At 42.5% G+C, this 104212-nt stretch overlaps 2 protein-coding genes across 2 annotated transcripts in view; both read right to left on the bottom strand.

The window, feature by feature from the left end:
• Positions 1-24374: 24374 nt before the first annotated feature.
• Positions 24375-64738, bottom strand: lrrc32 (leucine rich repeat containing 32). Its single transcript, XM_062974460.1, has 3 exons — positions 64280-64738; positions 52626-52716; positions 24375-28683 (listed from the first exon to the last, which is right to left on the bottom strand). Exons 2-3 carry the CDS (start codon positions 52710-52712, stop codon positions 26752-26754), a joined length of 2019 nt encoding a protein of 672 aa, XP_062830530.1. The 5' UTR covers positions 52713-52716; positions 64280-64738; the 3' UTR covers positions 24375-26751.
• Positions 64739-80790: 16052 nt separating this feature from the next.
• LOC100556473 (retinal guanylyl cyclase 2) overlaps positions 80791-104212 on the bottom strand; it is a 64121-nt gene continuing 40699 nt past the window's right edge. Inside the window, 6 exon segments of the mRNA XM_062974459.1 lie at positions 80791-80880; positions 83646-83740; positions 86809-86907; positions 93643-93817; positions 96281-96473; positions 98412-98575. Of these exon segments, the coding sequence (XP_062830529.1) occupies positions 80791-80880; positions 83646-83740; positions 86809-86907; positions 93643-93817; positions 96281-96473; positions 98412-98575 (816 nt within the window).

The following is a 104212-nucleotide window of genomic DNA, read 5'->3' as shown; positions in this document are numbered from 1 at the left end:
AAGTGTTCGACTTGTGATTTTGTGATACGAAAACCAGCATATCTATCTTGTTTGCTGTGTCATACAATAAAATAATAATAATAATAATAATAATAATAATAATAATAATAATAATAACAACAACAACAACAACAACAACTTCTTTATTTATACCCCGCCACCATCTCCCTGTGGGGACACGGGGCAGCTTACAACGAGAATATGACAACATAGCATACAATACACACAATCCACTAAATGCGATTCAAAAACAATACAAGATAAAAGATTTATAGTTGACCTACAATCAAAAAGCCCCTTGAACCCCACCAATGATAGAATTGGCCCAAACTTCCCACACAGAACCCCATTACCAACAGAAAATACTGGAGGGATTTGGGTGCCCAGGATTCCATAGCATTGGGCCATGGCAGTTCAAGTTTGGTGTCAAACTGCATTCATTCTACAGTCCATTTTTCCAAGCAACACCTTGCAATTGGATGTCTGCAGGGATTCTTCAAATTCTAGCTGGCTTAAAGGTGAAAAGGAACAACTCAGAGGTTAGACCACCAGTCAGTTTCTGACACATCTTTGCCTCATTCCCTGGATTCCGACTGAATTCTTGCAGCAAAGTGGGAAATCTCCATGTCTTGCAATCCCTTGTGGGAAAACATCAGCATGAGCATCTGTGCAACTAAGAGTGCATCTGCACTGTAGAAATAATAATGTATGAGGGTTGAATGAAAAGTAATGCCTCCACCTTCACAACTCATCAACAGATGGCAGTCCTGGTATGTGACAGGTACTGGCTTGTTCAGGAGACTCTCCTCTACGGTTCCATTTGGCGGGAAGCCTTAGCATTGAACGGTTGTGTTGTTAAGGTGCAAAGTATGGAACCCTACACAGATGGTCAATGCGACTTAAGCAACGTGCAGTCATTGAATTCTTGACAGCAGAAGGCGTCACCCCGAAGGAGATTCATCAGAGAATGCAAGCAGTTTATGGTGATTGTGTGGATGTGAGTCCTGTGCATCATTGGGCGAGTAAGTTTAAAGATGTTGAGGTGGGAACATCTGACTTGCATGGCAAACAAAGATTTGCACGTCCTGTGACAGCAACCACCGAGTTTCACAAGCAAAAGGTTGACAGATTGATTCAGGACGATGCTTGTATCACTCAAAGAGAAATTTCAACCATAATCAGCATTTCACAAGAACGTGTGGGTCACATTATTGCTTTGCTTGGCTATCGGAAGATCTGTGCACAATGGGTCCTGTGAGACGCTGGTCGCAGAAACAGAGTGTCGACATCTTCAGAAACTTGTTCATCGTTGGCAGAAATGTATCCAATTGTCTGATGATTATGTGGAAAAGTGAATAGTGGTGCATTTGAATTATTAAAATATTCCCATCCAAACCCAAGTAACGAAGGTGGAGGCATTACTTTTCATTCAACCCTCATAGTTTGACACCACTTTAGCTGCCATGGTTCCATGCTGAGAGTTGTCATTTGGAAAGGCACAAACACTATTTGGCAGAGAAGGCTCAAGACCTTGTAAAGCTGCAACTCACAGGATTGCAGAGCATTGAGTCATGGCACTTAAACTGGTGCCAAACTGCCTTTAAGTCTAAAGCACAACCCATGTTATTTCTGATCTGTAGCAGCCCTCAAGCGACCTAGCACAGCAAGTCACACTCTCTCAAAATGAAGGCCAAGTCAATCTTCCTCTGGATGAATCCTGCCAAGAAAACCCTTTAAATTGGAATAAGTTCGAAGGCATCCAACAACAGCAGTTTGAACCTCAACAGCCTGTCCAAAAAAAGAGTTCTCAGAGTTCAAGCTACTGTTGCTTACAAGAGAATCATGGACTCATAAAACAAAATAGCTGCACAGCTGCTCAGACCAAGAAACTCATAAACTTTCTTGGAAGTTCACATCAGGATTGATTTAGCATCCCTTTCTCTATTCCGTCTTATTTGGGGCAGCTTTATCACTGCTTTTGCTATCTATCTATCTATCTATCTATCTATCTATCTATCTATCTATCTATCTATCTATCTATCTATCTATCTATCTATCCATCCATCCATCCATCCATCCATCCATCTCTATCCATCCATCCATCCATCCATCCATCCATCCATCCATCCATCCATCCATCTCTATCTATCTATCCATCCATCTCTATCCATCCATCCATCTCTATCTATCTATCTATCTATCTATCTATCTATCTATCTATCTATCTATCTATCTATCTATCTATCCATCCATCTCTATCTATCTATCCATCCATCCATCTCTATCCATCCATCCATCCCTATCTATCTATCTATCTATCTATCTATCTATCTATCTATCTATCTATCTATCTATCTATCTATCTATCCATCCATCCATCCATCCATCTCTATCCATCCATCTCTATCTATCTATCTATCTATCTATCTATCTATCTATCTATCTATCTATCTATCTATCTATCTATCTATCTCTATCTATCTCTATCTATCTATCCATCCATCTCTATCTATCTATCTATCTATCTATCTATCTATCTATCTATCTATCTATCTATCCATCCATCTATCCATCCATCCCTATCTATCTATCTATCTGTCTGTCTGTCCGTCCATCCATCTCTATCTATCTATCTATCTATCTATCTATCTATCTATCTATCTATCTATCTATCTATCCATCCATCTCTATCCATCCATTCATCCATCTCTCTCTCTCTCCCTCTCTCTCTCTCTCGCTCTCTCTCTCTCTCTCTCTCTCTCTCTCTCTCTCTATATATATATATATATATATATATATATATATATATCCATCCATCCATCCCTATCTATCCATCCATATCTATCTATCTATCTCTATCTATCTATCATCTATCTATCTATCTATCTATCTATCTATCTATCTATCTATCTCTGGATCCCAGGAACCAAAACCTTTGCATATCTGGTTTAACCGCAGAAGAGAAGACTGAGAAGTGATATGACAACCCAAAGGGACACTCAAATATATGAGTTTTGGACTTCAACTCCCAGAAACCCCAGACACTTGGCCACTGACTTTCGGAAGCTGAAGTCCAAAACAGCTCAAGGACCAAGTGAACTTGTTTTCTGCTGCTCTAGAGATTGGGACACGAACGAATGGATTCAACACACACACACACAAATATTACAAAGGATTTCTTGATGATCCTGCTTGAGAATGCACTAAATTGCTTGTCAGGCTCTCCTACATTGGAGCTCTTTCAATACGAGTTTGGATGGGCATCAATCAAAAGTGATTTGGACATGGATTCCAGCAAAGCAGGAGGTTGGACCAAGTGACCTTTGTAGTCCTTTCCACCTCTGTGATTCTATCATTTTGTCCCCATGTAAGAAAAGCAAAAGGAAAAACTAGAAGTTGCTTGAGTACTTCTGAAGGTGCAGGACTCTCTTCTTTTGAAGGTCTTTAAATAGAGTTGGGTATCTCTCACAAATCTTCCAAGTAAATTCAGCACTTTGAAGTTTTGGAGTAAAACCTGGAGCGGATCCGTATCATCATTGTCCACCATATCACTGACATGGAAAATCTCTTGAATAAGATCCATGAAGAATGATAGAAACATAGTGGTGGAGGCTCCTCCTTTTGAGGCTTTTAAGCAGAGGCTGGATGGCCATCTGTCGGGGGTGCTTTGAATGCGATTTCCTGCTTCTTGGCTGGGCATTGGACTGGATGGCCCATGAGGTCTCTTCCAACTCTAGGATTCTATGATTCTATAGATTTGGGATAGACCGCAAAGACCATCCAATCCAATCAAGGAAAACACAATCAAAGCACCCCTGACAGATGATCATCCAGTGCTTTTCACTTTAAGAACAGAGAAGCATCTCGAGTTCTGAGGATTACCTGGGAAGGAACCCCACTTGAGCATTGCAGCACACCAAAACACCTGGAAGTCACTCTGGACTGTGCTCTGACTTACAAGAAGCACTGCTTGACTATCATGCAAAAAGTGGGTGCAAGAAATAATATCATACGAAAGCTGACTGGCACAACGTGGGGATCACAACCAGACACAGTGAAGACATCTGTCAACATGCTTTGCTACTCTGCTGCTGAATACGTATGTCCAGTGTGGAGCACATCTCACCACGTTAAAACAGTGGATGTGGCTCTTCATGTGACATGCATTATCACAGGATGTCCACACCCTACACCAAGTGGCCAGCTTCTGGTCAAAGGAAAGTTAGTATAATGTCAAGTTTTTAACTTTGTTTGTGTTTTTATATGAGGGTTGAATGAAAACTTTGTTACTTGAGTTTGGATGGGAATATTTTAATAAATCAAATGCAGAAATAATCCTTAGAAAGTGCTCTTTAACTCCCACTATTCACTTTTCCACATAATCACCAGACAATTGGATACATTTCTGCCAACGATGAACAAGTTTTCTGAAGCCGTCACAGAAGAAGTCAACACTCTGTTTCCGCAACCAGTGTCTCACAGTTCTCTCAATAATTCATCAGAAGCGTAAAGATGTCCCCGCAGATCTTCTTTCATTATCGGGAATAGATGGATTCTCTGATGAATTTCCTTTGGGGTGACACCTTCTGCTGTCAAGAATTCAATGGCTGCACGCTGCTTAAGTTACATTGACTGACTGTCTGCACAGGGTTCCCTACTTTGCACTTTAGCAACACAACCGTTCAATGCTAAGGCTTCCCGCCAAATGGAACTGTAGAGGAGAGTCTATTGAACAAGCCAGTACATGCCGCAGACCAGGACTGCCATCTTTTGAGGAGTTACGAAGGTGGGGGCATTACTTTTCATTCAACCCTCGTACATTATAGCTGTATTCTCAATTTGCTTCTGACACAATAAATAAAAATACTATTCAGTCTCTGCTTAAAGGAAACACCACCACACACTTGAGGCACTTTATTGCACTGTCAAATTATTCTTATCATCATCCTAATGGTTCATTCTCTTTCTCCAAAATATGAATCCATTGTGTCCTAATTGCTGGAGCAGCAGAAAAGAAGCTTGTGGATCTATTCCAGAGCATTGAGACATTAAAGTGATGAAACAACTGGGAACCCATTGGCACTGAGCCGTGGCAGTTATAGTGGTGTCAAACTGCATTACTTCTACAGTTTAGATGCAGCCACAGGTATGGCTTACTGTAAAGAGGTGGTTTCTATGCAATATCTATCATCCTCATCCATCATAAGAGGTGGATGCACAACTGGAAATTATCTTATTGGCAGGGCTGGCCCTAGGTAATTTTCAAGTGTAGGCGAACAGAATTTTGGTGCACCCCCCCCCCCCCAAACCAATCACTGAAAAATAAAATCATTGGATAAGCGAAAATGTTGGATAATAAGGAGGGATTAAGGAAAAGCCTATTAAACATCAAATTACATTAAGATTTTACAAATTAAGCACCCAAACATCATGTTTCACAACAAATCAACAGGAAAAGCAGTTCAATACATGGTAATGTTAGGTAGGAATTACTATATTTGCGAATTTAGCACCAAACATTGAACAGGGATATAGGGCAGTGTGGACTTATATAACCCAGTTCAAAGCAGATATTGTGGGTTATTCTGCCTTGATATTCTGGGTTATATGGCTGTGTGGAAGAGCCCTGAGGGTCCTTCCACACAGCCATATAACCCAGAATATCAAGGCAGATAATTAAAAGGCCACCAAAAGGGAATCTGGCCCCCGGTATTAAAAAAAAACTCTAAAATCAGGACAATAAATAAAGAACAACACTCTGAAAACAGGGGAAATCCAGACAGTAAACAATCAGGGACAGCTAACACCTCCCCAAGAAATATTCTCCCAGGCAAGAAGAAGCCAGGCCTTGAAGCCACAGAGCCATTAAATGCTAATCAAGGTGATTAATTACAACACTCACACCTGCTTCAAAGAAGAGTTCTTTCACCCACCCAGGACCTTCTACAGATATGTAAACCCCAATTACCTAGCTTCCAAGTTCCCACAGACCTCACAATCTCTTAAAGTCCCGAAGGCGGGCCCATGCAACACGAAGGCGGGCCCACACCGGCCGAAAGGCCCAGTGTGGGCACCAAAAGGCCCAGTACAGGTGCCGGAAGGCCCAGCGTGGGCACCAGAAGGCCCAGTACAGGTGCCAGAAGGCCCAGCGTGGGCACCAGAAGGCCCAGTACAGGTGCCAGAAGGCCCAGTGTGGGCACCAGAAGGACCAGCACGGGTGCCGGAAGGCCCAGCGTGGGCACCAAAAGGCCCAGTACAGGTGCTGGAAGGCCCAGCATGGGCACCAGAAGGCCCAGCACGGGTGCTGGAAGGCCCAGTGTGGGCACCAGAAGGCCCAGTACAGGTGCTGGAAGGCTCAGTACAGGTGTTGGAAGGCCCAGTACAGGTGCTGGAAGGCCCAGTACAGGTGCTGGAAGGCCCAGTGTGGGCACCAGAAGGCCCAGCACGGGTGCCGGAAGGCCCAGTGTGGGCACCAGAAGGCCCAGCACGGGTGCCGGAAGGCCCAGCGTGGGCACCAAAAGGCCCAGTACAGGTGCTGGAAGGCCCAGCGTGGGCACCAGAAGGCCCAGCACGGGTGCTGGAAGGCCCAGTGTGGGCACCAGAAGGCCCAGCACGGGTGCCGGAAGGCCCAGCGTGGGCACCAGAAGGCCCAGCACGGGTGCCGGAAGGCCCAGTGTGGGCACCAAAAGGCCCAGTACAGGTGCTGGAAGGCCCAGTGTGGGCACCAGAAGGCCCAGCACGGGTGCCGGAAGGCCCAGTGTGGGCACCAGAAGGACCAGCACGGGTGCCGGAAGGCCCAGCGTGGGCACCAGAAGGCCCAGTACAGGTGCTGGAAGGCCCAGCGTGGGCACCAGAAGGCCCAGCACGGGTGCTGGAAGGCCCAGTGTGGGCACCAGAAGGCCCAGCACGGGTGCTGGAAGGCCCAGTGTGGGCACCAGAAGGCCCAGCACGGGTGCCGGAAGGCCCAGCGTGGGCACCAAAAGGCCCAGTACAGGTGCTGGAAGGCCCAGTGTGGGCACCAGAAGGCCCAGCACGGGTGCCGGAAGGCCCAGTGTGGGCACCAAAAGGCCCAGTACAGGTGCTGGAAGGCCCAGTGTGGGCACCAGAAGGCCCAGCACGGGTGCCGGAAGGCCCAGTGTGGGCACCAGAAGGACCAGCACGGGTGCCGGAAGGCCCAGCGTGGGCACCAAAAGGCCCAGTACAGGTGCTGGAAGGCCCAGCGTGGGCACCAGAAGGCCCAGCACGGGTGCAGGAAGGCCCAGTGTGGGCACCAGAAGGCCCAGTACAGGTGCTGGAAGGCTCAGTACAGGTGCTGGAAGGCCCAGTACAGGTGCTGGAAGGCCCAGTACAGGTGCTGGAAGGCCCAGTGTGGGCACCAGAAGGCCCAGCACGGGTGCCGGAAGGCCCAGTGTGGGCACCAGAAGGCCCAGCACGGGTGCCGGAAGGCCCAGCGTGGGCACCAAAAGGCCCAGTACAGGTGCTGGAAGGCCCAGCGTGGGCACCAGAAGGCCCAGCACGGGTGCTGGAAGGCCCAGTGTGGGCACCAGAAGGCCCAGCACGGGTGCCGGAAGGCCCAGCGTGGGCACCAAAAGGCCCAGTACAGGTGCTGGAAGGCCCAGTGTGGGCACCAGAAGGCCCAGCACGGGTGCCGGAAGGCCCAGTGTGGGCACCAGAAGGACCAGCACGGGTGCCGGAAGGCCCAGCGTGGGCACCAAAAGGCCCAGTACAGGTGCTGGAAGGCTCAGTACAGGTGCTGGAAGGCCCAGTACAGGTGCTGGAAGGCCCAGTACAGGTGCTGGAAGGCCCAGTGTGGGCACCAGAAGGCCCAGCACGGGTGCTGGAAGGCCCAGGGTGGGCACCAGAAGGCCCAGCCCGGGTGCCGGAAGGCCCAGTGTGGGCACCAGAAGGACCAGCACGGGTGCCGGAAGGCCCAGCGTGGGCACCAAAAGGCCCAGTACAGGTGCTGGAAGGCCCAGCGTGGGCACCAGAAGGCCCAGTACAGGTGCTGGAAGGCTCAGTACAGGTGCTGGAAGGCCCAGTACAGGTGCTGGAAGGCCCAGTACAGGTGCTGGAAGGCCCAGTGTGGTCACCAGAAGGCCCAGCACAGGTGCCGGAAGGCCCAGTGTGGGCACCAGAAGGCCCAGCGCAGGCACCGGGAGGCCCGAAGGAGAAGGAGGCGGGGGGGTGGTGCCATCCTCCCGGAGGCTGCAACTGCACCCCTGGGACGATGGCGCCACAGGCAAGTGCCTAATTCGCCTCGCGGTTGGACCGCCCCTGCATATTGGGAAAGCCTGTGGTCAAGAGAAGGGATTGTCATATTGAGCATGGGAAAGCTTTCTGGTCTCAAGATAGAGGATGGATGGCTTTGATTTGATTTCCATAGTAGAAGTGGGTTTAAATGATGGCCCTTGGGGGTCTCTTCCAACTCTGATGTTCCTATGATTCTATCACAGAGGGAATTCCCCTCTGGGCCTAGAATCGGAGAAACAGTCTGGAAACAACAACGTGAAACAGACGGGCCAAGCACATGACATCCCGTGCGCACACAGACACACCTGAGTCACAGGAGAGGCATGACGGGAAATGGAATACGGGACTGGCGGCGGAGAAGGGAAACCACATGAAGAGGTTTGGTTTCAGAAGGAAATGCCGAGCAGAGCACGTCGGAAAGAAGACAAAATACTTCTGTGCCGGGTGGGTAGAAGAACAAGAAGATAAAAAAGTGACCTTTTGGGGGGTATTCCAAATCCCAGAATCCTTAGTCAGTTTGGACAATGCATCTAGATGAACCTTGGGCACGCATGGGCCAACTTGGGCCCTCCAGGTGTTTTGGACTTCAACTCCCACAATTCCTAACAGCCTACCGGCTGTTAGGAATTGTGGGAGTTGAAGTCCAAAACACCTGGAGGGCCCAAGTTTGCCCAGGGTCTCTTCCAAATCTATGACTATATAACCCAGCATTGTCATTCTCCCCATCCCTCATTGCAACCCAGTTGACCGGAGGTAGCCGGCCCGTGTTTAACTAGCCTGCGTCATTGTTTGCCTTAGTTTTAAAATAGCTGCATTGTGAAAAGGTGGAAGTTGGCGGCAGGGTGAGTGCCTCAAATCCCGAAACTGGATAAAGATCTAACTTTCAGGGAAGCTTGTTTTGCTAAAGAGGTACGGTAAAGAAGACAATACTTTTTTATGGGATGCTGTTAATCCTGCAACTGGAGATTACCACCGGAGTCTGGAGCCACCATGACGTCTCCTCCATTAAACCAGCTTAACATCAGATGAGCTGATGTCAAGCTCCTTCAAAACAAGTCCTCCTCTTCTTTCTCAGAGAGGGACTATATATGATAATTATTATTGTATACTTTATTTATATTTCGCTCTATCTCCTCGAGGAGAGTCAAGGTGGATTATGGAACACAATAATAATAATAATAATAATAATAATAATAATAATAATAATAATAATAATAATATACTTTATTTATATTTCCTCGAGGAGAGTCAAGGTGGATTATGAAACACAACAACAACAACAACAACAATAATAAAAATAATAAATAATATACTTTATTTATATTTTGCTCTATCTCCTCGAGGAGAGTCAAGGTGGATTATGGAACATAATAATAATAATAATAATAATAATAATAATAATAATAATAATAATAATAATAGTAATATACTTTATATATCGCTCTGTCTCCTCGCGGAGAGTCAAGGGGGATTATGGAACACAACAACAACAACAACAACAATAATAATAAATATACTTTATTTATATATCGCTCTATCTCCTCGCTGAGAGTCAAGGTGGATTATGGAAAATAATAATAATAATAATAATAATAATAATAATAATAATAATAATATACTTTATATATCACTCTGTCTCCTCGAGGAGAGTCAAGGGGGATTATGGAACACAACAACAACAACAACAACAACAACAACAACAACAACAATAATGTGATGAAGTCTGGTGATATGGGAAAGAAAGTATTAAGGAATTGGTGGCAGTTGGTATTATTATTATTATTATTATTATTATTATTATTATTAAACTTTATTTGTATCCTGCTAGCATCTCCCGAAGGACTCGATGCGGCTTACAAAGGCCAAGGCCACAACACACAATATAACAATACAAAACAAAAAGCAAATTAAAAACAATTAAAACAGTATAAACCACAAGCAATAACAATACGCTAAAACACAATAGAACTGGGCCGGGCCAGAGTAATGGGTACAAGATTAAAAGTGCTAGGGCAAGTGCAGAGTGCGATATACGATCTTAGTTCTAATAAAGTGCTTATGGGACTTGGAGTTGGAGATTTCCTATTAATCTGGGAAGGCACATTGGAACAGCCAGGTCTTCAAGTTCTTTCTGAAGACTGCCAATGTAGGGGCCTGTCTGAGATCCTTGGGGAGGGTGTTCCAGAGTCGGGGGGCCACCACAGAGAAGGCCCTGTCTCGTGTCCCCACCAACCGCGCTTGCGACGCAGGCGGGATCACGAGCAGGGCCTCTCCAGATGACCGAAGTGAACGTGTGGGTTCGTAGACGGAGATGCGGTCACGGAGGTAGGATGGTCCCAAACCGTTCAGGGCTTTGTAGGTAAGCACCTGCACCTTGAATTGGGCTCGGAAAATAAATGGCAGTTGGTATATGTTATTTCTTAAAGCTTGTGAATATACAGTATTTCTGGTTGTTCCTTTTTTTGTCTGCTGGAGGGAAGTATGAATGCTGCAATTAGCCAGAATGATTAGCATGTAATGGCCTTTCAGCTTCAAAGCCTGGCTGATTCCTGCCTGGGGGGAATCCTTTGTTGGGAAGTATTAGCTGGCCCTGATTCTTTCCTGCATTGTAGCTTCAAAGCCTGGTTGATTCCGGCCTGGGGGAATCCTTTGTTGGGAGGTTTTAGCTGGCCCCGATTGTTTCCTGCCTTGTAGCTTTGAAGCCTGACTGATTTCGGCCTGGGGGAATCCTTTTTGGGAGGTGTTAGCTGGCCATGATGGTTTCCTGTTTGCAATTCACCTGTTTTCAGAGTATTGTTCTTTACGTGTTGCTGCGGAGAAGTCTGGTGGTGTGGAAAATAAAGTAATGAGGAAGTGATGGTATTTGGTATATGTATTAGGCAAGTCCGATCGATGAAAAAAATGTTTCAATTCTCGTTTTAAAGTAGGGGGCGCCGGCGCTTCGAAATAGAAACTATTTCCGATTTTTTCACCCAAAAATTTCAGATATTTTCGAAAATTCATAATGATTCTAAATGTTTCTAAAACGGCGGGCGTGCATGTGCAATCGCCAAAAAAAGCAGCATCCGGGGGGGGGGGGGGGAATTTTACAGGGCTCTCCCGCCCTCATTTCTGGAGCTATCCTCATCAAATTTGGTACAGTGGGAGAACACATTCAACACTCTTAGCTCAACAAATAGATTTTAAAAAATTTGGGGGGAGGGGGAAATTAATGAAACATTAAGAGACAATTAGATAATGGGCCAACGATGGTTCAAATTACATTGCCGGTTGCGCCGTGAGACAATGTTTCGGAATGCATCTTAAAAAGCTAGAACAAGCCGATATAAATCCGATATAAGATTCAAAACGATTTTTTGGACATACCTAATATGTATTATGCTTGTATATATGTACAAAATGAATAAGATTGTGTGTGAACGACAACTCACATCATGTGCTGGAAGGGGGAGGGGCGAGGAGGGAATTCTGTCAGCATGCGTAGTGTTGTTTTATTAATATGTACGTAATTAGGACTGAGTTAATTTTTGTGTTGATTTTTTGTGTGGTGGTCACACATTGGGTAGTGTTTAGTTTTGTGGCCAAATTTGGTGTGATTTGGCCCAGTGCTTTTGTTGTTAACTCGATCCTATAAACAAACAGTACATTTTTATATAGATAGATATCGTAGTTTCTTGCAACATGCAACCGCACCCAAAGCAGGGCTTTCTCAAGAGATAGGGACGGATGAGTTCTGTCCGACGTTTGGCCTGGGTTAGTATTTTAATCCTCAGGAATCTTGGCAGTTGCGGCAGAGTTGGAGAAATCTGTCTGCTAAAGATATCTCGCTGTGATTCATGGCCATATAAAACTTCAGGGAATTTGGTGTTTAACAGAAAGTTAATACCAACTGTGCGCATCACACGCAAGGCCTCCTGCTCAGGAGCTTCTCACTCTCTCCGCTTCCTTGTGTGCTTCTGGCTGCGTCTACACTGGAGAATGGATGCAGCTTGGCACCATTTTCACTCCCGTGGCTCCGTGCTGTGGAATCCTGGGAGTTGTAGTTTGGTGAGGCAATGGTAAAACCCCACCAAGCAAACTTTGCCCCGCTCCCTAAAAAGTCCCACCAACTTAAAATCAGAAATGACACAAAACTGTTGCATGAGAAAACCAACCCCAGGTCCTTGGTATGTCTAATTTACCTGGGCCAGGTCATCACTCACTTTTAAGTCTCATTTTTTTCCTCTTTTTTCTCTCTCTGGCGCCTGCCAGAGCACTAACTCAATGAAAGGCAAAGAGCACTCCTTAGATGCCTTGCCATCGTCTTTCTCTGAAGGTCTATATCAGGGGTCGTCAAACTTTTTAAGTGGAGGGCCGAATCACAGTGCTTCAGACTGCTGGGGGGCCGGACTATGATGAAACAGTCCAAAATTAGGATTGTTGTTGTTGTGTGCCTTCAAGCCATTTCAGACTTAGGTCAACCCTAAGTCTAAAGTTTAGGACAGAGGCCAGGTCAATGACCTTGGAGGACCTTAGTTTGGGGACCCCTGATTTAGACAATCTCATAAGACCATAGGTAAGCAAAGAGACCTCCAAAGACCATCTAGATGGTTTCATATGACCATAGGTAAGGAAAGTGACCTCCAAAAGCCATCTAGATGGTGTCATAAGGCCGTAGATAGGCAAAGAGACCTCCAAAGACCATCTAGATGGTCTCGTAAGACCATCGGTAAAGAAAGAGACCCACAAAGACCATCAAGATGATCTCATTAGGCCATCAGAAGACCATAGATAAGGAAAGAGACCCAAAAGACCATCTAGATGGTTTCATAAGACCATAGGTAAGGAAAGGGGCCCCCAAAGGCCATCAAGATGATCTCATAAGACCATAGGTAAGGAAAGTGACCTCCAGAAGCCATCTAGATGGTCTCATAAGGCCGTAACTAAGCAAAGAGACCTTCAAAGACCATCTAGACGATCTCATAAGAGCATAGGTAAGCAAAGAGACCTCCAAAGACCAAGTAGACTTAGGTCAACCCTAAGTCTAAAGTTTAGGACAGGGGCCAGGAAATGACCTTGGAGGGCCGCATTCGGCCCACAGGCCTTAGTTTGGGGACCCCTGGTCTATATGATGTGCCATGACAACCAGGGGTAGATTACTCCTGGCCATGACTTACTGGGGAACCTGGCTTGTTAAAGGAACTTTGGAAAACTATGTCTCTCATGTATATAATTTGCCCTAAACACTCCATGTTTTTTCCTATGTGTTCCTATTTTGCGTATATGTTGTGTTAACCTAATGTTTTATGCTCCATTCCTTCCCTTTGGGGAAAACCATGTTCCTGAACCCAAAGATATCTTTCATCCCACACAATTGTATAGCCTGGGGGAAAGAAACTAAATTGGGAGCTTCCTCATCAAGTTCCCAGTGTCACCTTTTTTTTTTTTTTTGGACTTTACCTGGACATTGCAACACAATACTTCTATTCAGGCAGGGGAAATCATCTCCCTCGCCCCTTGGGGAAAGAGCCATTCACCACCCTGCGCCTTTGATGAACGGGACCACTCGCATCGGAAGGAATCTGAAGGTCTACAGGCAAACCCCAACCTCTGTCATTTTGCATGATTAGCCGAATCAACCCTGGCAATCAATGGGGTGACAGATGTCGCAGCCAGATCACCCTCACATGATTATGTCAGAATATGATGTTTTGTTTCTCTGGGATCTAGGACCGCCAGATCAGCCCCTTCAATGGGCCCGGTCATGTCCATCCCATAGAACAATACCCTTCCTGGTGTCATGATCTCCAATCTTTGACATTTTCGGACACAGAGCAAGCGCTGACAAAGAACAGATGCCAGCCATAAAACGGGCCAGCCATAAAACCTCAATGACCCTCTGGTATGTGAGAGCCCCTATATAAATGGGCTACAGAGAAGATTCTGGTATTCTGTACAATAAAACCTAGAATCATAGAATCATAGAATAGTAGAGTTGGAAGAGACCTCATGGGCCATCTAGTCTAAGAAGCAGGAAATCGCATTCAAAGCACCCCCGACAGATGGCCATCCAGCCTCTGCTTAAAAGCCTCCAAAGAAGGAGCCTCCACCACAGCCCGGGGGAGAGAGTTCCACTGCTGAACAGCCCTCACTGTGAGGAAGTTCTTCCTAATGTTCAGGTGGAATCTCCTTTCCTGTAGTTTGAAGCCATTATTCCATGTCCTAGTCTTCAGGGCAGCAGAAAACAAGCTTGCTCCCTCCTCCCTATGACTTCCCCTCACATATTTGTACATGGCTATCATGTCTCCTCTCAGCCTTCTCTTCTGCAGGCTAAACATGCCCAGTTCTTTAAGCCACTCCTCATAGGGCTTGTTCTCCAGACCCTTAATCATTTTAGTTGCCCTCCTCTGGATGCTTTCCAGCATGTCAACATCTCCCTTCAACTGCGGTGCCCAAAATTGGACACAGTATTCCAGGTGTGGTCTGTTGGAATCAACCAGGGTGTGTCTAGTTGCTTCCTTCTGTGGAAGACTTAACCACAGCACAACTGGAAGAAGAGAACCTTACAATTTGTACAGAATACCAGAATCTTCTCTGTAGCCCATTTATATAGGGGCTCTCACATACCAGAGGGTCATTGAGGTTTTATGGCTGGCATCTGTTCTTTGTCAGCGCTTGCTCTGTGTCCCGAGATGTCAAAGATCGGAGATCATGACACCTGGGTAGGGCCAGAGATACCCTCAACCACTTTGTTATTTTTCCTGTTCAATAAAAGGAACCTCATTTATCAACGCTTAATCTTTCCTTGTCCCAGCCCATGCTGGCCAGTGAGCCAAGTCCCTCTCTGTGACTGGTCAGAATTAGAGGCTTGGCTGCAGCCAAAAAAGGCTGTGAAACTGTATTCTGTATTCACTTTGTGCTAGCTAGCATTGTGTCTGCAGATGATAAAATCTTCCTTGGCTGAAAATTACCTTCTCTCCTTGCTTGCTGGCTAATTTCAATTGAGCATAGTCTGTATGCTCACCATAGCAGAGACTCACTCACAATGGGCAGCTCAGGTGAATTCTTGCCTGGGTTTCTGCCAACAGGCTTCTCCCTGGTCTCACTGCCTCCTAAAATGGGGACAACAAAGCCCTGTGTTAAATTTTGGTGATTCTGCTCTCCATCAGTTAAATAAGGCTCCTATTAACTTTTGCATAGAAGCGGGAGAAAAATCTGCCTCCACAAGGCTGGTTTTAATATAACTTTCAGGGAATCCGAGTCACATGTGGTCTTAGTCATATTAGTCGCAGGACGTCGTAATAGCAAAAGTCTGCAAAGATTCATAATTAGGAGTCATTTCCTAGGAGAGTTTCATTACTAAGGGAGTTTTGTGATGAAGCCCTTTTGCACACACACACACACACACACACATATATATACACACCCACGCACTACAATTCCCGAAAGAAGGGATTACTTAGCAGTCTCAATAAATCCCTGACTCCATTTCAAAGTTTCCATGGTGCATATTTCTCGCCAAAATGAGAATCGATAAAGGTGAAACATGAAGCTAGGTTGTTGTGTGTTTTCTGGGCTGTATGGCCATGTTTCAGAAGCATTCTCTCCTGTCGTTTCGCCCACAACTATTACTTATTTACAGTATTTATATTCCGCCCTTCTCACCCCGAAGGGGACTCAGGGCGGATTAAAATGAACATATATATGGCAAACATTGAAGGCCAACAGACAAACAACATATATAGACAGACACAGAGGCATTTAACATTTTTTTCCAGCTTCATGATTCCGGCCACAGGGGGAGCTGTTGTTTCACTGTCCACTGGTGGCTGTACTTCCTCATTCCTTTCCTCGTGTTTTGCTGGCAGTTTTATGATGTTGTAAATTAGTTAAATTAGCCTCCCGCATAAAGAGTACCTAAATTTCCCTAATTGAGAGATGCAACTGTCTTTCGGGGCTGCATAGGTCAACAGCAAGCCGGGCTATTTAATGGTCAGGGGCTTAACCCAACCCGGGCTTCGAACTCATGACCTCTTGGTCAATAGTGATTTATTGCAGCTGGTTACTAGCCAGCTGCGCCACAGCCTGGCCCTGCCCAACTATGGCAGGCATCCTCAGAGGTTGTGATGTATATACCTCTGAGGATGCCTGCCATAGATGTGGGCGAAACGTCAGGAGAGAATGCTTCTGGAACATGGCCATAACAACCCTGCGATTCCGGCCATGAAAGCCTTCGACAACACATCAAACATGAAGCTATTTGCGCTACTTGCGCTTTCAAATCCAGAGAATTGTAGTTTGGGTATTCTATAAGCTTGATGGATACAATAAAAAACACAAAATAGGATTACACTCTTAGGTTTAGCTCTCAATGAAGATGTGAGCCACAGTCAGAGGAGGCATCTACACGGTGGAATAAATACAGTTTGACACCACTTTAACTCCCATGGCTCAATGCTATGGAATCATGGGAGTTGTAGTTTAGTGAGGCCCTAAAGCACTCTTTGGTAGATAAAGCCCGGGCTGTGGCGCAGGCTGATAAAGCAGTCAGCTGCAATAAATCACTCTGACCAAGAGGTCATGAGTTCGAGGCCAGCTCGGGAGTTGCGTTTGTCTCTGTCTTTGTTCTATGTTAAGGCATTGAATGTTTGCCTTATATGTGTGATGTGATCCGCCCTGAGTTCCCTTTGGGGTGAGAAGGGTGGAATATAAATACTGCAAATAAATAAATTAAATAAAGGAAAAGGTTTTCCCCTGACATTAAGTCCAGTCGTGTCCAACTCTGGGGGTTGGTGCTCATCTCCATTTCTGTTTAAATAATTTTATTGATGCTTTCAACATATAAATAAAATCACATCACTAAAAGATAGCAGGTGGGGGAAGGGTGAAGGGAGGGTTGGACATAGTGAGAGAAAATAAAGAAGGAAAGAGTGTCTGTGTATCTATCAGAAGGGGAAAAGAAAAGAAAAGGGGGGGAAAAAAAGGAAAAACCAAAAAAGATATACAAAGACAGTTGTATAGTCTTCGATTAAAATTGACTTCCATCTTTGCACAGTGTCTTAAACAACAATAAATCACACAAATTTTCCCCTCAACCTTTTCCGTCTGGTGACCTTATTATGTATTTTTCTATCTATGTACATATTCTTTTCCTTTATGAGACTTTCTTTCCTTTTTAGATAATTACCTTATGTTTTGTTTCTTTCAGATAATTTATTACCAACTCCCAGTTTGTCTGTTTTTTTGGTCTCCCTTGGTTATTATGCAGCAAATAAGTTAATTTATCCATATTCATCACATCCCATACCTTTGTTAACCAACAGTTTACATCAGGTGTTTCTTTATCTTTCCACATTTTGGCAAAGTTCATTCTCGCTGCGGTGGTGAGATAGTTAAAAAGGATCTCTTTGTTCCTATCTTTTTCTATATTCAACATCCCCAAGAGGAAATGTTTCGGGTTTAGATCAATTCTAATCTGCAGTATCTTTTGGATTCTTTGGTGGACTTCTTTCCAGTATGATCTCACCTTTTTACATGTCCACCAACAGTGGAAAAAGGTCCCTACTTCCTCCCCACACTTCCAGCATTTATTTGATGTTTTATTGTAGAATTTTGCAATTTTTTGTGGGGTCCAGTACCATCTGTAAAAACATTTTTTATCCAGTTTTCTTTCATATCTGTGGCATATGTGAATTTGAGTCTAATATTCCAACTTTTTTCCCATTCAGCCAATTGTATCGGTTTCCCAATGTTTTTTGCCCATTCTATCATGCACGTTTTAACTGATTCTGTTTCTGTTTCCCATTCCAATAGTTTTTTGTAGATTTTTGAAATTGTCTTCTTTTCCAATTGCATTATCTTGTCCCAAAAACTCTCTTTTCCCTCAAATCCTAGTTTTTTATCTTTATTATAGTAATCTTTTAGTTGTAGGTACTGGAGCCAGCCTATATTTTTGAATTCTGCGGTTATTTCTTCTTGATTTTTCAGCTTATAGGTGTTATTTTCCCTAACTAATATGTCTTTATACCTTGGCCAGTTCTCCATACCTAATTCCCTTCTCTGGCACGCCTCAAGCGGGGATATCCATAACGGAGTTATCAGATACAGTCTCTTCTTGTATTTGTCCCATATTCTTAGTAAAGATGATCGAATAAAATGATTCCCAAAAATTTTTTCTATTGATTTCTTATTGTACCATAAGTATGCGTGCCACCCCGATCTTAAATCTGCCCCTTCTAGTGCTATGATTTTTGTTTTTTGAAGAGTGGCCCAATCTTTAACCCACATTAGTCCGCAGGCATCATGATAGAGTTGGAGATTTGGGAAGCCTAGCCCCCCCCCCCCCCCCTGTTTTTCTCATCCATCAAATATATTCTTTTAATTCTTGGTTTCTTCCCCATCCATATAAATTTACTCAAATCTTTATTCCATCTTTTAAATCTTAAAGAGTTTCTTATAATTGGGATATTTTGGAAGAGAAATATCATTTTTGGCAATATAGTCATTTTTATTGCAGCTACTCTCCCTAATAATGATAATTTTAGATGTTTCCACTTTTCTAAATCTTTTTTAATTTCTTTCCATTTGGAGTCGTAATTGTTTTCTAGGAGCTGGGAATTTTTGGCAGTCAATATTATTCCCAAGTATTTGATTTTTTTTTTAACTTGGATACCTGTTAGCTCTGTCAATTCCTTTTGCTTAGTATTCGTCATGTTTTTTGTTAATATCATAGTTTTGTCTAAATTTATTTTTAGTCCTGATATTCTTTCAAATTCTTTAAATTTGGCAAGCCAACGATTTATTGTTTTTATTGGCTCTTCTATTATACATATCAAATCGTCGGCAAATGCTCTAATTTTATACTTATGCTTTCTAATACTGACTCCTTTTAGTTGGGGATCATTTCTAATATTATTTAGTAACAGTTCTATTGCAAAGATAAATAGGAGAGGGGACAGAGGACAGCCCTGTCTCGTTCCTTTCTGGATTTTAAAGTTTTTAGATTCCAGCGAATTTATTTTTATTTTTGCTTCTTGTCGATCATAAATTTGATTAATCGCGTTAGTAAATTTGTATCCCATGTCCAATTCCTTTATCAGCAATTTAATCAGATCCCAATTTAGATTGTCGAAAGCTTTTTCCATGTCTATCGCTAAAAATGCCAATTCCTCCTTTTTTGTACCCTCATAGTATTCAATTATGTTTATGATTTCCCTCACGTTATCTCTCATTTGTCTTCTGGGCAGGAAACCCGTTTGGTCCTCCCCTATCCAATCGGTCAGAAACTCCTTCAATCTCTCAGCTAGTATATTTGAAAAAATTTTATAATCCGAATTTAACAAAGATATGGGTCTATAATTCTTCACTAATCGTAAGTCTTGCCCTTCCTTTGGGATAACTGTTATTGTAGCATAGCGCCATGAGTCTGGCACCTTTTTATTGTCTAAAATTTCGTTCATGATTTTCTTTAAAAATGGGATCAATTCTTCCGCGAACGTCTTGTAGTACAGCCCATTTAGACCATCCAGGCCTGGTGCCCTGTCACTCTTCATATTGTTAATTGCTTTTTGGATTTCTATTTCCGTTATTTCTTTGTTTAATAATTCCTTCTGTTTTTCTGTTATTTTAGGTAGTTTTTGGTTACTAAGAAATTCCCCTATCTTATCCTTTCTGATATTATCTTTAGCATATAGTTTACTATAGAATTTGTTAAAATGGGCCGCTATCTCAGGTTCTGTTGTATACCTTTTCCCATCCGAATTTATTTCTGTTATTGTTCTATCCTTTTTTTTCTTTCTGATTTGCCAGGCTAGCCATTTTCCCGGTTTATTGGCGTTTTGAAAGTACTGCTGTTTCAGAAATTTTAACTTATTGGCCATCTCTTCTAAATCTATAGAGGTCAATTGTTTCCTCAGTATTTCCAGTTCCTGTTTTACTTTGCCATTAGTCGGGTCCTGTTTTAGTTTGGTTTCATTTCGTTTAATTTCTTCCTTTAAATTAGATCTAATTTTGTTCTTAGCTTTGTTTTTCTGGGCATTTTGTTGGATGAAATGTCCGCGCATCTCCATTTCTAAGCCAAAGAGCCGGCGATGTCCGTAGACACCTCCAAGGTCCCTGATTGCATGGAGCGTCATTACCTTCCCACCGGAGCGGTACCTATTGATCTACTCACATTTGCATGTTTTCAAACGGCTAGGTTGGCAGAAGCTGGGGCTAACACCGGGTGCTCATTCCGCTCTCCGGATTCGAACCTGGGACCTTTCGGTCTGCAAGTTCAGCAGCTCAGCGCTTTAACACGTTGTGCCAGTTGTAGTTTAGCGAGGCCCTAAAGCACTCTTAGGTAGAATAAGGCTAAAGCCCTTGCAAAACTACAACTCCCAAGATTCCATAGCCATGAGCCGCACAGTAAAAGTGAGGTGAAAGTGCATTCATTCTGCCGTGTAGATGGCACCCACTGTGAGTAGAACCTCCCTTTCCTATAAACCAAAATGTGTTCATGGTTAATTCTTTCATCTGCTTTAGACCAATGTCGTAAGAGGATTCTCAAGGCAATGCATGTGAACTGCTTTGCCCCGTAATTCTAAGTCTCGTTATTCTAATGAGGAAATAGTCTGGCTAGCAGCTTTCTCTTTAATTGAACCAGGCATGCTTTTTTCCTGATGTTTGCGGTCTGTGCTTCCAAACTGCAATTCATACCATATGCTATTCTCTATACAGGTCTGCGTCCTGTTTTCCGAAAAACTATGGCTGGATACCAGTCCTAAACACAATTACTTCTATATGGCACTAATAGAAAAGAGGTTCCAAGTTTCTAACTACTGTATATACTTGAGTATAAGCCTAGTTTTTCAGCCCTTTTTTTAAGACTGAAAAAGCCTCCCTCGGCTTATACTCGGGTGAGGATCCTGGTTGGCTTATATTTGGGTCAGCTTATACTCGAGAATATAGGGTACATTTATTATTTTTCTCTATTATTATTGGTATTATTATGTTTATTATTTTATTCTATTATTATTACATTTATTGTTTTACTCTATTATTATTACATTTATTATTGTACTCTATTATTGTTGCTACTACAGTAGAGTCTCACTTATCCAAGCTAAACCGGCCAGCAGAAGCTTGGATAAGCGAATATCTTGGATAATGAGAGATTAAGAAAAAGCCTATTAAACATCAAATTAGATTATGGTTTTACAAATTAAGCACCAAAACATCATGTTATACAACAAATTTGACAGAAAAAATAGTTCAATACGCAGTAATGTTATGTTGTAATTACTGTATTTACAAATTTAGCACCAAAATATCACAATATATTGAAAACATTGACTACAAAAATGGCTCGGATAATCCAGAGGCTTGGATAAGCGAGGCTTGGATAAGCGAGACTCTACTGTACTTCTATATGGCACTAACAGAAAAGAGGTTCCAGGTTTCCAACTATTGTATATACTCGAGTATAAGCCTAGTTTTTCAGCCCTTTTTTTAGGGCTAAAAAAGCCCCCCTCGGCTTATACTCGGGTGAGGATCCTGGTTAGCTTATATTTGGATCAGCTTATACTCGAGAATATATGGTACATTTATTATTTTTCTCTATTATTATTGGTATTATTACATTTATTATTTTTCTCTATTATTATTACATTTATTGTTTTACTCTATTATTATTACATTTATTATTGTACTCTATTATTGTTGCTACTAGAGTAGAATCTCACTTATCCAACACTCGCTTATCCAACGTTCTGGATTATCCAACGCATTTTTGTAGTCAATGTTTTCAATACATCGTGATATTTTAGTGCTAAATTCGTAAATTTGATGTATAACATGATGTTTTGGTGCTTAATTTATGAAATCATAACCTAATTTGATGTTTAATAGGCTTTTCCTTAATGCCTCCTTATTATCCAACATATTCTGCTGGCCCGTTTATGTTGGATAAGTGAGACTCTACTGTATTACATTTATTTTACTCTATTTTTATTATTATTAATAATACATTTATTATTTCACTCTGATATTATTATTATTACATTTATTATTCTACTCTATTTATTATTACATGTATTTTTACTGTATTTATTATTATTATTACATGTATTATTTTACTCTATTATTATTAAGATACATAAACACATTTACATTGAAGAAGATGAGAATAATGATTTAATCAGAATTGGACAATATTATCTTAAATTAGAGGTTGATATAAATATTCAAAAACATTTAAACTACTGATGCCTCAATTAATGTAATTTTATTGGTATCTATTTTTATTTCTGAAATTTCCCTCCCTTGGCTTATACTTGAGTCAATGATTTCCCAGGTTTTTTGTGGTAAAATTAGATGCCTCGGCTTATATTCGGGTTGGCTTATATTCGAGTATATACGGTGTGTTTTTGCTTTGTTGGAAGAACAGTGATATATTCCATAATGACTTTATTTGATTTCACTCTCCATACTGATAAACATTCAATAGGGATTCAGTGACTATCCAGTGAGATAATTCAATGAACTTCGATGAATTTCAACAAAGAGAAACCAGTCCACATGAAAAGGATCTAGGAGTCCCAAGAGACCACAAGGTCAGAGCTGATCTGGAATATTATGTCCAGTTCTGGGCATCACAATTCAAGAAAGAGATTGACAAGCTGCAATGTGTCCAAATAAGAGTCATCAAAGTGGTCAAAGGTGTGAAAATCAAGCCCTATAACAATGGTTCCCAACCTGTGGTCTGTAGACCACCAATGGTCTGCAAGAACTAAAATACCATCCGCGTCCTCACCATTACTACACCGTTGTAATGAGAGCAACTGGTCTAACAAAACTCTCTTATAGTGTCAAGGCTTATTAAATATAATTTTCTGTGGATGAGCAGATGGTGACACTGGATGGCATATGTTCTGTATCAGAAACTAGAGCTGATGTGGTCTATCCAATGCAATTTTCTAAATCAGCACCTCAAATAACCAAACTGAATCTAAAGTTGACCAAAAACTGATTCATAACCCCTTTGGTACTAATGTTGGAGAGAGGTCCCTGGTCAAAGTGGTCTTTGGTCAAAGTTGTCCCTGGTCAACATGGTCCCTGGTCAAGTGGTCTTTGGTCAAAGTGGTCCCTGTTCAACATGGTCCCGGTCAAGTGGTCTTTGATCAAAGTGGTCCATGGTCAACATGGTCCCTGGTCAAGTGGTCTTTGGTCAAAGTGGTCCCTGGTCAACATGGTCCCAGGTCAAGTGGTCTTTGGGCAAAGTGGTCCCTGGTCAACATGGTCCCAGGTCAAGTGGTTTTTGGTCAAAGTGGTCCCTGGTTAACATGGTCCCTGGTCAAGTGGTCTTTGGTCAAAGTGGTCCCTGGTCAACATGGTCCCAGGTCAAGTGGTCTTTGGGCAAAGTGGTCCCTGGTCAACATGGTCCCTGGTCAAGTGGTGTTTGATCAAAGTGGTCCCTGGTCAACATGGTCCCTGGTCAACATGGTCCCTGGTCAACATGGTCCCTAGTCAACGTGGTCTTTGGCCAAAAAAGGGTTGGGATCCACTGCCCGATAAGGAATAGCTTAGGTGACATGAGAGCCATGTTTACATATGTGAAAGGATGTCACATTGAGGAGGAGACACGTTTGTTTCCTGCTGTTCTGGGTTCTAGGACACAGAGCAATGGAGTTGGGATGGAAACTCCACCTAAACATTAGGAAGAACTTCCTGACAGTAAGATCTGTTCAACAGTCTAATATCTTGCCTGGGAGTCTTGAGGTTTTTAAGCAGAGACTGGATGGCCATCTGTCAGGAAGTTTTTGGTTGTGTCTTCCTGAATGGCTGATTGGATGACCATGGGGATCTCCTCCAACTCTATGATTGACTCATGTCAAATGGTATTTCCAACATTTAGGACCCCAAACTTTCTTGACCAGAGCTTTGACCCATTGGAACCAATGCAACCTGCTCTTGGGAACCTAAAACCTTCTCTGTTATCCTTTTGCTTCTCTTGTGTCCTCAGTTGTGTTTTTGTAAAAAGATAACCAAATGGACGATCCAATGAGGCGTATTGGCACTCCAGATCCCAAAGTCTCATTCTGTGAACAGATCTGTCCAAACCCATTGTGCTTTAAATCAAAATTTCACATCACAAGACAAACCAAAGGTTACAAACTCTCAGTCGTTTATTACCACAAATGTACGAATGCCCGGATCGTCCCCTTTTAAAGCAATAAAAACCTTCACCTGTTCCGATTCGGAGGGATCGCCAGGAAAATGTGCAAAATGTCCCATCAACCAAGGTGCTGATAGTTGATGCAGCCTACGAGGCATTTGAGGTATCTATAATTGGATTTAAGGCAGGCAAAAAAGAAAGGTGTGCCGAGCAATAGAAGTCCCGACAGGATTGGGATCAAGCCCAAGATGAGGTCCTGTTGTATCAGTTTCATCCGGAAGGTGATCAGAATAAACAAGAATACACAAATATGGCATATGGGGCAACCATATAACACAGTATCTGAGCTAAGGAGTTTGACCACAGGGATTTGTAACAGTAATCAAGGGATGGCAGGAAGAATGGCGAGCAGACAAGGAAAACAATATGGTAGTCTAGGAGGACATTGCAAAAAGGTGGGAGAAACCATTGACGTTCTCCTGACTTTCCTGATTTTGGCAGGAATTAATTCTTTGCTGTCCCACTTTTTCCACCTGCTTTTAAACTGTCCCGGTTTCTCTCTCCTCCTTCTGCTCTCCCCCTTTGTCCTTAGGTTACTGCAAACATAAGCTCACCATCACTTGTGGGGTTAGATATGCTTCAAAAATTGAACTAACCCTACAACGAGGTGGTGTCCTTATGCAGCATCAGTCCCTCTTTGCCGCCAAGATCTGGTCTGTGATGTGATCGCAAGGTAAGAAATAATGGGCAACTGGGACTCACTGCAATCCTGGAAGAAGTTAGACCAGTGGTTCCCAAACTTTCCAGAAAAAATATGACTCAGTGCCGCCTGGAAAGGGGGGCGTGGCTTAGAGGGGTGGGCGTGGCTCCTTCTCAAGTGGGCGGGGCTGAGCCTCTCCCCTAGTCCAAGATGCAGGGCTGTGAGGGGAGGTGGGCGAGGCCACAAATGGGCAGCCAGGACTGGGATGGGCGGAGTTACGAGCTCAGAGGTAGGGCTGAGCTTCTATCCCTGTCCTGCGGTGCCTGCCAGGACACAGGAAGCGGGGATGGAAGAGGGGCTTCTTCCCAAGTGCCTGACAGGGCTTGACCTCTATACCCCACCCCCGTGTTCTAACAAGTGCCTCAAGGGAGGTATACAGAGGTTCAGCCCTGTCTCGTGCTCTTGGGAAGAGGCCCCGCCCCCACTCCTAGCCCCGCCCTTTAGTCCTAAACGGCCTCTCAGGAGAGGTATAGAGGCTCAGCCCTGTCTCGTGCTCTTGGGAAGAGGCCCCGCCCCCACTCCTAGCCCCTGCCCTTTAGTCCTAAAAGGCCTCTCAGGAAAGATATAGAGGCTCAGCCCTGTCTCAGGATCTTGGAAGGAGGCCCCGCCCCACTCCTAGCCCCGCCCTTTAGTCCTAAAAGGCCTCTCAGGAGAGGTATAGAGGCTCAGCCCTGTCTCAGGCTCTTGGGAAGAGGCCCCGCCCCCATCCCTAGCCCCGCCCTTTGGTCCTAAAAGGCCTCTCAGGAGAGGTATAGAGGCTCAGCCCTGTCTCAGGCTCTTGGGAAGAGGCCCCGCCCCCTTCCCTAGCTCCGCCCTCTGTGTCCCAACAAGTGCCTCAGGAGAGGTATAGATTCTCAGCCCTGTCTTGGGCTCTTGGGAAGAAGCCACACCCACTCCTCTAGCTCCGCCTCCTGTGTGTCCTAACAGGCACCTCAGGTGCTCAGCCCTGTCTCCGGCACTTGGGAAGAGGCCCCGCCCCTCCCCTGGCCCCGCCCCGTGTCCTAAAAAGTGCCATCACCGCCCCCCTGGATTGCTCCAGCGCCCACCAGGGGGCGGTGGTGCCCACTTTGGAAATCACTGAGTTAGACCAACACATGGCTTTGCTGGGCAAAGAAGAGGTGGAAAAATGGAAAGTAATGCTAACAAAGGTAACCTGTAGCCAGTTCAAGGAAAGGACCCATCAAATATTCTGGGAACCGATGTATGTATGTATTCTACTAGCAATGGCTCTGGTCTTAAGGGAATTTGATTGTGTATTTTTGGAATGTAAGAGTGAATAATCCACCATTTTAATCCACCAAACCCAAGGGAGCTCTGGATATGTAAATGTTCAGAAAACACCGCAGCACATTCTTCTCAATCTATCTCAATGAGCTTCAGAGGAACCTCTGAAGAACTGTCTTAGAGCAGTTTCTCACGAACGTGGTCATACAGGGATTATTTGCGCATGAGAAGGATTCATCATGGATCCTAGACCACAAACAGGAGTTTTGTATCACGTTGTATGCTCTTCAATTAAGTCTATCACTACAACTGGCCATGAGTTGTCCAGTGGAAAGTGGCTGAGGAGCATCAATGTGTGTAGGCACTTGGAGAATCAGCGCACTTCCTATGCCTTGTAGTGACGTCCAAACATGTGACGACGATAGCAACAGAACACGGCTACTCCGATGACCACCAGCGATAAAAGCAGGGCCACCGCTAGTAGAATCAGCACACTCATCTTCTTGCGGTCCTCTTTTTCACAGTCTTCCGGCCTGATATTGACCACATGCATTTCTTCTTCTTTGTACCCAAAACTCTTGACATGCTGGCACTTGATTAGGTCTAAGTTGGGGATCTCCACAGTGGCTTTGTGGATCATGTGGGAGAGCCAGATGTTTCCGCAGCAACTGAGCGGGTTTCCCGCTAAGTACAGATTCCGTAGGTTATTTTCCAAAGCTGGGATCTTGCTATTTTTCAGATTGCTGAAGCTGTTGTATTGCAGGTCCAGAACTTCCAAGGCACAGCAGCCCTCAGTCCAAGGAGACAACCAGCTGAGCTGATTGTCGGAGAGATTGAGATATTTCAAGTTAGGGAAAAGGGGGAAATTGACATTCAGAGTTGTCATGCCATTCCCATGTAAATCCAAGTATTCGAGAGAGAGTTCCAAGCCAGACAATGATTCGGCATCTATGTGAAGTCCCCAGTTCATAGAGAGGTCCAGAGCTACAAGTTGAGTCCTGTAGAAACCATACACCGGGATGCTCTTCAACTTGTTGTCTGACAGATATAAATGCTGAAGCTCAGGAACATCAACAAAGGAGATGCAGCCGTCTTCTTCAGCTGCAGGTCTTTGTCTGGCCAATCTTGATTGGAAGCTGCAAAGACTCAGGTTGTTGCTTCGGAGGTTAAGCAGCCAGAGATGTGGAAGGCCTTTAAAGATGTCCGATCGTAGTGCTTGGAGATAGTTTTCTTGAAGGTAGAACTCTTGTAAGTTGCCCAAGGTGTTGACGTCCACCTCTAGATCTTGTAAAGAGTTGGAACTGATGTCAAGAACGGCCAGTGAGACCAGCTCAGAATTTGCCACAAAAGTCTGAAGGCAGTTTTTGCTGAGGTTCAGAAACTGAAGGTTAGACATGGAAGTGAAGAAGTCACTTGGGATGGACTTGATCTCATTGTAACTCAAGTCCAAATGTAACAGCTCAGGCAAATGTGGAGAACTGGCATTGCTTTTCTGATCCTGACCCAAGAGAGGAAGAGATGGGTCTTCCCAGTTATAGTCCTCATCCTCACCAAGGGACTCCACCAGAACAGACTGGAGGATGTTCTTCGTCAGGTTCAGGAAGGCCAGCTTGTTGACCTGGGGGAGAACTGGGAAGCGGAGCAATTTGTTCTCACTCAAGTCCAACCAAATCAGGTTGAATTCATCCTTGGATTCAGTGGAATGGAAGATCTCGATACTATTCCGGCTGAGATCAAGAATCCGCAACTGCTTCAAGTCGAAACCAGCGATGCAGGTGAGCGAGTTCATAGAGAGGTTGAGTTTGGAGAGTTGCGATAAACTCTCAAAGGCTCCCTCTTCTATCTCCATGATCATATTGCTGTGAAGGTTGACCTCGATCAGGGAGGGAGAGCCCTGGAAGGTTTTCTGGGAAATTTCTATAATGCTGTTCTCTGCCAGGGAAAGGTACTGAAGGGACGGCGCTTTGTGAAGGAAGTGTTCGGCCATCCCATTGTAGAGCCTGTTGCGAGACAGATCTAATGTCCTGACGTGGGGAAGGAGTCCAACCCAAAGGTTGCTCTGAGCCATGCGATAGAGTTGGTTGTTGGCCAAATGGATCTCCTCCAAACTTCTCAGGCTGGAGAAGATCCCCGGCTTGATGAAGCCAATGTGGTTGGAGTTGAAGTCCAAATGTCTGAGAGAAGTGTAAAAAGTCAGCGGCCTCTCTGTGATGTTCTGAAGCTTGTTCTCAGAAAGGACAATTTTGTTTACATTTTGATGAAGTGCCGGAGGTATCTGATCTAGGTTCCTGCTGTTGCAAAAGGCATCCATGTTTCTCTGCAGGAAAACAAAGGAAAGAGAGAATGGGCATGAGCAATTGCTGGGACATACATGTTGCAGACAAATTAATCTAAATGCATAATAGGATCTAAATCAGCATTTCTCAACATGGGGGTCGGGACCTGTAATGAAGTATGAATTTTGGTTTACAGATGTTATGTTTAATTGTGTGTATATTTTTTAAAAGGGTAAGTATTAGAGTTATCAGTGCGTGGGGGATGGTAGCCAGCTCAGCATTCTGAGGCAGGTTACCATAGAAACGTAGGCGGAGCCAACTGCCACTTGGAAAAGAGAGCAGATTTTGAAAAAGAGGGTCAGTCTGTGATCAAGGAATCACAGGGAAAGACTGGTTCTAAGGTTGTGAGAACCAGGGAAGTTCAGATCTCTAGTCTGAGTCGTTTTAAATAGGTCAAGTGACTTATTTGAGTTAGTAGTGAAGTCTGAGTGATAAGGGGAAGCAATCCCAGTTAGATCCAAAGTGATCAGTTGATAGCATCGTTTGTAAGAGAAGAAAAAGGTTTAAACTGCTCAAGGAAAGGAGAATTCACCATATGTTATTATTGCAACTGTTGAAGAAAGTGTACCTCTAAGTGAGAAACAACATTGTAACCACTAAGCTCTGTGCCTGAATAAACTTGTTATTGTTCTTTCAACATCCAAGCCTCTGTTGCATATATTCTAAACTAAGTTACGCTACCATCTAAAGTGAAGAAGAAGAAAGGGAAAAAAAAGGTAAAAGGTTTCTTCCCTGAGTCTTTGGTGGTTGCATCTTTACAAATTGGTGGCAGTCGTTATAAATTCGTTACAGGATTTATAAGATCATGATGCTGGGGAAAATGGAAGGAAAAAGGAAGAGAGGCCGACCAAGGGCGAGATGGATGGATGGTATCCTTGAAGTGACTGGCTCGACCTTGAAGGAACTGGAGGTGTGAGTTGCAAGGGGGTGTCAGAGGGGTCACCAAAGACCATCAGAAAACACATATTTCTATCTATAGAAATCTATATTTTATAAATGCATTTTATGAATGTTATATGTAAGTTAATTTTTTAACTGATTTATAGTGTATTGTACTGTTTTTATATGTCTGTTTTATTGTAAGCCACCCTGAGTCCCCTGTTGGGTGAGAAGGGCGGGATATAAATATTGTAATAAATAAATAAATAAATAAATAAAATATTTCTGATGTTATTAGGAACCCCTTTGGCAGAGAAGGCTGAAGTTCTCTCGTCCTGTCCTTCTCTTTATTTTTAGAAATTGATGACAAATCCTCCCACCAAAAGCCCTCCTTCTACTGTGCTTATCTGGCCTCTCCACTGGCCTTTCAGCCACGGGGAGGGCTGGGTCTGTGTGTCCAGTTTGGTTCAGATCCATCATGTGTGTGTGTGTGGGGGGGTCACAGTGTTCTCTGGATGCAAGGAGAACTACAATTACCATCATGTTGGATCAGTTCTGTTAATGTGGGATTTGTGTATTGATAGTGTTTAAATGCAATTTGTGCCATGCTTGTATTGCAACTGATTGCATCATCCAGATTGTACCATAATGTGGAAAGAGTTAATTGCCAAGAAGCTATGATGACCTTGATGCGTGGCTGGAACTAGGGAGTATCCAGACACAAGTGTTTGTGCATAACGATTACATCAGTTCAGTTCAGTTTAGTTGAGTTCTGTCTGCCTACAGTTCGAGTCAAGTTCTGTTGGAGAACAGAGCAGTCCTGTGTTCGTCTGTCGTCTGCAAGTCTGTTTGTGTTGATTATTGCTGCATACAGTAAAACTTTGTAAATAGTTTTTACCAACGTCTCTGAGTATCTCTTCATTCTGCGTTCCACTGCTTCCGTCCAACTACTGCTGCGCTGCAAATACTCCCAACCTCTGAGGTCACCCCCCTCGAAACATCACCAGTATTCAAAGTTTGGCATGTTGGGTATGTGTGGCAAGTTTACTAGTTCCATCACCAGTTTGGTACAGAGTGCTCTCTGAGTGTTGGTGAACTACAACTCCCAGAATTCAAAAACAGCCCCCCAACCCCACTGGTATTCAGTGTTGGCCATGTAGGTACCATGCCAAGTTTGATGCAGATCCATTGCGGGCTGGGTTCAGAGTGCTCTTTGATTGTAGGTGAACTATAAATCCCAGCAACTACAACTCCCAAATGAAAAAATCATCCCAACCCCACCAGTATACAAATTTGGGCATATCGGGTGTTTGTGCTAAATTTGATCCAGCGAATAAAAATACATTCTGCATATCAGATATTTACATTACGATTCATAACAGTCGCAAAATTACAGTTTTGAAGGAGCAACAAAAATAATTTTATGGTTGGGGGTCACCACAACATGAGGAACTGTATTAAGGGGTCTTGGCATTAGGAAGGTTGAGAACCACTAATCTAAATAATTTTAAAAAAACTATTAAGATAGACATTTTCAAAAAATAAAGGGCAACTTCATTAAATGTACTTTCTTATTGATTAACTTTACTTAAAAGGATGCTGGAGAGGATGCGGAGCATTAGGGTCCAATGGCTATTATGTCCAATGATACTAAACTTTTGGGAAGAGGTCTTAACTTGGATTAGCCAAATAAGAGGAGAAAAGTCTACTTTGGAGGATAATTGTTGCTTATCGTGTAATTTAAAGACAAAAATGTGAATCTACGCAATAAAGACTGTATAATATTTCTGGCAGGTGCTACAAGGAGATACTCAGATTATGGGAAAGACAGATAATTTAACAATCCGGAATTAGTTTCACAGAATCTGTGCCTTAGCTTTATCTGAAAAACCAACAGACAAAATGAGATGTGGCAATTTTATTTAGCTCCTCTTTCTGATAGTTTTTGGAGCTAAAGCAAAAAAGGGCCACTTGATATGTCACATAACCACATAACCCAATTGGCCCGATTCTATCATGGGTGAGGTTCAAGGGGCTCTTTGATTGTAGGTGAACTATAAATCCCAGCAACTACAACTCCCAAATGACAAAATCAACCCCCTTCCCAACCCCACCAGTATTCAAATTTGGTTGTGTCAGGTATTTATGCCAAATTTGGTCCAGTAAATCCTACATCTTTAAAGCTACGGACAATGTTGTCATTGTTGCCTGGTTTTGGCCTAAAACTATTTAGCAGCTTGTGCTCCCTTTACTTTTTCAGTTTTGAACTTATCTATTTATGCAATGCTTTTGACACGAAATAAACAAAAACCATTGGAATCACTCAGTAAAAACCGCAGAAAACAACAACAAACAAGCCAATCCTCCATGATTTTTTCAAACAAAGAAAAAATAGCCCAAAACTTCTTAAATAATCCCATGCAACAGGAAAAAGATGTTGCTCTATTCTTGAGTCTTGTTTTCGGGAATGAAAGCAGAAAAGATTCACGCCTGTTGTTAGCGTAAGTAATATTAAAGACCAAGCATCCAAAATCCCCAAAACTCCAGAATCTGAAATTGTCCACATGGGTGACTGGAATAGTGTCTCTCTTGCTTTCTGATGGTTCAGTGTACACAAATATTTTTTCATGTAGAAAATTGTTTAATAAGTTGTGTATAAAATTACATTTATATGTATAAAGTATACAGGTAGTCCCCGCATTACAAACATTCAGCTTACAAACAACTTTTAGTTAAATGTGTTGCCGAAGGCTTTCATGGCCAAAATTACTGCGTTGCCATGAGTTTTCCAGGTTGTCTGGCCATGGTCCAGAAGCATTCTCTCCTGACGTTTCACCCACATCTATAGCAGGCATCCTCAGAGGAGCCCCTGGTGGTGCAGTGGATTAAACCCTTGTGCCACCAGGACTGCTGACTTGAAGGTTGGGTTGCTGACTTGAAGGTTGCCAGTTTGACTCCAACCTGGGGAGAGCAAGGATGAGCTCCCTCTGTCAGCTCCAGCTCCATGCTGGGACATGAGATAAGCCTCCCACAAGGATGATAAAACACATCAAAACATCCGGGCGACCCCTGGGCAACCTCCTTGCAGATGGCCAATTCTTTCACACCAGGAGCGACTTGCAGTTTCTCAAGTTGCTCCTGACACAAAAAAAAATCCTCAGAGGTTGTGAGATTTGTTCGAAACTAGGCAAGTGATGTTTATATTCAAGGGTTGAATGAAAAGTAATGCCTCCACCTTCGTGACTCCTCAACAGATGGCAGTCCTGGTATGGGGCAGGGCCTGGCTCGTTCAGTAGACTCTCCAGTTCCATTTGGCGGGAAGCCTTAGCCTTGAACGGTTGTGTTGTTAAAGTGTGAAGTATGGAACCCTGCGCAGACGGTCGGTCAATGCGACTTAAGCAACGTCTGTGCAGGGTTCCATACTTCGCACTTTAACAACACAACCATTCAATGCTAAGGCTTTCCGCCAAATAGAACTGTAGAGGAGAGTCTACGGAACAAGCCAGTACCTGCCGCAGACCAGGACTGCCATCTGTTGAGGAGTTACGAAGGTGGAGGCATTACTTTTCATTCAACCCTTGTAACTGTGGAATGTCCAGGGTGAGAGAAAGAAGTTACGAAGGTGGAGGCATTACTTTTCATTCAACCCTCATAACTGTGTAATATCCAGGGTGAGAGAAAGAACTCTTGTCTGTTTGAGGTAAGTGTGAATATTGCCATTGATCACCTTTATTAGTATTGAATAGCTTTGTAGCTTCAAAGTTTGCCTGGAGGAATCCTTTGTTGGGAGGTGTTAGCTGGCCCTGATTGTTTCTTGTTTGGATTCCCCCTGTTTTCAGAGTGTTGCTCTTTATTTACTGTCCTACCAATTGGGAATTGTGAGAGCTGAAGTCCAAGACCCCCGGAGGGCCGAAGTTTGCCAATGCCTGCGATATGGACTCCTTATTCTCTCTCTTATTAGTGGCTCTTATTAATCCTAAAACCCCAATTGTTCCCATCAAAGCCTATTCCCAGGCTGGACCGACTTCCATATCACAAGTGGTGGTCCCTTTCCCCCTCCCCTTCTCTTTTGAACTCCTTCCAACTTTATCTGGGCCTCTTTGCTTCTGCTTCTGCTCTTATAAAACAAACATAATTCCGATTTTTCCCTCCACCCTTATTTGGCCCAAGGGCCACCATTTATTATGGGTATTCCCATATGGGATGCGGAAGAATGTCGAAGGAAAACAGGATGTATGGCACTCACAGAGACCAGAGATTTCACATGAACAGCTGGAGAGAAGGGGCTGGGGCTCCATAACCTCCTAGATTCCTCTAATTGGCCTGAGATATTCTGATTTACTTGTGTTTATTTGCGTAACTGAACTAAATTGGGGAGTTTCAAGGACCAGGATGGAAAAGCAGGCAGGTTTCTGGAATTGAAAGATGACTTAGGATGCAGCTACACTGTACAATTAATGCAATTTGATACCACTTTAACTGTCATGAGCTATGGAATCCTGAGGCTGGATCCAAATTGTCATATAAATTCCAGATTATCTGTTTTGAACTGGATTATATGGCAGTGTAGACTCATATAATCCAGTTCAAAGCAGAAAATGTGGATTGTCTGCTTTGATAATCTGGATCATATTGCAGCGTTGATCCTGCCAGAGGGCCCTTCTACACTACCATATAAAATCCAGATTATTTGCTTTGAACTGGATTATATGGCAGTGTAAAAAGGTAAACAAACTAGTAAAATGTGGGCTAGACAAAACTACGGTTAGGTGGATCTGTAATTGGCTAAGCGAACGAACCCAAAGGGTGCTCACCAATGCGTCGTCTTCATCATGGAAAGAAGTGACAAGTGGAGTGCCGCAGGGCTCCGTCCTGGGCCCGGTTCTGTTCAACATCTTTATTAACGACTTAGACGAAGGGTTAGAAGGCACGATCATCAAGTTTGCAGACGACACAAAACTGGGAGGGATAGCCAACACTCCAGAAGACAGGAGCAGAATTCAAAACGATCTTGACAGACTAGAGAGATGGGCCGAAACTAACAAAATGAAGTTCAACAGGGACAAATGCAAGATACTTCACTTCGGCAGAAAAAATGGAAATCAAAGATACAGAATGGGGGACGCCTGGCTTGACAGCAGTGTGTGCGAAAAAGACCTTGGAGTCCTTGTGGACAACAAGTTAAACATGAGCCAACAATGTGATGCGGCAGCTAAAAAAGCCAATGGGATTCTGGCCTGCATCAATAGGGGAATAGCGTCTAGATCCAGGGAAGTTATGCTCCCCCTCTATTCTGCCTTGGTCAGACCACACCTGGAATACTGTGTCCAATTTTGGGCACCACAGTTGAAGGGAGATGTTGACAAGCTGGAAAGCGTCCAGAGGAGGGCGACTAAAATGATTAAGGGTCTGGAGAACAAGCCCTATGAGGAGCGGCTTAAAGAGCTGGGCATGTTTAGCCTGCAGAAGAGAAGGCTGAGAGGAGATATGATAGCCATGTACAAATACGTGAAGGGAAGTCATAGGGAAGAGGGAGCAAGCTTGTTTTCTGCTGCCCTGCAGACTAGGACACAATGGAAGAATGGCTTCAAACTACAGGAAAGGAGATTCCACTTGAACATCAGGAAGAACTTCCTCACTGTGAGAGCTGTTCAACAGTGGAACTCTCTCCCCGGGGCCGTGGTGGAGGCTCCTTCCTTGGAGGCTTTTAAGCAGAGGCTGGATGGCCATCTGTCGGGGGTGCTTTGAATGCGATTTCCTGCTTCTTAGCAGGGGGTTGGACTAGATGGCCCATGTGGTCTCTTCCAACTCTACTATTCTATGATTCTATGATTCTATGATTCTATAAAGGCTTTACCCAGTCGTGACCGACTCTGGGGGTTGGTGCTCATCTCCATTTCTAAGCCGAAGAGCCGGCGTTGTCCATAGACACCTGCAAGGTTATGTGGCCGGCATGACTGCATGGAGCACCGTGTATGGCAGTGTAGACTCATATAATCCAGTTCAAAGCATACAATCTGGATTATCTACTTATGTGGTAGTGTAGAAGGGCCCTGAGATTGCAGTTCAGTGAAGCACCAGCATCCTTTGGCAGAGAAGGCCATCAACCTATGAAACTACAACTCCCATGATACTATAGCCTTGCGCCAAAGCAGTGAATGTTGTATCACACTTCATCAATTCTACAGCATAGTTCCGCAGATCCACACTGCCATATGTTGCATGGGAAACCACCCCCAGGTCCTTGGGATGTCTAGCTTACCTGGGACACGTCCCCACTCACTGAAGACTCCTTCGTTTTTCTTTTTTTTCCCCTTCCTTCTCCCTACTTTCCTTCCTTTTTTCTCCTTTCCTCACTCTTTTCCTTCCTTTCCCTTTTTCTTCCTTACTCACTTTTTTGTTCCCTTTCCTCCTTTTCTTCCACTCTGTCTGCCTTCCTTCCCCTTTTTCCTCTGAGAAGCCTGGCTTGTTAAAGGTACTTTGGAAAACTATATTACTAGAGCTTTTAATCTATTTTAATTTTTATCAATATTTGTATGTATGTATTTTTATCCTTTACAATTTTATCTTGTAAATCGCCTAGAGCATCGTGGATGGAGGGCGATTAATAAGTAATTTAAATGATGATGATGATGATGTATATAATTTGCTCTAAATGTTCCATGTTTTTTCCTAGGTGTTTCTATCTATATATATAAAAGGGTAATGAAATTTCGGCCTAGAACAAAACAACAAAACTACACAACCCAGAAACACTAAACTTGGCAGGACAACCCCTCATCCATGCCTCTGCGTTCATACAATAAAAACAAAAGAAAAATGAAGTCCTAATTAGAGGGAGAGGAATAATTGTTTTATCCAATTGCTGCCTAAACTCCGCCCACTTGGTCTCCTAGCAACTCACTCAGCCCAGGGGATAGGCAGAGTTAGGCCTCACTTAGGCCTCTTCCACACTGCCTATAAAATACAGATTATCTGATTTTAACTGGATTATATGGCAGTGTAGACTCAAGGCCCTTCCACACAGCTATATAACCCATTTATAATGGACTTAACGTCAGGGGAAAACCTTTACCTTTTACCTTAACTACCACCAATTCCTCAATATTTTATTTCCCATACCACCATACTTCGCCACAGCAACGCATGGCCGGGCACAGCTAGTTTTGCCTATATGTTGTGTTAACCTAATGTTTTATGCTCCTGAGATCCCCATTCCTTCCCTTTGAGGGAAACCTTGTTCCTGAATCCAAAGATGTCTTGCATCCCACACAATTGCATAGCCTTGGAGAAAGAAACTAAGCTGGGAACTTCCTCATCAATTCCCAGCCTCATCCATATCTTGGACTTTACCTGGACATTGTAACACAATAGCTTATTCGGGCAGGGCAATCACCTCTGCCTGCCCTTCTGGGGAAGAACCAATTTCACTACCTGCACCTTTGATGAACAGGACCTCTCGCATCAGAAGGAAATCTGCATGTCTACAGCCAAAACCCATCCTCTGTCATTTTTGCATGATTGTATTAATATATGATGTTTTGTTTCTCTTGGGTCTGGAACTGACAGGCCAGCCTTATTAATGGGCTATGCCATGTTCATCTTATAAGACAATAGGATTCCTGGGTAGGGCCAGAAAATGCCCTCAATCACTTTGTTATTTTTCCTGCTCAGTAAAAGGAACCCCATTCATCGACACTTAATCATCCTTTGTTCTCAGCCCACGCTGGCCAGTGGCTGTGACTGGTCAGAATTAGAGGCTTGGTTGCAGCCTATGTATAAAAAGGGGCTGTGAAACTGTATTCTGTATGCTATCTACTTTGTGAATGTATCACTAAAATCTTCCTTGGCTGAAAATCACCTTCTCTCCTTGCTTGCTGGCTAATTTAAATTGGGCCTAATCTGAATGCTCGCCACAGCAGGGACTCGCTTAAAATGGGCAGCTCAGGTAAATCACTTGCCGGGGTTTCTGCCAACAGGCTTCTCCCTGGTTTCACTGCCAGGGCTTGCCTCCTAAAATGGGGCCAACACATATAATCCTGATTATCAAATGAGGTTGTCTACACTCCCATATAACCCAGTTCAAAGCAGGTAATCTGGATTATATATGGCAGTGTAGATGGGGCCGAATACAAAGTTCAGGATTGCTATTTTGAATATGGGATGGCAGTCATATGGCTTTAAGTGCCATATGTTTCAAGATGGAAGAGATATTGTGAAGATCTATAGGGTGCATAGCCTTTCTTACCTCCTATACTCTTTGGCAGAGAAGGCTAAAGATCTCGTAAAGCTACTACTCCCATGATTCCATAGCATTGAGCCATAGCAGTTTAAGCGATATTGAACTACATTAATTCAACAATGCAGATGGACCCAGGGAGGAGAGAAGCCCTTATTCCAGTGAACTGAGGAGTCTTTTCTTCCAGATGCTGGCTTTGCAGGAAGCCCTTCCCCAAAACATCTGTAGGAAACCAGGCCATGTGGGGCAGAGGGAAGCAGGGAAAGCCAAAAGCAATTTAGATGAAAGTGAGCAATGTGCAGCTCACTGGTGAGTAATGCGAGATGTGTGTGTACCTCCAGACAGACGGCATGGGCTGAGTGTGCCAAAAGAAAGCCAGCCTTAATCAAAATCATGGCAGATGCCCAAGCGACCGGGCTGGCCAAACATGAAGATAGTAGGAACACAGATCTTTTACTTCCTTACGCAACACAAGCATCATCATCTTCAACAAATCTGAAGATCTTTCATACAGTCTTTGGGTTTATCCAAAAGAAGGAAAAGTTCTTGGAAATGTCATGACTTTCCTGGGGTGCATCTACACTGAAGAATTAATTCAGATTGACACCACTTTAACTGCCACGGCTCAATGCCGTGGAATACTACAAGTTGTTGTTCTACAAGGTCTTTACTCTTCTCTGCCAAAGGGTGCTGGTGCCTCACCAAATTACAAATCCTAGGATTCCATAGCATTGAGCCATGGCAGTTAAAGGGGTGTCAAACTGTGTTAATTCTGTAGTGTAGATGCACCTTGAACTATTCAAGAGAGCATGGAAAAACTTACATGTTTGGACTCTCACGCCCAGCATTCCCTAACCAGCAAAACCATAGCCATGCTGGTATGTGGGAACTATTATCCGAAACATCTCCCAAGTTCTATTTATTTATTTATTTGCAGTACCTATTTATATACTTGCATTTCTGATTTCAACCTTGTAGGTGGGCAGGTAAGCTGGGGCTAACGGCAGGTGCTCACCCAGACCCAGGCTCAAACTACTGACCTTTCAATCATCAGGATTTTTCTGCAGCACAGCGTTTTAGCCTGCTGTGCTAAACCCGACCCCTTATAATCAAAGGCTATCTGGGTTATAAATGTCATTTCCTAATTTGTTCTATCATAAAAACATGGATAAACTTTGTTTTTGAAGGAGGGACATCCTGCAGCACATTTTTCTCTCATTTCTCAATGAATATCTCATCAAGTGTAATGAAGTGGGTTTTTTTTAGTTTACAGATGCCATGTTTAACTGTTTTAAAAGGGTCAATATTTCAGTTACTCTGCACTCATGAGTTGGTTGCCATGGAGAAGTGGGCGGAGCCAATTGTCATTTTGTGTGGAGAAGTGCAGGTTTAAAAAAGAGTGGTTAGTCTGTGCCCTGCTGAGGTACAGTTAAGACTGATTCTCAGTTGGAGAATCAGGGAGACTCAAGTGCTTATTTGAGTCAATTTAAAATAAGTTTGGTGACTTATTTTAAGGTAGTCTGTTTCCAGATAAGGAACAGATAGTCTGTGATTGAAATTCACAGGGTGACTGCAGTTTAAAGCAGTAGAGAAGGAAGTGATATTTTAAGGAATTTGAAACATCTCAATTGTCACGACCCAGGCTACAGAGCACCAATAACCATACGCAGAAGCCAGAATCTATCTAATATCTTTATTAAGGAAATATATAAAGTTAGTAAAAGCAAATGTAAAAGATAGTCCAGAAGCAGACCTTTCAGGAAAGGTCAAAATTAGTCCAAGGAAATAATGTCCAATATGAAATATTAAGGTCCAAAGTTGTAATCCAATAACCGAAACACTCACTTTGCCAAGCAAAGTGAGGGGAGATGACAAGGTCCTTTAGTCCATAAAACTTGAGCGTGGCTAGGGAATAACTTGATACTAGAAACAAGGCTTGAACGTGGAACAAGGTAACTAAGAACAAGAACAAGGTCCGTGGAATAACTTGGTAAAATCCGTGAAACAAGGCAAGGATTAGTCCTGGGAAACAAGGCAAGGTCCGCAGGTAAACAAGGCTGGGAAGCAAGGCGAAGGCTGGATAGCAAGGCAAGGCTTGAGCATGAGCGAGGCTTGAATCGGAACGCGCTGTCCAGACACGACTCGCTCCGTAGGCTGACGAATTGACTCCGCGAAGTTGCTACGCGGGCAAAACACCTATATAGAGTCCAACTTTCTCACCAAAGCGGTTCTCTGGGAATCAGAAACGAAAGCTAAACTCTGAGACCAGATGTTAAACTCCTTAAAGATTCTCACGAGAACCAGTGTTAATTGGCAACATTCTTAGCTGCTATCCTCGCACTCCTGCGCGAAGCTGAATCCAAACTTCTCTGTTGTTTACAAAACTCCCGGCGCAAGAACACGGGAGAAGTAGGCTCTGGGGTTGTTTGACATACTTCTGGGGCACAACTTTCTTGCAGGTGCAAGGTTCCCAGATCTGCCTGGGAAAGATCTGGCTGAGAGGAATCCAGTTCAGACTGGGAAGGTAAAAAACCCAAGTTTTCATCTTCATCAGGAATTACAATGTCCTGAGCAGGACTACAAGGCCCATGGTTCATCACACTATCCCCCTCCTCAGGGCCCCTCCCAAACTGGGATCCTCTCCCCGAGGCGCGAGGTCGCGGTTTGGTGGGATAGGTCAGATGAAAGCGACGGGTTAGATCAGGAGCATGGACTGTGGAGGCGTCTTCCCAAGAGCGTTCCTCAGGCCCAAAACCCACCCAGTCAATGAGATATTGTAGGCGGCGGCGATGAAAGCGAGAATCCAAAATGTCCTCAACCTCGAACTCCTCCTCCCCATTCATCAAAACAGGAGGGGGGGCCGGTTGGTCTGTATCAGGACGCACACCATCCGCCGGAAGGAGCAGGGAACGGTGAAACACTGGGTGGATGCGCATTGAACGCGGAAGTTGGAGTTTGAAAGTCACGGGGTTTAATTGCGCCACCACTGGATAGGGGCCGATGAAACGGGCATCTAACTTCCGGCAAGGGCGGTGGGAGGGCAGAAAGCGAGTGGACAGAAAAACCCGATCTCCTACCTTGATTTCAGGGCCCGGCTGGCGGTGTTTGTCAGCGTGGCGTTTATAGTCCTCTTTGGCTTGGTCCAGTTGCTGGAGCAAAAGTTGTTGCACCGCTGTGAGTTCCTGCAGCCAATCCTCTGCTGCGGGAACTTCTGAAGTTTCAATGACAGGGGGAAAGAAACGTGGATGGAAGCCGTAGTTTGCAAAGAACGGCGTTTCTTTTGTAGAAGCTTGAACTCCATTATTGTAGGCAAACTCAGACAGTGGTAACAGAGAAGCCCAATTGTCCTGTTGGTAGTTTACATAACAGCGAAGATACTGCTCCAAAGTGGCATTGGTGCGCTCCGTTTGCCCATCTGTTTGGGGATGATGAGCTGAAGATAAGCGAGAGTCTATGCCCAGTAGTTTTTGTAGTGCCTTCCAAAAACGAGAGGTGAATTGAGATCCACGGTCTGTGACTAAACTCTTGGGCAATCCATGTAGTCTGAAAACATGCTGAAGAAATAGATCCGCAGTTTCTTTGGCCGTGGGGAGGCCTTCGCAGGGAATGAAATGGGCTAACTTGGTGAAAAGGTCCACCACCACTAAGATCGTGGTGAATCCACAGGAAGGTGGTAGGTCAGTGATGAAATCCGCGGAAATTATTTCCCATGGGCGAGATGGGGTAGGAAGGGGGTGTAAAAGCCCTGAGGGCTTTTCCCTTCGTATCTTGGAGCGCTGGCATACTGGGCAGGTGTTGACATATTTTTCTACATCCTTGCGGATCTTGGGCCACCAAAAATCCCTTAGGATCAAATGCATAGTTTTAAATAGTCCGAAGTGTCCTGCTGGTTTGCAGTCATGACACAGGCGAAGCGCTTTTTCCCTGCCCGGTCCGGGTGGGATATAAACATGATTTCTATAGCAGAGCAGCCCATCTTTAAGCGAAAAGGGAAAATGCAGACCTTGGCGAAGTTGGTCCTGCGCCCAGGCATCTGCTTGCTGACTAGCCCTGATTTCTTGAGCACAGATGGGTCCTGGAGTAGGGGAAGTTGAACCAATGGGAATGGATTTGGTGTTCCCCACCGTGAGCGTGGCAAAGTTCTCGGGTTGTAGCAGTTGGGATTCAAAGGTCTCCTTGCGTCCTGCAGCGTATTCCGGTTTACGTGACAGGGCGTCTGCTTGCTTGGTTTGGGCTGGGGTCACATAATGGATCTGGAAGTTGAAACGTTCAAAGAATAAAGCCCAACGTTGCTGCCTCTGGTTTAGTTTGCGGGCAGTTCTTAGGTGTTCTAGATTACGATGATCAGTGTGGACTTCAATGGGAAATTTGGCCCCTTCTAGCCAATGTCTCCAAGTTTCAAAAGCTGCCTTTATGGCCAGTAGTTCTTTTTCCCAAATGGTATAATTTTTCTCTGGTGTGGTTAGTTGACGGGAGTAAAAGGCACAGGGATGAAGGTGGTCTCCCACCGGTTGTAAGAGTACAGCCCCAATTGCCACATCCGAGGCGTCCGCTTGCACAACAAAAGGGGTTCCAGGATCTGGGTGCTGTAGAATTGGCTGGGACGTGAATAATTTCTTTAGTTGCTGGAACCCTTTCTCTGCTTGATCAGTCCAGCGGAAGGGCTGTTTTCCACGGATGCAGCTAGTGATTGGGTCAGACCAGTGGGCAAAATCTGGAATGAACTTGCGGTAATAATTCGCGAACCCCAAGAAACGCTGCACCTCTTTCTTGTTAGTTGGCGCCCGCCATTCCAATACTGCTGAAACCTTGGCTGGATCCATGGAGAGCCCTAAAGGCGAGATGCGGTAACCAAGGAAATCTACCTCTTGTAGATCAAAGGCGCATTTTTCCAGTTTGGCATAAAGTCCATGATCCCGCAATCGTTGTAACACCATTTTGACGTGGTTCTCATGTTCTGATTGTGATCTAGAAAACACCAAAAAATCGTCCAGGTAGATTATCAAGAACCTGTCCAGATAGTCCTGAAAAATGTCATTGACAAAATGCTGGAACGTTGCGGGGGCTCCGCATAAACCGAAATTCATAACTCGGGACTCGAATAATCCGAATTTGGTCTGGAAGGCGGTCTTCCACTCGTCCCCTTCCCTGATGCGAACTAAGTTGTAAGCCCCCCGAAGATCCAGCTTGGTGTAAACCTTGGCTCCTCGAAGCCGATCCAGTAGATCCGAGATTAAGGGCAGGGGATAGCTGTTCCGCTTGGTGATATTGTTCAATGCTCTGTAGTCCACCACCAATCGTAGTTCCCCTGACTTCTTTTTCACAAACATCACTGGAGAGGCGGCTGGGGATTGAGAGGGTCTGATGAATCCCTTGCGAAGGTTTGTCTCTAGGAATTCCCTGAGAGCTTCTTGCTCTGGTTCAGTCAGGGAGTAGAGATGCCCTCGCGGGATCGGGGCCCCCTCCACCAAGTCAATGGCACAGTCATAAGGTCTATGTGGGGGTAATTTCTCGGCTTCTTTCTCATTGAATACATCCCAATACTCGGAGTACTTCTTTGGCAAGGTGATGATGGGCTCGGTGTCTGTGGCATGGCATACCTTGGCTACGAGGCAATGGTTTTGGCAGTACGGTGAAGCAAACTGCAGTTCTCTGTTGGACCAGGAGATGTTAGGGTCGTGGAGAGTCAGCCATGGAATTCCCAAAATCACAGGGAAATGGGGAACCTCGGTAACAAAGAAGGAAATCTCTTCCATATGTTCTCTTATCCACATCCTGGTGGGTTCCGACCATTGACTTACGGGGCCCGTCTTGAGGGGGCGGCCGTCTATGGCTTGCACCACACGGGCATTCTTGAAATCATGATATTGTAATCCCAGAGAGTCGGCATACTCTCTATCAATGAAGTTGTTGGTAGCTCCAGAGTCTATCATGGCGTGGATCATGACGGGTCCCCTTTTTGCTGACCATAATGTGACCACGAGAAGGAACAGGACCCCGGTTGGCGGCTCTTGAATGGATTTTTTGACCGGGTTGGCGAGCCTCTCTACACCCGGTCGTTGGCTTCCCCCGCCGGCTGTGTGCCAGTCGGCTCAGACGTCTTCGTCTCCGTGGAGGACGCCGCCGCAAGCCGGGCGGCAGGCTTCCCCTTGGCTGGGCACTCTCTGGCGAAGTGGCCCCCGTTCCCGCAGTACCAACAGAGGTTTAAGCGTTGACGACGGGCCTTCTCGGCGGCATCTAGTCTGGGACGCACATTGCCCAACTGCATCGGCACCTCCTCGCCTCCTCTGGGGTATGGGGTTGGCGGTGGGGGTCTCCACACTGGACGTGGCTGAACGCTGGCGGGAGCGGGGGGTTTTGCCCCGGCTCTACTGCCCTGGCCTCGAACCCACTGTTTCCTGTTGGCAATCATGACTTCAGCCCGTAAACATTGATCAATGAGTGCCTCGAGGGTCTGGGGAGGATCCACCTTGGAGATTTCTTCCAGCATTTCAATGTTGAGACCCTCCCGGAATTGTCCTCTGAGGGCTACATCGTTCCAGCCGGTGTTGTGGGCCAGCACTCGGAACTCGGCTATATACTGAGACATAGGTCTGTCTCCTTGGAAAAGGCGACGGAGTTTGTGGCCGGCTGCCTCCAAATTGTCCTCGATTCCCCAAATCTCCTTGAGGTGGTCCAAGAAATGTTGCGCTGATCTTAGGTGTGGAGAGGCTTGGTCGAACAGTGCCGTCGCCCAGTTGGCCGCTGGCCCGTCTAGAAGACTGTAAACCCATGCCACTTTGATGTCTTCTTGGGGAAACTCGGCATCACGGGCCTCTAGATAAGCTTGACATTGGCGACGGAAAACATGAACCTTGGAAGCTTCTCCAGTAAACTTGGTAGGCAACGCCATGGCCGGGAGGCGGATTCCGCGCTCCCGCAAGCCCTTTATTTCACCATCCTGGGCGTTGAGTCTGTCGCGGATGCGATCCACTTCGTCCTTGCTGATGGTGTAGCTCAGTGGCTGCCCACCGGGTACGGTTCCGGTAGACATTCTGGCCAAGGTTAATTGGTGCTTAGGGTGGCGGAGTCAAACTGTCACGACCCAGGCTACAGAGCACCAATAACCATACGCAGAAGCCAGAATCTATCTAATATCTTTATTAAGGAAATATATAAAGTTAGTAAAAGCAAATGTAAAAGATAGTCCAGAAGCAGACCTTTCAGGAAAGGTCAAAATTAGTCCAAGGAAATAATGTCCAATATGAAATATTAAGGTCCAAAGTTGTAATCCAATAACCGAAACACTCACTTTGCCAAGCAAAGTGAGGGGAGATGACAAGGTCCTTTAGTCCATAAAACTTGAGCGTGGCTAGGGAATAACTTGATACTAGAAACAAGGCTTGAACGTGGAACAAGGTAACTAAGAACAAGAACAAGGTCCGTGGAATAACTTGGTAAAATCCGTGAAACAAGGCAAGGATTAGTCCTGGGAAACAAGGCAAGGTCCGCAGGTAAACAAGGCTGGGAAGCAAGGCGAAGGCTGGATAGCAAGGCAAGGCTTGAGCATGAGCGAGGCTTGAATCGGAACGCGCTGTCCAGACACGACTCGCTCCGTAGGCTGACGAATTGACTCCGCGAAGTTGCTACGCGGGCAAAACACCTATATAGAGTCCAACTTTCTCACCAAAGCGGTTCTCTGGGAATCAGAAACGAAAGCTAAACTCTGAGACCAGATGTTAAACTCCTTAAAGATTCTCACGAGAACCAGTGTTAATTGGCAACATTCTTAGCTGCTATCCTCGCACTCCTGCGCGAAGCTGAATCCAAACTTCTCTGTTGTTTACAAAACTCCCGGCGCAAGAACACGGGAGAAGTAGGCTCTGGGGTTGTTTGACATACTTCTGGGGCACAACTTTCTTGCAGGTGCAAGGTTCCCAGATCTGCCTGGGAAAGATCTGGCTGAGAGGAATCCAGTTCAGACTGGGAAGGTAAAAAACCCAAGTTTTCATCTTCATCAGGAATTACAATGTCCTGAGCAGGACTACAAGGCCCATGGTTCATCACATCAATATAGCTTTGCAACAGTTAATCTAAGTGCCTCTAAAGAGAAGTTACTGTAACCATTAAGCTTGTGCCTGAATAAATGTGTTATTGTTCTTTCTACCATCTAAGCTTCTGTCATCTATATTACCATCTAAAGCAAACAAGGAGAAAGAAGAAAAATAAAACTTAAAAAGTCTCCTCTCTAAGTAGCTAGTGGCTATATCTTCCAATAGTGGTGGCAAGAGTTGATAATCCCCTTAACATCTGGTGGCCGCATTATAAACATATTTACCTCTGGTGGCATCTTTTAAATAAAACATTTTTAATAACTGGTGGCTGCGGATATAAAATATATAATAATAATATAAATATAAGTAATTAATAGAAACTCATCCACATCTCCGCAATTGGTGTCATAGGTGGGTTCTTAAAAAGATTCCCCCCTGTCTGACATCTTTGCAATTTGGTGGCAATGGTGGGATTTTAAAAAGATTCACCCCTGGCTGACATCTTTGCATAGAGTCTCAACCAATTCAACATAGTTTGTGGCTTCCACAAAACTACTTTTAAACTATGTACAGCACAATTAAATAGGAAATAACACTTTCAAACAGGAACAGAAAATCTGTGTTATTAATGAATTTCTGCTCCAGCTGTCTATTGTGTAAAGAATGGAAGGTACACTGGATGGAACTAGATTGTTATCCTGCAACATTTCGCAGCTGCAAACTGGATGGTCAAGCAACAACAAAACCTGTAGAGGTTGCATCTGTTTGTTTTTGCCTGAGCCTACGTGAAATGGATTGATGTTTCCCCATGCTTCTCCTTCCATACTGCTGAGATCATTTAGTGCAAATGACTTTTGTACCTTAAAATTCAGTTTGCATCAGCTCAACTAAGCTGAGGACGAAGGGGGAAAGTGGAAGAAGAGAGATAAGCCAGGACATTGTAACATTGGGGCCGCAGTATCACAGTGGGTTAAACTGCTAGCTGCAGGAGATCTGCTGACCAGAAGGTTGGCAGTTCAAAGCTGCAAGTCGGAGTGAGCTCCCAACTGTCAGCACTAGTTTCTTCCAACCTAGCAGTTCGAAAGCATGCAATGCCAGTAGATCAATAGGTACTGCCTCAGTGGGAAGGTAAAAAGGTACCCCATGCAGATATGCAGATATGCTGGCAATTGGAGAAGTCTATGAACAGCAGGCTCCTCGGTGTGGAAAATGGAACAAGAGCACCTCCCAGAGCCAGAGTTGAGCATTGCTTCCAGACGCCGGAGATGAAAAAGGGAAGCCTTTACCTTTACCTTTGTCTGTCCATTGTATGTCATTCACTGTTATAAAAAGGCACTGAATGTTTGCCTTATATGTATACTGTAATCCCCTCTGAGTCCCTCCGGGAAAATAAAGCAGAATATAAATAAAATGTATTATTATTATTATTATTATTATTATTATTTTATTATGACACAGCAAACAAGGTAGATATGCTGGATTTCGTATCACAAAATCACAAGTCGAACACTTCCCAAGCGTTTAGGACTGTGTGATGTATTTTCAGATGATGCGTGCAGATCCCAGCAGGGTGGCCTTTTGCAGTTGGCAGATCGTGATTTTGTCAATGTCTATTGTTTCCAAATGCCGGCTGAGATCTTTTGGCACGGCACTCAGTGTGCCCATCACCACCAGGACCACCTGTACTGGTTTCTGCCAGAGTCTTTGAAGTTCAATCTTGAAGTCCTGATAGTGGCTGAGTTTTTCCTGTTATTTTTCGTCAATGCGACTGTCACCTGGGATGGCGACATCAATGATCCAAACCTTTTTCTTTTCCACAACTGTGATGTCTGGTGTGTTGTGTTCCAGAACTTTGTCAGTCTGGATTCGGAAGTCCCACAGTACCTTTTCGTGCTCATTTTCCAATACTTTTGCAGGTTTGTGATCCCACCAGTTCTTTACTGCTGGGAGGTGGTACTTGAGGCATAAGTTCCAATGAATCATTTGGGCCACATAGTTGTGCCTCTGTTTGTAGTCTGTCTGTGCGATTTTCTTACAGCAGCTGAGGATATGATCGATGGTTTCGTCAGCTTCCTTGCACGGTGTGCATTTTGGGTCATCAGCTGATTTTTCGATCTTGGCCTTCATTGCCTTTGTCCTGATGTCTTGCTCCTGGGCTGCAAGGATCAGGCCTTCTGTCTCCTTCTTCAGGGTCCCATTCGTGAGCCATAGCCAGGTCTTCTCCTTATCAGCTTATTATTATTATTATTATTATTATTATTATTATTATTATTATTATTATTAACAGCAATTGGAAAAAAATCAGAAGACACAGGATTAATTGTCAGGCTCCCTCCTGAATTGGGTCAATGAAAGGGAATGTGACATTTTATAGCCCCTTGCAAATTGCCCCTATTCAGATCGGGGTGGAAAAGAGTCAAGGATAAGATAGTAAACACTGGAATACAATGGTTTGACAATGGCACCCTATGAGCAAAGAAGAAATAAGGATTCCAGAAAACAAATCTGGCACTCAAAGAACCCTGGAAGAACAGCTGGTCTAAGGATGCATCTACACTGTTGGACTAATGCAATCTGATACTGCTTTAACTGCTATGGCTCAAGGCTATGCGATCATGGGAGTTGCAGTTTGGTGCAGCACCAGCACTCCTTGGCAAAGAAGGCTAAAGACCTTGCAAAGGCAGTTTCCTTATGGTGATGACAATTTCCAGCAAAACAATTCTAAGATCTTTGAGTTGGGAACAAATAAATAAAGCGAAGTCAGGATACTCCAAGTTTGTTCCTCTTTCTTAGAGGAGGGCTCTCTGGGAGGACAAAGGGAGGTCAAGAGATTCAAGTTTCGTTCAACTGGATTGCGTTCCGAGCCAGAAATGTCACTGCGACCCTCTCCGTGAGCAGGTCTTGAAATCCCATTAAATGCTCTTGTGTCGCTCCTTGCCTTTCAAAAGCCCTATTAAATTAATGGTGTCACTGTACACTGATACAATATTTTGGTGGCATAGAGACACATTTATACACACATAAGTTTGTATAATGATGGATTGGAGCCAAAGAGGTTAGAGAGAGATGCAGGTACAACCATATTTTATGGATGTATAACATGACACGCATATCTGCAGAACCAGTATCCACTTCTTCATTTTTCTGTGTTTGACAAAATATCTTCTCTCCTAGGCATTTTCTAGGTCCTTCAGTGCAATTCTATGGTACTTTTAGGTCAGAGGTCCTTCATATCCACAGGGTTCAGGGTTATCTGCAGTTTCATATATCCACTAGGCTTGGGCATTTCGGCTGAACCTCAATCCGTTTCTGCTGATTGAATTCCAGGAGACCTAAGGATTGGTTTTTGCGCATTTGCACATGAAAACGGGCAGGTTGCCGGATAGCTGTTTTCAGTCCACAGCTGAAAATCTGGAAAGATCTGGCCCACTGGCAAAAATTGGGAACTTATGAGGCTCCCCTTTTCGTTCCTGGGATCCTTTCCTTTCTTTCTTTCAAGGGAGTCTGGATTTGAAGAATGGGGTTAAGGAAGCATCCCTCCTGGGACCTGTTCCTATCTTCCTTTCAAGGGAGTCTGGGTTTGAAGAACGGAGTTAAGGAAGCATCCTTCCTGGGACCCTTCCTTAGATACAGCTTGTATAAGACACTTCACAGCGTTTGTAACACTCCTAGGCAGCACGAACACTGGGAACCAACACGGAGGTCAATAAACAATCCAATATCTTTATTAAAGCAATAAAAGTTTCAAACAAAAATAAGCAGAAAAGATAGTCAAGTAGTTGACCTTTTAGAAAAGATCAAAATTAGTCCAAAGAATGAAAGTCTTATGTCCAATATTAGAGTCCAAAGTCCAAAATCCAATAACCGAAACACACTCAAACTTATTGGAAGTTTGAGTGGGGAAAGGAGCAAAGTTCCTCAGAAAAGTACTTGAAGTAATAGTCCAAAACAAGGTTTCAAGGCAAGGCTAAGGCTGTTCGTGATGGATCTGAAACGCAGTCCAAACTTGACAAGGGACGAGACACAACGCCTGGTCTACTCGAGAGTAAGCGCGCCAGCAGGCCGTTTGGAAACTCAGGATCAAGAGACGATGTATTCTTCAATCAGAAGTTCAGTTGACACCGCAACAGAGATTCTCTGTGCAGAACTTTTATTGAAGTCCAAGAGCTCCCCCAAAGCAGGTGCGTGACTCCCCAAATCTTCCCAAGAGAAATGAGTTGCTAACAATGAGGTGCCAGATGCCTGCCTCCCCAATTCTTCCCAGGAGAGCTGGCTTAGCCACAATCTCCTCGCTCTGCTAATCTCACACTTCTTCTTAAACTTTGTCTTCGAGAGCGATCTGTTTGGAAAGTAACCCTTCTATCAAACTCTAAACTCTCAGGAGATCCGGGAGGAGCCGGCAACATCTCAAGGGCATTTCTAATTGGCTCTGGTTCAGCAATGTCAACAGGAGACATCTGGAAAGGAATTGAATCTTGCTGAGGTGGGAAAAAACCCAAATTCTCTTCAGTTTGATTAGCAATGGCTAATCAGGGGCCAAAGGTGCCTGAGACATCACAGCATTCATCTATTCCGATTGGCCCAACAGGCAGGTCTCACAGGGAAATCCTGTGCAAGCAGCACGCGGCAGCCATGCCGCATGGTGCCAAATAGAAGAGGAGAAAAAATGTGACGGCTGAGTCCTTACTTTTGCGGCCATTTGGACAAGCCAAACCAGCTGGATTGGCTGAAGAGAACCAACCACTCTGAATCTTTGCACAAGCCTAATAGCCACACAAAGCCTGAATGGTTTTTGGGGGGTAATCCAGTTGCTATTTTCTGTGCAAAGCAATATATTACACACTTTAAAAAACTCCACAAACACACATACAGATACAAAGTGACTATCACAAAACAACATTTTTGGTGATTATTATACAAATGATACATGTGCATTTCTGCATGGAATTATTTATGTGGGGGAAATAGGATATACCAATGCTGGTTGAAAACTACACAATATTCTTACCACTGTGCTATTCCTCCTTATTGGGTTTTTTTTTTGGGGGGGGGGAGGGGTGTTCAGAAACCTGTTTTTGGGTCATGAATCAGCAACAGAGAATATTTGCTCCATCCCTAAAGTTGTCTTAGGGTGCATCTAGACTGTGAAATTAATGCAGTTTGACACCACTTTGGCTCCATGCTATGGACTTCTGGGACTTGTAGTTTTGCAAAGTCTTGAGTTTTCTCTGCCAAAGAGTCTTAAAATTAAAGGTATCTGAGTTCAGTGGTATGTTTTTGAATTGAACACACTTTTTTCTTCAAGATTAACATCAATTTCTAGTTAACTCCAAATTTAGTAATAGAGCTAAAGCTTGAGGGGAAGGTCAGGAAGAGGGACTCTAAGTCCCAGAATGCTATGAACATCCATTATGGCCAGATGCTGGGAGTTGTAGTCCAAATAAAAGTAGTGGTTTTCCTCAGGTTCATACAATGCCCGCAAGTGTGTGTTTGTGTAGTGACTCATTGCTGAACAACAGATGAGAAAGAAGCCTAGCTGATGCATAGGATATCCTCAAACCTAAAGGAGATAACACCAAACTGGGGTGAAAGCAGACAAAACATTTAAGAACTAAACTACATGGGTTGATGAATCACGATGGTGCTTTTCCGATGATTTACCAGGGAGCCTGGCTTCTTAAAGCTATTTTGGAAAATTATGTCTCTCATGTATATAATTTGCCCCAAACACTCCATGTTTTGTCCTATGTGTTCCTATTTTGCCTATATGTTGTGTTAACCTAATGTTTTATGCTCCTGAGATCCCCATTCCTTCCCTTTGGGGGAAACCGTGTTCCTGAACCCAAAGATGTCTTGCATCCCACACACTTGTATAGCCTGGGAGAAAGAAACTAAGCTGGGAACTTCCTCATCAAGTTCCCAGTTTCACCTGATGTTTTTGGACTTTACCTGGACATTGCAACACAATACTTCTATTTAGGCGGGGGAAATCATCTCCCTTGCCCCTTGGGGAAAGAGCTATTCACCACCCTGCGCCTTTGATGAACGGGACCACTCGCATCGGAAGGAATCTGAATGTCTACAGCCAAACCCCAACCTCTGTCATTTTGCATGATTATGTCAGAATATGGTGTTTTGTTTCTCTGGGATCTGGGACCGCCAGATCAGCACCCCTCAATGGGCCAGATTATGTCCATCCCATAGAACAATAGCCTTCCTGGGTAGGGCCAGAGACACCCTCAGTCACTTTGTTATTTTTCCTGTTCAATAAAAGGAACCTCATTTATCAATGCTTAATCATCCCTTGTCCCAGCCCATGCCAGCCAGTGAGCCAAGCCCCTCTCTGTGATGGGTCAGAATTAGAGGCTTGGCTGAAGCCTATGCCATCTTGTGTATAAAAAGGGCTGTGAAACTGTATTCTGTATGCTATCTACTTTGTGAATGAATCATTAGCTAGCATCTTATCTGCAGATAGTAAAATCTTCCTTGGCTGAAAATCACCTTCTCTCCTTGCTTTCTGGCTGATTTCAATTGGGCCTGATCTGTATGCTCACCACAGCAGGGACTCACTCAAAATGGGAGCTCAGGCTGATCACTTGCCTGGGTTTCTACCAACAGGCTTCTCCCTGGTCTCACTGCCAGGGGTTGCCTCCTAAAATGAGGCCAACAATAGCTAGAGTAGAGCTAGAACTAGCAAGCAAGCAAGTATGCTAGATTGGTGGATCAGTCAATTGATCGATTGATAGATGAATTAGTCCGACAATGCTCCTACCATTTCACAAGGCGATACTTCCATGGGCCGATAGGTTGAGATGCCCCCGTTCAGCACTGCGAAGAAGAAGTAGAAGTGGAATTTCATGGCTCTGGAGAGAAAGAGAAAAGACATCCCAATTAGAGATCAAACTAGTCCATCACTGGCGTGCCAAGCTTTTAGTGGCTCCCATATCAGCTGGGTGAAGAATTCACTCTGGGTTTCAGTACAAACTTTAAAGATACTGAAGTCATTTAAGACACGTGTTCCACCTCCTTGGATAGCTCTTTTAAAATATGGACTCAGAGCATTTTGGGATTATATACAGTCATAGAACTATAAATCCTTTTTAACTGGCTTTGCTATGTGCCAGAAGATCCTGTAGTTTGTAGTTTGGTGAGGCACTAGATCAAACATGGGCAAACTTGAGCCCTCCAGGTGTTTTGGACTTCCACAATTCCTAACAGCCTACCGGCTGTTAGGAATTGTGGGAGTTGAAGTCCAAAACATCTGGAGGGCCCAAGTTTGCCCATGCCTGAACTAGATCTCACTAGCTGGAGGGATTCAGAATTCTGGGGCTTGTAGTTTTACAAGGTCTCTAGTCCTCTCTGCTTGAAAGTGCTGACGCCTCGCCAAACTACAAATCCCAGGATTACATCATTGAGCCATAGCAATATATTACACTGAATATACAGTGTAAATGAACCATCTGACTGGAGGCAGCTGGGAGTTGTAGTGCAGAAACTTTCTCAAGTTCTGCTGCTTGCAGAATGGCCTTTGCCTTTATTGCTTGACTCAGTCACAATCCGTCAGGAAGTGTATTTACCTTTAGAGTCTCTCCCTGCCATAAATGCATCCAGAGATAGTTTCAAAGGACCCACAGGGATGACCAGCAACGAGCCTCAAAGGACGAGGGCCAGACGAAATGGGACAGGAAGAAGGGGGGAAGGTTCTCCCAATTGCTTCTCATAAAGTCTAGAGATAAGAGATAAGTTCTGGAGACAGCTCTATCAATGACTTTCTCTGGTCTCATAGTGTCTGTCTGCACTGACTGACTCCTAACCTTCCTCGAATTCCATTTTAATGCTGGAGATGGGGAAACAGGGTTAGTTGGTCATCTTGAGGTTTCAAGATGAAAGGATATTCCGGAGATATTAGCAAGCTGGAAGGTGTCCAGACTAAAATGATCAAAGGTCTGGAGACCATGCCCTCTGAGGAGCATCTTAAAGAACTGAGTATGTTGCAGAAGAAAAGGAGAGGAGACCTGATAGCCATGTATAAATATGTGAAAGGGTTTCATAAGGAAGAGGGAGCAGGCTTGTTTGAAACTAGAACTAGGAGCAATTAATTCAGGAAAGGAGATTCTACCTGAACCTTAAGAAGAACTTCCTAACCATGCGAGCTGTTCAACAGTGGAACTCTCTGCCTCGGAGTGTGGTGGAAGCTTTTTCCTTGGAAACTTTTTAACAAATGCTGGATGTCCATTCTGTCAAGGATACTTTGATTGTGCTTTTCCTGCATGGCAGGAGGTTTATTTATTTATTTACAGTATTTATATTCCGCCCTTCTCATCTCGAAGGGGACTCAGGGCGGATTACAATGAACACATATATGGCAAACATTAAATGCCAACAGACAAACAACATACAGTATAGACAGACACAGAGACATTTAACATTTTTCCAGCTTCACGATTCCGGCCACAGGGGGAGCTGTTGCTTCACTGTCCACTAGTGGCTGTACTTCCTCATTCCTTTCCTTGTGTTTTGCTGGCAGTTTTTTATGGTGTTGTAAATTAGTTAAATTAGCCTCCCGCATAAAGCGTACCTAAATCTCCCTACTTGACAGATGCAACTGTCTTTCGGGGCTGCATAGCTCAACAGCAAGCCGGGCTATTTAATGGTCAGGGGCTTAACCAGACCCGGGCTTTGAACTCATGACCTTTCGGTCAGTAGTGATTTATTGCAGCTGGTTACTAGCCAACTGCGCCACAGCCCGTTGGACTAGGTGACGCATATGGTCTCCTCCAACTCTATTATTCTATGATTCTATAGGACCATCATAGTTTTCTATGGGTGAGCAGATGAAGACTGGTAGATGGGATAAGTTCTGTATCTGAAAAACTAGAGCTGACAGGAGGAAACAGGTGCCATTTTTGGAATCAGCAGGTCAAATATACCCAGAAACAGGGCTAATCTTTGAGGTACCAAAATGTGTGTTGGACATTGTTACCAGGGATAAGACTGGGTTGTTGTGAGTTTTTTGGGCTGAAACATGGCTATACAGCCCGGAAAACTCACAGCAACCCAGTGATTCTGGCCATGAAAGCCTTCGACAACACAGAGACAAGACTGTTATCGAGAAATCAGAACCCACAACAATATGAATTATATTTGAGTTATTATCTGTGGATATACCATCAGAACATTGTCTTCAAAGCAACTTTTCATGAATTTCATTGGAATGTTGCTTCACCACACCTTAGACTACAAGGAACAATGCACACCTAACCATGGAGCAAATGAGAAGTCACAGAAGGTGCCTCTCACTGGGAACCCATTCAGGATGGCGAACACTCATTGCTATCAGAGGGTTGTTGTATGTTTTCCGGGCTGTATGACCATGTTCGAGAAGTATTCTCTCCTGAAATTTCGTTCTTTGACTTCTAGGGACCACCAAATGCAGCATTGTCCAAACACGAGTCAAAAAACGTGAAAGACTCAACCAGAGAAATCAGCCATAGCGGAGCACTTGATGAACCAACCTGGACACAATATATTATTTGAGAACACAGAAATGCTCGATCACTCCAACAACTATCATGTCAGACTACACAGAGAAGCCATTGAAATCCACAAGCATGTGGACAACTTCATCAGAAAGGAGGAAACCATGAAAATGAACACAATCTGGCTACCAGTATTTTAAAAAACTCCAAAATCAGAACAGTAAATAAGGAGCAGCACTCTGTAAACAGAAGAATTCCAGACAGGAATCAATCAGGGGCAGCTAACGACTCTGAACAAAGGATTCCCCCAGGCCAGGATGTGAGGCTGGGAAGGCCATTTAATGCCAACAAAGGATTCCTCCAGCCAGGATGCAAGGCTGGGAAGGCAATTTAAGGCTAACAAAGGTGATTAATTACAACATTCACACTGGCCTCCAACAGACAACAGACAACAACAACAACAACAACAACAACAACAATAATGATCTGCCAACTGCAAAAGGCCACCCTACTGGGATCTGCGTGCATCATCCGAAAATACATCACACAGTCCTAGACACTTGGGAAGTGTTCGACTTGTGATTTTGTGATATGAAATCCAGCATGTCTATCTTGTTTGCTGTGTCATAATAAAATAATAATAATAATAATAATAATAATAATAATAATAATAATAATAAAATTATTTTTGTATGCCGCCTCCATCTCCCCAGCAGAAGACTCAAGGTGGCTCACAAGGGGAACAAGCCCAATATAATCACATAAAATCATAAAATAACAATTTAGACATCAGATAACACAATTTAAAAACAATTTAAACAAGTCATAGTTAAAATTGACATAGTTAAAATGTTAAACAATTTGTTAAATGAACAAGAGTTCTTCCCCCCCACCCTGGACCTTCCACAGATATATAAACCTTCCTTGCTTAGTTTCTCCATGCCTCACAACCTCTGAGGATGCCTGCCATAGATGTGGGCGAAACGTCAGGAGAGAATACTTCTGGAACATGGCCATACCCGGAAAACATACAACAACCCTGCGATCCCGGCCATGAAAGCCTTCGACAACACACTCATTGCTATCCATTGTTTCACCAGTAAGTATGGACCATTGTCCTCACCCAGGCTGGGAAAACTACTACCATTAGCATCTATGACCTCAAACCCATCCTCATCCTTTCCTTCCCACACCTTGTGAGAGGTGGAACCAGCAAACATCAAACGGATCAATAACCATGTATTAAATATCCCGCTTCACCTCTGGTCAGCTCTGAGGCCACTTTTCCAGCTGAAACTCCTAAAATCAATATGGCTCAATTGATACACCCGAGTGGGAACCTCTCCAAGTATTGCTGGAGTATACAGAGGTGGTTCAACCGTGAGGCGAACCAGGCACTTGTCTGTGGTTCCATTCTGTAGGAGGTGCAGTTGAGGCGCTCTTGGCTTCGGTCTGGGCCAGCTCGCCTTCAGGACCTGTGGCCGCCTCCAGGCCCAGGGCCAGGCCCGCCTCCGGGGCCAGGCCCACATCTATGGCAGGCATCCTCAGAGGTTCTTAGGTCTGTTGGAAGCTAGGTAAGGGGTTTATATATCTGTGGAAAGTCCAGGGTAGGAGAAAGAGCTCTTGTCTGTTTGAGACTAGTGTGAACGTTGCAGTTGGCCAGCTTGATTAGCATTTAATGGCCTTGCAGATTCAAAGCCTGGCTGCTTCCTCCCTGGGGTCATCCTTGGTTGGGAGGTGTTAGCTGGCCCTGATTGTTTCCTGTCTGGAATTCCCCCTGTTTTCAGAGTGTTGTTCTTTATTTAGGTTTTTCCTTAATCCCTCCTTATTATCCAACATTTTCGCTTATCCAACACTTTTATTTTTCAGTGATTGGTTTGGGGGGGTGTGTGCCAAAATTCTGTTCGCCTACACTTGAAAATTACCTTGGATCAGCCCTGGGAGTTATCTCCCTTCTTTCCCATGGTTGGTTATGCTTCCCAAATGAAACGTACAACCACACCTTCTAAGAGGTGGGTAAGGCAGATGTCCTCAAACTTGGGTCCTGCAAGTTTTCTGTGATGTCTCAGGCACCTTTGGCCCATGATCCCGCAGCCATCATAGATCAAACTGAAGAGGACTTGGGCTTTCTTCCATCTCAGCAAGATTCCGTCCCTTTCCAGATGTCTCCTGTTGACATTTCCGTGCCAGAGCCAATTAGGGATGCCCTTGAAATGGAGCCTGGTTCTCCAGAAAGTTTGGTGTTTGATAGAAGGGCTTTTCTCAAAATAGATCGCTCCCAAAGACAGAGTTTAAGGAGAAGTGTGAGATTAGCAGAGAGAGGCAATTGTGGCTAAATCGGTTCTCTTGGGAAGTTTCAGGGAGGCAGGCATCTGGTGCGATTTGGAAACAGCTCCGTTCTCTGGGAAGATTTGGGGAGTCAAACACCTGCTTGGGGGGAGCTCTTGAACTTCAATAAAAGTTCTGAGCTTTCCCTGTTGCGGTGTCAACGTGACTATTGACTAAAGAACATCGTCTCTTGTTCCTGAGCTTCCAAGCGGCCCAACGGCGTGTTTTACTCACGAGTAGTCTGGGAGTTGCGTCCCACTCCTTGCCAAGTTTGGACTGCGTTTTCAGATCCACCACGAAATACCTTGCCTAGCCCTGAATCCTTGTTCTGGACTTTACTTCAAGAACCTTCCTGTGAAACCTTGTTCTTTCCCCACTCAAACTTCCAAAGAGTTTGAGTGTGTTTCGGTTATTTGGATTATAGACTTTAGACTCTAATACTGGACACATTACTTCATTTTATTGGACTAATTTTGATCTTTTCTAAAAGGTCAACTGCTTGACTATATACTCTGCTTATTTTTGTTTAGAACTTTTATTGCTTTAATAAAGATATTAGATTGTTTATTGGCCTCCGTGTTGGTTTCCAGTGTTCACACTGCTTAGGGGTGTTACATTTTCTTGGATCTCAACTATCCAAAGGTCTTACAACAGCCATGAATTCTAGATGCTGAAGTCCAACACATCTGGGGATGGGCAAAGTTTGGTGCAGAGTGCTATCAACTTGCATCTCATCTACAATGTAGAGCTGGATTGAGTCTATGAAAGCTTGTGCTACCAACTTTGCTCTATAGGTAGGTTCTCGATCAGGCATGGGCAAACTTGGGCCCTCCAGGTGTTTTGGACTTCAACTCCCACAATTCCTAACAGCCGATAGGTTGTGTCAGCTGCGTTCCATGAGTATAAGCATTAGTCCCAACTTGGACAGAGCCACCAAATCAACTCATTTATCTCTGTGTTGCTTCGCCATTCAGCAGCTCATTGAATGGGTCTACTCTATTTGGGATTTTAACCAAGGGGATTGCAGCCATACAGTTGTGCATTCTTGGATGGCGTGTAAGTAAGTAAGTAACCAACCATTTGCTTCTGCTTTCAACGAGATTTACTGGGACGGCAGAAACATCCGCTGCGCATTCCTCTTTGCACAAGGGGACCATAAAAAAAGACCCATGGTCAGATATATCATCAGGAGAATGGTGGACAGAAACCACTTGTAATTACATCCGTGTAGATTTACACTGTACAAGCGTAGTGTTGGCTATTTAAGCCGTGTACAAAAACATACTTTCTTTGCAAGCTGCTACCAATCAGTTTCATTGGATGACTTCATGTTTCTGTTGCGAAACGTGCCCCCGTCAACCCTTATTTTGCAAATATCTCCCAGAATCATTTTACTCAAAAGCCTCTGATTTATTTACCTCCCAGTTTCATTCAGAGAAAAGAGTGAGGTGTGACACGGAAATATATTTAAATACCTGAAGCAATCACAAGTAGAAGATGGGACCAGCTTGTTTTCTGGTGTTGCATCTACGTCAAAGATAAAGTTTTTCCCCTGACATTAAGTCTAGTCCTGTCCGAATCTGGGGGTTGGTGCTCATCTCCATTTCTAAGCCAAAGAGCCGGCGTTGTCCATAGACACCTCCAAGGTCATGTGGCCAGCATGACTGCATAGAGCGCCTTCCCGCTGAAGTGGTACCTATTGATCTACTCACATTTACATGTTTTTGAACTGCTAGGTTGGCAGAAGCTGGGGCTAACAACAGGAGCTCACCTCGTCCCACAGATTCAAACCACTTAAGTGGCTAAGGGGGAAAAGGAAGGGGCCTGAGGCTGTTAGGAATTGTGGGACTTGAAGTCCAAAACACCCGGAGGGCCCAAATTTGCCCATGCCTGATCTAGGCCCTATAATCCTATTGATGCAGCCTGTGATTGCATTGGCTTTTTAAGATGCCGTGACACACTGTTGGCTCGTCTTCAGCTTGTGGTCTACTACGACTCCTAGATCCCTTTCACATGGACTGTTTTCAAGTCAGGCGCCAATCATCCTATATGTGTGCATTTCAATTTTTCTGTCTATAGGTGTAGCACTTTACATTTCTCCTGGTTGAAATTGATTTTGTTCCCTTTTGGCTCAGCTCTCCAATCTGTCAAAGCGAATCTTGATTTATTCTCTGCATAATAAGCTTTTCCTCCTAATTTGATGGGACTCGTTGGCTAATAGGAAAGCATCCGATCGCAGCCTTAATGCACAATTAATCAATGTATCTGATGCAGCAAAATCTGATGAGAGCATAGCACAGAATTCAGAACCCAAGGCACCTTCACACACATACACACAATATACTTTAATTGTATGTATATTTGAATTGCACTTAGTCCAGGTTTGATGCCATGAGTTGTAGTCCAGCAACATCTGGAGGAGGAGAATAATTTTCTCATATAAACAGTGTGGAACGACCATTTGAAACACTTGGCATATCACAAACACACATACAAGGGGCTGTGTTCGAAGCCACACATCAGGGTGAGCTCCCACTGTTAGCCCTAGCTTCTGCCAGCCTAGCAGTTCGGAAACATGCAATGCGAGTAGATCAATAGGTACCACCTCAGCGGGAAGGTAAAAGGGCACTCCACGCAGACATGCTAGCAATACAGTGGCCACATGACCTAGGAGGTGTCTATGGACAACGCCGGCTCTTTGGTTTAGAAATGGAGATTAGCATCAACCCTCAAAATCAAACACGACTAGACTTAAGTAAAAGTAAAGGTTTTCCCCTGACATTAAGTCCAGTTGTGTCCGACTCTGAGGATTGGTGTCTATTATTATTATTATTATTATTATTATTATTATTATTATTATAAGCCGAAGAGCCGGTGTTGTCCGTAGACACACCTTCTAGGTCATGTGGCCAGCATGACTGCATGGAGTGCCATTATTTTCCCACCGGAGCAGTACCTATTGATCTACTCACATTTGCATGTTTTCAAACTGCTAGGTTGGCAGAAGCTGGGGCTAACCACAGGAGCTCACCTCGTCCCGCAGATTCGAACCGCCAACCTTCCAATCAGCAAGTTCCACAGCTGAGAAGTTTAGCCCGCTGAGGGTTCAAACTGCACTAATTCTAGAGTATAGATGCATTCCCCTTACATTAAGTCTAAGTCGAAGAGCCGGCGTTGTCCGTAGACACCTTCTAGGTCATGTAGCCGGCATGACTGCATGGAACGCCGTTAAAATTCCCGCCGGAGCGGTACCTATTGATCTACTCACATTTACATATTTTCAAACTGCTAGGTTGGCAGTTCGAACCTAGTTGCCACTGGCATCACTGCATGGAGCGCTGTTTCCTTCCCAACGGAACAGTACCTATTGATCTACTCACATTTACATATTTTCGAAGTGCTAGGTTGGCAGTTTGAACCTAGTTGCCACTGGCATGACTGCATGGAGCGCTGTTTCCTTCCCAGCGGAGCAGTACCTATTGATCTACTCACATTTACATATTTTCGAAGTGCTAGGTTGGCAGTTCGAACCTAGTTGCCACTGGCATGACTGCATGGAGCGCTGTTTCCTTCCCAATGGAGTGGTACCTATTGATCTACTCACATTTGCATGTTTTCGAACTGCTAGGTTGGCAGAAGCTGGGGCTAACAGCAGGAGCTCACCCCACTCCCTGGATTCGAACTGCCAACCTTTCGGTCAGCAAGTTTGGCAGCTCAGCCGTTTAATCCGCTGCACCAACAGAGACTTAATATCGGGGGGAAACCTTTAATTTTACCTTTACTAGGATACAGGTGAATTTGTGAGGAAGTCAACATGATTTACAACTATTTAATGCAGAGATGAGAACATGTGGCTTTCGAATAGTGGCAGGACTATATTCCCAGAATGAGGAATGCTGGGCACTGCAGTCCAGAAACATCTTGAAGTCTGCGCAGTCAATATCTTAAAACAACCCATTGGCAAGCCGTAGTCCCGTGTCACATAACAGGCGAAAAAGTCCCTGTCGCGGTCAAGTTTGTTTGCTCTCATTGACTTCTCACCTGGTATTATTCAGAATCATGTTTCGGTTTTAACCCTTCTTCCATGACATTGATTGAAAGCACACCAACACACACTCACCAGAGTGCCGTCTGGCCACATTTTCCCTGTTTAACAGAAATGCCAGTTTACTCTGGAGGAAGTCCTGTTGAGTTGAGTGGGACAGGCTTGTTTATTTTCTTTATTATTTGCATTTCCATTCTACCTTCTTCCTCCAATTATGTCAAGGCAGTCTAAAAACAGAGGTTTTAAAACCAAGCCGGATGGTGCTGTGTTTTATGTAATTTAACAGATTTGTTTAAAAAGTACTGTATATACTCGAGTATAAGCCTAATTTTTCAGCGCTTTTTTTAAGACTGAAAAAAACCCCCTCGGCTTATACTCGGGTGAGGGTCCTGGTTGGCTTATATTTGGGTCAGCTTATACTGGAGAATATATGGTACATTTATTATTTTTCTATATTATTATTGGTATTATTGCATGTATTATTTTTCTCTATTATTGTTGCTACTATTGCATTTATTTTACTCTATTATTATTATTATTATTATTATTATTATTATTATTAATACATTTATTATTTCACACTGATATTATAGTAGAGTCTCACTAATCCAAGCCTCGCTTATCCAACATTCTGGATTATCCAACACATTTTTGTAGTCAATGTTTTCAATATATCATGATATTTTTGTGCTAAATTCGTAAATACAGTAATTACTACATAGCATTACTGTGTATTGAACTACTTTTTCTGTCAAATTTGTTGTATAACATGATGTTTTGGTGCTTAATTTGTAAAATCATAACCTAATTTGATGTTTAATAGGCTTTTCCTTAATCCCTCCTTATTATCCAACATATTCGCTTATCCAACATTCTGCCGGCCCGTTTATGTTGGATAAGTGAGACTCTACTGTATTGGATTTATTTTACTCTATTATTATTATTATTATTATTATTATTATTATTACTACATTTATTATTTCACTCTGATATTATTATTATTATTATTATTATTATTGCATTTATTATTTTACTCTATTTATTATTACTTGTATTATTTTCCTGTATTTATTATTATTATTATTACATGTATTATTTTACTCTACTATTATTAAAAGGATACATAAGCACATTTACGTTGAAGAAGATGAGAATAATGATTTTATCAGAGTTGAACAGTCTTATCTTAAATTTGAGCTTTATGCAAATATTCAAAAACATTTTACCTACCGATGTCTCAATTAATGTAATTTTATTGGTATCTATTTTTATTTCTGAAATTTACCACCCTCGGCTTATACTGGAGTCAATGTTTTCCCAGGTTTTTTGTGGTAAAATTAGGTGCCTCGGCTTATATTCGGGTCGGCTTATACTCGAGTATATACGGTACTTTTAACTATGTATTTTTAACATTTCTATGTTTAAATATATTTCTATTTTTATATGCACTAGGTTTTAATCCACATATTGTTATGTCCCTATGAGTCTCCTTTGGTAGAGAAATTGGGAGGCATAAATATTATTACTGGGTTGCTGTGAGACCATGTTCCAGAAGCATTTTCTCCTGACATTTTGCCCACATCCTCAGAAGTTGTGAGGTCTGTTGTGGGTTTTATATATCTGTGGAATGATGTCCAGGGTGGGAGTAAGCACTCTTTTCTGTTTGAGGCAATAATAATAGTAGTAATAATAATAATAATAATAATAATAATAATAATAATAATAATAATAATAATAATTTTTTTATCACCATCTGCCAACTGCAAAAGGCCACCCTACTGGGATCTGCACACATCATCAGAAAATACATCACACAGTCCTAGACACTTGGGAAGTGTTCGACTTGTGGTTTTGCGAAACGAAATCCAGCATATCTATCTTGTTTGCTGTGCCATACAACGTCGTTGTGTTGATAATAATAATAATAATAATAATAATAATAATAATAATAATAATAATAATAATAATAAGCAAGCCATCAGAACAAACAAGTGTGAATGTTGCAATTGGCTACCTTGATTAGCATTGAATGGCCTTGCAGCCTGAATCATAGAATCATAGAATAGTAGAGTTGGAAAAGACCTCATGGGCCATCCAGTCCAACCCCTTTCTGCCAAGAAGCAGGAAATTGCATTCAAAGCACCCCCGACAGATGGCCATCCAGCCTCTCCAAAAGCCTGAGTTGCAAATTGCTTCATTCTCCCACCCTGGACCTTCCACAGATATATAAACCTCCCTTGCTTAGTTTCCCAACAGACCTCACAGTCTCTGAGGATGCCTGCCATAGATGTGGGCAAAACGTCAGGAGAGAATGCTTCTGGAACGTAGCCTGGAAAATGCACAACGACCCAGTGCTTCGTTGGGCTCACTCTCCAGTTAAGTTCACTAAAAAAAAGTCCAGGCAAATAAAGAGCAGATGTTCCTTTTTACCAGGTGCAAATAAACATCTCGGAGTCAAAGAAGTCAGAGAGATTATTCTATTTACTGATTCTTTTCTTATCAGGGCCAACATCTGCTTAGATTTCCTCCCAGAGACCAACAAACCCAGCAAACCCCCAAATCTCTTGTACTCACCTAATGTTATAGGAACAAGGCTGGCTCTTCTGGGTTTCCTTTGCAGAACGTCAACGAGGGAGCAAGGCAGGAGCGCATGCATGCGCCGTCCAGAGGCATGAGAGCCGAATGAGCGAGAGATCCAGCCGAGAGCCAGAGCGAGTCAGCCAAGGAAGGGAGTGGGTGAGCACAGATCACTCCTCACAGAGGATCCCTTGGCTCCCTTTAGCGCTCATCCTGCTTCCTCCAGTTTTGGTCATGACTTTCAGAGGACCGTGTGATGTGCGCCGTGTGCTCCAAACCGCTCTGATATTTATTTTGAAATTAAAAAGTCTGGTTTCCTGGAGCTCTCGCTGTGTGGGGGTGGCCTTGTGAGCATGCCAACTTCTTCTCTCACGTTGACAACATCTGAGCCTTTCCAAAGAAACGACAGGGCCCCCGAAATCCCCGTTCACAGATTTGGCTTTGTAATGTGTCTGCATCGCAGATGCATGCGTCTGGTTCGAATTGTGCCGCTCACCAAGACGTCTTCAAGGGCCAAGTTGTTTCCTATTTGGAGAGACCCCAGGACACTGCTGTGCACATAAGTGAGGAAAAGTCAGATAGGAAACACTTGCCAAGGCAACGTGGAAAGAAAGCAAATATAATATCCCAAAATTATGTTTGCTTTAGGACACATTTGCATTGACTACACATGGAGAAGGGACCCTGAATGAGATGTGTTGTGGATTAACTACTCACAAAGTTGATTCTGTGCAACATGTGGGTATGTTTCGGCATGTTTAAAGGTAAAGGTAAAGGTTTTCCCCTGACGTTAAGTCCAGTCATAGCCGACTCTGAGGGTTGGTGCTCATCCCCATTTCTAAGCTGAAGAGCCAGTGTTGTCCGTAGACACCTCCAAGGTCATGTGGCCACAGGCATGGAGCGCCGTTACTTTCCCGCCGGAGCAGTACCTATTGATCTACTCATATTTGCATGTTTTTGAACTGCTAGGTTGGCAGGACCTGGGGCTAACAGCAGGAGCTCACTCCACCCCCGGATTCGAACCGCCAACTTTTCAGTCAGCAAGTTCAGCAGCTCAGCAGTTTAACCCGCTGCGCCACAGGGACTCCTAGATAGATAGATAGATAGATAGATAGATAGATAGATAGAGCTAGAGTTACACTTTCATTCTGCTCCCGGGATTTGAACCTGGGACCTTTTGGTCCGCAAGTTCAGCAGCTCACACACTGCGCCACCAGGGGCCCCTTGAGCATGTTTAGCTTAGAGAAAATCAGGCCAAGAGGCGACATGAGAGCCGTGATTAAATATCTTTTTTAGAAGATGGAATTAGGGAGAGCATGGCCCCTAGTAATATGCTTGAAGTCAAAATGTAAGAAAAATTGGGAGGAATTTGTGATAGTATGGAATAACTTGTACAACATTGCCTTGCCATTGCCCTTTGCTGGACATGATAGTTCTTCCCATTCTATGATTCCATGAATAATATCCAAGGCAATGTTGTACAAGTTATTCCATACTACCACAAATTCCTCCCAATTTTTCTTAAATTTTGACTACAAGCATATTACTAGGGGCCATGCTCTCCCTAATCCCATTCCTTATCTCTTAAGAGCTGATGTGCAGGGCAAATTGGTGATCTCCAAGAGCCACAGTTAGAAGATTTTGCTTTGAACAAGTCATGGTGCAATGTTTACACTAGTATCACTTCAGCAAATGTAACTACGAAACCCACTATACTTTATTGGGCTGAAAATAAGACATGGCAACTGTAGATGAATATTCAAACTGTAGTTTTACAAACAAAAGACAACAAAAGACAACTGCTAACAGCAGCAATATTCACAGTAACCTCTCAGGTGTCAACAGCAATGCTTGGCCATACTAATGTGTTAAAAAAAAAACAACAGACCCCATCCCACTGAGCACTGCAATGCCTTTAAAACTATTATTGCAAACTAGAATACACTTCTGAGAACATAAAAGAGAAATCACAACACATGCCAGAAGAATGAAGCTTCTAAAAGTGAAGGATATTCCTTCAAGGAGAAGGGGACAAGACACAAGCAATGGGTTCAAACTCTAGGAAAAGACATTCTTCTGCCTGAAAACATTAGGAACCACTGAGTTGGCCTGCTGCGAGTTTTCAGGGCTGTATGGCCATGTTCTAGAAGCATTCTCTCCTGATGTTTTCACCACATCTATGGCAGGCATCCTTAGAAGTTATGAGGTCTGTTGGAAATTAGTGGGGATTATATATATGTGGAATAATGTCCAGGGTGGGAGGCAAGTCTGTTTGAGGCAAGTGTGGATGTTGCAATTAATCACCCTGATTACCATTGAATTGCCTTGCAGCTTCAAAGCCTGGCTGCTTCCTGCCTGGGGGAATACTATGTTGGGAGGCGTTAGATAAAGGTAAAGGTAAAGGTTTTCCCCTTGACATGAAGTCTAGTTGTGTCTGACTCTGAGAGTTGGTGCTCATCTCCATTTCTAAGCCAAAGAGCCGGCGTTGTCCTTAGACGTCTCCATGGGCATGTGGCCAACATGATTGCATGGAGCACCGTTACCTTCTCACCGGAATAATACCTATTGATCTACTCACATTGGCATGTTTTCGAACTGCTAGGTTGGCAGAAGCTGGGGCTAACAGCAGGAGCTCACTCTGCTCACCAGATTCAAACTGCTGACCTTTCGGTCAGCAAGTTCAGCAGCTCAGCGGTTTAACCCACTGCGCCATTGGGGGCTCCCAAGGTGTTAACTGGCCCTGATTGTTTCTTGTCTGGACTTCCCTTGTCTTCTGAGTGTTGTTCTTTGTTTACTGTCATAGCAAAGGATTCCCCCAGGCAGGAAGCAGCCAGGCTTTCTTAGCATTAAGCAGTTAAACTGGTGTTAAAATGCATTCATTCTACTGTGTAGATGCACCCAGAGTCCATCAATCTTTAGGAGTGACACAAATATTTTGAATGTTCATACATCATACTTTCACCCACAGCTATACTCACGGAAGAGAACAAATCAGCTATAAACTAAATGTAAGAATGTACGTTTCACCCTTCAGCATTTGAGTTGCAAATTGAAATGCAAAGTTTCATTTTTTTAGGTTGATAGAACACACAGCAAAAGAAAGTTCCCACAATTCAATGTCTGAATATTTCAGAAGCTATCCTTTGGGATTTCAAATATTTCCCAAAACTTCAGACTTTGAGAAATTCATTTAAGTGGAATTAGGAAGGAAAGGGGGGGGGGGGACTTTGCCAGCGTCAAACGCATACTATCCCCACTGTATGCAAATGTCCTTATCTCCCATGATTATTACAGTGCTATTTATTCCATGTTAACATCTATAGTCGTCATTGGAATGACAGAAAATGCCATTAAAATAAAGGGATAGTAAGCTTAAAAATATGTAAAAATAGCAAATGTTTTAAAGGTAGTGATCTCACTTTGAGATTCCTTTCCTTTCTTTCTGAGTTCTGTAAGAGATATGGGAACTTTAGGACATTATAATACTACTACTACTACTAGTAGTAGTAGTAATAATAATAATAATAATAATAACAACAACAGACTGACTACAAACAGAGGCACAACTATGATGCACAGACTGACTACAAACAGAGGCATAACTATGACGCACAGACTGACTACAAACAGAGGCACAACTGTCGCACAGATTGACTACAAACAGAGACACAACTATGTCGCACAGACTGACTACAAACAGAGGCACAACTATGACGCACAGACTGACTACAAACAGAGGCACAACTATGACGCACAGACAGACTACAAACAGAGACACAACTATGTGGTCCACATGATTCATTGGAACTTATGCCTCAAGTACCACCTCCCAGCAGCAAAGAACAGGTGGGATCACAAACCTGCAAAGGTTGTGAAAAATGAACACGCAAAGATACTGTGGGACTTCCAAATCCAGACTGACAAAGTTCTGGAACACAACACACCACACATCACAGTTGTGGAAAGGAAAAAGATTTGGATCATTGATGTCGCCATCCCAGGTGACAGTCGCATTGACGAAAAACAACAGGAAAAACTCAGCCGCTATCAGGACCTCAAGATTGAACTTCAAAGACTCTGGCAGAAACCAGGGCAGGTGGTCCCGGTGGTGATGGGCACATTGGGTGCCGTGCCAAAAGATCTCAGCCGGCATTTGGAAACAATAGACATTGACAAAATTACAATCTGCCAACTGCAAAAGGCCACCCTACTGGGATCTATGCGCATCATCCGAAAATACATCACACAGTCCTAGACACTTGGGAAGTGTTCGACTTGTGGTTTTGTGAAACGAAATCCAGCATATCTATCTCGTTTGCTGTGTCATACTATGTTGTTGTGTCAATAATAATAATAATAATAATAATAATAATAATAATAATAATAGCAGCATTTCATTAAGCACCAGCATAGTCTGAAGGTAATGTTATTGTTGTTGTTTATTTGTTTAGTCACTTCTGACTCTTCGTGACCTCATGGACCAGTCCAGTCCACACCAGAGCTCCCTGTCGGCCGTCACCGCCCCCAGTTCCTTCAAGGTCGAGCCAGTCCCTTCAAGGATACCGTCCATCCATCTCGCCCTTGGTCGGCCTCTCTTCCTTTTTCCTTCCATTTTCCCCAGCATCGTGATCTTTCCCAAGCTTTCCTGTCTCCTCATGAGGTGGCCAAAATACTTCATCTCTGCCTCTCATATCCTTCCCTCCCGTGAGCAGCCATTGGGCATTATTTCCTGGAGGATGGACGGGTTGGATCTTCTTGCCAAGGTCCAAGGCACGCTCAGCATTTTCCAGAGTTTAAAAGCGTCTCTCTTCCTTCGCTCAGCCTTCCTTATGGTCCAGCTCTTGCATCTATAGGTCACTATGGGGAATACCATTGCTTTGACTATGCGGACCTTCGTTGCCAGTGTGATGTCTCTGCTCTTCACTATTTTGTCAAGGTTGGCCATTGCTCTCCTCCCAAGAAGGAAACGTCTTCTGATTTCCTGGCTGCAGTCTGCGTCTGCAGTGATCTTCATGTCTAGAAATACAAAGTCTGTCACTGCCTCCACGTTTTCTCCCTCTATTTGCCAGTTGTCAATCAGTCTGGTTGCCATAATCCTGGTTTTCTTGATGTTTAACTGCAGCCTGGCTTCTGCACTTTCTTCTTGATAAGGCTCCTCAGCTCTTCCTCACTTTCAGCCATCAGAGTGGTATCATCTGCATACTAAGGTTGTTAATGTTTCTTCCAACAATTTTAACTCCAGACTTGGATTCGTCAAGCCCCGCATGTCGCATGATGTGTTCTGCGTACAAGTTGAATAGGTTGGGTGAGAAGATACAGTCTTTATTTTATTTATTTATTTACAGTATTTATATTCCGCCCTTCTCACCCCGAAGGGGACTCAGGGCGGATCACATTGTACACATATAAGGCAAACATTCAATGCCATATAAACATAGAACAGACACAGAGACAGACAGAGAGGCAATTTAAACCTTCTCCAGCTTCCTGAGGGTATGCTTGATTCCGGCCACAGGGAGAGCAGCTGCTTCATCATCCACTGCGACGGCAACTTCCTCATTCATGCGGTGGCTGGATGCTTTTTATGGTGTCGTAAATTAGCCTCCCCGCATATAAGTGGTACCTAAATTTCCTACTTGATAGATGCAACTATCTTTCGGGTTGCTTAGGTCAGCAACGAGCAGGGGCTATATTTTATTTTTAATTGTCGGGTGCTCACCCTGACACGGGCTGGCCTCAAACTCATGACCTCTTGGTCAGAGTGATTTATTGCAGCTGGCTGCTAACCAGCCTGCATCACAGCCCAGCCCCTACCCGGTCCCTGCCATACTCCTTTCCCAATCTTGAGTCAGTCTGTTGTTCCGTGATCTGTTCTTACTGTGGCTACTTGGTCGTGATACAGATTTCTCAGGAGACAGACAAGGTGTCTCCATACCACCAAGAACATGCCATAGTTTATTATGATCCACACAGTCGAAGTCTTTAGAAAAGTCAATAAAACAGAAATAGATGTTCTTCTGAAACTCCCTAGCTTCCTCCATTAATCTTATGCATTTTTTTTTAAAAAAAAGTTTGTGTACAAAAAGCAAAATATCTCAGCCACATGTGTGCAAAGTTTTGGATTTTGGAGTATTTTGCTTATAGAGATGCTTAACCTTTATTGGTCTTTTTTTGTTGTTCCAGGAGGAAGATGAATTCACCCCAGGTTTTAATGCAGTGGTTCTCAACCTGTGGGACCCCATGTGTTTTGGCCTACAACTCCTAGATATTAGGATTTCTGGGAGTTGAAATGCCAAAACATCTGGGGACCCACAGGTTGAGAACCACTGCTTTAACATATGCTTTCAAGGAACTCTCCAAGGTGCTGAGCCTTGTTGCTACTTAACTCCATTACCTTGGATAGCTCATTGAAGAATGATTATGATTCCATAGCAATGAGCCATGTCAATTAAAGTGCAGTCAAACGGCATTCATTCTACAGTGTAGACCAGGCATGGGCAAACTTTGTCCCTCCAGGTGTTTTGGACTTCAGCTCCCACAATTCCTAACAGCTGGTATGAAATGAAGCACTTTATCCACTTTCTTTTATTTATTTTTTATAATTATCTTTACAATATACAATATACACTCCTCGCACTTTGGCCCAGTTCACCCTCGTTTTAATCCTTGTTACTTTTAAATATGTTTTTACTGTATCTGGTTTTAATTTTTGTTTGTTGAGGATTTGCATGATGTATGTATTTTATTTTGTGTTATTGTGATTACCTGGGCTTGGCCACATGTTAGCCACATCCCTTCGGGTAGATGGAGGTGGGATATAAAAATAAAGTTGTTGTTGTTGTTGTTATTATTATAAGCTGAAAAGCCGGCATTGTCCGTAGACAACTTCTAGGTCATGTGGCCAGCATGACTGCATGGAGTGCTGTTACCTTTCCACCAAAGCAGTACCTATTGATTTACTCACATTTGCATGTTTTCAAACTGCTAGGTTGGCAGAAGCTGGGGCTAACAACAGGAGCTCACCTCATCCTGAAGATTTGAACCGCTTAAGTGGCTGAGGGGGAAAAGGAAGGGGCCTGAGGCTGTTAGGAATTGTGGGAGTTGAAGTCCAAAACACCTGGAGGGACAAAGTTTGCCCATGCCTGGTGTAGATACACGATCCAGTCTCAAAGTTGTGTCTGGACAAGTATCCCTTGCTTGACCCTCCCGTTCTGTCCCGTCCTCCGCCATGAACTCCAGCAATGGCTGGGATCCAGGCCTTATTTATTCCTGGCAGACTTGAGCGTGCAACACCTTCCTGTCCAAAGCCATGATAAACGATACAATGAGCAATTCTCCTTCTCCCCCCAACCCAGATGTTTCCTGCTGTAATGTAACAGCCCATTTTTCATCTTCGTGCCACTCTGACACTCTCCTGTGAGTCCAAAAGTTATGACCTCTACACTTCTAACGCTGTCCTCATTTTATTCCGTGAAAGAAGCAATGCCTCTAGCACTGGTTCGTCATAGGACAGATTTTTCTTTGCCTATGTATCACTGCATTCAAAAATTTATTTATTTATTTATTTATTTATTTATTTATTTATTTATTTTTCAAACTTATATGCACTCCCCTAGGGCTCGGAGCGGCTTACAAGAACCGGCTAAAATCAACAATTTAAAAAACATCTTAAAAAACATCTTTAAAAACATCTTAAAAACATCCTAGAAGCACCTTTTAAAACATCAACAACAGAACTCAAAAGCCTGTCGAAACAGATGTGTCTAACATGCCCAAGTCTTGGAGAAATGACCAAGTCGTGGAGAAATAAAGAAATGCTGGATTAATAAGATCCTAGAAATAATGAACATGGGCAAATTGACATACCTGCTAGCGAACAATCAAGGTCATCCAAGAAAACAAACAAGGGCCGGGCTGTGGCGCAGCTGGCTAGTAACCAGCTGCAATAAATCACTACTGACCAAGAGGTCATGAGTTCGAAGCCTGGGTTGGGTTAAACCCCCGACCATTAAATAGCCCGGCTTGCTGTTGACCTATGCAGCCCCGAAAGACAGTTGCATCTGTCAAGTAGGGAAATTTAGGTACGCTTTATGCGGGAGGCTAATTTAACTAATTTACAACATCATAAAACTGCCAGCAAAACACGAGGAAAGGAATGAGGAAGTACAGCCACCAGTGGACAGTGAAGCAACAACTCCCCCTGTGGCCGGAATCGTGAAGCTGGAAAAAAATGTTAAATGCCTCTGTGTCTGTCTATATATGTTGTTTGTCTGTTGGCATTGAATGTTTGCCATATATGTGTTCATTGTAATCCGCCCTGAGTCCCCTTCAGGGTGAGAAGGGCGGAATATAAATACTGTAAATAAATAAATAAAAAACAGACTGGGATATGATTAAAAAATATTTAAAAGAGGAAAAAATGAAGATTTTAATTTGAGATCTAAGAAAACTAGATTATGTACTAAACCTCATAACAGGAGGAAAGGAATGATCTGGGCTATCAGGATGAATTTGAGAATTTAGGAAAGGGGGAAAAGATGAGACCCGAAGACACCGTGCAACAGTTGGAAGTTTATTTTATATTTTACATAGGTTTTTTTGCTATTTTTTGTCTATTTAATTTTTCTTTTTTTCTTTTCTTCCCTTTTGTTTTACTTTTTTCTTTTTTCTTCCTTTTCTCCCTTTCTTAGTTCTGTAATTTACTTTATTTTATGTTTTTGTCTGTTTTTATGTTGAAAAGAACATTAATAAAAATATTTTCTTTAAAAATGAATGCAGTTTGACACCACTTTAACTACTAAGTCCCAATGCTGTGTAATCATGGGAGTTTTATAAAAAGCTTTTATCCTTCTCTGTCAATTAGTGTTGGTGCCATGATTCTATGGCAGTTAAAGTGGTGTCAAACCGCATTAATTCTACAATGTAAATGCACCCAAAGTCAGACTCACCCATGCCACCAGATTGCAGATTTCTATGTATGGATGCAAATTCTGAAAAGTGAAGAAAGGAAGAAAATCAACTCATCTATAATGTAGAAAAGATTGAGCATTTATTTATTTATTTATTGACAGTATTTATATTCCGCCCTTCTTTCTCACCCCGAAGGGGACTCAGGGCGGATCACATTACACATATAGGCAAACATTCAATGCCTTTTAACATAGAACAAAGAAAAGACAAACATAGGCTCCGAGCGGGCCTCGAACTCATGACCTCCTGGTCAGAGTGATTCATTGCAGCTGGTTGCAGCTGGCTTGCTCTCCAGCCTGCACCACAGCCCGGGTCTTTTGTTCCTTCCAGCCTAAGGAAACTGAGGCTTTAATTGAATCTAACATGTAATGGCTAGCACAGTGTTTTAAGCGCTGAGCTGCTGAACTTGCAGACCAAAAGGTCCCAGGTATAAAAAACAAAAATAAATAAAATAAAATAAATAAAAAACAATGAATAAAAAACAATCCAAAATTGTCCACAAAGTTTTCTGAGATAGCGAGACCTTTGTTCTTAGATGATTCCATGAACACAATCTTTGCTTCGTGCACAAAGGTATTACAAAATGTCATGTATAATATTCCTTCATGCTATGTGTAATAAAGTTAATGTTTGTGTGTGTGTGTGTGTGTATAAAAGAATCATGCATATATGTATATTTATATGTATGTATGTTTGATCCACAAAGGCTCCTCCATTGCTTGATGAATCAGGACCAAATTTTGGCACAAAGACCCTTCATTGCCCAACTTCAAAGAATGGTGATTTGTCTGAATTGTCTCCCAGACATCAGATAGATTTTTTTCCTTCCATGGATACCAGATGTCTTTCAATATGGTGAGGAATTTCTCATTGGGTAGAAATGTAAGGAATTCCTAAATAAGTTTCTTTTTTTTTCTTTTTTTTGCCCCACCAAAAGCGACTAGCCTGGGTTACTCAGCATGCGACAGGAGTGAATGTCAGGATGACAGGGATGAGAATGCGTGGAGAGAAAGCAGGGAAAGAATTTGGAAAAGGAAAATGTTTGCCAGGGATACAGTTTCCCCTAGTTGGCCAATTCCAGATTTGAATGCTTGCAAATCAATAAACGGCATTGGTTTGATTGCATGCATGTTGCCTGCCCCCTAGTGGCTGAAGGTGCCATTGCCTTTGCTATTATTTGCGATTACAATTCATACAGTATTCTGAAACCCAATCCAAATCCTTCAGATAAATGGAAGCTCCCTGTAACATGCAAAAATGGGAGTGACGCTAGATACATTCGACGTATGATGTGTTTATTAAAGATTTAAACAACAAGGACAATGCGCACATAAATTAGCACTCAGTTTTCAAACAAACTGCCTAAACATTATGAAAACACATTCTTCTTTTGGTCCAGAACTGTCAGGGAATCGGCAACCCCGACTGATAGATGAGCTAGGTCCCACCTCAGCTCACTCGTCAGACCACTCTGCAAACGGTGAAAGCACTGACAAAGAACGACAGCTTCGCTGATTTATGTCTGCTGAAGCCAGCGGCACTGAATCTTTTATTTACATTATTTACAGTGCTAAATTCCAAAGCTATCTGGACACATGTTGCATCCACACGAACAAACACGGAGCACGTCCGTCTCTTTCAAAGTCCGTTCTCTGTGCATGAAGCACCTTTTCTGCATTCCACAGCTTGTGATGTATTTTCTTGTCAAGTAGCACAAACGGAAGTCCTTGCCATTTGCCCTCCCAGCAATCAATTAGGGCTTGCCACAATTAACCTGCTGGCTGCTAGAATGCTTGCCGGAACGAAATACGTACATTTCACAGCAACAAAAAGATTACACATTTCACTCTATATCACAAAAAACACTAACAAGAACTTCCTCCTTCCCTCTTTCATGATCAAGAGCTACCATGAATGTAATGGTTTTGACCCAGACTCAAGACCAAGGTTTGAATGCCATGCTCAGCTATAGAAATAGGATACCTGTGACCTTGGGCAAGTCACACTCTCTCAACCTCAGAGGAAAGCAATGGCACTCCCCTAAACAAATATTGCTAAAAAAACTCTGCAATAGGCTTTGTTGGACTTTTGCTACATAGATAAATATGCCTAAAATTACACTACATAGATTATGATGTGTATAGGTGCATCTACACTGTAGAACGGATGCAGTTTGACATGACTTTAAGATCTACAGCTCAATGCTATGAAATTGTGGGAGTTGTAGGTTTGCACAACTCCCATTTAGCACAGTGATGGAAAGGTTGGCAGTTTAAGCCCAGGTTGGGGTGAGCGCCCACTGTCAGCCCAGCTTCTGCCCACCTAGCAGGTCGAAAACTGTAATGTGAGTAGATAAATAGGTACTGTTTTTAGCAGGGAGGTAATAAAAAGGCACTCATAAGAACATGCTGGCAATTCATCAGGAGGACATCTATGAAAAACAAAACTCCACATGGAAGATGGAGTAACAGCACCATCCTGTGGCCGGAATTGAGCATAGCCTCCAGATGCCGGAGATGGAAAAGATGGGGAAAGCCTTTACCTCTGTTTATGTATTGTCTGTCCTTGTTAATTGTGTATCGACATTGAATGTTTGCCATATATGTGTTCTGTAATCCACCTATAGAGTGGAATATAAATAAAGTATATTACAAGGTCTTTTGCCTTCTCTGCCAAAGAGTGCAAGAGTCTCAACAAACTGCAACTCCCAGATTTCCATAGCATTGAACCATGACAAAGTGTGTCCAACTGCATTAATTCTACAGTATAGATGCACCCTATGTCTGTGTCTTTGTGTGCATGTCTCCATATGTCTCAAAGACCTCAAAATCTAAATATTGCCTTGAAAACTAAAGCCCTTTAAGCCAGCCCATTGCACTTCGAAGAAAATGGAAACTGTTTGCGTAAGGAGGTGCTGGATACCTGTTTACACAAGCATGTAAAAATACAACTCTGGGTTTTGCTTTTGTTGTGTGTCTTCAAGTTGGTTTCAGATCTGTGATGGCTCTAAGGCAAATATGTTTGTCTTTGCCTCCTTCTGACAATGTCATCCAGTGGGTTTCCTAGCTAAGTGCCATAAAGAGAATCCCCCATTCTGTATTTCTCATTTTTGAACCTTAAAATGTTCTTTAATCCATTTTCAGTGGGATGGAGGTACTTTAAGAGAAAGAAGCAGACACACAGACTCCAATACTAGATTTTATAATGGCTACATATTGGTTACACAGACAAAAGGGGAAGCATCACATTTACTTAGCATTCACTCACATACATTCAATATTCATGCTCACCATCCTTTTTCATTCAGTTGACCAGGCTTCTTAGAAAGAATGCTGCATTTCTTGCAGATCCGGCACACAGTCGAAAAGGAAAAGGGTCTCCTTATGTAGCAATTTGGTTATCAATTTTTTGGTTGTTTAGATAACCTCCGTCATTCTTCTCAAATCTGTTAGAGCAGTAGTTCTCAACCTGTGAGTTCCCAGATGTTTTGGCCTTCAACTCCCAGAAATCCTAACAGCTGGTAAACTGGCTGGGATTTCTGAGAGTCGTAGACCGAAACACCCGGGGATATACAGGTTGAGAACCACTGTGCTAGAGCCTCATTGATCCCAGAATAGTTAAGTTGCTTAACTTCTTTCATAAGGTAACATGGTCACTGACCATGTAGTAAGCAGGCATAGTTTACATCAAAAAGTTCTCACATCAATTCTCTAGATTTCTCATTAGCCACTGTTAATGAATTCTTCACCTCCTTCATAATGCCATTTTCAGAATGGTGTCTTCATTGATGAAATTGTTTTGATGTAGTATGAAATTGCGCTTAAGAGTTTAAAGCTGGCCGTCAGTGTATGTGAATGTAATCCAGTAGTGTAATGGTTAAATGCATAGAGTGGAAATGCATTGCTAGAGAGTAGCAGTTGGAGGTTCCGATATGTGACAGGATATATGTCATGTTTAAGATAAAATTGGAATGCAAATACATACTTCTCATGTGTCCGGCATGCTGCGTATATAAGATGTACATATCTGCAATAAAGTTTAAGCCGCTGTTTACAGTTGAAAGCTGAGAAGTTTGAACTTTGTTCCTGTACGATCTGAGCAGATGCCAGATTCGTTGGGAGAGGCACTGAGACTGATGAATTCGTCTCAATTTAACCAATTCTTGACAGTCTTCAGCCTTGCCAGACTTTAATAGGCCCTAGCTAGACCCCAATCATACAATTTCATTCATTCATTCATCACATATTTCAATCATTTTCTCAGTGGAAAACCTGATTCATAAAATAACTCTCCTGCCTACCCTGTTTCCCCTAATATAAGACATCCCCAGAAAATTAGACCTAGCAGAGGTTCTGCTGAATTGCTAAATATAAGGCCTCCCCTGAAAGTAAGACCTAGCAAAGTTTTTGTTTGGAAGCATGCCCAACGAACAGAACACCAGAGCACGCAGGATTGGTAAATGTACATACCATAGAGTGTTGTACATGGAAATAATGGTAATAACAAGAAATTCTTGATAGGAGTCACAGTTTGTCTGGTCATGCTGGTTTGTGATGACAACTACTGTACAGTATATAATGGTCATTTTTTGTTCAACAATAAATGTGAATTCTTCTTCATGGAAAAATAAGACATCCCCTGAAAATAAGACTTAGCGCATCTTTGGGAGAAAAAAATAATATAAGACACTGTCTTATTTTTGGGGAAACATGGTATCTTGAACCAATTCTCCATTCAAAGCCCAGCAAGAAATGTTTAATTTATGGGAATCAGATAGGACTTTTAAAACAAAAAATAGAGAAGGAAATTATTGCATGGACATCTTCAACTATCCTTCCCTTTGTGTTTTGTCTTCTGTATGGCTAGCGCTGCTGCTTCTGCCTGCTGATGAACTTTCTCTTGGATTCCCGCAAGGCAGTCTTGATTTCTTGCACGATTGTGTCTTGCCAAGGCTGTCTGCAAATACAGGGGGGGGGGGGGGGGAATCAAAGGTCCAGAGTGAAATTTGGAGCAAACCACATGGGTTTGGGGCATTTAAAGGTTTCCATAGGAGGTGTGGCTTTCAATGTGTAATACCTGCACATTGGGAATAAGGGTGGATCTATTCCACACAGTAAAATGTTATATAATCCCGAGAGTTATAGTTTAGCCTTCTCTGCCCAAACATGCTGGTGTCTTGACAAGCTATACTTCCCAGGATTCCATACCACTGAGTCATGGCCATTAAAGTGGTGTCAAACTATATTCATTCTACAGTACAGATGTACCCTTTATCCCTCTTATTACGTCAGCTCCGATTTTCGTTTCGTTTTTCTTACTTTAGAGTAAGAAAGAGTACTTAAGAGTACTTCCTCGTATTTATAGTCTGTATGACAGTGGTTTCTCAACCTTCCTAATGCTGCAACCCCTTAATAAAGTTCCTCATGTAGTGGTGACCCTCACTATAAAGTTATTTTTGTTGCTACCCTGTTTCCCTGAAAATAAGACATCCCCAAAAAATAAGACCTAGTAGAGGTTTTGCTGAATTGCTAAATATAAGGCCTCCCCCGAAAGTAAGACCTAGAAAAGTTTTTGTTTGGAAGCATGCCCGGTGCCCGCCAAACAAACATCAGAGCATGCAGGATTGGTAAATGTACATACCAGTTGTACATGAAAATAATGGTAGTAACAAGAAATTCTTGACAGGAGTCACAGTTTGTTTGGTTTGGTTATGTTGGTTTGTGATAACAACTACTGTACACTATATAATAAATGTTCATTTTTTTGTTCAACAATAAATGTGAATTCTTCTTCATGGAAAAATAATCCCCTGAAAATAAGACCTAGCACATCTTTGGGAGCAAAAAAAATATAAGGCACTGTCTTATTTTTGGGGAAACACGGTACTTCATAACTGTAATTTTGCTACTGTTATGCATCGTAAGGTAAATATCTGATGTGCAGAATGTATTTTCATTCACTGCACCAAATTTGGCACAAATACCCGATATGCCCAAATTTGAATACTGGTGGGGTTTGAGGAGGGATTGATTTTGTCATTTGGGAGTTGTAGTTGCTGCGATTTATAGTACAAAGAGCATTCTAAACTCCACCAATGATGGGATTGAACCAAACTTGGCACATAGAACTCCCATGACAAACAGAAAATACTGGAAAGTTTTGGTGGTCATTGACTTTGAGTTCTGGAGTTCTAGTTCACCTACATGCAGAGAGCATTGTGGACTGCAAACAATGATGGATCTGGACCAAACTTGGCATGAATACTCAATATGTCCAAATGTGAGCATTGGTGGAGTTTGGGGAAAATAGACCATGACATTTGGGAGTTGTAGTTGCTGGGATTTATAGTTAACATACAATCAAAGAGCCCCCATGACCATCAGAAAATACTGGAGGGATTTGAGTTTATGTATTTATTTATTTACAGTATTTATATTCCGCCCTTCTTTCTCACCCCGAAGGGGACTCAGGGCGGATTACAATGAACACATATATGGCAAACATTCAATGCCAACAGACAAACAACATACATTGGACAAACTCAAAGGCATTTTTAACATTTTTCCAGCTTCACGATTCCGGCCACAGGGGGAGCTGTTGCTTCACCGTCCAGTAGTGGCTGTACTTCCGCATTCCTTTCCTCGTGTTTTGCTGGCAGTTTTATGGTGTTGTAAATTAGCCTCCCGCATAAAGTATCCTAAATTTCCCTAATTGACAGGTGCAACTGTCTTTCGGGGCTGCATAGGTCAACAGCAAGCCGGGGCTATTAATGGTCAGAGACTTAACCCGACCCGGGCTTCGAACTCATGACCTCTCAGTCAGTAGTGATTTATAGCAGCTGGTTACTAGCCAGCTGCGCCACAGCCCGGCCCCCTAAGACCATAAGGAATATGTGTTTTCTGATGGTCTTTGGCGACCCCTCTGAACCCCCCCCTTTGTGACCCCCCCAGCGGTCCCGACCCCCAGGTTGAAAAACACTTTCTCAACCCCCAGGTTGAGAAATTGGGGAGGCAAATTTAACTAATTTACGACGTTGGAATGAGGAAGTGCCGTACCAGTGGATGATGAAGAAGCTGCTCCCCCCTGTGGCCAGAATCGAACATCCCCTTAGGAGAAGGTTAAATTGCCTCTGCGTCTGTGTATGTCTCGTTTCTATGCGTATATGGACATTGAATGTTTGCCCTATGTGTGTATAATGTGATCCGCCCTGAGTCCCCTTCGGGGTGAGAAAGAAAGGAGGAATATAAATACTGTAAATAAATAAATAATAAATAGATAAACCCTGATGTATTATAACATGAAGCTGCTTGAAGAAATACCACACATTTGTATAAGAGAGATGTCTGGATTTTTGTTAAATTTAATCCCAAAGCAAGCTCGGAGAAGGACCCTTTGCACACCCAAATGACCTTTCCCTGAAAGCAGAGAAATGATACCCTGAATCAGAAGGCATATTTTGCCTTATTAGGTAAAAAGTTCATTCCATTGGGAATTTTAACAGAAGCAAAATGCTAAGGATCACTGGTGTTCGGCCATACTCACCCTGGGCGCATTTCAGGAGGGCGAGGCAGTGGCTTCAGGAACCCTTTCTTCCCTACCAGCCAGTATGTTTCTTCCAAACCTTTCCCCTGTCAACAAAGGGCCGGAAGCAGATCAGGCATTTGAACCACCTGAACCAACCCACCCCACCACCTCCCCAAGGTCTAATTCGGGTAAAACAGACTCTTTGTTAGAGGGCTATCTGTCTAATCCAGGCATGGGCAAACTTAGTCCCTCCAGGTGTTTTAGACTTCAATTCCCACCATTCCTAACAGCCTCAGGCAGGGCCGGCCCAAGGTAATTTTCAACTACTGTAGTCTCACTTATCCAACACTCGCTTATCCAACATTCTGGATTATCCAACGCATTTTTTGTAGTCGATGTTTTCAATAAATCGTGATATTTTGGTGCTAAATTCATAAACACAGTAATTACTACATAGCATTATTTCATATTGAACTACAGTAGAGTCTCACTTATCCAACATAAACGGGCCGGCAGAATGTTGGATAAGCAAATTATTTATTAATTTGTTTATTTACAGCATTTATATTCCGCCCTTCTCACCCCGAAGGGGACTCAGGGCGGATCACATTACACATATAGGCAAACATTCAATGTGTTGGATAATAAGGAAGGATTAAGGAAAAGCCTATTAAACATCAAATTAGGTTATGATTTTACAAATATCATGTTATACAACAAATTTGACAGAAAAAGTAGTTCAATATGAAATAATGCTATGTAATAATTACTGTATTTATGAATTTAGCACCAAAATATCACAATTTATTGAAAACATCAACTACAAAAATGTGTTGGATAATCCAGAATGTTGGATAAGCGAGTGTTGGATAAGTGAGACTCTCCTGTACTTTTTCTGTCAAATCTGTTGTATAACATGATGTTTTAGTGCTTAATTTGTAAAATCATAACCTAATTTGATGTTTAATAGGCTTTTCCTTAATCCTTCCTTATTTTATCCAACGCATTTGCTTATCCAACGTTCTGCCGGCCCGTTTATGTTGGATAAGTGAGACTCTACTGTATAGGCGAACAGAATTTTGGCACCCCCCCTCCCCAAACCAATCACTGAAAAATAAAAGCGTTGGATAAGCGAAAATGTTGGATAATAAGGAGGGATTAAGGGAAAGCCTAAAAAAAGAACAACACTCTGAAAACAGGGGAAATCCAGACAGGAAACAATCAGGGCCAGCTAACACCTCCCAACCAAGGATGCCCCCAGGGAGGAAGCAGCCAGGCTTTGAATCTGCAAGGCCATTAAATGCTAATCAAGGTGGCCACACTAGCCTCAAACAGACAAGAGCTCTTTCTCCCACCCTGGACTTTCCACAGATATATAAACCCCACTTGCCTAGCTTCCAACAGAACTCAGAACCTCTGAGGATGCCTACCATAGATGTGGGTGAAACGTCAGGAGAGAATGCTTCTGGAACATGGCCAGGCAGCCTGGAGACCTGGCCTTGAACCGCCTCTGGCCTCAGGCCCCTTCCTATAACCTTTCAGCCACTTAAGTGTAACGATGTTTAGAACAATTATGAATGTCTTGCAGTTACTGAGAATTTACTATAATAATTTCTAAGTCTTTCAATATATATCTATGGCCAACTTCTGCTGGTAACGGAACAGAGAATTGCATTAACGTCCCTAAAGACCCATAGAGAAGGATCATATTTTAAATCAAATCCACAGATGTGCATTTGGTTGGAAGTGGATAAACAAAACCATGAATACCAGTGGATACAGGGGCCATATTGAGCATAATTTTAAATTGTTGCCACTTCTAAGCTGTTTTAAATGGTTGCTATGGCTAATATGACTTCAGGGGTTATGAGATTATAAACTGGACTTACGCCCACGGAGCGAAGTGGGGATTCATGTTTATGGTGATGATTACTGTATATACTGGAGTATAAGCCTAGTTTTTCAGCCCTCTTTTTAAGACTGAAAAAGCCCCCCTTGGCTTATACTCGGGTGAGGGTCCTGGTTGGCTTATATTTGGGTCAGCTTATACTCGAGAATATTTGGTACATTTATTATTTTTCTCTATTATTATTGGTATTGTTACATTTATTATTTTTCTCTATTATTGTTGCTACTATTACATTTATTTTATTCTATTTTTATTATTAATAATAATACATTTATTATTTCACTCTGATCTTATTATTATTATTGTTGCATTTATTATTTTACTCTATTTATTATTACTGGTATTATTTTCCTGTATTTATTATTATTATTATTACATGTATTATTTTACTCTATTATTACTAAAAGGATACATAAGCACATTTACATTGAAGAAGATGAGAATAATGATTGGATCAGAGTTGGACAGTCTTATCTTAAATTTGAGCTTGATGTAAATATTCAAAAACATTTAACCTACTGATGTAATTAATTAATGTAATTTTATTGGTATCTATTTTTATTTCTGAAATTTACCACCCTCGGCTTATACTGGAGTCAATGTTTTCCCAGGTTTTTTTGTGGTAAAATTAGGTGCCTCGGCTTATATTCGGGTCAGCTTATACCCGAGTATATGGAGCAAAAACTCCCTTGTTGCAACACCTCCATTGGCTGCCAGTTCGTTTCTGGACATATTTCATAGTACTAGTTATGAGCTATATGGCTCAATGCTATGGACTCCTGGGAGTTGTGGTTTTACAAGGGCTTTAGCCTTCTCTGCCAAAGAGTACTTTAGTGCCTCATCAAACTACAAATTCAAGAATTCCTTAGCATTGAGCCATGGCAGTTAAAGTGGTGCAAAACTGCTTTCATTCTACAGTGGAGATGCGCCCTAAGAATGTCCTTGGTTCAAGTTTCTTACCTTCAGTTCGGTCTTCCCCCTGAAGTCAATTTTGTAACCTTCGTTTAGGCTCCGAAGTGTTTTCATGGTGCTTTGGCTGATGTGGATCCTGAAGGCTGAGATTTGGGAGGAAAGAGGACGACACATACCAAAAAAAAATATTATAACTTCAAACTTTGTTTCAGAGCCCTTTGGAACTGTTATTAGCCAATCTGAAAGTCAAAGAGCTAAATCCAGGACTTTCTGCTCTGTTTTCATCAATCCGCAAAGCCAGGGAAGGCAAATGGGGCTGACTTTTTGCCACAATGGCTGGCTAATATTATTTTAATTTATTTTATTTATTGCATATGTATGCCACATTTGAGCCCTCGGTGACGCAGCGGGTTAAAGCGCTGAGCTGCTGAACTTGCTGACCAAAAGGTCAGCTGTTCAAATCCAGGGAGCGGGGTGAGCTCCCACTGTTAGCCCCAGCTTCTGCCAACCTAGCAGTTCGAAAACATGCAAATGTGAGTAAATCATTAAGTACTGCTCCGGCGGGAGGACAACAACGCTCCCTGCAGTCATGCCAACTTCATGACCTTGGAGGTGTCTATGGACAATGCCGGCTCTTCAGCTTAGAAATGGAGATGAGCACCAACCCCATAGTTAGACACAACTAGACACAACTAAATGTCAGGGGAAAACCTTTACCAATAATAATAATAATAATAATAATAATAATAATAATAATAATAACTATCCTGCCACCATCTTCCCGAAGGGAGCAATGCCCAAAACAAAGCAATTACAATGAATATCAAAACAAAACAGTAATAACATAAATCAAATAAAATAAACAATTTAAACATTATAAAAATACAATAAAACACATAAAATCAGAACAAATGAGTAATAATACAGCATCCACCCCTGGAGATAAAAGGGGCCGTGCATATAAAACACAATGTCCAAAGCTTTAATAAAGTGCATAAACAAGTGTCAGAGAGTCAACTGGGAAAATATGGGATAAGGTAAGGTAGGAAGGGATTAAAGTGCTAAGAAGTAATGTCTATGTTTAACTATGCCACATTTTTCCCGGAGTGGGACCCAAGGTGGCTTATAAAACAATAAAAATATTCTAAAAACAATAAACAACAGATAAACAAAAGTACTGGAAACCTACATAAGTAAAATAACTTCATAAAAAGCTCTTCTGCGTACAAGTCAAAAGCCTGCTTTATGAACATGCCAAAGACATTGGGGATGATGAGATCCAGAGGTGGCCAAATTCCCAGTTCTGGGGTGCATCTCCACTGTGGAATTAATGCAGGTTGATTCCATTTTATCTGCTATGGCATCCTGGGATTTCATAGCAGGCTAAAAGTACAATTCCCATTCTTATGCCTCACCATACTACAAGCCCAGAGAATTGCAAGATAAACCAGGACCATCTAGTCCAGTGATGGCCAACCAATGACACGTGTGTCAGCACTGACACACCTAGCCATTTTTGCTGACACGCTGCTGCATGCAGATTGAGTGGATGACTATGTCTTTTGTGGCCAAATTTGGTGTGATTTGGTCCAGTGGTTTTGTTGTTTAGTCAATGGGAATTATGCACATTACATTTATATATATCTATATATATAAAAGAGTGATGGCATCATGGCGACCCACAAAACAACAAAATTACAGGCCCCCCAACCTCAAAATTTGACAACACAACCCATCATCCACACCTCTAGGTTGATACAACAAAAAGAAAAGAAAAAATAAAGTCCTAATTAGAGAGAGAGGAATAATTGCTTTTATCCAATTGCTGCCACTTAGAAGGCTAAGCTCCTCCAACTTGGTCTCCTAGCAACCCAAAAAAAGTAATAAAAAACACCAAAAATTAATACAATAAAATACTATAATAACAGAAAATAACTAAAAATAATACAAGAAAATAATAAAATATAAAAAATAAAAATATAACTTACAATAAAATTAATAAAAACAATGCAAATAACGTCAAATCAAAATTACACAACAATTTTTAATCAATGCCACCACCACTTTTCCACAGCAATGCGTGGCTGGGCACAGCTTGTGTATATATATATATATATGTGTGTGTGTGTGTGTGTGTGTGTGTGTGTGTGTGTATACACAGTAGAGTCTCACTTATCCAACATCCGCTTATCCAACGTTCTGGATTATCCAACACATTTTTGTAGTCAATATTTTCAATACATCATGATATTTTGGTGCTAAATTTGTAAATACAGTAATTACCACATAGCATTACTGCACATTGAACTACTTTTTCTTTCAAATTTGTTGTATAATATGATGTTTTGATGCTTAATTTGTAAAATCATAACCTAATTTGATGTTTAATCGGCTATTCCTTAATCCCTCCTTATTATCCAACATATTCGCTTATCCAACGTTCTGCTGGCCCGTTTATGTTGGATAAGTGAGACTCTACTGTTTATATATATATATATATATATATATATATATATATATATATATAATTATATTATTATTATTATTATTATTTTATTATGACACAGCAAACAGTATAGATATGCTGGATTTCATTTATTATTATTATTATTATTATTGTTATTATATAATTATTATATCATTCTATTATTATTGTAATATATTATCATAATATTACTATTGTTATATTATTCATTATTCATGACTACATTGAAACTAGAATAGAGAGAAATCAGCGTGGAAACTGCAAGAGGTACCATAGATTGTTGTACATGGAAATAATGGTAGTAAATAGTTTTTGATTTATTAAATACAGTTATATATATATTACAATTATACATTTTTGTTATTTAAACTATACATATTGCAAAATTATGGTTTTTCTCTCTCGAAGTGACACACCACCCAAGTCATGCTAGGTTTTTTGGTGAATTTTGACGCAAAAGCTTGCACATCATTGATCTACTCCAACCAAACAACCACTTCCCTAATTCCACAGCATTTGAACCATGGCAATTAAAGTGGTGTCAAAGTGCATTAATTGTACAATATAGGTGCATCCTTTAACTTCTCATCACTAAAGACTGCAGTAGGATCAGCTGGGTGTACTTTGCAGGATTTTGGAATCTGGAATGCAAAATGATATTTTTTTTCCCAAGTTCTGATCAGTATTCATATCTGTCATTGGCACAAAAATGGACTAAACACTTACGCAGCCCGGTGGATTCTATCCGGGAAGCCGTATTCACAGTATCGCCAAAGAGACAGTACCGAGGCATGGTCAGACCCACCACTCCGGCAGCACAAGGACCTAGGGAATTTAAAAAGAAATACGAGGGAGAAAAGGACAAGGCTAATTAGGGACATGGGAGCCATATTTCAATATTTGAAGGGATGGTATATTGAAAACGGACCGGCTCCAGAAACTAAAATATGGGACAGTGGGTTCAAACTGCTAGAAAAGAAGTTATACCAAAATATTAGGAAAAACTTCCTGACAGCAAGAGCTGTGTGTCTGTGAAATATGCTGCCACAAAGTCGGGTGGCATCTCATTCTTTGGAATTTTTTAAACAGAGGCTGGATGGCCATCTATCGGGAATGTTTTGTGTATTTGTTTTGTGGCAGAATGGGGTTGGACTGGATGCCCCTAGGAATCTCTCCCAACTCTATGATTCTATGTTTTCCAAAAATCAGAATATGGATACAGGTTTCATAGGATGCCAAACACACAAAAATATCGATATTCAGACAATCCCACCTAACACTGCTTTACAGATCTTGGCAGAACCCAGGACCACCCACTGAACTCCAATTCTTGGGATTCAAAGTCTGATGAACTAATCAGACAAACAAGCTATGTTTATATAACTCTTATCATTAAAGGAAGGTTCTATATCATTCAGAAAGAGTCAAGATGGAAAATATTCATCTCAGTAGGATACCTTGATGAATAGATGAGTCATTTAGGATGCTATTATGGTCTACTGGGACTGGGTGCAAAGTAATTTAATGGTATTCGCTCATATCCATTGTTTCAGGTATCTGCAATCCAACTGGGGAAGGATTCCTATCGATATGGAAGTCTTATCGTACCGTATATACTTGAAGATAAGCTGAGTTTTTCAGCCCTTTTTTTTTTTGAGCTGAAAAAGCCTCGCTTGACTTATAATGGGGTCAAGGCCAAGGCCGGGCAACAGAACCTGGAGGCCATTGCTGTCGCACCTCAGGCTAAGTTCACCTTGCCAGGATACCCAGTCAACACGAGCGCTTCTGCGGAGCTCAGAGCCCCGCCAAGACAAACGGTCTTGCCTGGATAGCTCAGGGTCACTGTTATCTCGCACCTGGTCTTCAGTTGCCCCGGCTCCGTCATTATTTGTTAGTTCTCCAGTTACCTCCTCATTATTTCTCATAGCTGCCGAATCCTCCTCAAAAACTCTCAAAGGAAAAATGTCAGCTTGACCGTTATCTGACTCTTCTGGAGCCAACAGGTCATCTTGCTGAAAGTGAAACTGCATGTCTTTAACAGGAGGCTCAGACTGATGCAAAATCCCTAAACCAGAATCCTCTTCTGTTCCATCTTGGAAACCAAAATCCCCTTCAGTGTCATCATCTTGAACGTGACCATGGCCAGCCTGTGGCTGGGATATAACAATTGCTTGCAATATATGATTTATTCCTCTCTTATCCTCCCTTATCAGTGTGTTTTCCAAAGCCTCCCTCTCTCTTAACCAAGGTAATGTTTTGAAAAGGGAAAGACACAGGAAGAAGAAAAATATGTATCCATTAATCTTATAAAAGCATTTCCCCCTGAAATATTGCTTAATCTCTCCTACAGATATATCGGCATTAACCCCCTGCATGTATTTGCAATCCCTATGTGCTTATATATCTCTATCTATCTATCTATCTATCTATCTATCTATCTATCTATCTATCTATCTATCTATCTCTATCTATCTATCTATCTATCTATCTATCTATCTATCTATCTATCTATCTATATCTATCTATATGCATTAATTTTATATATGAATTTTCCCCTCATTTGTTTGCAGGTCCTTGCAAATCCTATATACATATAGATCTATGTACCTGCATATCTGTATCCATATACAGTAGAGTCTCACTTATCCAACATTGGTTTATCCAACGTTCTGGATTATCCAACACATTTTTGTAGTCAATGTTTTCAATATATCGTGATTTTTGGGTGCTAAATTCATAAATACAGTAATTACTACGTAGCATTGCTGCATATTCAACTATTTTTTCTGTCAAATTTGTTGTATAACATGATGTTTTGGTGCTTAATTTGTAAGATCATAACCTCATTTAATGTTTAATAGGCTTTTCCTTAATCTCTCCTTATTATACAACATATTCGCTTATCCAACGTTCTGCTGGCCCGTTTATGTTGGATAAGTGAGACTCTACTGTATCTATAGGCATTAATTTTATATATGAATTTTCCTCTCATATGTTTGCAGGTCCTTGCAAATCCTATATACATAGATCTATGTACCTGTATATCTGTATCCACATATATACATTATTTAACCTATTGATGCCTTGATTAATGTAATTTTATTGGTATTTATTTTTATTTTAAAATTTACCAGTAGCTGCTTCATGTCCTACCCTTGGCGTATACTCGGGTCAATAAGTTATCCCAGTTTTTTGTGGTAAAATTAGGTGCCTCAGCTTATATTCGGGTCGGCTTTTCCCCGAAAATAAGACAGTGTCTTATATTAATTTTTGCTCCCAAAGATGTGCTAGGTCTTATTTTCAGGGGATGTCTTATTTTTCCATGAAGAAGAATTCACATTTATTGTTGAATTAAAAAATGAACATTTATTATATACTGTACAGTAGTTTTCATCACAAACCAGCATAACCAGACAAACTGTGAAATCTATCAATAATTTCTTGTTACTACCATTATTTCCATGTACAACTGGTATGTACATTTACCAATCCTGCATGCTCTGGTGTTCTGTTCGGCGGGCATGCTTCCAAACAAAAACTTTGCTAGGTCTTACTTTTGGGGGAGGCCTTATATTTACCAATTCAGAAAAACTTCTACTAGGTCTTATTTTTTGGGGATGTCTTATTTTCAGGGAAACAGGGTAGTAATGTTTGCCTTACTAGGTATATTAATAGGGACTTAAGGGGGAAGAAAGTAGAACACCAGCCCTTTGGAAAGCACTCTGAGATTTGTCCCAGGCACCGGTTCATATAATTTTGCAATATATCTACACTAGTACATACATTTCATTGCTTTGTCTTGCCATAAGATATAGCTTTCCACCAGCTGTTAGAAACTTTTAGTACAAGTTGTCCTGAACAACACCAGTCAGCAATCCAGAATCGTAACCTTCTAATTCAAAGCACTGTTGTTGTTGTTGTTGCTGTGTGCTTTCAAGTCGTTTCCAACTTATGGAGACCCTAAAGTGAACCTAATAAAAACACAATACAGTCAGCCCTCTGTATCAATAGATTCTGCACCCATGGATTCAACCACTACTTGAAAGTATAAAAATACAAAACAAAAAGCAAACTTAGATTTTGATATTCTATTAAAATAGGCACATTATATACAATGGTTATTTTATTATGCCATTGTATGTAATGTGACTTGAGCAACCACAGATTTTGATATCTACAGAGGAATCCTGGAACTAAACCCTCGTGGAAGGCAGTATGCAGCCTAGTAAAAACAAAATACGTTCTTCCATGGATTTTGGTTCTGCAGGTTCATAAGTCCACAGTTTGAAAATATTCAAAATGGAAATCAAACAGCGATATTATTACAGTAGAGTCTCGCCTATCCAACCTTCACTTATCCAACATTCTGTATTATCCAACACAGTTTGCCTTTTAGTAGTCAATGTTTTTGTAATCAATGTTTTCAATACATTGTGATGTTTTGGTACAATAATTACGTCATAACATTACTGTGTATTGAACTGCTTTTTCTGTCGATTTGTCGTAAAACATGATTTTTTGATGCTTAATTTGTAAAATCATAATGTAATTTGACATTCAATAGACTTTTCCTTAATCCCTCCTTATTATCCAACATTTTCACTTGTCCAACGTTCTGCCGGCCCGTTTATGTTGGATAAGCAAGACTCTACTGGATTATTGTATGACAGAGCAAACAAGACAGATATGCTGGATTTCGTTTCACAAAATCACAAGTTGAACACTTCCCAAGTGTCTAGACTGTGTGATGTATTTTCGGATGACGTGCGCAGATCCCAGTAGGGTGGCCTTTTGCAGTTGGAAGATCGTAATTTTGTCAATGTCTATTGTTTCCAAATGCCGGCTGAGATCTTTTGGCATGGCACCCAATGTGCCGATCACATTATTATTATTATTATTATTATTATTATTATTATTATTATTATTATTTCGTTCTTCTTCTCCTTCTCCTTCACCTTCTTCTTCCATCATACACATAATAAAAATGAAAAAAATTAAGTATGCGTGTGGCTGGGGTGTCCACTTATACAGACAGCTATAGCTCCCACTGCTCAGGAGACACCAATGGCCCTCCTTCCAATGACATTGCAGGTTATAGCGAGCCCCATTAACATGTTCCCTGCCAATGTCCTCCACAAACACCATACTGTCCCCCACCAAAGTAAAGGTTTTCATTTGGGGACAATTTCATCCTAGATTTTATGTGTTTCCTTCACCACAGACTTCCCAGTGTTCCTTACTCTCTCCATTGGTGTGGAATTTGCATGACTCTGCCCACTGCCTCTCCCTTAACCCTTTCCTACTCTTTTCTATGGCATACAGCAGACAGAGGAATTGATCAGCAACTGAACATACTAGACAGGTTTGAGGAGAATTCTTCATGATTTGTAAGAGTTGTAGGGTCTGGGATGTATAGTTCACCTGCAATATCATCTACAAGAGCACTCTGAACTCCACCAATAATGGACCTCAAACTAACTTGGTACACAGAGCCCCCATGACCAAGAAAAAATACTGGAGGTCTTTGGGGAAAATTCACCTTAATTTGGAGGAGTTGTAGTTCTACATTCAGAGAGCACTGTGAACCAAACTTGGCACGCATACCCAATATGCCAAAAATTGATTACTGGAAGGGTTGTCAGGGAATCGGTGACCCCGACTGATTGATAAGCAAGGTCTCATCTCTGCCCATCCATCAGACCACTTTGCAAACGGCGAAAGTGGCACCAACAAAGAATGACAACTTAGTTGATTTATATCTGCTGGATCCCAGCAGCACTGAAGTTTTATTTACAATAATAATATTTACAGTGCTAATTGACCAAAGCTCTCAGGACACATATTGCATCCGCAAGATCAAACATGGAACCTTCACCGTCTCTCTCAAAGTCCGTTCTCTGTACACTGAAGCACCTCCTCTGCATTCCATAGCCCATAATGTATCTTCCTGTCATGTAGCACAAACAGAAGTCTCTGTTCATTTGCCCTTCAGCAATCAATCAGGGCTCGCTGCAATTAACCTCTTGACTGCTGGGATGCTTGTGGGAACGAAATACACACAATTTCACAGCAACAATAGATTAAACATTTCACTACATATCACAAAAACACTAACAAGAGTTTGGGGGAACCAACCTTCCTTTCTGGGAGTTGTAGTTCTCCCACAACCAGGGAAAAAGTGACCTCCACCGATGATGGACCTGGACCAAACTTGGCACACAAAACCCCCTTGACTAACTCAACCTCCTGGAGGGTTTGAGGGGACTGACTCACCATAGTGGGAGTTGTAGTTTACCCTACAGCCAGCGAGTACATTCAACCCCACCGATGATGAATCTAGAGCAAACTTGCCCAACATAACAAACTTTAATTACTGATGGAGTTTCTCGGGGTTAACCTGGCATGATGTGAGTTGTAGTTCACCCACAACCTTATGCAATTTGTATAATTAAAACATTGACCTTGAGTATCCAGGGATTTTAGTATCCCGGGAGATGTCCTGGAGCCAAACCCTGGTGAATACCAAGGACCTACTATACCAATGAAAAGCTAATTAGACTAGTCTTCTGTTTCCAAAGGAAACTCAAGTTTCAAAAACAAGTTAGAAGAAGTTTTTCAAAAAGTCATAATAAAGCATAATAAAACAGAAACACAACCCCCTCCCATCTTAGGAATACTTTTTAATGAGTTGGCTGTTTGTCTTCTCCGGTGGCTGCTTTCCAAAAGACCTGGGTAGGTTAATGAGGCATGATAACCCATCTTCTGCAGCAACCATCAAGGATTCCAAAGGGACGGGGATAAGAACTCGGGGCCGCACTGAGTGGATGCCTGCCAAACCCTCAGGGTCTTGACAAACAAACCCATTCAGGTCTCTCTCGCTGGAAATAAATCTAACTCTCCCTCAGCGCTGCCTCTCCCTTCCTGTTCAGGTCCAACTTGGATACCTCTGAACTCAGCTGCTTTTCTTGGCAAGAGGAAACCGCAGTGGAGGGAGGCAAGCCAAGGAGATGAGCAGCCCAGCTGCCAATCTTCCTCTCCACCTCCTAGAACAAAACCCAAATCAGTGAAATAAAATGGAAAAGAAGGACCCAGTAGCACTACTGATAGAGGCTTCAGAGAAACTTGAATCAGATGCGCTGCTCCATGATGATAGAATCTGTAGTCCATTTATATATATAAAAATGTTCTGTCCACTTGTAGGACTGAGTTAACAACAAAACTACTGGACCAAATGCGCCCAAATTTGGCCACAATACACCAACACATCCAAGTTATGTCCACTTAAAAAAAAGCAACCAAAAAACTGGATTGGTCTATATCTATTTTTTACTTTCCCCCCTCCCTATTTGGCCCGAATGGTCTGCTTCCCCCTTTTCCCTTTACTCTTCACACTTGTCCTGAGGGGCACGACTGAATATAGTATATCTTGGTTTCAGTAAAGCCTAAAGCCTTTGACATGGTTGCATTCTTGAAAGAAGGGACCAGTGCTGACAATGAAGAGGCAATGCATAATTCCTCGTGACATTTTATAGAGAAGCAGGAGAAATTCACCATTGTTACCTGAGTGGAGCCCCATCCGGATCCTGATGGGCACCCCGGGGAGGTGTTTCACCTTAAACGACCCCACAGAGCTGAGGATATCCAGGGCCATGTTGGCGATTTCAGCAGCGTGCCTTTGCCCGTTGCGCTTCGGAAGTCCAGAAGCAACCATATAAGCATCCCCAATGGTTTCCACCTGGAAATTAGAGGCAATGTTTTTTCAAAGGACAAACTAAGTAGGAGGCACGAATACCTGGAGTTCTTCAAATCTTATAACTATACTAGCTGTGCCCGGCCACGCGTTGCTGTGGCGAAGTCTGGTGGTATGGGAAATAAAGGTAAAGTTAAGGTAAAGGGTAAAGGTTTATTCTGACATTAAGTCCATTATAAATGGGTTATATAGCTGTGTGGAAGGGGTTTGAGTCTACACTGCCATATAATCCAGTTAAAATCAGATAATCTGTATTTTATAGGCAGTGTGGAAGAGGCCTAAGTGAGGCCTAACTCTGCCTGTCCCCTGGGCTGAGTGGGTTGCTAGGAGACCAAGTGGGCGGAGCTTAGCCTTCTAACTGGCAGCAATTGGATGAAAGCAATTATTCCTCTCCCTTTAATTAGGACTTTATTTTTCTTTTCTTTTTGTTGTATGAATGTAGAGGCATGGATGAGGGGTTGTGCTGCCAAGTTTAGTGTTTCTGGGATGTGTAGTTTTGTTGTTTTGTCCTAGGCCGAAATTTCATTACCCTTTTATATATATAGATGCCAAGATATTATCATGAGAAGATGGAGGAAATCTTTACACACATGGAGCTATATGAGGGTTAAATGAGGCACTTGATAAATGGATCAGATAATTCATGTGCAACAAAAGGCATACATGCACCTCAATGCAACAATTCAACATCTTTATCAGTAGGATGATGAAACAGATGTCTGTAGTGTCTAAATCAATAAAAGTAACAGTCCCCTTCTATTCTGCTTTGGTCTGACCTTTTATCATTTTGGTCACTTTCTTCTGGACACCTTTCATCTTGGGTTACTGTGAGAGTTCTAAGCTGTCTGGCCATGTTCCAGAAGCATTTTCTCCTAATGTTTTGCCCACATCTATGGCAGGTGTGCCATAGATCCTCAGATGTTATGGGACCTCCCAATTTGGTCCCATATGATCTGCATGTCTTCTATTCCATCATCCAAGTCAAATATGTTGAATAGTCCTGAATGACCCAGGACAGAACCTTGTGCCCCCCCCCCCCCCACTGGTCCCTTCTTTCAAGAATGAAGAAAGAGTAACTATTAGGAGGTACCCTTTGGGCTCGACCAGTCAACCAATTCCCAATCCACCTAACAGTAATATTGCCCAGCCCACATTTTATGATCTTCTTTATGAGAATGTCATGAGCAACCGCGTCAAAGGCTTTAGGCTTTACTGAATCCAAGATATACTATATTCATAGCATGCCCTTCATCTACCAAGTTTGTAACTCTATCAAATAAAGAGATGAGGTTAATTTTACATTACAGTAGAGTCTCACTTATCCAACATAAACGGGCCAGTAGAATGTTGGATAAGCAAAAATGTTGAATAATAAGAAGGGATTAAGGAAAAGCCTATTAAATGTCAAATTACATTATGATTTTTCAAATTAAGCATCAAAACATCATGTTTTACAACAAGTCTGCTACTTGTTTGGGAGTGTGGTTGCACTTGTGTTGTTGTTGGGTATGTTGGTTTGCTGTGTGTTGCTGCCTAGAGAAACAGCTGTGGATCCGGGAGACTGCGTTGGATAATACAGAATGTTGGATAAGTGAAGGTTGGATAAGCGAGACTCTACTGTACTTGTTTTTGAGATGTTGATTTTAGATTTGAGGACATTTTACTAGATCAATAGGAACCTTAGTACAAAGGTGTCAAACCCATTTTCATTGAGGACCACATTGACCTTACGGTTGCCTTCAAAAGGTTCTTGAATCCATGGATGGAGGATCCATGGAGGGCCAACTATAATTCTTTATATAGTTGTCAGTGCTCTTTAGTTTTTTCCAGATGTATTGAAGGACAACCCCTATCACTTTTGATTATCCGTCATGCAGACTGAGGATAATGGGAACTGCAACTCAACAGCACTTGTGGCTTAAGGTGGGGAATAGGTTTTAGAGGGCATTTTAAAGTCCAACATCATATCCACAAGCCTTGTATTGAAACTCAAACCTCACTCCTGACTAAGTAGGGAGAACCTCAGCCTTCCAGATATTCCTGTATCACAACTCCCATCAGTTCTAGTCCATGGTATCTAATGATGAGGAACACAGTAGTCCAGCATCTGGAAGGCCACATAAAATGACATGGAGAGTCAGATTTGGCCTTGAGTTGACACATATGCTTTAATAGAACGTTTTAGTAACTTATCACTTTCTTTAACAGTTTCTCTGGAACCAGAGCATTGGCATTAAAACAGCAATAGACTAGGAATATAAGAAGCCATCTCAGATCGGGTGAGACAGTTTATCCATTTTCTAAGTGGAAAAGTTTCTTATCAAACAAAGATGACTCTTTCCCAATATCTGTTACTTGCAATCCTTTGAAATACCATATTGACTGAAGAAATGTGGGAGCTCTACCTCCCCATATTTTAACTTTTCCAACTTCTGGCCCAAGCCTTACCTTGTAAACATCGTGATGGCCAATGATGGCATCGAAGAGCGTGTAAAGGTCATTGAGAAGGTCCACAATCTGGATGGGCTCGCTCAGGGCAGAGATGGCCGTGAAGCCAATGATGTCACTGAAGTAGATGGTGACCTCCTCAAAATACTCCGGCTCAACGGTGCCCCCCGTTTTCAGTGTCTCTGCCACAGACCTGAAATGATGCAGGAACCTCAGTTTAGGCGATCTGATACTGAACAGCTTTCTGAGGTAGCCCTGGGACCATTTGTCAGGATCCTTTGAGTCAACTCAGATCATTTCCCATTGTTGTGACTCAGCTGGAGTCTCAGAGTGATTCTGATGGGGATTGTGGGATTCAGGCTCCAGATATTCAAGATGATGGGATTCAGGTTCAAGATGACTCTGATGGGAATTATGGGATTCAGGTTCAGATTGTCCCTGCTGTGAGAGATGAGGAGCAGGGAGGCATTCCCACGGCAGGGAATGGTGTTTATGATACTGGAAATGATACTGAAGCAAGCCAGGTGCAAAGGAAGGATAGCTGCCCTGAGTCCCCTTCGGGATGAGAAAGAAGGGCAGAATATAAATACTGTAAATAAACAAACAAATAAATAAACAAGTTCTGGGCCGCTTCCGAAGGGGTATAACTGGGGAGAGTTTGTTGTATGTTTTTGGGTTACTGAATGTTTGCCTCTGGGCTTACTCAATGTAAGCTCCTGGTTTGCAGCCTATTTGACATTGACAAGTTTGTCTTCCATGCTCAACTCCATGAACAAAATATGAAGATTGGGAGAAGACATATTTTCTGATGGAAAGCATTGCATGAATTAAATGAAAGAACTGTGACTATATTATTGCTAGAAAGTTTGTGTTGAAGTTGCTTTTTTCCCCATGAACTTTGCTGCGCAAGAGTAAAGTCTGATGTAATTTAATAACTTTTTAATTGATTCACAATGTATTGTACAATTTTATATGTGTGTTTTATTGTATGCCGCCCTGAGTCCCCTATTGGGTAAGAAGGGTGGGATATAAATATTGTAATAAATATATAAATAATTAAAGTCTGAGTTTTGTATTTTCTTCTACTTGTGTTACTCTCTTTTGAATATACAAAGGACTAATCTTCTGCTGGTCTGCACGCATCGTCAAACCATAACAGACTGGGGTACATTGTTGTTGTTGTTGTGCACCTTCAAGTCACTTCCAGTTTATGACATCCTTAAGGTGACCTACCCCGTTTCCCCGAAAATAAGAGTGTCTTATATTAATTTTTGCTCCCAAAGATGCACTACGTCTTATTTTCAGGAGATGTCTTATTTTTCCACAAAGAAGAATTCACATTTATGGTTGAATTGTTTAAAAATGAAAATGTATTATCTACTGTACAGTAGTTGTCATCACAAACCAGCATAACCAAACTGTGAATCCTTTCAAAAATTTCTGTATTATATTTTTATTGCGATACTGTTTTTAAATTACTGTTTTAAATTTCTGTCTGTATGTAAATTTATGTTGTTGTTGGGCTTGTCCCTGTGTAAGCTGCCCTGAGTCCCTTCTGGGAGATGGAGGTGGGATACAAGAAAAGTTATTATATTATTATTACTATTTCTTGTTACTACTTTTATTTCCATGTACATGTACGTTTACCGATCCTGCATGCTTCTAAACAAAAACTTTACTAGGTCTTACTTTTGGGGGAGGCCTTATATTTAGCAATTCAGCAAAACCTCTACTAGGTCTTATTTTCTGGGGATGTCTTATTTTCAGGGAAACAGGGTATCACTGAGAGTTTTTTTGGCAAGAATCCATCATGGAGTGAGTTACCTTAGCCTTCCTTTGAGGCTGAGAAAGTGTGACTCGTCTAAGGGCACCCAATGCTCTTCCATGGCTGAGCAGGGATTCAAACCCAAGTCTCCTAGAACCCTAGTTTACCAAATTACTGGCTCTTTCAGAACTTTGGACAACTCCCATAAAGTTCTGACTGAAACCTGGCTTGGATACATTGTCCCACTGACATGGGAAGGATCAGGTAGTGGCCACTCACAGCGCATGGCAGCATTATATGCACTTGGTAGCGCTTTAGGACAAAGGGTGCATCAACTAGTGTCACTATTTTCACAATTGTCCTTACACGGGAAGCATTTGGGTCAGCAGTTGTTCTGTCTTCTGCTTTTCCATCTCCAGCTCCTCGGTCCGCTCCCGGATTAATTCTTCCAGGTTGCTGGAGTACTGCTCCAGCATCCGCAGCATAGAGTCAATAATGTTGGTCCTTTTGCCCTTGTTGATGGCTTTGAACTGGGGAGCAAGAAGAACCAAGAAGTGGTGGTTAGCAGTGGCTGCTGGTGGCAACTCATATCGATGGAGTTTTATGTCAGGGCTATTTGCTAGGCACACACGCAGCAGAAGATCGCTGACGAGGGAGCACTGGAAAAAATAACGACGCTGGAGACTTCAGCTATCTATCAAAAGTTTACTCACGAACGGAATTCCACAAGACGATACACAGCTCTCACGCAGGCACACACACGGGAAGGGACAGAGAGAAAAGATAGGAAGCGGTGATGCCTCATGGGCCTTGTAGTCCTGCTCCCAGTGCCATCGTGGCTAATGAAGACAAAAACATGGGGTTTTCGCTGGCTCAGCAAGAGCTGGAATCTTTCCAGATGCCTGATGTTGATGTTTTTGCCCAAGAACCCATTAAAACAGACCTTGAACAGCTCTCACCCCCTTTTGCTAGGAGACAGTCCTATACTGCAGACAGGGGAGTGAAGGAACAGGTTCGCAGGAGTTTGAGAATTGCAGCTAAACAAGACACTGATTAGCCATGTTTCCCCTGGGAAAATCTAGGGAGTCTCACATCTGGAGAAAGCTGGGTTTCGTTTCCTGTTCCCTAGGGAAAGAGAACGCTGGACACCTGCTTGGCAGGAAAACGGGGCCCAGATATAGGTGCCTGGCACGGTAGGTTCCGTGCGGAGTCAACAGAGCAGCTTCAGGAGTGATTTCGTGTTTCCAGCCTTGTGTGGACTTCGCAAAGTCCGCAACCCCAGTCTCCTTGCTTTGCCTAGCCAAGTATTCAAGTATTCAAGTATTGCCTTGCCTTGTTCCTAGCCACGGACCTTGTTCATAGAATCAAGTTTTGTTTCAGCCTTGTTGTGAATTTACCTTGGACCTTGAAAGACTCTGGACATTTCCCCACACTATTGCTTAATCACATGTAACTAACTGTTTGCATTGGTAAATTGTTGTTTTCGTGGCAATGAGGTGAATAATCTATGAACCAGTCACTCGTTACTTGTAACTAATTACATGTAACTATCTGTTTGCATTGGTAAACTTGTTTTCATGGCAATGACATGAATAATCTAATTACCAGTCACTAGTTACTTGTAACTAATTACATGTAACTAACTCTTTGCATTTGTGAATTATGGCTGCTATAGCAATGTGACTGGTTACTAGTCATTAATTACTTTTAACTTATTACATGTAACTAACTGTTTGCAGTGGTGAATTGTGGCTTCCATAGCAATAAGGTAATTAATCTAACTACCAGTCACTCGTTACTTGTAACTAATTACATGTAATTATCTGTTTGCATTGGTAAATTGTTTCTGTGGCAATGAGGTGAATAATCAAATTACCTGTCACTAGTTACTAGTAACTAATTACATGTAACTATCTTTTTGCATTTGTGAACTATGGCTTCTATAGCAATGTGATCGATTACTAGCCATTAGTTACTTGTAAGTAATTATATGTAACTAACTGTTTGCAATGGTGAATTGCGGCTTCCATAGCAATAAGATAATTAATCTACCAGTCAGTAGTTACTTGTAACGAATTACATGTAACTAACTGTTTACAGTTACACTACAGTTCAAGAAGGATATCAACAAGCTGGAAGGTGTCCAGAGAAGTACAATGAAGATGATTGAAGTTTTGGAAATGAAGCTCTAGATGAAATGATTTAAGGAGATGAGTGTGTTTAGCTTGGAGAAGAGAAGACTGAAAGGTGCCTTCATCAAATAATAATTTTAGAGAGGTGTTATTGCTTATTTCCTAATTTGAAAAGGAAAATGAGGCTCTGTCAAATAAAGGCTTCATATCCTTTCTGATATGTGGTGCAAGGATAGTCAAAGTATGCGGGGAAGGATAGAGAATGGATTGATATTGAATTAGTTAAACAGAACATAGGCCCTAACTTTATCTGAAAAAATTAACACACAAAGTAAGATTAGGGAGAGGAGAAATAAAAGATAATTTGCTTGAGGCTATAAGGAAGCCATTTATTAGTTTTATGTGCCAGAGCAAAAGAGAATTTAAATCATCATTATAATCAGGTGATATTTTAGATAAATGACTAGAGGAAGATATTACTATTATTAATTAAAAAAAATAGACAATTACGTAGAGGATAATTTATGAAAATAGGGGATTGACAGGGAAGAGTTTCTGTATGTCTATGATTGGAGGAGAGGGAGAGTGGAACAGATAAAAGTAATTTCTTAAATTATAACTGCTGTATTTAAATATCATATATTAGAGAAACGGAGCTATAAACAATTCAGTGAAGGCCAGGCCTTGACCCTCTAGATGTTTTCGCCTACTGTTCTCTTCTTGGGCAATGATAAAGGAGTGTGGGTATTGCAATCTGAACCACCACAGAATGTCTGTTACACTCTAGTCTTGAGACTCCTTTTCACCCAGCACCACACCAGAATGAAGTAGTACTAATTACAACAGTTTATTAAGAAAAGCAGGTAGAAAGGGGCATTCTCCAAAAAAAAAGGCAGTAGGAGCTATAAAATAGCAATAGTCCATATGCAAAGAAAAGTAGTCCAAAAAATGACAAAGTACACGATCACAGGCATAAATCCATAAGCATGAAAGCAAGAACTTTTTTCCCAAGGCAAAACTCTTTCAGGAACATAGGTAACACAGGAAACTTGAATCGTCAACTTGAACTGAATTTTTTGGTTATAGGGTTGTTGTATGTCTTTCGGGCTGTGTGGCCATGTTCCAGAAGCATTCTCTCCTGACGTTTCGCCCACATCTATGGCAGGCATCCTCAGAGGTTGTGAGGTATGGAGAAAACTAAGCAAAGAGGTTAATATATATCTGTGGAAAGTCTAGGGTGAGAGAGGTCAGTGTGAATGTGTAGTTAATCACTTAAATTAGCATTGAAAAGCTTATCTGCTGTCTTCTTCCTGCCCCTGGGGCATCCTTTGTTTAGAGTCGTTAACTGCCCTTGGTTGATTCATGTCTGGAAACCCTCTGTTTTCAGAGTATTGCTTTTTATTTACTGTTCTGATTTTTGAGTTTTGTAATACTGGTAGCCAGATTTTGTTCATTTTCATGGTTTCTTCCTTTCTGTTGAAGTTGTCCACATGCTTGTGGATTTCAATGGCTTCTCTGTGTAGTCTGACATGATAGTTGTTAGAATGGTCCAGCATTTTTGTGTTCTCAAATAGTATTCTGTGTCCAGGCTGGTTCATCAAATGCTCTGCTATGGCTGATTTCTCTGGTTGAATTAGTCTGCAGTGCCTTTCATGTTCTTTGACTCTTGTTTGGGCGCTGCGTTTGGTGGTCCCTATGTAGACTTGTCCACAGCTGCATGGTATCCGGTAGACTCCTGCAGAAGAGAGAGGATCCCTCTTGTCCTTCGCTGACCGTAGCATTTGTTGGATTTTCTTCGTGGGTTTGTAGATAGTTTGTAAACCCACGAAGAAAATCCAACAAATGCTACGGTCAGCGAAGGACAAGAGGGATCCTCTCTCTTCTGCAGGAGTCTACCGGATACCATGCAGCTGTGGACAAGTCTACATAGGGACCACCAAACGCAGCGCCCAAACAAGAGTCAAAGAACATGAAAGGCACTGCAGACTAATTCAACCAGAGAAATCAGCCATAGCAGAGCATTTGATGAACCAGCCTGGACACAGAATACTATTTGAGAACACAAAAATGCTGGACCATTCTAACAACTATCATGTCAGACTACACAGAGAAGCCATTGAAATCCACAAGCATGTGGACAACTTCAACAGAAAGGAAGAAACCATGAAAATGAACAAAATCTGGCTACCAGTATTACAAAACTCAAAAATCAGAACAGTAAATAAAAAGCAATACTCTGAAAACAGAGGGTTTCCAGACATGAATCAACCAAGGGCAGTTAACGACTCTAAACAAAGGATGCCCCAGGGGCAGGAAGAAGACAGCAGATAAGCTTTTCAATGCTAATTTAAGTGATTAACTACACATTCACACTGACCTCTCTCACCCTAGACTTTCCACAGATATATATTAACCTCTTTGCTTAGTTTTCTCCATACCTCACAACCTCTGAGGATGCCTGCCATAGATGTGGGCGAAACGTCAGGAGAGAATGCTTCTGGAACATGGCCACACAGCCCGAAAGACATACAACAACCCTGTGATCCCGGCCATGAAAGCCTTCGACAACACATTTTTTGGTTATGTTATCTGTTCTGAGGAATAAGTAAGCATCACTTAATTTAAGCCCACTGACCAAGAAGCCATGAGATCATGTATTTGACACCTGGGTTTCAAAGATTTCCCACGGAGCCTTTCTGAGCTCCTAATTAATCTACCTTCACTCCTTCTGTGCGGAGACCTAATCTGATATCACGGGAAAACTCCTGATCAGTTGAAAGCCAATTCACATGAGAAATGGACTTCTCCCCTGTTGCTAAGGAATCCTAAACATCCTCTGCCTGCACTTCACTCTGATCTAAAGTCTGCAATTCACCCTGATCACACACAGACTCCTCATCCTCTGAGAAATCCCCAGCATCTTGCTGGGCCCCAACAATGTCAAATGTTTCCTCAACCAATGTATCCTGCCCATGGAAAGCAAGACTAGAGCTTGCAAAGGTTTTGGGGTTGTTTTAGACTATGATTTTTGGAAATTCATAGCCACCATGGACAACTATAGTTCTGGAGGCTGTAGTCCAAAAAGTAACATTCCCAAGGTCTGGTTTCAATGACAGAATGACAGCTAGCACATCCTCTCTTCCTCAGTTGTCTAAAGAGAAGAGGGGAGAAAGGAATAGACTGGTGATGTTATAGCTCAGCCGTCAGGCTCTGGCCCTCCACAGGAGATGGAGTGAGACTCAGAGGCTGATTTGGATTTTGAGTCTCTCCGGGATATGGATCAGAGCCCAATGATTTTGCAGGTGCCTGAAGTTGTGCTCCCAGAGGAACAGCTAATTGGGGAACATTTCGATGTTAACTCAAGGCTGGATTCACCAGATGGAGTTGTTATAGGGGAGGATGTGTCTTTTGATCAGAGACAATCTATCTCACAGGATAGGAGTCAAAGAGAAGTGCTGAGAAGAAGTAAACGCTTGGCTCTCAAGCGCTATAATTAATAAACTTTCTCATGTGAAGCTGTGATTGTCCTGGATCCCATTGAGCGGTAGCCTTGAGGTTTCCTTAAAGGGACCTCGCTCCTTGTTTTCATTGCGGTGACAACATTGCCATTCTTGGGAGAAGCATCTCCGTCCCTGTCTCTTGATCCTTGCCTTGTTCCCGTGCTGTTTCCAGGATACCCTGTTGGAGTTCGCACTTTGTGACTCTCGAGTATACCTCGCCTTGTTGCTCTTGTTTCCCTGCTTTTCAAGGAATACCCTCCAGATGGATTACAGTTGTCGTTTTGCTGTGTCTTGTCCCTGCTTCCTACAATTCCTGGATGCTTACTGACTTTGACTCTTTGAGTTCTGTTTGTGGATTACAACTTTGAAAAACTTTGAAGAACTATCTTTTGAACTATTGTGGACTTATATATATATATATATATATATATATATATATATATATATATATATATATATAACCCTCAATAAACTGCTTGGCCTCAGTGTGGTTTTCAGAGTGCTCTCGTACCTTTGGGGTGCAACAGGTAATGGA

This window comes from Anolis carolinensis, chromosome 3 (assembly GCF_035594765.1).
Source record: "Anolis carolinensis isolate JA03-04 chromosome 3, rAnoCar3.1.pri, whole genome shotgun sequence".
NCBI classification, from domain to species: Eukaryota; Metazoa; Chordata; class Lepidosauria; order Squamata; family Dactyloidae; genus Anolis; species Anolis carolinensis.
Note: the sequence above shows the minus strand (reverse complement) of the source record. Positions and strands in the feature narration are given on the sequence as shown.

Coding starts and splice junctions, on each gene's coding strand:
- lrrc32 (XM_062974460.1), bottom strand. CDS start 52,712: ATGAAATTCCACTTCTACTTCTTCTTCGCAGTGCTGAACGGGGGCATC. Junction 28,684..52,625: donor AAGTATCGCCTTGTGAAATG/GTAGGAGCATTG, acceptor GTTTTCCTGCAG/AGAAACATGGATGCCTTTTG.